The sequence below is a fragment of the Capra hircus genome, chromosome 8 (assembly GCF_001704415.2).
Source record: "Capra hircus breed San Clemente chromosome 8, ASM170441v1, whole genome shotgun sequence".
NCBI classification, from domain to species: domain Eukaryota; kingdom Metazoa; phylum Chordata; class Mammalia; order Artiodactyla; family Bovidae; genus Capra; species Capra hircus.
The window spans coordinates 49,595,027-49,739,205 of record NC_030815.1 but is presented as its reverse complement, the minus strand read 5'-3'; the positions used below and the strand labels follow the sequence as shown (position 1 = coordinate 49,739,205).

Below are 144,179 nucleotides of genomic sequence, written 5' to 3'. Positions count from 1 at the left end.
ACATCCTAAAGGCCTGAGAAGCAGGAAAACTGATGGTTTAAGTTCCAGTCTGAGTGGAGGAGCAAACCAATGTACTAGTTATAAAACAGTGTGAAAGGAGGAGAAAACACAATAGCCCAGACAGAGAAGTGAATTCTCCCCTACTTTGACTTTTGTTCTATTCAGGTCTCCTACAGATTGTATAGGACCTACTCATAATGAGGATGACAATCTGCTTTACTTAGTCTCCCAGTTCAGTTAGTTCAGTTCAGTTGCTTAGTCATGTCTGACTCCTTGTGACCCCATGAACTGCAGCATGCCAGGCCTCCATCACCAACCCCTGGAGCTTACCCAGCTCATGTCCATTGAATCGGTGATGCCATCCAACCACCTCATCCTCTATCATCCCCTTCTCCTCTCGCCTTCAATCTTTCCCAGCATCAAGGTCTTTTCCAGTGAGTCAGTTCTTTGCATCAAGTGGCCAAAGTACTGAAGTTTCATCTTCAGCATCAGTCCTTTCAATGAATATTCAGAACTGATTTCCTTTATGATGGACTGGTTGGATCTCCTTACAGTCCAAGGGACTCTCAAGAGTCTTCTTCAGCATCACAGTTGAAAAGCATCAATTCTTTGGCACTCAGCTTTCTTTATGGTCCAACTCTCACATCCATATATGACTACTGGTAAAACTGTAGCTTTGACTAGGCAGACTTTTGTTGGCAAAGTAATGTCTCTGCTTTTTCATATGCTGTCTAGGTTGGTCAGAGCTTTTCTTCCAAGGAGCAAGCATCTTTTAATTTCATTTTTTTAAATTAAAAATGATATTAAAAGGGAACATCTAGTCTTGCTTTTTTTTTTTTGCTGCCTATTCTACCGATGTCTGGAGATAATTTCAGTTGTCATGGCTAAAGATACCACTGGAATCTGGTAAGCAGAAGCCAGAGATACTGCTAAACAGCATATAACACATAGAACAGTACCTCCCTCCCTCCATAGTAAATACTTATCTGGGCCCAGTGACACCAGTGCTTAGGTTGAGAAAACTTGCTTTAAACTATCAAAGAGTGTGATACACTTCAGCTTGCATTCAGATCTCAAGCCAGAGAAATCTAGCTTTTTCCTTCCTTCTCTAGTCTTCTTCAACCAGTTTGTACTTGCTCATAGGAAATATTATAGAGGCTAAGACTGGCACAGTGTCTGGGTCTACCAGCTGATGCTGAAAAAAAAATCACAATCTAATTATAAATGTCAACTGGATTGGCTTACTTCTAAACCCGTCACATGGCAATTATAAGGCACTCCCACTCTCTATCACAATCTATCTGACTGTCCAAAAGGTACCAAGATAAAACATGATCAGTTATAACACCTTATGAAAACTTCCCTCTCTACGTAGGAGGCACTTAAGTTATGAAAGTTCATATTCATATGCTTTCATCTAGAGAAATGACAAAATTCAATTCTCCAGGGTAGGAAGAAATGAGTAGTCTGAAACAGTTCTCTTATAGGGTGAGGGGTAAGAAGATATTCTTATAAAGACACATTTGCTAATCTGTAGGATTAGCAAATCCTAGACCAATAGCAAATGTAGACCAATATTTTGGTCTAGAACCAAGATATTTTCTTAATATTAGCTGGATTATCCACTCTTCAACCATCCCTAGTCACTACCTATTTGTTGTCTTAGAGGCCCCTCAAATATTGGACCTGACATAACCCGTTTTATGAACTCAATTGTCTTCCCCATCCAAATTCATATGTAGAAACCATAATGCCTGAGGTGAGTGTATCTTGGCACAGGGCCTATAAAGAGGTATTAAGGTTAAGTGAAGACATAAGGAAGGGTGGGGCCCTAACCCAACAGGACTGGTGGCCATAGAAAAAAAGGAAAGCTACCAGGGTTCCAGCTGCACAGAGAAAAAACCATGTGACACCATGTGAGGCCACAGTGAGAAGGTTTACAAGTCAAGGAGGGGAAATCAAAGCCACTGATGCCTTGATCTTGGACTTGCTGCCTCTAGAACTGTGAGAAATAAATTTTTGTTGTTTGAGCCACCCAGTGTGTGATGTTTTGTTATGGCAGCCTCAGCAGACTAACATAACCTCCTAGATTTATAGTGGCTTGATTCTTTATATACTGTAGTATCCTCTATTATAAAAATAAAATCCCATGTCATTGCATTATTTATACCTGTAGTTTTAAAACTGCATGATATGCCATAAGTAATATGAAAAAGTGATATAAAAATACTATAGAATTTCAATGTCTGTTTTACTGAGTGGAAATGACAGAAATTTTTTTGAAATAATAAAATTTAAATAAGTAATTAAAAGTGGAATTTTTTACAGCAAAACATAGCCAGGGTTTTTAAATGATGATGTAGAGATTTGTTCCTAATGAGACCAAATGTTCAATATAAGCATGCAAGTTTTCTTCCTATTATATTTTTGTTTTTGAGCCTATTTCTAATTTCCAGTCTCCTCTTAGATGGTTTCCATTTAGTCTATTTACTGAAGTTTCCTAATCCATAGTTTCAAATGTAAGTAATTTTCAATGAAGCCACTTCAGAGCATTGTTTTTGGAGTGTTGGAGCTATCGTCATTATTTAAACCAGTATTGTTCTTTGAAATTATCTAGTCATTCTCATACACTCTCAAATTTCAAATAGCACTCTGCAAACATACGTGGAGTGCTTTCTACCCATTCATTTCTCCCTAATAATTATGGTCAACATACTCTATTAGGTTCAAAGTTTATGAGGCTATGATGTAACTTTGCCAAAATGTCTTACTGATTGTCTAGACATTTCCCATTTATTTTCTGTTGTTTTACAGATACCCAAGTAACTTTTTCATTAAACTCAATAAGATGAAAAGGCTCATGCTTAAGTTAACATTTCATATTCTGATACATCAGCTCTTTCCAAATGCATCTGGCAATTTAGGTTTGCATCAGTCTCCACAGTCCACTATAATTCCTGTGCAAAGTTTCTGGCAGTGCTTGACTTTTCCTTCTATAAAAACAATTTTAGACAAGCATTGCCATTGCTGAGTCCTAACCAAAGAAGTAGCTCAGGATAGAGCCCATTTCAGATTCAAGTCTCTAACATGATCAAAATAATCTGTCTTGTTAGAAGTCAATTACAGAGGCCCCAGAAGTCCTCTTATCCTTGTGAGGACTACATGGGGCCCAAATAATGAAATTTTTATGTTTAGTCTCTTCTCATGACTGGTTACATAACCCACTATAAATTAATTAGACTAAGTCCCTAAATCTGAGCCTGCTCTGTCTCTTTTGTGGTCTTTCAGAGCAGAAAAGTAAAACATGTTTAGTAATTTGAATTCAATTCCCCTCTGCCTACTCTGGGATATTGCTCTATCAATGCCCTCTCTTTAAAATGGACATTTCCCTCTCTCTTGCTCTTTTTTTATAATATTAACATGTTCAAGTTCCATGGTCTTAACACTATATAAAGGAATTTTCCCTCAGCCTAATTTAAAGGAAATTTCCCTCAGACAGGGATATTCCTCATCCCTAGATATCTCTCCTTACCCTTCTCAATGCAGATAAATGTCTATAATATCATCTTCCCATTAACATTTGGTTTATTTTTCCCTTTGATTAAAAGAACAATTTAGGTATAATGAAATATTAAGTGTAAAGTTGTTTGAGTTTTCACAAGTGCATGCAACTGTATTAACCCACACCTCTATCAAAACACAGAACAATTCCATCCTTGGAAATTTCCCTTTTCAGTTGATCCTTCACAGCCTCAGAAGCAACACTATTCTTATTTCTGTCATGATCATTTGGTTTCCCTATTATAAAAATTCACATAAATGGAATCACACAATAGCTGTTCTTTTGCATTGACCATTTCTACTTCATATATTTTTGAAATTTAGCCAGCTGTTGAATGTATCAGTACTCTGTTCTTTTTAATTGCTGAGTACTATTCTGTCATACAAATATGCCACAGTTTGTTTCTCCAGTTGACTGAAACCTGGGTTGGGTCTGGTTTTAGCTATTAAAAATAAAGTTGCTAATGAGCAATCATGATCACAGTTTTTTTATGGAAATATATATTTTTTTGACAAACAAGAATGAAATTACTCAGACATAGGGTAGAAAATCTGTGTTAAACTTTGTACGAAATTTCCTAATTTACTTTGTATTAACTTTTACATTTTTATAACCTACATAATCCTTTTTTACTGAATCATATCAAACAACATACTTACAAAACAGCAAAAAACACTATAAGACAACTTTAAAGTATCTTTCCCTATACTGTTCATCTTCATGGTAAGATTACTAATAATAATCTCTAGTTGTCTCTTTTAGTGGATCATTTAAAGAACTCATTGTCTTTTAATTCCATATGCCCCTATGAACATTTCTTGAAATTTTATCTTGGGCTTCTGGGACAATTTTTCTCCTTTCCATCTTCAGTCTCCTCAGAATTGTCCTTATTCCTTTACATATTCCTTCAAAGCCTTTCTGTCTAGCCGGTCTCTCTTCTTTTTCTGGTTATATCCTTGGACAGTCTCAAGCACAACCCTGGCTTTATTGCTATCTATATGCACTGATTCCCAGATTGAAATCAAGCACTTTGATGTTTTGAGCTTCATATTTATATTATTTTTATTATCAAATGCTCATTTTCATGTGGATATAATATGCTTATTCCATGGAGGATACCACGTTCATCTTAATATTCTGTTCATAGTTTTCAACGGATTTTTACCTCTAAAATATATTAAATATAGTTACAAGAAAACTAAAAGCCTGGTTCTTTGATCATGAGACATGTGGGTCATAGTCAGTGATTCTGATGGTTCAAAAGGTTGCTTTGTTTGACTCTGATTTATAGTTTTATGTAACTGAAAGGATTTCACTCAGAATTTCTCATTATTTATTCATTGGTCAAAGAAAACTTGTAATTCAATTTAATCTCAGATAGATAATGAACAAGATGGGCAAGAGTGGGAGGCAAAAGCAGCAACTGGCTAAACTGATATTTTAGGGGGGAACAATCCATCCATGTTTCTAACTTTTTCTGCAGAAGATTCCCAGTATCATTTTAGATGGGGATGGTGCCATTTTTCTATTGACAAACATTGTTTGAAGTACTGAAGTATCAAAATAAGATTTTATAAAGGAAGATGCCACACTTGTTTGTGTGTCAGATTGTGTGGGTATATGTGTGTAGGTGAGGAGGCTTAAAATAGGCTAAGCAGATTATTTCAGGACTGATCCAATGCATACACTTACTTAAGCTAGGAAGTTTTTTTTTGTTGTTTTTTTTTCAGTCATTCCCCTTTTCTCCTAGAGGTGATCAATTTTGTTTGCCATTTCTAAGCTTTTCCTATCCAGTGAAGTCGATTTTATCTGTAAAATATCTGTTGACTCTATTTTATATACTTTGTTTCCATTCTTAATTACTTATATAACATATGTAGTATGTCTTATCTATAATATTAAAATAAATAAATTAAATGCTCTACATCATGAAACCAGGTGCTTTGTTCTGAGGTCCATAACACATAACTGGAGTGTAAACTCTTTTTAACATAATTCTTACTATGTTGCTACAGCATAAACCCATCTTTGCTAATTGTTGTCACCTAGCTTTAAAGATAGCGTCATTTCCTGAATAGGATGCTAAGCTGAATTTGACAGTGGCTATATCTCTGTGCCCCTTTTATTTACTCACCAAATGTTTACAGCTTCCATCACTGTTCCTGTTGTTGTTCAGTCAGCCAGTCAGGTCAGACTCTTTGCAAACCCATGGACTGCAGCGCACCAGGCCTCCCTTTCCCTCCCATCTCTCAAAGTTTGCTGAAGTTCATCTCCATTGCTTTGGCGATGCTATCCATTCATCTCATCCTCTAATGCCCTCTTCTCCTTCTGCCTTCAATCTTTCCCAGCATCAGGACTTTTCCAATAAGTTGTCTGTTTGCATCAGATGACCAAATATAGGAGTTTCAGCTTCATTAACAATTCTTGCAAGTATTCAGTGTTGATTTCCCTTAAGACTGACCAATTTGATCTTCTTGCTGTCCAAGGGACTCTCAGGATTCTTCTCCAGCACCACAATTTGAAGTCATCAATTCTTCGGTGTTCCGCCTTCTTTACAGTCCAGCTCTCACAACCATATGTGACCACTGACCATAACCTTGACTATGTGGACCTTTGTCGGAAAAGTAATGTCTCCGTTTTTCAACACACTGTCTAGGCTTGTCATAACTTTCCTGCCAAGTAGCAAACATCTTCTGATTTCATGACTGTAGTCACCATTCACTGTGATTTTGGAGCCCAAGAAGAGGAAACCTGTCACTACTTCCACCTTTTCCCTTCTACTTGCCATGAAGTAATAGGGCCTGATGCCATGAACTCAGTTCGTTTTTTGTTTTTTGTTTTTTTTTTAAATGTTTAGTTTTAAGTCAGCTCTTGCACTCAACCTCCTTCACCCTCCTCAAGAGGCTCATTAGTTCCTTTGTGCTTTCTGCCATTAGAGATATCATCCACATATCTGAGGTTGTTGTTGTTCTCCTTCCTATCCTGATTCTAGCTTGTAATTCATCCTGCCCAGCATTTCTCATGATGTGCTCAGCATATAGATTAAACAAACAAGATGATAGCAGAGAGCCCTGCCTTACTCCTTACCCAATCTTGAACCAATCATTTGTTCCATACAGGGTTCTAACTGTTGCTTCTTGACCCCCATACAGCTTTCTCAGGAGACAGGTAAGATGCTCTGATATTTCCAACTCTCTAAGAGCTTTCCACAGTTTATTATGATCCGCACAGTCAAGGGCTTTGGTGTAGATGATGAAACAGGTAGATTTTCCTGGAATTCCCTAGTTTACTCTAAGATCCAGTGAATGTCGGCAATTTGAACTCTTGTTCCTCTGCCTTTTCTAAACCCAGCTTGGACATCTGGTAGTTTGGTTCACACAATGCTGAAGCCTAGCATGCAAAATTTTAAGCATGACCTTACCAGTGATAGCTTACAGTGAATGTTGTCAGATTTATGATCTCTGAAGAAGATGATTTAGCTGTGGGGCCGTGACCAGGCTTGATCACTCAAAAGCTTTTGCATAGCAGAGGTTTATTACAGTGAAAAGGGACAGAGAAAGCTTCTGACACAGACATCAGAAGAGGGATGGAGAGTGTCCACCTTGCTAGTGTTAGCAAGGGAGTTATATACTTTTTAAGTTATTTATTACAATAAATCAAAAGAATGTCTCAAGGTTGTAAAGATCTTACTAGACCCACTTATATGCAGAGTACATCATGAGAAACACTGGGCTCGATGTAGCACAAGCTGGAGTCAAGATTGCCAGGAGAAATATCAATAACCTCAGATATGCAGATGACACCACCCTTATGGCAGAAAGTGAAGAAGAACTAAAGAGCCCCTTGATGAAAATGAAAGAGGAGAGTGAAAACATAGGCGTAAACCTCAACATTCAAAAAACTAAGATCATGGCATCCAGTCCCATCACTTCATGGGAAATAGACGGGGAAATAGTGGAAAGAGTGTCAGACTTTTTTAGGGGGGCTCCAAAATCACGGCAGATGGTGACTGCCGCCATGAAACAAAAGACACTTGCTCCTTGGAAGAAAAGTTATAGCCAATCTAGACAGTATATTAAAATGCAGAGACATTACTTTGCCAACAAAGGTCCATTTAGTCTAGGTTATGTTTTTTCCAGTAGTCATGTATGGATGTGAGAGTTGGACTATAAAGAAAGCTGAGTGCTGATGAATTGATGCTTTTGAACTGTGGTGTTGGAGAAGACTCTTGAGAGTCCCTTGGACTGCAAAGAGATCCAACCAGTCCATCCTCAAGGAAATCAGTCCTGAATATTCATTGGAAGGACTGGTACTGACGCTGAAACTCCAGTACTTTGGCCACTGGATTCAAAGAGCTGACTCATTTGAAAAGACCCTGATGCTGAGAAAGGTGGAAGGCAGGAGGAGACGGTGACAGCAGAGGATGAGATGGTTGGATGGCATCACCAACTTGATGGACATGAGTTTGAGCAAACTCTGGGAGTTGGTGTTGGACAAGGAAGCCTGGCATGTTGCAGTCCATGGGGTCACAAAAAGTTGGACATGACTGAGCGACTGAACTGACTGAACTGAGTTGTTCCCTTGGGGAACAAAATTGCCCCCAGTTGAGAACTACCACTCTAAAGGAAAGGTGAGAAATTGAATGGCATCATGAAAGGGTTATAATGTCCTGTGAGGCTTTCTTTTTTTCAAGTGGGTGTGCTTTGCTTTAGGATGGAAGATGTTTAGGTATATTTGAAGTTAGTAACTTCTAGTTATCAATTATCTCCTTGTTCTCCTTAAACTTCACTTAAATGAGAGTAATAGATAGTAAAGGCTCAAAAGTGATACAACTGAAAAAGACAAAGGAAATAGTGACATAGACAAGACCAGATGAACAATTTGATTTTTTTTTAAGCCAAAAAGGAAATGGAGTGATTATTGAATTAGTAGATAAGAGGAAGCCATAACAAGTGTCCACAAAGGTATTAACAGCTTACTACCAAAATAACCTAAAAGGCCAAAGATATCTCAGAAGATATGTATGATACACAGAGATAAATGTCAGAGAATTGATTGAAAGTGTGTATTTGGAGTGGCTGGGTTTCCAGGCCTCCTCTCTACTTTTACTCAATTAGAAGGCTACTTACCAAATTCCAAACAAGAGATTAGAGTCCTTCCTCAACTCCTCCCAAAGCAAATTAAACAACTGTAACAGCTCTATACTTTAACATATGAGGCTTAGCAGCAGGCTTATATTTGCAAACATAGGAATTCATAATAATATTTATGCTCTATGTTCATCTGACACAAGAATACTTTGTTTAGCATTCATCTCCTTAAGGCAGAAATTTGGACAACTTTGATACCTATTTCTTTAGTCAGGTTGTTGTAAAATTAGACTGAAAAATATATGATTGTTCAAAAACAATTAAAGTTATTTCCCACTTATGTAAATGGTTCAAAAGAGTCTGAGGTCAGTGGTCTGCTCTGTTCTACACAGTAAATCCCAAAGATATAATGTAAATGTATAAATGGAAAAAGGAAAGTATCATGTGACTATTGGAATAAGGAGAAGCTCAGAAAGAAGGGAGAACAAATTTAGAATCTTTGAAGTGGAAATAAGAATGATGTTTTCAAGCGAGCAAACAGTGAGAGGCAGAGACATGAGTGGTTATTGAAGTAGGCAAGGGATGTTTTCTACCAATCATAAGGAGTTTGTTTTAGCTTAAATATGGTAGAGAAACATGAATGGCTTTGAACAGTGTTGTAAAATAATCTGGTCTCTCTCTTAAAGGATGATTGTGGCTACTACAATGGGGTAAATGTAGAAAAAGTAGGAATAAATGAGAATTTGGCAGTAATCTGAATGGAAGCTAACAGAGATTTGGATTAAAGTCATGGTGGACATGTTAAGAAAAGTTTAGAAAAGGTATTTACTTTGGAAAGCAGAGCTGAGAGGATTTGCTATGGGATATGAAGAAGAAAGAGAAGAATTAAGAGTGTACAGGTTAGGTCTGGCCTGAACTTCTGGTAGAACAGAAACATATTTTACTGAAATGAAGCAGATTAACCTAGGGAAAGTTATCCCTTTTGGGGAAAATGAGAATTTGGTTAAGACTAGAGATACACAGTTGGGAGTCTTTAGCACAATGATAGTTTGTGAAACCATAGATCTAGGTAAATTGACACCGAAGATATGTACTTTGAGAAAAACAAAAACTTATTTGGAACACTTTGATATTCATTGGTCCAGACATGATGGAGGAACCTGCAATGTAGACTTCAGGGAAGAGACTAGAGGCAGGAAAAAAACTAGAAGCATCTCAGAATCTAAGTTAAGAAAAATATGTCATAAAGGAAGAAGTTTTCAACTGTGTAAGAATTTGTGTAAGTGGTAGATAGACAATGTTTAAGATTTGGCAGTGTTTTACTATAGAGTTCAATGGAAAGAGGTAGCTGGAGGGATATGTGGTATAAACAAAGGGTCTTTATTCAAGAGAAGAAGGATCCAGGGGGAAGAACTAATTTTATGTAGGAACGGAGACAAATCATGTAGTGTCAAGTAACTGTGAGAAGATGGTTTTACTTCCTTTTCTACTTATATTTTGCCCTCAGGTGAATAGATGGACTAATCATCAGTACTGGTTTATGCTGTACTTTCACTGTCGGTCCATGTGTAACCATCTTTTAATTTTTGTTGTTGTTAAATAATTAATTAAGACAATTGAGAGGAGGAGATTGCAAACAGACTTGCAAACAGTGTCTGAGGATATTTCCAGGCTTAGAGAAGCTAAAGTCTAGTTTAAAGCAGAAAGAAGACTCTAAGAAACCTTGCCATGGGAAAATGAAATTGATAAATCATCTGATATATTTGCATGTCTTTTAGACGATTCTCATTGTACTTAGTACACTGAATGCCTTCCCATTGTACTTAGTGCATTTTGTTTGCATTTCAAAGCAAGAGAACAGTTTATCTCTGTTAGGAAGTTTGGATTCTGAATGATATGTCTCCATCTCCTGATGAATTATATTTTTAACTCCTTGTCAGGTGAAGATGTCTTTAGGAAACGTTTTTGGGGTAAACAGAGGTCTGTATGTAATGTTAGATGCCAAATAATCATACTGCATTTGTTAATGTGCCATGGATGATTCCTTGATATAATTCATCCCCGATTTAGTATGAGAGCCTCAGAGGAAAAGTGAGCTCTATTTAAGAATGTATTTTCATAGGTGAATTGGTTTAGTTGCAATTAAAACAGTTACATAAAGATATATTTTAAAAACATCCAGAAATCAAAAAAGTTTCCAACAACACATTGGTGAGGGATTCTGAAAAATAAATCAAATATAGGAGTTTAGGATGTGGCTAAAAAAAAATACACTGATGACATATAATTTAGAAACACTTGGAAAGCTTAGAGGTGATTATAGCTTTTGTCACTGGTGGAATTCTTACATGTATGTTCAGAAATTTAAATCTATACTGAAGTTTTGTCACAAAAATAAAGCAGAATGCTCAAAATTTAATAAATCCCTTTTCTCCGTCTCTAAATGTATTGCCACCAAGTTCTGAGCCAAGCCAAATTATAACTGAAGGTACTTGAGCAAAAAGATCTTTTAAATGAAACTCATGTATTCTGGTAGCTATTTTAAGAACTCAGAAAATTACAAATAATGTTTAGAATCCCTATTGTATTATTTATTCTGTAAACAAAAACACTAAGCTTCTCTTATAATAATGTTGATGTGAGGTAAATAATAACAATAAAAATACACTTTTTTGAGTCTCTAGATATTTAGCATCATGTAAATGGAGGCAGACCTCAGAAGAATAGAATAGGGAAGCATTACATTGAGTTTTGGTCATCTGTTTTAATTAATTTATAATTTCATCTAATTTAACCAGAACAATAGTTCAGTCTTGTCATTAGCGACAAAAAGAGAAAACAACACAGAATGTCATCGATATAATTCTATATAATGGTGAAGAAACATACTTAAAATTCTCAACTGTATAAAATTAAGGTTATAGAAATAATAGAAATCACAACGAGGTAATACATGTGAAAATGATTTTTCAAATCTCTTCACTTTGCTGATATTTCACTGTGTGTCACAGTGTTCTCTCCAAGCCCTCGCTCTCTGTCTCAGAAATGTGACTCTAGTGTTTCTACCTTTTAATAATTGTTGCCTTTGCTTTCACTCTGTTGAGCTGGTCTGTGTTTTTTTGTGTGTGTGTGTGAACCTACAACATACATACATCTGGGGGGTTAATAGTAATGTGTCAATTATTTGTAGTTTAAAAAAAATTGACACTTTATAATTATATTTGTAATGCTATAAAATTAATATCATATTTAAGTTTCTAAAGGTGCTAGCTCTAATGCTATACAAACAGAAAATTACAATCTAAGAACAATAAACATGTAACAACACATTTTATGTATAGTTTTATTTTTTGAGGAATGAGGTGAGACTTATTTTTGAAAAGGTACATAGTATATTTCGTGTAGTACTGGTATATCATTCAAAACAATACATTTGGAAGATGTGCTTAAGGCATCTACTAACAAGCAAATATGAAATAATGGTAGGTGGCAGTGTCTTCTTTTGTAAAAAATATTTCTTGTCTTTTATTTGTAAAATGTTGGTTCATTAAACAATGTATTAAAAATTTCACTAGTAGGTTCAGTTCAGTTCAGTCACTCAGTTTTGTCCGACTCTTTGGGACCCCATGAATCGTAGCACGCCAGGCCTCCCTGTCCATCACCAACTGTCAGAGTTCACTTAAACTCATGTCTATTGAGTTGGTGATGCCATCCAGCCATCTCATCCTCTGTTGTCCCCTTCTCCTGCCCCCAATCCTTCCCAGCATCAGAGTCTTTTCCAATGAGTCAACTCTTCGCATGAGGTGGCCAAAGTACTGGAGTTTCAGCTTCGGCATCAGTCCTTCCAATGAACACCCAGGACTGATCTCCTTTAGGATGGACTGGTTGGATCTCCTTGCAGTCCAAGGGACTCTCAAGAGTCTTCTCCAACACCACAGCTCAAAAGCATCACTAGTAAAACAGGCTATTAAAAGACAGATAAAAATAAATATGATCTCTTCTTTGGGATTCATCCACCTTTCAAATTTATTTTAATGCAACAGATGTAGCTAACTGTTCTCAGAAAAATGGTCTTAATTGATCTTCCCCTTCATATTTGCCATAGAAAATATTCAGCTATTTGGAGATGCTTGTGGCAAGAACAGCGTCTCTGTAAACTCTAGTGAGCTGGCAGGCTTCAGATGGTCAGTGTAGAGGTAAATATGAATGGTTCTCAATATTGGCTGCACATTAGAATTGGCTGTACCTAGTGTGATTTGTAAAATCCAGTTGCCTGGGTTCCACCCCCACGGATTTCTGATTTAACTGAACTGGGAGCTGACTAAGACAAATATGCCTTGAGTGCTGGTTTAGTCACTGGCAAACTACTTTTTTTTTTTTATATGATTTTTATTTTTCTTTTATTTTTCTTTTCTTTTTTTTTTACTTTTTTTTAAAATTTTAAAATCTTAATTCTTACATGCGTTCCCAAACATGAACCCCCCCTCCCATCTCCCTCCCCATAACATCTTTCTGGGTCATCCCCATGCACCAGCCGCAAACTACTTTTAATAAGCCTACATTTTCAAAAATAGGAGGATAAAAAAGAAAGAATCCTAAATGATAGAGAACTGGGGGATGCACAACCTGGTTTAACAAAAGTGAACAGAATTTAGTACACAAGTCTAATCTTTTTTGTTTAGATAAATATGTAAATTGCTAATAAGAAAGCCTTATATATTCTCATTTATACTGCTTGTGAAAATGATCACATCTAAGGTTTTATTATATGTAAGCAATTTTTATGTAGACATCAAATTAAAAACTTTGCAAATAACCCTTTTCAAAGATGGGGTTAAATTATGATTTTATTTGCTTCTTTAAATACTTAACCTGCTCTGAAAGCCAACTACTTGAGCTTGACCCAGTTCTCTTGCCATAATTTTACTTTTCTCCATGTAAAGTTATCTTTAAAGTTTATTGTAGAGATGAGTGCTAGAAGACCTACTGAACTGTTTCCCCACTTTGCCCATCAAATGAGGTTCAGTTACACTCAACAGGAGCAATAAGTATGTGCGTGGTTTGTTACCCAAACAAACAATATTTGCAACATCAAATGATCCCTTGGCTTGGGCAAATAGTGAGCAAAAGCATGCAAAAGAGCAATCAGCTTTCAGTGAAATGAGAGATCTTAAATTTGCTCAGTCACCTTGTCATTTACCTCTTTTGGGGGTCACTAGATGGAGAAGGCAATGGCACCCTACTACAGTACTCTTGCCTGGAAAATCCCATGGATGAAGGAGCCTGGTAGGCTGCAGTCTATGGGGTCGCTAAGAGTCGGACATAACTGAGCAACTCCACTTTGACTTTTCACTTTCATGCATTGGAGAAGGCAATGGCAACCCACTCCAGTGTTCTTGCCTAGAGAATCCCAGGGATGGGGGAGCCTGGTGGGCTGCCGTCTATGGGGTCGCACAGAGTCGTACACGACTGAAGTGACTTAGCAGCAGCAGCAGCAGATGATGGTAATGTGTTTAAAGAGTCATGCCTCTAACCTTTCTGTCTAAATCACAGATTCTTAACAAGGTAGAGGCAGAGGTTCATCTATCAGAATCACTGACGGATATTTTTTTAAAAATGCTAGTTCTGCTGCCCCCTTTAATGAACACTTGTTGTTGTTTCGTCACTAAGTTGTGTCTGACATTTTTGCGACCCCATGGATTATAGCCCTGCAGGCTCCTCTCTCCATGAGATTTCCCAGGCAAGAATACCAGAGTAGGTTGCCCTTTCCTTCTCCAGAGAATCTTCCCAACCCACAGATTGAACCTTCATCTACTGCAATGGCAGGCAGATTCTTTACCTCTGAGTGACCAAGGAAGTCCCAATGAACACCTGGTTTATATTTAAATATGTCATCCTTGTTTCCTAGAAAGCTAACTTGTAAGGGGTAAGAAGATAAATAACAGCTCTATTACAACACTAAGATCACTCGATGAATTCTGGTGAACAGCTTTGGAATGTGAACACTGAAAGCATTTTCCTTGTAGAACATAACAGATTGGGAGTTAGATAAGAACTGTAGTCTTTCTAATAATGCTATGACCTCCATGAACCCCAGTTCTTTATTTCATTAATGGAGAGAACAGTGTCTATATTTTTAGAAATATTTTAATAACTGAGTAAATACCGTGTATAAAATGTTAGTTCCAATACAACTATTTAGCATGTATTAGTTTTCCTCTCTCTTCTGTGCATGCATGCTTAGTTGCTTCAGTTGTATATGCAACCCTATGGACTGAAGCCCACCAGGTTCCTCTGTCCATGGGATTCTCCAAGCGAGAATACTGGAGTGGGTTGCTATGCCCTCTTCTGTGGGATCTTCCCGACCCAGGGATTGAACTTGCATCTCTTGTGTCTCCTGCATTGCAGGTGGATTCTTTACCTACTGAGCCACTTGCAAAGCCCTCTCCTTTCTTTTACTTCCTGCCAAATTCCAGAGAAATTTATAGGGAAGACCCCAAACCTGGCAAGAGTGGAAAAGGATCTACCATAGAGGCTACTGAATCTTATAGGAAAGCAGAATGTTACAGGATGGAAGAACTGCTTTAGGGATCATTGGCCATTAGTCCCACTTCCTAGAGCAGAAGGAAAAGAGGGTAGTTTGAATGAGAGCTCAGGCCTGTTGTTTGTTATACTATTTAGAAAGAGTGGTATTGACACTGATATACTTTACTTTTTAAATAAGTTTTAGTATATCTATTGAGTTGTAAGAAAAGTATTATCATGTCTGAGTCTACCATCTCGCTTACATTAAGCCAAAACTTTACACTAGAGAGTAGATCTGGACATAGGTTGGTACAAAGACGTTTTTGTGACCATAGATTCAAGATGTGACTAACGTTTTGAGGCTTCCCAGGTGGCTCAGATGGTAAAGGATCTGCCTGCCATACAGTAGACAAGAGTTCAATCTCTGGGTTGGGAAGATCCACTGGAGAAGGAAATGGCACCCCACTCCAGTATTCTTGCCCAGAGATTTACAAGGACAAAGAAGCCTGTAGCTGGCTACAGTCCATGGGGGTCAACAAGTGTCAAGCATGATTGAGCGACTAGCACTTTAACCTGTGGTTGGTTCTTTTTACTGCTGATGACTTTTTTTTAAAGTCTAATGGAGAAAAAAAGATTGCATAGAAATAATAGCATTACTCAAAATTATCTGAAAACTTTACTTTTTTTCAGAATTACAGACAAAAAATGAAAAATATAACAAGCATATATCCCTATGACCAATGATTAACTACCATATTTATATGATTTTTTCTCCTTTTAATGGATACTTAGATTCATAGACATAAATATAGCTAAAGTCCACTTTACAACCGATATAAATCCAAACTTTCTTCCCTTTTACCAAGGAATTCTTACCATGAGCATCAGTTCAGTTCAGTTGCTCAGTCATATCCGAATCATTGCGACCCCTTGAATCACAGCACGCCAGGCCTCCCTGTCCATCACCAACTCCCAGAGTTCACTCAGACTCACGTTCATCAGGTTGGTGATGCCATCCAGCCATCTTATCCTCTATCGTCCCCTTCTCCTCCTGCCCACAATCCCTCCCAGCATCAGAGTCTTTTCCAATGAGTCAACTCTTTGCATGAGGTGGCCAAAGTACTGGAGTTTCAGCTTTAGCATCATTCCTTCCAAAGAAATCCCAGGACTCATCTCCTTCAGAATGGACTGGATGGATCTCCTTGCAGTCCAAAGGACTCTCAAGAGTCTTCTCCAACACCACAGTTCAAAAGCATCAATTCTTCAGTGCTCAGCCTTCTTCACAGTCCAACTCTCACATCCATACATGACCACAGGAAAAACCATAGCCTTGACTAGACGGACCTTAGTCAGCAAAGTAATGTCTCTGCTTTTGAATATGCTATCTAGGTTGGTCATAACTTTTCTTCCAAGGAGTAAGCGTCTTTTAATTTCATGGCTGCAGTCACCACCTGCAGTGATTTTGGAGCCCCCCCAAAAAATAAAGTTTGACACTGTTTCCACTTTTTCCCCATCTATTTCCATGAAGTGATGGGACCGGATGCCATGATCTTTGTTTTCTGAATGTTGAGCTTTAAGCCAACTTGGTCACTCTCCTCTTTCACTTTCATCAAGAGGCTTTTTAGTTCCTCTTCACTTTCTGCCATAAGGGTGGTGTCGTCTGCATGTCTGAGGTTATTGATATTTCTCCTGGTAATCTTGATTCCAGCTTGTGTTTCTTCCAGTCCAGTGTTTCTCATGATGTACTCTGCATATAAGTTAAACAAGCAGGGTGACAAGCCTTGACGTACTCCTTTTCCTATTTGGAACCAGTCTGTTGTTCCATGTCCAGTTCTAACTGCTGCTTCCTGACCTGCATACAAATTTCTCAAGAAGCAGGTTAGGTGGTCTGGTATTCCCATCTCTCTCAGAATTTTCCACAGTTGATTGTGATCCACACAGTCAAAGGCTTTGGCATAGTCAATAAAGCAGAAATAGATGTTTTTCTGGAACTCTCTTGCTTTTTCGATGATCCCGCGGATGTTGGCAATTTGATCTCTGGTTCCTTTGCCTTTTCTAAAACCCCCTTGAACATCAGGAAGTTCATGGTCCACATATTGCTGAAGTTTGGCTTGGAGAATTTTGAGCATTACTTTACTAGCATGTGAGATGAGTGCAATTGTGTGGTAGTTTGAGCATTCTTTGGCATTGCCTTTCTTTGGGACTGGAATGAAAACACCTTTTCCAGTCCTGTGGCCACTGCTGAGTTTTCCAAATTTGCTGGCATATTGAGTGCAGCACTCTCACAGCATCATCTTTCAGGATTTGAAATAGCTCAACTGGAATTCCATCACCTCCGCTAGCTTTGTTCGTAGTGATGCTTTCTAAGGCTCCCTTGACTTCACATTCCAGGATGTCTGGCTCTAGATGAGTGATCACACCATCGTGATTATCTGGGTCATGAAGATCTTTTTTTGTACAGTTCTTCTGTGTATTCCAATCAATTTTTAAGTGTTATATACATATGTACTTTACATGTATATTATATGTGTATACTTATAATTTTATTGTTTTGTGTGTTTGCATGCCCATATTACATAAAAGAGCTTCAACGTTCATATCCCAACAGCACAAAGTAGTTTTACATTGCCCAATGTCTATATCCTGTCAACCATTACAGACTGTTGTTTTATTTTAAATGCCATGTATTTTTCTATTTTTCTTTCCTTAGTTTTAAAATAAGTTGATAGAGAAACAAATTTTTTTTTTACTTTATTTTACTTTACAGCTCAGCTGGTAGAGTGGAGGACTGTAAACTTGATGAAAGTGGAGAAACAATTTTTTTATGAGTTGAGAAATTGCAGGATAGAAAATTAAGTGAAAATTTAGGGGATTCTCTAAGTGATGAAAAAAATAAGCATAAAGTATACTAAAGAAGCATATGGGCCTCCCTGGTGTTCACATGGTAAAGAAGATCCCCTGGAGAAGGGAATGGTTACTCACTCCATGGAAAGAGAAGCCTGGCAGGCTATAGTGCATGGGGTCACAAGAGTCGGACATAACTGTGCGACTAACACTTTCACTTTTCAGAGAAGCACATAAAGGATGGAAACTTAAATAGTGAAGACAGTAAGAGAATATGAGAGTAGAGTTTCAAAGGATAACCATTTCTTACAGAAAAAGCCACATACTGGAAGATAATGGACATAAAGATAGCTTGAAAAATAAAAAGCAGTAACTTTCTGTAGGTTAGTATTATGACAATTACCAAATTCTGCTTTCAAGTAAGAAATATACCCATCTTTCCCTTAAACAACATATTAGAGCCAGTCCTAGGCTTTAAATGTATCAAATTCTGTACTTGGTTCTTAATACTCTTCCTTCTTCATTTTTGAATGTACAAGACTTTGGCTTCCAGTTTTCCTTCCTAGTACAAAGATGCTGATTGGTAGAATTAAATGAGGAAATATATAGGAACTCAACACAATATATAAAGATAATTCACTTGACATATACTTACTTGTTTGACACATACACACACACATAGTTACTTATTCAAGTTGGCTATTATAACTATAAACTTGTAAATTATGTCATGGAATGATAAGGTCAGTATAATGAAGTCATATGAGCAGAAGATGGTAATTTGGAAAAACTTGGGTTGCCATGATATATTTTCATTACTTTAGGCAAGTTACTGAATTCGGGGGAGGGATTATTAGTTACTTCATATGTAATATTAATATGTTATTCTAAAAATGTGACCTATAAACAGACAACCTATAAACTTTATCATACCTAAAGATAGCTTCATTATTTGCACTCACAATATTTAATTTTTAAATTAACCTGTAATTAAAAAATATAAGTAATTTCACACAGGTTCAAAATTTCTTTCTATCAAAAAATTAAATGAGCTGGCCGCAAAGAGCTGGCATTTCTCTATGGCAACAAGAAACTAGAAGCTGCCCCTTCAGAAGAGGTGTGAACTCTTCTGTTGGCCATACTCTCTGCTTTACCATATTGTAGGACCTGTTGTCTCACACTTACCTGCTATTTACATCTGGGCCCTCTATCTCTTAAATTTGCTTCTCTTGGTCTTAATGATGTCTGAAGTTTCTAGGAATGCTAGCAGTTTTGCATAATGACTATCTACTCAAATGGCTATTTCAAATATTTGGTTATTAAAGTCTCTGAATAATATTAAATTTCTGATTTTAATGCTTTATTTTTACCATTCAAGCAAGAAAAAGACATTGTTCTTATCAAGTTGATGAGATACTATGGCAAAAAAGTAGCTGAAGAATTGAAACTACGTTGACTCGTAAGTTTACCAGCATATTAAGAGCATGGTGATTCTCAAACTATTTTGCACGTTGCATTATATGCAGCTGTGACAAGGTTGCTTAATACCACCTGACAGAGTAGCCATTATGGATAAGATGGGCTTTCTATCTGGATCTTATATGTCAACAAATGTCCTACAAAGGCAAGAAATTAATAAATGTATCAGCTGCAGACTTTACCACCAGCACCCAGTCATCAGCAGAGACATAAGACGACGTCAAAGAATCCAGATAATATGCCAGATTTGGATGGCTGATGTGCTACTTGCAAGGGAAAGTAGTAAGGTAATGTGCTTTCAGCCTTGCAAATAAGCAGTCTAGAAAAACCCGCTATGATGTTAACTCTTAAGAATTCTGTTGTATGACATATAAACAAATGAGAAAATTGTCAGTGAATACTAGATATTGGTGATAGAAGGAAAGAGACAAATGATTAAATCATTAAATTTAGCGCACAAACAACCAACATTTATTTTGGCACTAAAATATCAGGTCATAGAATTTCCATACCTTTTTTTGAATGGAAAAGTGTATATTATAATAGTGCCTTTTGAGTTTATGTTCTTTTTACATGTATATATAATGTATGAAGTATTTTATTTAGACTAGAGGCAGACAACCTCTGAGGAATTACATTCATATTTGTTCATATCAATAAATGAAATTAGAACACTAAAAAAAGGGTAGCAAACACATACGAGGCTTTTGAACAGCATATACCCATGAGGATATTGTTGGTTTTGTTTTAAAATCGTATTTTTATGGTCTTTATTCATCCAGGTAAAAGATAGAAGAAACAACTGTCCTGCTGAGTCAGGGACAAAGTGAAAATCAAGGTCGTTTTTCAACCTGTATTTACTAGAATGTCAATTACTCTTCTACTTTGACACAAAGCAGTCAGAGCTTTGGTACATAGCCTGGGATCATGGGCACCCACTCAGCAATAACCTCCAGGCTGCTGTCTGGAAAGCAGTCTCTCTTTACCATGTTTGCAGTCAATATAACCCCTGAGCAATTTTTAATTAAAAAATGAAATAGTTAAATCTAAATCACTCTCAGCTGCTTTTATTATGCCCAAAATGATTTCTTTAAAAGTCTGGAAATAAAAAAGGCACATTTTTATCCTCTCCAAAAGTTAGGATTTATTTATAAATAAATACCGTCCTGGATCTTTATTTGCAGACACTAGCACTATTACTTTAAGGTCAGATAATAGTAGTAATTGTGAGCATCTCTTGAGTATTTGTTATGTGTCAGGCTCTATTTTAAGAACTTAAAATATATATACTTATATATAGTCACATTTAACATATCCATTTTGCATATCAGAGTAGCAAATAATAGAGAAGTTACCGTAACTTGCTCAAGTCCTAGAGCTGCTAAATGGTGGAGTTAACCTGCCCATTTTGTCAGGCTGGTAGCAAACCTTCCCCACTACACCACATTGCCTCATATCCCCAGGAACAAAAAAAATAGTGAAACACTAATTAATGAGCTCAGGTGAGCAGTATAAAGAACAGCCCAAAGCCACCTTTGGGAATAATATGTTACATTTAGGATCCCCCAACAGTTTGCTTTTCCTTTTTTTCTTTTTTTTTCCAGAGGAAAAGTCACTTGTAAATTCTTCCTAGCAGCATGCTGTTGCCTTTCAGGCCACAGTGCACAGTGTACCACAGAGATAAAAAGTCAAGTCCAAATTTTCGATTATTGCATTTAAATATATCTGTTCTGAATTACACTGGAATCTCTGCCTAGCAGTGAATTATGGGGGAGCTTTTTCCTAAAGGGAGAAAATCCATCTCAAACTGAATTAGTGCACTGCTTCCTGTTTAGCTATTTTGTGTGTGGGGGGTGGGGTTGGGGGGCTGATTCACAGTAGGATACATCAGGGAAATGAATGTTTTGTCCCACTCCATTTCCATTCAAAACTTCTAACAGCATGATAACACCAAAGTTTAGTGATTCTGAAATCAAGTTACCATTAAGAGAGACTGGTGCTGCTGCTGCTTAGTTGCTTCAGTTGTGTCTGACTATGCAACCTCATGGACCCCTTCCAGGCTCCTTTGTCCACAGGTACACTGCAGGCAAGAATACTGTAGTGGGTGCCCTGCCTCCTCCAGGGGATCTTCCGAAGCCAGGGATTGAACCCAAGTCTGCCGCATTGCAAGTGGATTATTTACCAGCTGAGCCACCAGGGAAGACCTAAAAGGGATTTTAGTGGCTCAAAGCACAGATTTGTAAAGATTACTTAGGTTAAGACTTTGCTTAACTCCCCCAGGTGCCTCACTTACACCAGACTGTGTAATGTCTCTATGCCTCAGTTTCCTCATCTGTAAGACGGTAGTAATAGTGTTTGCCCCTAATGGTTCTTGGGAGCTAATCCATGTATGGTATTCTAGTAGTTAGTGCCTTACTATTGTTCATTACTGTTATCAACATCAATATCATCATCATCACCATCCAGTTCTTTTTCCTCCCTTTATATTCCTATTATCCTTCTTCCATGGAGAAGGCAATGGCACCCCACTCCAGTACTCTTGCCTGGAAAATTCCATGGACACAGGAGCCTGGTAGGCTGCAGTCCATGGGTCGCTAAGAGTCAGATACGACTGAGTGATTTCACTTTCAATTTTCACTTTCCTGCATTGGAGAAGGAAATGGCAAACCACTCCAGTGTTCTTGCCTGGAGAATCCCAGGGACAGGGGAGCCTGGTGGGCAGCCGTCTACGGGGTCGCACAGAGTCAGACACGACTGAAACGACTTAGCAGCAGCAACAACAGCAGCATCTTTCTTTCAAAATCAGAAACTAGCCTAAAAAATTATTGTATTCATCCTGTTTAATATGGAAGAATGGTTTCATATTAAATTTCTATTATTTTTCAATTTTTTTCCAAAAATATAATACTCATTTACAAAATCTTAAACACTGATAGTCAACTTACAGGATACCCTTGCCTTTGAATTTAGGAATTAAATCTGTCCTCCAAATTGATTATGAAGTTTTTGAAATGCAGAGTGAATGCTGTATAGCACTGGAAATTCTACTCAGTGCTCTGTGGTAACCTAAATGGGAAGGAAATCCAAAAAAGAAAGGATATATATTATATGTATACATCTAGCTGATTCACTTTGCTGTAAAGCAGAAACTAACACTACATTATAAAGCAACTATACTCCAATAAAAATTAATTAAAAATAAAAATGAAATTGCAGAGTGGGTATCATTCATTATAACTCATTTTATTCTTGACACAAATATATTTCCTAGAAGAAAACATATCTCCTATAATGTCCATAATTTGAGGGATTTTAACTGCATTAATGAGAGCTGTGATCCACACAGTCAAAGGCTTTGGCATAGTCAATAATGCAGAAATAGATGTTTTTCTGGAACTCTCTTGCTTTTTCCATGATCCAACGGATGTTGGCAATTTGATCTCTGGTTCCTCTGCCTTTTCTAAAACCAGCTTGAACATCTGGAAGTTCATGGTTCACGTAATGCTGAAGCCTGGCTTAGAGAATTTTGAGCATTACTTTACTAGCATCTGAGATGAGTGCAGTTGTGCAGTAGTTTGAGCATTCTTTGGCATTGCCTTTCTTTAAAACTGACCTTTGCCAGTCCTGTGGCCACTGCTGACTTTTCTAAATTTGCTGGCATATTGAGTGCAGCACTTTCACAGCATCATCTTTCAGGATTTGAAATAGCTCAACTGGAATTCCATCACCTCCACTAGCTTTGTTCGTAGTGATGCTTTCTAAGGCCCCCTTGACTTCACATTCCAGGATGTCTGGCTCTAGATTAGAGATCACACCATCGTGATTATCTGGATCATGAATATCCTTTTTGTACAGTTATTCTGTGTATTCTTGCCACCTCTTCTTAATATCTTCTGCTTCTGTTAGGTCCATACCATTTCTGTCCTTTATCGAGCCCATCTTTGCATGAAATGTTCCCTTGGTATCTCTAATTTTCTTAAAGAGATCTCTAGTCTTTCCCATTCTGTTCTTTTCCTCTATTTCTTTGCACTGATCACTGAAGAAGGCTTTCTTAACTCTTCTTGCTATTCTCTGGAACTCTGCATTCAGATGCGTGTATCTTTCCTTTTCTCCTTTGCTTTTCGCCTCTCTTCTTTTCACAGTTATTTGTAAGGCCTCCCCAGACAGCCATTTTGCTTTTTTACATTTCTTTTCCATGCCTCTTGAGAAATCTATATGCAGGTCAGGAAGCAACAGTTGGAACTGGACATGGACAACAGACTGGTTTCAAATAGGAAAAGGAGTAAGTCAAGGCTGTATATTGTCACCTTGCTTGTTTAACTTATATGCGAGTACATCATGAGAAATGCTGGGCTGGAAGAAACACAAGCTGGAATCAAGATTACCAGGAGAAATATCAATAACCTCAGATATGCAGATGACACCACCCTTATGGCAGAAAGTGAAGAGGAGCTAAAAAGCCTCTTGATGAAAGTAAAAGAGGAGAGTGAAAAAGTTGGCTTAAAGTTCAACATTCAGAAAATGAAGATCATGGCATGTTGTCCCATCACTTCATGGGAAATAGATGGGGAAACAGTGGAAACAGTGTCAGACTTTATTCTTTTGGGCTCCAAAATCACTGCAGATGGTGACTGCAGCCATGAAATTAAAAGACGCTTACTCCTTGGAAGAAAAGTTATGACCAACCTAGATAGCGTATTCAAAAGCAGAGACATTACTTTGCCGACTAAGGTCTGTCTATTCAAGGCTATGATTTTTCCAGTAGTCATGTATGGATGTGAGAGTTGGACTGTGAAGAGTCTGAGCTCAGAAGAATTGATGCTTTAGAACTGTGGTGTTGGAGAAGACTCTTGAGAATCCCTTGGACTGCAAGAAGGTCCAACCAGTCCATTCTGAAGGAGATGAGTCCTGGGATTTCTTTGGAAGGAATGATGCTAAAGCTGAAACTCCAGTACTTTGGCCACCTCATGCGAAGAGTTGACTCATTGGAAAAGACTCTGATGCTGGGAGGGATTAGGGGCAAGAGGAGAAGGGGACTACAGAGGATAAGATGGCTGGATGGCATCACCGACTCGATGGACATGAGTCTGAGTGAACTCCGGAAGATGGTGATGGAGAGGGAGGCCTGGAGTGCTGCGATTCATGGGGTCGCAAAGAGTCAGACACGACTGAGCTACTGAACTGCACTGAACTGAACTGAATGAGAGCTGACATATTAATTAATTCAAATCTTAACTCTTTTTTTTTAACTTCTAGAGTACAAAGCTTAAGACATAAGTTGGTTTCTAAGATGCCAGTCCTATTTAATAATCCTTTGTTTAACTTGGGCATCATCTTCCAGTCAAAGCTCAGGCACCATCTCTGGATATTTTGTTTGGATGATATCAGGCTGGTGAACTACTGATAGGATTGTAGGCTTGCTCAGATGCCAAACCATGATAAGCCACTTGCTTGTTACCCTTTTGTGCAAATGTAACGTGTTAAGTAATTTCTGGTGTTTTAAAGTTGATTAATTTCATTTCTTACAAGATAAATTAGAGAAATAAATTAGATTAATATTGAGTTAATATTTAAAAATGCATTTTTGACCCTATTTGGTATTTGACATTAAAAAAAAGACAATAAGAGAAAAGGAATCTGGTGGATAGACTTTTTACACATATCTTAGAGAATGGTAGCACCATTCATTTATGTTACCAAATCAGAAGACATCTACTTTTCCCTCACTAATTCATCAGTAAGTTCTAAGAATTTTACATCCTAATTATATTCATAATTTCACCTTCTTTTCATAGGCACTAGTACCATCTTGCTTCATAGCATTGTCACCTCACACCTGGACCCTTGTGAAAGCCCCCTGAAGGCCTCCCCACAGTCACTGTTGTCCCTCCTCATCATTTCTCTCTAGGGTAGCCAGTTATCTTGACAGAACACAACTGTTTATAGCACTCCCAGCTCCATTCATTTCTCCTCAGACCCATCTCCCATGCTGTTCCTATCCTTGCATAAAACCCATTAGCAGTGCCTTAAAATTCTCCATACCCTCATTTTCCTTGCCTTCTCTACTCCAACTTGATTGCCTATCATGTCCTTTGAGGTTTTTTACAATGTGCTGCTTCCTTTCACAGGGTCCTAGTGCCAGCTGGTTTCTTTACCAGGAGCACCCTCTCTCCTCCCTGTCTAGTCAACTTCTAGCCACTCATTAGACCTAAGCTCCATCATCACTTCCTCAAGGATGCCCTCCCTGACCAGTTTTGATGAGATTAATCCCATTGTTAAATGTTCTTACAGGATCATGAGTTTCTACATTAGATTATTTAACATAGTTATGAGTATTCATTGAATTAACCATTTCAATAACATCATCTTTGACTAGACTGATTATTATTTGAAGGTGAAAACAAGGGTATTATTTATGCTTTTTGTTCACCTCTTTTCCCATTGTTCCTTATATAGTACCTAATACAAAATAGAAATTCAAAGACTATGTTGTAATTGAATGAATAAATTTTAAAATGATTTTAACTATATGTAGCTTTTAGATTAGACATGTTAGCATAAGAAATAATAATTTACCCACATCTTTATTATTGGAAAATGTTGACAATACTTATCTTTGTGCTTATTCCACTTAGGAGGTAGTCTATACTTAATTAATCTTTGACTCTTACCACTTAGAGTAGTGCCTCTGATATGGTAGACACTGAAGATATCTTATAGGTGAATAGCAATTAAGCGTTGCATGAACTTCATAATTTAAAAGGAAAATATCAAAATTGTACTTTATAACTGTTTATGCCAGCTACTGAAAGATTGTACTAATTCTTCTGCTGTTTGGGTTATGTCTAAGAGAAGCCCTGATCAAATTGCAAAGGTCTGCCCTCCAGGAGCTATTATCCTAATTTCAGGGAAGGGAGCCATGTGAAACAATGGCTTAAATCCAAATTGGACCACATAATCAGTCAACTATATAACCATGAAGGCATGCCATGCTTCTAAATCTGTGATTGCAATGTATTCATTGTGATTGGCTCTAGAGGAAATTGCAACTGCAGTGCTGTGTGTTGAGAGGCAGAAGGTATGAGAAAAACTACTTAAAACATTCTTTAATGAATATGCTCAGTTTATGAATGTTCTAAAGTTTAATTCTCAATCAAATTTAGTATAATCATAAGAAAGAAAGGTACAAGCAGAAGCATGATCAGAGATGAGGCAGACCTTCATCCTGAAGGCAATGCAAAGTCATGGAAGGAGAAAACAGGAGTGAGGTATGCCCACAATTACCTTTTGGAGAAACATTTCAGATGCCACAGTGAAGAAGGTATCAGAAGATACTCATGATAATTAATATTTTTCAAATGTCCACACTTCCCAAAGTTATCTACAGATTTAATATAATCCCTTTCAGAATTCAAATGTCATTTTTCACAAAAATAGAAAAAAAAAGAGTCTTAAAATGTTTAGGAAACCACAAAGGACCTTGAATAGCCAAAGCACTCTTGAGGAACAACATAGCTTGAAACATCCCACTTACTCATTTCAAATTATAATTCAAAACTATAGTAATCAAAGAGGTGTGGTATTAACATAAAAAAGCTCAGAAATAAACATATGCATATATGCTCAATACACTTTTGACAAAGGAGCCAAGAACATACAATGAGAAAAGGACAGTCTCTTCAATAGTGTTGGGAAAACTGAATAGCCATGCAAAAGAATGAAACTTGATCCTTATACCATACACAAAATTCAAGTCAAAAATGGATTAAAGATTTGAACATAAAATTTAAACTCCTACAAATGTGACACTCCTAGAAGAAAACAGGGGGTAAGCTCCCTGACACTCATTTCACAATGTTTGTTTTTGACATCAAAAGCAAAGCAACAGTGATGGCCAGTCCTGGTGTCTGAGTGATTCCCTGGGCCCAGCAAAGGGACCAAGTTTCCACAGCCTTGAAGACAAGGGATAACACCCTAAAATATGGACTGATTTTCCACTCTACATTCATTGGCCGAGCAGCTGCCAAGAACAAAGGTCACATCTCCTGATACCTGGCAAACAAATGCAGTATTGCCTCACGAATCAATTGCTTCTCTGAAGTGCCCACCAGTGTTTTTTGGGAGAAGCTTCGAGAACAAGTTGAGGAGTGGCTGTCCTTCTATGAGATTGGAGAGATTCCCTGGAAGAATCTGGATGTCATGAAGGAGGCAATGGTTCAGGCAGAAGAAGCGGCTGCTGAGATTACTAGAAAGCTTGAAAAACAGAAGAAATGCTTGAAGAAGGAAAAGAAAAAGCTGGCTGTAATTGCCCTGGCTTCTTCAGAAAATAGCAGTGCCCCGGAGGAGTGTGAGGAGACAAGTAAAAGACCCAAAAAGAAGAAAAAGCAAAAGCCCCAGGAGGCTCTTCAGGAGAATGGAATGGAAGACCCATCTGTCTCTTTCCAAACCCAAGAAAAAGAAATCTTTTCCCAAGGAAGAGCTAATTAGTAGTGATTTTGAAGAGACAGCTGGTACTGGAAGTCTTCCCAAGAGGAAGAAATCTTTTCCCAAAGAGGAACCAGTTACTGACCCTGATGAGTCAGAAAACAAGAGGGTCCCCAAGAAAAAGCGGAAATTGTCTTCCAAGGAGGAGCCATTCAGCAGTGGACCTTAAGAGGCTGCTGCCAGCAAGAGCAGCAGCTCCAAGATAAAGAAAAAGCTCCGAAAGCTATCCCAGGAAAGTTAGAATGGACATCTTCCTAGTGGGGCATAAGTTAACAGAGGCATTCCCCATCCCATCCCCTAAAGCCCAATTAAAAAAAAAAAAAAAGGCAGCAAAGCAACAAAAGCAAAATGAAACCAAAAATAAATGAAGCAATATCAAATTAAAAAACTTCTACACATCAAAGGAAACAAACAACAAAATGAAAAGTCAACTCAGGAAATGGGAGAAGGTATTTGTATAGATATGGAATTAATTTTTAAAAATACACAAGGATCTCACACAGCTCAATAACAAACAAACAAACAAAAAAACCCAAAACTACAAATGTTAAAAAATGAGCAGGGGTCTTGAATAAACATTTTCTACAGAAGACACAAGTGGCCATTGGGAACATGAAAAGTGCTCAGCATCTCTAATTGTCAGGAAATAGAAAATCAAAACTGCAACCTCACACCTATTAGGATGTCTATTATCTAAATCAAGATATAACAATGTTGGAGAGGATGTGGTAAAAAGGAAACCCTTGTGCACTGTTGGTGGAAATATAAACTTAAATAGTCACTGTGAAAAACAATATGGAGGTTCCTCAAGAAACTGAAAGTAAAACTACTGTATGAACCAGCAAACTTACTTCTGGATTTATATTCAAAGGAAACAAAGCTATTATCTGAAAGACAGATCTGTACTCCCATGCTGATTGCCACATTAGACGATAGGCGAGGTGTAGGTACAACCCAAGTGTATAGCAACAAATAAATGGATAAAGAAAATGCCAATATTATGTAATTATAATATGTAACTGAATATTATTTAGTCTTAAAAAAGGGAAGTTCTGTCATTTACAAATTGGATGAATGAGAAGGAAATATTAACTGAAATAAGCCAGACAGAAAGGCCGATACTACATAACTTACAACTGGAATCTGAAAAATAAATGTCAAACTCATAGAAATAAAGTAGAAAAGTGGTTATTAGGAGCTGGGGGTGGGGGAAATAGAGAGAGGTGGGTAAAAGGGTACAGACTTTCAGCTTTAAGGTAAAAAGGTATGAAGATCTAATGTATAACATGATGACTACAGCTAATTTCCTAAGAGTAGAATGGAAATATTCTCATAAAAAAAAGTAAATATATAAGGTAATAGATGTATCCATTAACCTGATGGTGGGAATCCTTTCACAATATATACCTATATCAAATCATCATGTTGTATACTTTCAACATTTTATAATTTTATTTGTCAATTATAAAGCCAGAGGAAAAGAAGCTTAATTTGAAGAAGGTAGATAACTGTATTTTATTATCCAAGGAAAAAATGATGAGGACCAGAATTAAGGACTTTTTGAGTTGATGAGTGCAGTAAAGTAATCTTTAAGTGATGTGACTGATAAAACATGATTTGTTATTGGATGTGTAGCTTTCTGCTTTGGGTGGACTGTGGTACCCTTCACTTGAATGTAAACTGAAGAGAAAGAAAACTTGAATAATATGTGTGGTTTGGGATGTGTTCTGCTTGAGATGTCTGTATAAGGATGGACTTGTGTGTACCTCCATCAGCTCATGTTTATTCATCTTACAGCAATGCCTACTTTTTATTGCAACTAATAATTGCAATTATTTTTTCATTAATTAGTCTTTTCACTAAACTGAATTCTTTGAAGAACTTAACTCCTTGTTTTCCAAGTGTATAGTATACTTCCTCACATTCAGTAGGCATTCAGTAAATATTTCTTTTTTTTTTTTTCTTTTTTTTTTCAGTAAATATTTCTTTAAAGGACTGAATGAATGCCATTCTTTGAACGAATGATATAGCATGCAGAAGTGAAATTATGAAGTTTAAGAGAGAGGCTGGGGCTAGAAAGAGTTTATTGTTCTTGTCTATTGTTCTAAATCATCTATAGATAATTGATTCTTTAGAGGCAATTATGAAAGTTCAGGAAATTTTTCATGGAAAAGGAAATATTTGAATTGGAGGATTAAAGAGAAAAAAACAATTGGTGAAACTTGGATTGAAACTGTTAATTGGAACAGTCAGCCAAAAAGGACAATCATAAGTTTATAGCCACTTCAAACTCCATATTTTAATTTAAAAATAGAGCTTTTGAAGTAGGGCCAAGGCTTTTTATTCTGAATCTTTCTTTTTCTCACCTAAACTATGCTTATAAAGACAGTGTTTATCATTTCCAAATTTGATTTTTTTTAAGTAAGGAAATTTAAATATCCTGAAGCAATCTGACTGGAAAATTAACAATTCTCTATACTCTCCCACAAGTTTCATCACAGTTCGTGTCCTTACCCATTTTGATATATTGGGGTTTTTGTGTTGTTGTTTTTCTCATGTCTACTTTATTTCTCAAAGCATATATCATTGATACACACACACATGATCATCAGTTTTTGAAGTATTATTTAATAAAATTATGTAATTACTAAGACAAATGCCACTAATTTAAATTGATTACAAGCACAACTGAAGCTTTAGGAAACATACAGCCCAATTCACAGGAACAGAAATGGGCAAGTGGGTTAGAAACTTGCTGACTTGTCTGCTAGCAGTAAGATCCATTTGTATTAACAAAATGAAAAATGTGGATAATTCAGGTCACTTAAGCAGATATTGTTTAAAAGATCTTCTACAATATTGTTAAGGTGTTATTTAATTGACCTGAGATGATTGGAATTGACATTAAAACATGCTTTTGGCAGAGAGGAAAGGAAATCAGTAGCTACAGAAAGATGACAGAAGGGAAAAAAAATTAATGAGCCATTCAATGGGCTCTTCTTAATGCAGAGCAGAACATACAAATAATATGATCTGTTAGCTTTTTATTCTGTTTATGGACAAAAATTCCAAAAATTCAAAATAATGTTTTAAAAATTAAAACTCTTCTTCCTCCTCCCCATATCCCATTTCCCAGAGCTCACTAATTTTTTTTTAATTTTAATTTTTACTTTATTTTGCTTTACAATACTGTATTGGTTTTGCCATACATTGACATGAATCCTCCACAGGTGTACATGAGTTCCCAAACATGAACCCCCCTCCCACCTCCCACCCCATATCATGGGATCTAATTAAAATTAAAAGCTTCTGCACAACAAAGGAAAATATAAGCAAGGTGAAAAGCCAGCCTTCTGAATGGGAGAAAATAATAGCAAATGAAGCAACTGACAAACAACTAATTTTTTAAAATCTTTTTGGAAATGCTTTCTTGCATAAGCCTATATGTATGTGTATCTATGTCTCTTTATATCTCTGTATATCTCTTTTTCAATCAAAGTTTTATATGAGCAGTCTCTATGAAGATAGATAAATTGTTATTGATACATGATAGTGAACACTTCTGTGTTCCATGGACAGTTCTGGTTTATGTGTGGCATCCTTGCATTATTGCAAACAGCTCTTTCATGAATTCTTAGAATTGTCCCAGTTCAGATGATAAGTTGTATGGTCACCCACCTACAAATAAACATTTAGTTTATTTCCATTTTTATTCCCCACATTATTGAAATAGAAATATTTGTACAGAAATCTTTCACACTTGGGCTATTTCTGAGTGTAAAGAATTAGAACTGCTGATTCAGAGTCTGTGTCCTTTTAATTTTGATAAATATTACCAAATGATCCTTTGAGTAGTTTCTACCAGTGTATACTTCTTCTAAGAGCAAACTCTTTAGTTCTTCTTCACTTTCAGCCATAAGGATGGTGTCATCTGCATAATTGAGGTTATTAATATTTCTCCTGGCAATCTTGATTCCAGCTTGTGCTTCATCCAGCCTGGCATTTCTCATGATGTACTCTGCATATAAGTTAAATAAGCAGGGTGACAATATACAGCCTTGACCTACTCCTTTTCCAGTTTGGAACCAGTCTGTTGTTCCATGTCCAGTTCTAACTGTTGTTTCCTGACCTGTATATAGATTTCTCAAAGAGGTAGGTCAGGTGGTCTGGCATTCCCATCTCTTGAAGAATTTTCCACAGTTTGTTGCGATCCACACAGTCAAAGGCTTTGGCATAGTCAATGAAGCAGAAATAGATGTTTTTCTGGAACTGTCTTGCTTTATCAATGATCCAACAGATGTTGAAATTTGATCTCTGGTTCCTCTGCTTTTTCTAAATCCAGTTTGAACCTCTGGAAGTTCATGGTTCCTTATGGCAGAAAGCAAAGAAGAACTAAAGAGCCTCTTGCTGAAAGTGAAAGAAGAGAGTGAAAATGTTGGCTTAAAACTCACATTCAGAAAACTAAGATCATGGCATCTGATCCCATTACATCATGGCAAATAGATGGGGAAACAATGGAAACAGTGAGAGACTTTATTTTTGGGGCTCCAAAATCACTGCAGATGGTGACTGCAGCCATGAGATTAAAAGATACTTGCTCCTTGGAAGAAAAGCTATGACCAAACTAGACAGCATATTAAAAAGCAGAGATATCACTTTGCCAAGAAAGGTCTGTCTAGTCAAAACTATGGTTTTTCCAGTAGTCATGCATGGATGTGAGAGTTGTACTATAAAGAAAGCTGAGTGCCGAGGAATTGATGTTTTTGAACTGTGGTGTTAGAGAAGGGACTCTTGAGAGTCCCCTGGACTGCAAGGAGACCCAACCAGTCCAATCTATAGGAAATAAGTCCTGAATATTCATTGAAAGGGCTGATATTGAAGCTGAAACTCTAGTACTTTGGCCACCTGATGCAAAGAACTGACTTATTGGAAAAGACCCTGATGCTGGGAAAGATTGAAGGTGGGAGGAGAAGGGGACAACAGAGGATGAGATTTTTGGATGGCATCACCAACTCAATGGACATGAGTTTGAGTAAATTCTGGGAGTTGGTGATGGACAAGGAAGCCTTGTGTGCTGCAGTCCATGGGGTCACAAGGAGTTGGACATGACTGAGTGACTGAACTGAACTGAAGAGCAAACTTATAAATCCCAGAAAAATCTGAATTAAATAAGTTTATTGTCATTCCCTTCCTGACTTGGCCTTTGCTATTTCTCTAATCTCATAAATACTGTTATTCCATTATCCATTTTACTATAACCACACTATTGTCATAGGCCAAAAATACTACTACCTCAGGATATTTGTACTTGCTGTCTTAATTGCCTGGGATATTCTGCCATATAGTCTTACATAACTTTATCCCTTATTTCATTAGGCTTCTGTTTCACAGAGGTATGCCCTGACCATCTTATGAGAACATACTGCTCTGTTAATTACTATCTATCCTTCGACTTAGATTAGTTTCTTTTTATCAATATCTGACATGTTGTTATGTGTTTGTTTTCCTTCTCTCTTCTAAAGTGTTAACTTTTAGAGTAAGAGACATCACCTAGTTTGGTTCCTGCTCACACTGCCTAGAAATATGCCTGGCATATGAAGGCAACTTAGTAAATATGTGTTATCAAAAGAATGAATTGAAAGGATAAGAGAGTGCTTGTTTCACACACCAGGTGTCATCAAGCGTTATCTTCTCCTGCCAATTTAATAACAATAGCATCTTATAATTTTAACTTTCTTATCTTTAATTATGAATAGATTATACAATTTAGTATATTATTAGCAAATTTTAATTTAATTTGTTCAGTGAATATTCCCTACATGTCTGTTGTTAGCCAGTCCATTTGAGTTAGTGATCAAAATTTTAAATGGGACCAATAAGCTTGGTTGTGTGTTTTCTCCATCATGTTAATTGTCTGGGTATGGGAATGCGGTAGATACTGTTGGATATAACCTGGTAAACAAATGCAAGTACAATGGTGTAAGTGAACCCAGTGTGGTGACCGTGATGATGAACATATTTTCTAGGTAAAGGCACAAGTGAGAAATTTGGAGGTGAGGAGCTGCAACACAGAAAAGTTGTAACATCAATTGATTCTAAGTTTCAATAGAGTCAAATAATTGTTCTAATTTTTTCAAAGGTTCTGCTGAGAAATCAAATAAAGCCATCATGATACTTCTATTAAAAATTGCCAGTATAAAGATTCAACTTTACTGATGGGTGGTGTGATTTTGAAGTTCAAACAGTCTAAAGATTAATCTGGAACTACTGAATAAAATATTCATAACCTCTATGAATAGATCTAGTAGCTAGCTCTATTTTAGAGTAAAATGTTCATCATAAGTTGTGGTGGCAGGTAGTTGGGGACAATCTGAGAGAGTGGATAGGTAAATTCAAAAGTGAAATATGGTGGATGCATAGCAAGGTGTATTTTATGTGCTAGTTAATAGCAATAGTTTACAAGTATTGTGCTGTTATATAACTCATCCTTCAACTTGACATTCATTCTACAGTTTTTTCTGTAATACCGCAGCTAGGATGCTACAAACTGCTCTTCCTTGAAAGATGTCTTTCTATCTTAGATTCTGACAAAAGGAGACACTAGAAGAAATTATTAGGCTTTCCAAGTGGCTCAGTGGGTAAAGGATCTTCCTGCAACGTGGGAGACTCAGGAGATGAGGGTCCGATCCCTGAGTCAGGGAGATTCCCTGGAGAAGGGCATGGCAATCCACTCCAATATTCTTGCCTGGAGAGTTCCATGGACAGAGGAGCCTGGAGGGCTACAGTACATAGGGTCCCACAGAATCAAACATGACAGAAGTGACTGAGGATGAGCAGGAGAAGAAGTGATTAGGCAGGGATAAAAGGAAGACAGAAAGTATTCCCTGATCCTGGTTTCTTGATCTTCCTGTATGTGTCATAGTTACTGCAACAAGCCTTCTTGGGTCAGCCTCCAGCTTCTTACGGCATCCTCAGTACCTGAGCCCTCCTAGAGATTTTAGCAGTGGCTGGGTGGGCTCCCCAGTCTTCCCTGTGGCTTAAATGGTAAAGAAACAGACTGCAATGCAGAAGACTCGGGATTGATCCCTGGATCAGGAAAATGTTCTGGAGAAGGGAGTGGCAATCCACTCCCATATTCTTGCCTGGAGAATCCCATGGACAAAGGAGCCTGGCGTGCTACAGTCCGCGGGATCGCAGAGGCAGACGCTACCTAGCGACCAGCACTACTACTACTAGGTGGCGCCCCTACCGGAGAAGTCTGAGCACCAGCTTCATGAAATCTTTTCCTCTAAGCTCCTTGTTTTCTTTCCCCTTTTATTGCTCTAGCCCTAAGATTCATCTTCTTACATATGAGTTACCTTTTAGATGGATGGGTGTTATACATGGATAACCTCTCTTTTGTCTCTCTGTGTGTTTTGGTCCTCCAGAAGTGTTGAAGCTCTCTTCCTATATCCCTGCTACATGAAATGACTCCTATAGTATTTAGTGAAATAAACGTATACTCAAAACAGTGTTTACTCTGAATTTGACTACTGTGGATACCTCATATAAGTGGAATCATACAATAGCAATGTGAACATACTCAGTGCCACTGAATTGTATGCTTAAAAGGGGTTAAAGTGGTAAGTTTTATGTTGTGTATATTTTCACACACGCTCAGTTGTTTCCTACTCTTTGCAACTCCATGGACTGTAGTCTGCCAGATTCCTCTGTCTCTGGGGTTTTCCCAGCAAAAATACTGAGATGAGTTGCCATTTCCTCCTCCAAGGGACCTTCCTGACCCTGGATCAGGAACCCACATCCTCTGTATCTCCAGCATTGGCAGGCAGATTCTTTTTCCACTGGGCCACTAGGGAAGCTTTCTCTCTCTCTCTCTATGTGTGTGTATATATATATATACACACATTTTTTTAACCACAATATTAAAAAACAATGCTGAGTGGGGAAAAACTGAAATCTAAAAATAATATATTTCTCTAAGTTAGAAATATAAATAACTATGAAAAATAACTACATAACTCCTTAAGTCTTCACATTAGGGCAGTTTCTAAGCCATAGCACTCCTGACATTTGGGCCAGATGATTTGTTGTTGTGAAGGGCTAGGGGGATTTCCTGTGCTTTACTGGAGGTTTAGCAGCAGGCCAACCTCTACCTGCTCAGTATGCCAGTAGCACCTCCACCCAGTGCGACAACCAAAAAATGTTTCCAAACATTGTTGAATGTCTTCTGGTGGTTAAAGTTGCCCCCTTTCACCAATGATTTGAAAGTACTGCATTAGGGAATGACAAAAAAAATTGTCTAATAGGTGAGTTTGGGGAAAATGTGGTTGCTTCTACCTTTTTTTCTTTGGGATCTGTTTGCTTTCAGACAGTATGTGCATTGGACCATTCTTAAAGTCATGGTAAATTAAACGTAGCAAATCTTTTCTTCAAAGTCTCTGGATTCTGTGCTAGCTAAGGGTCAATATTAGGTAGTTTATCATTTGTATATACTTGAGCAATACTCCCCAACTCTCTCAGATGCTTTTATTTCAATATGTCTGACTCTTCTGCCTCTCGGTATTATTTGCTAGCTCCTTCAAGCCTCAGCTGGTTCCCTGGCCTGGGCAACATGAGCTATGAACCAGATGTGGATTGAGATGTTTCTGCTCCATTGCTGAATGATCTTTTTCAGTGTAGCCTGTTAATGATAAAGTGTCCTGGAGGTCTTGATCGGTCCTATTATTTTCTTTTTTTGTTGCTTTCATGTTCTCATCTGAGCTCACAGCTTTAAATGCCATCTCTTTAATGAGTCCTGTTATTTCTCTGGTGAACTCTTATTATCTATTCAAAATATTTACTTGACTATCTAACAGGTACATCAGGTACTGCATCTCTGAAATTGCGTCTGATTTTCACCCCATCAGCTCCATCACCCAACCTGCTCTTCTTGCAGTATGCCCTGTTGTAGAAAATGGAAGTGATACTTTCTTCACTGCTTAGGTTAGAATTTTAATTCTTCTCTCCTTTTCATCATTCACAGCAGAGTATTAGAATATTCTACTCACTTATCTTTGAAATAGACCCAGAAATTGTACCACTTTTCATCACCCTTACTATGAATATATTGATCCAAGCCCCCAAATCCCTCGCATACCTCTAACTATTCCTATACTTACCTCATCACAACCTTTTTTCCAAACCAAAGTCAGTACAGTTCACTTAAAATGCAAGTTTCACTATGACATTTATATGTTCAAACTTTCTAATAGCTTCTCATTTTAGCTTCACTCCAAGTAACAGCAGAAGCCCTCAGGGGGGTCTGCACAGCTCTGTGTGATTCACCTTGTCTCCACCTCTTCATTCTCAGCTCCTTTTAGTCACTCCCCTCCAGACATTCACTCTGGGCCTTTGTACTTTCTGTTTCCTGTGCTATGAATGAACCCTTCCCAGACAAACACAGGGTACTCTCTCTTTCTTCCTTCAAGTCTCTGTGCAAATGTCGCTCCATCAAAGAAATCTTCCTTGAATGCTTTATCATTCAGTAACTTTCCTGCTTTCTCCCTCTCTCCATTTCCCTCTTTTTGTCCCACTAATCGCAGCCTAACATACTGTACATTTACATCTTTATAGGTATGTTCTGTTTTTCTCCTACAATGTACACGTTTCAAGAAGGCAGGAATGATGTTTTATTTACTTTTTAATGTCTTGTACTCTAACAGTGCCTGCCATGGGCTCCCAGTTCATATTTGGTAAAATAGTAAATAAATAGACCTCTCAAAATGTGTTGAACAGCATAGATAGACTTAATTTGAGATGGGAAATAGATTAGGGAATAGAAGTTCAGCCTAGGGTAGAGTGGCCTTGTTGTTAATTTAATAAAAGTGCTCTTTTGACCTATTTCCAAGCCATCCAGCAGCAAAATCAAACTTATTCGATAGTGGGACCCAAGAGTATACATACGGAAACAATGGTTGGGATTATAACAACAGTATGATGAAATAGTTACAGGACTGCACTAATAAGAAGCTGACTTCCTCCCCAACTGGTAAAGCCAAACTTTTGGTTAGCCATAGTCTTAAGAAGTAAAACAAATATAAAGCTGAAGAAATTAGGAATGGGGAACCCACTTTCTTCTGGCTTTATGCTTCCAAGTAGAAACTAACTCTCTTTGTTGCTTTCAGCTTCCTTACCCTCACCTCTCCAGGGGAGAAGATGTGAATGATCTGATGAGTATAACTTAGACGATTTTCTGCTGCTTTCTCTTTGGGAACTTATTAATAAGAGCCTGAGCTTTTACCTGCTTTCTAGGCCTTTTGGTAAGCCTAGCAGTAAAAGTTCCACCCTTGCCTGGAAAGGACTGTGTTTTTCTGAGGGCAGACATGTCTTTGTCAGAGAAGTACTATTAGAAAGTCCATATGAATAACAATCCTTAAGCCATGTGTTCAAATTAGCCATAGTCAGTAATAAAGGTGCTACTTGGATTTCTGTTCACATGTTTGAACATGTGTCATTCTCAGTGTAGAAATCAGACAAGAGGAAGAGCTGTGTGATGCATTACTTCCTTCATTTCAGTTGCTTCATATTTTAGCCTCTTTAGAAATTCATTAACTGTGTATATCTTGCAGGCTTGTTAAAAAAATTTAAGTTGATATATGTAGGACTTCTCAAAACTTGCCTGAGCATTTTCCTTAGAGAAAGTTAAGAATATCCCCTTTTCAGTCTGGGTGTGCCACATCAGCTCAGATGTACTGTAGCAGAGTCACAATGTCTAGTCTTCATCTCTGAGAGCCTTCCTGAGTCCCACAAGTTTTGATGATGCCTACAAATTTCTCTGATGCCCAGTTCTCATTATATAGAGTTTTAAAATGCATGAATGTAGATTATTTCCCTAAAAGTAAAAATATAGCTTTGAACACTGAGGTCATTTAATCGATAATAAATTACTTTTATTAGCTAATAGACTTCATCAGAATAAATGTGACACTGTTATCACAACAGTAAGGAAACACTTCACTATGTCTGTAGGTTAAGTAATTGTGGACTTTTCAAAAGTTTGGGGGAAAAAAGGGAAAAAAATATTAATTGAAAAAGCTATTACTTTAAGATGAATGGGGGGGTAATTTTGTATAATTATTTGTTTGTTAAGTAAATTATTTATACTATGAAGGAGTAAAACCAATAGGGACAGGTATTATAATTAATTATAAATGCAAAAACAAGGACATAACTAGCAACATGACCCAACAATCTCACCCAAGAAAAATACAAACCTATGTCCACATAAAGTTGTGTGTATGAATGTTCACACCAGCTTTATTCTTAAAAATGCAACCCTGGAAAGAACTCAAGTGTTCCTCAGTCGGTGGATGGACAAATAAATTGTGATATACTCAACAATAAAATGGTACAAAATACGGTTACATTCAACAACTTAGATAAACCTGAAAAATATTTTCTAAGTGAAGTCAAACATAAAATACTATATTCTTTCAAAGTACAGATGTATGACCATCTAGAAAAGGTGGCAGAAAGATCAGAAATTAGGTGATGGGCTCAGTTCAGACACTAAGCTGCAGAGAGGCACAAGGAAAAATTTTAGGGTATTAAAAATATTTGTGACTTAATTATGATAAAGGTTACATGATCACATACAGTTGTTAAAATTCACCCACAATGGGAAATTTATTATATGTAAAATTTGCCTCAAATGTGTAAAAATATATAAAAGGTACAAAAAAGGAAGAGAAATGCTTAAAGAATAAGAATAGACATTTTTGTTGAAGACAGAGAGCACAGTGGAGTGTAAACAAAATTTTTTTTTTATTTTTCTTTGACTCCTGCCTTCAAATATGTACACTCAGTGGTCCCTCACTCTCTCTTTACTTATGTAATGAGCCCATCCTTTACTTTTACGCTCTTCTGATCATTGAATTCTCCAGGCAAGAATACTGGAGTGGGCTGCCATGCCTTCATCCAGGGGATCTTCCTGACCCAGGGATTGTATTCTCATCTCTGGCATCTCCTGCATTGCAGGCAGATTCTTTACCCACTGAGCCACCTAATATTAATGCATTTTAAATATTAAATACCCAGGATTTTCGAATTCAATTCTAAATTTCACATTCAGTTCAACTCTTTCTCCTCTCCTTATGCTTAGGTTTGACATGTGGCTAAGATACCCATAACAGGGAAGGGTTTAAAAGCCATGTTTAACTCTCTTTTCCTCCCACAGTCTTCTGCTTTTCTCTTCTTTCTTTGATATATTGAAGTTAAGGAGAAGAAATAGGATAAAAACGGCAAAATGGTGTATCATTTGACTGCTGCTCTCTTTTATGTGGAGCATCTTAAATGATCAACTGAAGGTTTTCTAACAGGTCACACATCACTGATATGTGCAATGTGTTTTCTGCCTGATATATTGGTACAACCTCAGCTTCTGTTCCCAGAGATCTATCCATTACTCTGTACTACTGGCATCCCCTCCCCTACGGGCTACCTTCAAAGCAAAATTCTTTTCCAGTGGCTCACAGCCTGCTCACCTCTATGGCCTCCATTCGGACCCAGGGGAAATTCACTCACCTTTGCCGTGTGAGTGCTGTGAGTACGGTTTGCTTATCACCGGTTTCCCTAGTCTTTCTGCTGTTGCTCAACCAACATTCTACCTTCAGATTCTGTTGGGAAGCAGGCATATGCCAAGGGTTAAGGAAGAGGGCCAAACACACCAGTTTTTTAATTAATAAATTCTCTAACTTCACTTTCTTCAGTGAAATGGCAGACCCAGCACTTCCTGTCTGGTTTGACTGCTTGGCAAGCGTTGAGCCAGGGTGTGAGGTGCTTATGCAGTTAAGTGCACCTCCAGTAAGCACTCTTCAAGTGGATGTAGTGGGGTGGGGGAGGGATCAAGCACTTACCTTTTTCCTCTATTAGGAAGAGAAACAGCATTTTCTCTCTAAGTCTATAATTAGCTTTCTAAAGGCTCAAGACCACTGATGAGTTGGTCATCTCAGGAACATCTTATCTACCTTTGAGAGCCCTATAAGGCTTATTAAGCTCTGAAGCCTGGAAACTCCTTAGCTGCTTTGTAGGACTGTCTGCTGTCAAGTCAATATCCTCCCATATCCTGTCTTTTATATTCACCCTTGGGTTTGAAGGAAGAAATCTGGGAAGCATATTTCCCAGAATCCTTTTTCAGCACAGTGTGAGTTTGACTCTGCCAATACTCACGGAAGGTTAGGAAAACTGAAGAGAGAGAAAGCCATTGTTCTCTGGTGAGAGCTTTAATGTAGGTATGTGGGTCTTGGCAGTTGGCAGATGAGAGGTTTTCTAGCACCTTCAGGCATCCTCCTCCTCCTTTTGGTGCTGTAGGTAGATGGAGTCTCTGATGGCCTTTTCCTTGTAATACTTGTCCTTCCAAATTTGTTGAAAATTAGTAGTGGCTTTCTTGAATATTATTCTCCCAGCCATTCTGATAGTTGTGAAATCTGAAAAATCTTAAATTTCCTCCCATTCTGAATCCCTGGAGTGACTTTTTCTTTCCTGCACTATACTGATTGATGCCACAACTCTCTTTAAATGTAGAAGCATCTAAGCTCCTATTTTTCTCTGTCTAAGGACTTAACCTGAAATTCTCAGACAAATGGCATCTGGTTTCATAGCCAGGGAAAATCAAAACTTTATAATCCTGGTTGTCAGTTACAGGTAACAAAGTATATGGATGAAAAGCATCACTAGAATCAAGCCAGTGTCCTACTGTGGGCTCTGGCCAGAATATATCACAATAATAGAACCTTTTGTTTAAGGTTATGAAGACTGATTAAAAATTCTTGGGCACACATTGGTATTCCCCACTTTAACTCAGTTGAGTTATGTATGTTAATAATACCATTTTCTCACTTTTGTGGGGCTTCTCTGGTGGCTCAGATAGTAAAGAATCTGCCTGCAATGCAGGAGACCTGGGTTCAGTCCCTGTGTGGGGAAGATCCTCTGGAGAAGGGACTGGAAACCCACTTTGGTGTTCTTGCCTGGAGAATTCCATGGACAGAGGAACCTGGTATGCTACAATCCATGATGTCACAAAGAGTCGGATATGACTGAGTGACTAACACTTTCACTTTCACTTTATTCCTCTGTAGTCATAACTAGACAGCCTAGGTAATAGGAGCTAACTTCGGGATAAATAAGAAAGTGAAGGAAGCGTTTTTTTCAGAGGATGTCATGAGAAACAGGAGCATCCTTTAGAACATCTGCACAATGAGCTAGCTAGGAACTGGAAAGAACTGGAATGTCATTCAGGGCACATATCACTTTGGTAGTCCAATAGCAGACTAATGGCCCAGCATTCATATCTGTAGTTGCCTCTTCAGAAGTAGGCTGCTGTTGTTCTAACTGACAGACTCTGGTTCTTTTTGGCTCTCTTTTCCCATATCTATCTCATTTTCTCTCTATTCTCCTCTTTTCATCACATCTTTTGCCTTCCTTTTTTTTCCCCTGCTGTATGCTGAGTGTTTCCACAGAGTTTCTTTCTCTTCAGCCAAAAAAAGGAAAAAAGGAGATATTTTTGGTTCAGTTGGTAACTTTGTATAAAGCATTGGGAGCAGATCATGTCCTATCACGTAGTAGGCCAGCTGCTGGCTGGCCTACACTTAGTTGCTTTCAGTCATTCATCTGGCCTCATCTATTTATACAGCAACCTAGGGTATGAAGCAATCTTGGATTATTCAGAAGGGTACCTTGGGTATGACTAACTAGAAGATAAAGCCAATGAATTCTCTAAGATAGAAAGCAATTACTTCTCTAAAGTATGTCCTATGACAAGATTATTTAACTAGTAATCATAGAAACCTACAAGCCATAGTTCCTGATACTCAGAAAACATCAATTGTATGATGTTCATTTATTTTAAAAGAGCCTCTTAGGAAAAAAAAAAAGGAAAGAAAATGGCTAGTGAGTTTATTTGACATTATACATTGTCTGATTTCAGAAATATAAACATATTAAAAAATAAAGGTCTTAGGATTGGATAGACATGATTATTCTGTTCTGAATTTGGACCTATATCAATCTGAACAAAAAGAAGAGATCTTATGGAAAACTTGCTCACTGTTCTTTCCACTACTGCTCCCCCAATCAAGTCACTGGTTCCACTGGATCCAATGAGCTTGTTCAGTCACCAAGTTGTGTCCTACTCTTTGCGATCCCATGGACTGCAGCATGCTAGGCTTCCCTGTTTTCTGGCATTCTGAGGGGAGTGAGAAAAATATCATGGATATTGTAAAGCATAAATCAGTTAACATTTTTACAATGAATGGAAACAATACTATAAGAGCAGATTCTGTGTAGTAATTCTGAAAACTGAAGAAAAAGGTGCATGGTCATAGTAAACAAATTATTGCTGATTCTAGAGGACATGAAAGAACATCCTTCAGTCCAGCTCAACTTATGTTTTTCTGTACTAATTTTTCTACACAAGTAGAAAGAATCTAACTATAAGAGGACATAAGCTTCTCTAAATATTATTAAATATAAGAAAAATACAATATTGAACTAACTTAAAGGTTATAAAATAATGTCACTCCAACGAAAGCTTGTTTTTCTTTTTGCATATTCACTATTGTAACATAAGCACATAATGGTAATCTGGTGAGAGATTCTGAAATGGCTTTAAAGACCATAAGGAGCCTAGGGAAGTTTTTGTCTCCTGCCACTTGGAAAGGTGATTGTTAGTAGGTGTAACCCCTCTCTGCTGGAGCCCAGTATAAGCTTTCTGTCTGTAGTTAGAATGACCACGCTTGTTCCACACTTTCACTTTTCAACTTTTGTCTCTTCTCTTCCTTGGCAATAAAAACAGAAAGAAACCTAGAGAAAGTTTTATTTATGCCTTTATACCTCTATCCATTAAAGAATATATATTTTTATAAGAAACCAATGGTGCATATATAAGTAATTACTAATAGTTTTCATATAAAGTGATTCATATTGTGACAAGCTTTATATCACCTCCTTTGCCGTGAAGTCACTTCAGTCGTGTACAACTCTGTGCGAACCCATAGACAGCGGCCCACCAGGCTTCTCCGTCCCTGGGGATTCTCCAGGCAAGAACACTGGAGTGGGTTGCCATTTCCTTCTCCAATGCATGAATGTGAAAAGTGAAAGTGAAGTCGCTCAGTTGTGCCTGACTCTTCACGACCCCACGGGCTGCAGCCTACCAGGCTCCTCCATCCATGGGATTTTCCAGGCAAGAGTGCTGGAGCGGGGTGCCATTGCCTTCTCCGATCACCTCCTTTAAAACTCTTCTTATTTATATTTTGGGTCTAATGATTAAAGATTGCTTTTCAATAAGGATAGCAACAGTAATATAAATAACATGGAGTACTTTTTATATGACACACTGTGTTTAGAAATTTAGAAGTATTATTCTTTTTCCTAGAAGAGGGAGTTAAGACTGAGAGATATATGTAAATTGCAGTGATCAACAGATAATAAGTGAGAGATCTATATTCTGAATATCAAAAAAAGACTGACTCTAAGGTGGGTTTCTGTATCATATACACTTTTCTAACAAAGTACCAGATTTGGTTATTTTGGTTCATTGCTTGTATGTCTTGGTGAAAGTTATGACTATTTGTAGGTACTTATATTTTGGAAAATATCTGAACCAAATATGTCCAATTTTTATAATAGTTCCACTTTAAAATATTATTCATCATTTTTAGGTTAACTAAATGTAAATTACTTATTGAGACTCTTTTCTGGTTTTATTTAATAAGTAGAGCAAAAAATATTGAGTATTCATTCATTTTTTATTTCCAAAGCACATATTAAATATATTATATAAGAAACATTAGCTGCATATCATTCCTTTCATAACATAATTTCTGTTTTTGCATATAGTAGATTCTCAAGATTTTTTTTATTAAAATTCCATTTGTTTTTCTTGCTGGTCTCAAATTTATGAATAAAGTTGTCAGTGATGATTCAGATATCATTATTGTAACAATAATTTTAACATTCTACATTCTTTGATTCCTTAGAAGGCACATGCATTGTCTGTTTCAATTAAAATATTTATCAACAAACCTCTCTTCAATTGTCTCCCCTTCCCCTGTGCTTTCCTGACATAAAATATGATTTCTATTATTTTTATATTTATATTTTCTTATGTTTTATCTTTTTTGGCCTCATTGAGACTAACAATTTGGAATTCAAACAATCTGGAATCATATTTATAAATAATAATAGGAGCATAGTGCCCGTATCGTGCTTTTTACTATATATGTTCTAAGATTAAAGAAACTGAGAAACTATTTAAATGCATATTATTTTTTCTTTTGTAAACATTCATTTCATTTTATTTTGAGATAGTTTAGGTCTACAGAATAGTTGATAAATAACACAATAAAACACTTCTTAAACAGTTTTATCAGTTCATAAAACCTTGTCACAGTTACTCCCATCTTTTGGTCTTTCTCTTTCTTTCCCTTTACTTTATCTCCCTCTTTTTTTCTTGCTCTTTAGTTTTCTTTCTTTCTCTCTTTTTTCTTCCTCTCCTCCCATCCTCATTCCCTTTCCTCCCTTTTCCCCCCCCTCACCTCTCTGCCAAAAGGCAGTAGTAGGCTGAGGCATTATAACTCTTCACATTTAAAAACCTTATCTTCTTAAAGCAAGGTCATTCTCCTACAAAACCATATCAGTACTACCTAAGAAAACCAACACTAATTTAATGGCATTGACCAAATGATCATTCTCAAATGTCCTCAGTTGTTCCCAAGATGTCCTTTATAGGGAGCAGTTGTTTCAATTTAGGGACCAGGCAAGGTTTACATAGTACTTTTGGCTGCTATCTGTCTTATCACCTCCTTCATCTCTTCATTGTATTTACATGCTTAGTTTTGGCTGACACTTTGTGACCCCATGGACTATAACTCACCAGGCTTCTCTGTCCATGGGATTCTCCAGGCAAGAATTCTGGAGTGGGTTGCCATTTCCTTCTCCAGCAGATCTTCCTGACCCAAGGTTTGAACCCGAGTCTCCAGCAGCTCCTCCACTGGCAGGTGGATTCTTAACAACTGAGCCATCAGGAAAGCTCCACACTTATTTGAATGGTCTAGTCAAACTGTCCTGCAGATCATCCTGTAGTCCAAATTCTTCTGACCACTCTTTTAGGATAAAACTCAGGTGAAATTTAATGAAAGCCGTTCCACCCCACAAAGATTATGATGTGCTCTTGGGAGGGGGCTATCAAGTGAGGCCATCTCTCCATGGCAGGCCAACTTTAACCACTTGACTAAGATACGGACAGTCAGACCTCCCTATTTTAAAAACATATTTTCTGATTCAATCCTTCTTTGATAACCATTCACCCAATGGCTTTCACACTCATTGTTGGTAAATTCTGCATCATTAGCCAGGGAGGTAGTTCTCACTATTCTCTTTGTTTTTGTTACCTGGGATTCTTACTTAAAAGAGACTTTTTTTTTTTTTTCCATGAAAGTGTTCCACATTCACTCTGAACTTTCCTTGTCTTATCTATGAAATCCTCCATTTTCCCCATGACATCTGACCTCTATATAGAGAGAAATGGCTTTTGTATTGAGAGTTAAATGGGTCTTTGCTTCTGAAATCTCGCAATTTCTGTGTATTTTCAATGTACAGGGCAAGAAAATGTGTGTGTGGTGTTTGCTTGTTAAGGTCCTTTAGCATGGGTGCCTGGATGCTCCATCATGTCTGGCTCTTTGCAGTCCCTTAGACTGTTGGCCCCCAGGCTCCTCTGTCCCTGAGATTTTCCAAGCAATAATACTTAAATGGGTTGCCATTTCCTTCTCCAGGGGATCTTCCCGACCCAGGAATTGAACCCCAGTCTCTTACATCTCTTGCACTGGACAGGTGGAGTCTTCACCAAAGGTACTACCTGGGAAAGCCCGAGACCCTTTACCTTTCCTTTAAAAAAAATTATATTAAGTATTATGTGAGAACAATATCACATTATTTACACACAGCTTTTTAGAAGTTCCTTTACAAAGATGGTCCAGTTCTGTCGCTCAGTAATGTCTGACTCTTTGCGATACCATGTACTACAGCACGCCAGGCTTCCCTGTCCATCACCAACTCCCAGGGCTTGCTCAAACTCATGTCTTTCGAATTGGTGATGCCATCCAACCATCTCATCCTCTGTCATCCCATTCTCCTTCTGTCTTCAATCTTTCCCAGTATCAGGGTCTTTTCCAATGAGTCAGTTTTTTGCATCAGTTGGCCAAAGTATTGAAGCTTCAGCATCAGTGCTTCCAATAAATATTCAGGACTTATTCCTTTTAGGATTAACTGGTTTGATCTCCTTGCAGTCCAAGGGACTTTCAAGAGGCTTCTCCAACACCACAGTTCAAAAGCATCAGTTCTTCTGCGTTCATCTTTCTCTATGGTCCAACTCTCACATCCAAATGTGACTACTGGAAAAACCATAGCTTTGACTAGATGAACATTTGACTATATGGACAAAGATGGTACACTTAAGGAAATATCTTCCCTGATATGTTGTTAATTCTCAATAACATTAAAAAAAGATAAATCCATGGATGATAACTGAATCCAAATGCTAACATTGTCCATTTGAACTTGAAATGTCTAGCATTTCTTGTCAGTAACAACTGATTTCACATACAATATTAAATGTGGCCTTCTATCAAGCATTTGTCTTTAAAAGCAAATTCATGAACACCCCATCATCTCTCATTCTCTGCTCTAATTTAAATCAGACTACTTATGATTATTGTGAACAAAAATTTCTTAACAATTTTGTTCTAAATCCCATATGGTAATGATTAAAACTTGAAAGCTTTAAAATTAAAAAAAAAATGTAAAAGGAAATATTTTAAATAAGTTTAAGAAGCCAGCCACTTTGGGCTCTGATTTTCTCTTATACTCTATCAAGCCCCCATGCAAAGTTCCCCCATGGACTCATTTCCTTCTCAATGAGTAAAAGATTCTTTTTATTCCCTTCAGCTCCTTTTGAAAAGAAAGGCTTTATTTAAAGTAATTGATTTATTTTTGAGGCCACAAATGCTGATGTTTAGATACTCATTCAACACAAGCAGTGTATTATTCTTAACTCATATTTCACTCATTTATAAACTGATAGGTTTTGAATCTTTCTAATTCTCATTTCACCTTTACTCTGTTGCTTCATATTCTAATATGAAATCTTTCAAGATGCGAGGACTGAAACTGCAAGGAACATTTACCACAAAAAATTAAAAATTACAACTTATAACCTATTGATTCAGTTTATTTTCAGAAATTGTACTCTTCATGAAATTGTCTCGGAGCATAAACTCAGCATTAAAATATCAATTATAAAATCCCCAAACTGGGTAAAACCAAAACACCCTGGTTGAAAATATTTATACATATCCATTTCCCCCAGAAAAGCACAGAAAGTGAAAAACACAAAGGAGTAAAAATAATCTGTTTTAAAGAATTAATTTTTCAGAATGAAATTCAGCTACTTACTTTTTTAAAGCATATATCTCCCACAAAACAGAAAGGAAAATGGTGAAATACAAAAATGGATAGAAACCTTGCTGCTCATCCTGATGGTTTCTGTAACAATTGAAGTCTTCCTACAAGGAATTTGAATTTTCTCACTTCAGAGTTGCAAGCAATGACCGTGATCTTAAAGGAATTATAAGCTGTTTCCATTTTAAAACACTGCTAGATAGCTAGGGAAAATTATAGTTGTATTAGGGCTTCCCTAGCAGTGCTACTGGTAAAGAAACCGCTTGCCAATGCAGGAGTCTTAAGAGACACAGATTTGATCCCCTGGAAGAGGGCATGGCAACCCACTCCAGTATTTTTGCCTGGAGAATCCCATGGACAGAGGAGCCTTGCAGGCTTTAGTCCATAGGGCCGCAGAGAGTTGGACCCAACTGAAGTGATTTAGCATGCACACACACACAGTTGTACTTCTGTGCAAGTGTTACTATGCTCTGGCTTTAATGTTGGGTGCAAACATTTCAGGATCCAGTGATTGGTAACTACTTGGCTTGAATTCCAAATTTGTAAATGAGAAGTTTTGATTGTGTCAAAACTTACAAATTATTTTTAATTGGAAAGTTTAAATCATGTTTATTTTTAAAATTAAAGTAACAGACACTCTTTTGTTAGAATAATTTTTCTAACTATATATTACTCTACAAATATTAACATTTTGTGGAAAATTATTGTTATAAAATGAATAAAATTAGTGCTAGGTATCATAAAGTTAACAAATAGTTTCAAGTTTTATGAAAATGTTTATTTTTAAATATACTGCACTAATTTATTATTTTCTCCTTTTACTATTAAGATCTAGTTAAATAATATTACTATACATTTTGTGCTGGAGTCCAGCCCCAGTGGATCCAGGGTAATTTGAAGTGGGGATGGTGTGGCGAGGAAAAACTTCTTTATTTAGAAATATAAAAGAAAGATTAGGAAAGAATAGTGTAGTAGGAAAATTTAGTGGGGAAAAGAGGCTGAATAACTTGGTTTACGTGGAGAATTAATAAAATCTCAGGACAAGAGATTTGCACCATCTACGTTAGGCCACCAGTGTCCATTTGAATAGTGGAGAGTGCCCTGCCTTGGGCTCCCTCTCTCATGGATCTTAGAAGCCAGGGCAAGCAAGTAGATGTGGTGAGCCTCCCCACTCCAGATGGGAATTCAGCTAGAAAATAGAGTGAGAAAAGACACGGGGGAAACCAGTCTTTCCAGTGACTGGCCCCTCCTCTATTGTCCGGAAAGGCCTTATATACTCTAGATTTTACAGAGAGATCAATGGATAATACAAAATTATGCAGCGTCAGCAGCCCTGACTCTTATCGAGACCAGGCTTTCTCTCTGCATACCTAGTTGTATACACAAGTCTTAGGTGATTTACATCATCTTCTGGCCAGAGGGCCAATTAACATTTTATGGCCCTTTTCTGATAGGGGTTTGTCAACCAGAAGACTTAATTATCTTAAAAGTGTTGTTCTTCCCAAAGTCTGGTGCCACTCTCAGAAAGCACTAAGTAAAGTTACATTCTTACATAGCAAGGATACAACAATTTATAACAATGAAAGAAGTACAGTGATTTATAACAAAGAGAAAAGTAATTAACTCAAAAGTCTAGTGTTGCTAACATCAAAACTACTATGTTCCTATTTCTGCATCCCATTTACATTGATTAATATCCTCCCAGGTGCCTCAAAGATAAAGGATATGGAGGCCTGGCGGCAAACATTAACTCAACAAACTCTTCACCAAACTAATTCTTAGCTCCAAAAGGCTCTATATCTTTAAGATGTTTTAAGCTTCGTGCCTCTCAAGGTTGGGGGCTGTAAACAATCCACAAATTGTAAAGTTGGGCAGATAAGTTAGAAAGCCATCAAAGTGGTTTAAGCTGAGACATTCTTTTTATATGCAGGAGACTGTTAACTGGAGCCCTAAGTTAATTCCTTTCAGAGGCAGAAGAGTGGAAAGCACAGTACAATAAGGCAGGCAGACTCTGGTTTTGGGGGGTAGATGTTCAGGAAAACCCAGGGGGAACCCCTGAAGCCTGACTCGCCTTGCCCATCAGGCCTCTCCGCATGACCTTGTCATGGGTGGGATCTCCCGTGCTGGCTCCCGACAATATTGTTGTGGTTGAGTTGCTAAGTTGATGGTGACTTTTTGTGACCCCATGAATTGCAAGCACACCAGGCTTCCCTGTACTTCACTCCCAGAGTCTCCCAGAGACTGCTCAAGCACATGTCCATTGAGTCAGTGATGCCATCCAACCATCTCATCCTCTGATGCCATCTTTTCCACTTGCCCTCAATCTTACCCAGCATCAGGTCTTTTCCAATGAGTCAGTACTTCACATTAGGTAGCCAAAATATTGGGCAATACTTTTTTATTTATTTAATTTAATTAATTTATTTATATTTATTTAGTTTATTTTATATAACTATAAATATAACATATCTTTTTTAGCTTTGAAGTTTAAAGTTTTACTTGTTTCATATTTGCAAATGATCAGTTTTGTAAATATTTGATAAATATTTGAAAATAAAATTTTCAGAAAATATATTTCAAAGCATGACTATTAGTATAACATTACTAATTTCATTATTTATGGAATTTTACATTTTGTCAGTTTAATCTCTCATGGTATGAGTTATAAGTATCTATTTCTAAAGACTTTGAGTTTCAGCTTCACTAGATTGGAATTCTTAACTCCATTCTTATAATAAAAAAAAAAAAAAAACCTCGAATTAAAAATCAATCATTTTTTGACCCATCACTGAACAATGGTCACAAGGCAAGCTGAAACCCCTAAATGTAGAGAAACAGTCACATCCAGAAAGACTGAGCTCCAGATATGTGCTTACCTGTAGAAGAACATACAAGAATCCTTAATCTGGTGGAGACATCTAAATGGTAGTCTTGAGGAACTGCTGGAGGCTAGTGCAGTTTAGCTTGAAAGTGAAGAACTCTTGGGGATTTACAGTCAAAAGAGGGCCCCCACAGTTATTCATACTTTCACTCCAGGAACCCACCAATTTCTGCTAATGAGAATATGAGAATGATTCTTCATGGTGCTAGTTGGGCAATAGGGATAACAGTCATCCTGAAACCCATCCAGCATCTTAATGAATTCCTAATCTCTAGGGGAAAAGGATTCACAAGGAGATAATTCTGAAAACTTTTCCCAGTTGAACAAAGGGAATATGGAGTCATGGAAGATGCAAGATGAGTTATTTGGTGCTTTGTCATGCCAAAATATAAAACAGTACTCAGAAAATAAATAAATAATAGTGGGAATGTGTCAAAGGGTCACAGGAACCAACTGAAAAAAACTCTCAATGGTTTTCAACTGGAACAATTTGAGCAATAAAATAAATATGGTAGCTTTGGATTTTAGCTCAAAGCGTAAAATAAATACCCATGTGCCAGACTGGTATAAATAAATGAGTACATATAAAGATACAATGAGAGCAGACCAATCCCCCATGCAGAAGAATTACAAATAAATTAGGTAGTTAATGTCCCCTCAAGGAGGTGGAGGATAAAGTCTCACTCCTTATGTGTGAGCCAGATCAATACGGGTGTGAACTGCACAGTTCCAATTATATGTGGATTTTTTTCAATAATAAATACTGTGATACTACATGATCTGAAGTTGGTTGAATTCTTGGATGCAGAACCTCAGATAATGAGGAACTACTAATATGGAAGAACCACAAATACAGAGGGCCAACTGTAAGTTATAGACAGATTTCTGACTATACTAAGGACCAGCAGCTCTTATCCCCATGTTATTCAAGAGTTAGCTTTAGTAACTTCTACTAATGAGTATATTATGGAAAGAAAGAAGAAAACTTTCAAAACACTAACACATACTACATCTGCCAGGAGAAAAAGATTAAAATCATCGGGGATAAAGTCATGCTAATAACATGTACCCTTGATATGATGTGATGAAAATGGCAGTTTACATCTGTGGTCCTCCTTATCAAATCCATAAACAATGGAACCACGAGAAAAACATAAAACAAGCCCAAATTGAAGGACATTCCATGGCATGCTTGATGACTACTCCTCAAAACTGTCAAAAAAATCAAATAAAAAAGGAAAGTCTAAGAAACTCATAATCTAGAGAAGCCTGAGGAAACTAAATACAATGTGATGTCCTGGATGCAACCATGGAACAGAGAAAGCACAGGAGGCAAAAACTAAAGCAATTTGAATGAAATATCAACAGTAGTTAATAATAATGGTTCATTAGTTGTGATAAATACAATGGTAATTTCAATGATAGAGAAGTGTGAGGTATACAGGGAGGCTAATATTTATGCAACTTCTAAGCTTTCCTAAAATAAAAAATAAATATTTAAAAATTGTTTCTGATTTTATTTCCTGTGTCTTTTTTAAACACTCTCCTAGTTGCTGTATAAATATTTTCAGCATAGATTCTAACCTGTATCAACTAAAAATTTCCTAATTTGTGTTTATTGATATTGATGATATTGAATTTAAACTTGTCTTTATTCTTTGTTTATTTGAATTAAGTCTTACAGAATTTCTTTAAGTTTAATGTCCACTCAATATTTCACAACAGTGATATTTTTTAAAGTCCCTTGTCCATTTGTTTATTTTTGCTTTTATTTCCAGAATTCTGGGAGGTGGATCATAGAGGATCCTGCTGTGATTTATGTCTGAGAGTGTTTTGCCTATGTTCTCCTCTAGGAGTTTTATAGTTTCTGGTCTTACATTTAGATCTTTAATCCATTTTGAGCTTATTTTTGTGTGGGGTGTTAGAAAGTGATCTAGTTTCATTCTTTTACAAGTGGTTGACCAGTTTTCCCAGCACCACTTGTTAAAGAGATTGTCTTTACTCCATTGTATATTCTTGCCTCCGATCTAATTAAAATTAAAAGCTTCTGCACAACAAAGGAAAATATAAGCAAGGTGAAAAGACAGCCTTCTGAATGGGAGAAAATAATAGCAAATGAAGCAACTGACAAACAACTAATCTCAAAAATATACAAGCAACTTCTGCAGCTCAATTCCAGAAAAATAAACGACCCAATCAAAAAATGGGCCAAAGAACTAAATAGACATTTCTCCAAAGAAGACATACGGATGGCTAACAAACACATGAAAAGATGCTCAACATCACTCATTATTAGACAAATGCAAATCAAAACCACAATGAGGTACCACTTCACACCAGTCAGAATGGCTGCGATCCAAAAATCTGCAAGCAATAAATGCTGGAGAGGGTGTGGAGAAAAGGGAACCCTCCTACACTGTTGGTGGGAATGCAAACTAGTACAGCCACTATGGAGAACAGTGTGGAGATTCCTTAAAAAATTGCAAATAGAACTACCTTATGACCCAGCAATCCCACTGCTGGGCATACACACCGAGGAAACCAGAATTGAAAGAGACACATGTACCCCAATGTTCATCGCAGCACTGTTTATAATAGCTAGGACATGGAAACAACCTAGACGTCCATCAGCAGATGAATGGATAAGAAAGCAGTGGTACATATACACAATGGAGTATTACTCAGCCGTAAAAAAGAATTCATTTGAATCAGTTCTGATGAGATGGATGAAACTGGAGCCGATTATACAGAGTGAAGTAAGCCAGAAAGAAAAACACCAATACAGTATACTAACACATATATATGGAATTTAGAAAGATGGCAATGACGACCCTGTATGCAAGACAGGGAAAGAGACACAGATGTGTATAATGGACTTTTGGACTCAGAGGGAGAGGGAGAGGGTGGGATGATTTGGGAGAATGACATTCTAACATGTATACTATCATGTAAGAATTGAATCGCCAGTCTATGTCTGATGCAGGATACAGCATGCTTGGAGCTGGTGCATGGGGATGACCAGAGAGATGTTATGGGGAGGGAGGTGGGAGGGGGTTTCATGTTTGGGAACGCATGTAAGAATTAAAGATTTTAAAATTTAAAAAAAATAAAAAATAAAAAAAAATAAATAAAATAAAAAAATAAATAAATAAAGTCCCTTGTCCAGCAAGGAGATCAAACCAGCCATTCCTAAAGGAAATTAACCCTAAGCATTCACTGGAAAGACTGATGCTAAAGCTGAAGCTCCAATACTTTGGCCACTTGATGTGAAGAGCTGACTGATTGGAAAAGACCATCATGCTGGGAAAGACTGAGGGCAAGAGGAGAAGGGGGCAACAAGGATGAGATGCTTGGATGGCATCCCCAACTCAGTGAACATGAGTTTGAGCATATTCCTGGAAATAATGGACAGAGAAGTCTGGCATACTGCAGTCCATGGAGTCACAAAGAGTCGGACATGACTTAGTGACTAACAACCTCAAACATAATAGACATTGTACAAAAGAGAAACTCTGCCCCTTGGTAGAATTGTTAATAGCAATTTTCCAACTGAAAACAATAAGGTTTTAAATTGTTTTAGAAAATCTTTTATATTAAGATGAACATTAAGTATGTATAATTACATGAAATAGCTATATGAAAGCCTTATGTACCCTTAAGAAATAATTTTTTTTTTTTATGTTGAAAGTTAGTTTTGGGAGTCCTAGTCTGTTCTTAACCTGAAAGAACTGTTCCTAAATTCCTTAATTTTCTAATGATATTTTTTTATCCTAAAGTTTTTGTGATTAGATAGTATCTTCATTCCATGGACCTACCATGTTCTAAGTAGTTTCACATTATTGTGACAAGAAGACTAGCACCTATTTTTTTTTTTTTTAATTTTTCAGGAAAACAAAATGTACCTAGAAACTAGACGAATATTGAAATCACCAAATTCAAAATTATGCAAAGCATAACAAAATATCAATTGCTCTAGCTATAAATGCCACATGCTATGGCTGTAAATAGTCAGTTAAACCAAATTAAAGTTATTCTTGAAAAACATATGAGGTGTTTTTGGAGTTCCTGAGCAAATCTGATCCACTATATCCTGTGGGCTTGCATAGCATCTTATCTTGAACTCGATATCCACTTGCTTCATGTGTGCTCTCTCACTACTTAGCCAAATAATACAGAGTGGGTTTGATAGCCACATTTAAAAAAAATTCTCAAATTATAAACAGATTTATATTCAGTATAGATTTGAAAAATAGTTGTGAGGCTGAATTCAAGAGTAATCATAATATTACATAAATTACATATCACTTTTATTTCTAAAATGCTGTTACTTGCTAGTATCAGAGCTACTAATGAAAATTTTAAAGTGATTGCAGTGAATTTATGATACTTTCCTTTCCTACACACCCTCTGGTAAATTTATTAATGAGGCAAAAAGCAGATCTTCCAAAAGACAAGTAACAGGCAAAACTTGGATAATCTGCAAACTAGATAAATAGTTGTAAGTAAATATATGTAAATCCATAGCACTTGACTGTAATAATTCCAACCCTTTATTAAAATTTCTTTTAAATTATCAATTTATGTTGCCTGAGACTATGTGGAAATACATACCTAGTACTAAGATAAATTTCCAACTATTAATAGCTGTCTTCCCAAAAGCCAGTCTTCATACTGCTTCCACATTGCTGAAAAAAACCTTCCATTATCAATGACCATAAATCAATTGAGAGATAGCCATGCTCAAGCAGGGTTTAAAGGAAATAAAAAAGTGTGTTAATATATAGTTCTTGGGTGGCTCAGAAGCTAAAGAATCTGCCTGCAGTGCAGTAGACCCAGGTTTGATCCCTGGGTCAGAAAATTCCCTTGGAAAAGGGAATGGCTACCCACTCCATCACTTCATGGCAAATAGAAGGGAAAACAATGAAAACAATGAGAGACTTTTATTTGGGGGGGCTCCAAAATCATAGCAGATGGTGACTGCAACAATGAAATTAAAAGATGCTTGCTCCTTGGAAGAAAAGCTATGACCAACCTAGACAGCATATTAAAAAGCAGAGACATTACTTTGCCAACAAAGGTCCATCTAGTCAAAGCTATGTTTTTTCCAGTAGTCATGTATGGATGTGAGAGTTGGACTATAAAGAAAGCTGAGCACCAAAGAATTGATGCTTTTGAACTATGGTGTCGGAGAAGACTCTTGAGAGTCCCTTGGACTGCAAATAGATCCAACCAGTCCATCCTAAAGTAAATCAGTCCTGAATATTCTTTGGAAGGAACTGATGTTGAAGCTGAAACTCCAATACTTTGGCCACCTGATGTGAAGAACTGACTCATTGGAAAATACCCTGATGCTGGGACAGATTGAAGGCAGGAGGAGAAGGGGATGACAGAGAATGAGATGGTTAGATGGCATTATTGACGAGATGGACATGAGTTTGAGTAGGCTTTGGGTGTTGGTGATGGACAGGGAAGCCTTGTGTGCTGCAGTCCATGGAGTCACAAAGAGTCGGACACAACTCAGTGACTGAACTGACTGATTGACCCACTCCATTATTCTTGCCCAGAGAATTCTATGGACTGAGAAGCTTGCAGCTACAGTCTATGTGTCTCAAAGAGTTAGACATGACTGAATGATTATCACTTTCACGAAACATAAAGTTCTTGACATTGTGAAACTTTTAGGGAATGAAATGGAAAATTCTCAAATAAACAAATAACTGTAAAATACAGTTTTGGGTGGAGATAAATTCTAAGAGAAAACTAAAATCAGACAAGCAACTAGATATTAAATACAAATGGGGGACGGTTTTTGAAAGAGAAATTAAGGAGACCTGTCTAAATGATACCTAAATAAAATGAAGAAACAAAGCAATGGTCACCTGTGTATGAGGAATATTGCAGGAAGAACTAATAAGATGCAATGACTGAGATAGAAACAGGTTTAGTGTGGTATATTCTTGCTTGAGGAACAAAATGGCGAGTCAAGACAGCAGGAATGAAATGAGTGAAAGCAGGGAGAGTGAGAGATGAACCTGGAGTCATGACCAGAGCCATCTTATTCTTGTATGAGAGTCATGATTAGGGATTTGGATCTTACTCTAAATGTACTAAAAAAATCACAGGAGAGCTTTAAGAAGAAACAATTTCGTGATTTCACTTTAAGATAATTATAGCTGACATATATAGTGCAAGCTATAGGTAGTGTGTGTCACCTGGAATTCACAGGAGACCAAAATGTCACCCTCAATTTGACTACTGTGTGGAGAGCTTAATAAAAAGACTGTTTATTAAAAAGCAACAGATTAGCAAACTATATGAGAAGGCGATGGCACCCCACTCCAGTACTCTTGCCTGGAAAATCCCATAGAAGGAGGAGCCTGGTGGGCTGCAGTCCACAGGGTCACGAAGAGTTGGACATGACTGAGCGACTTCCCTTTCACTTTTCACTTTCATGCATTGGAGAAGGAAATGGCAACCCACTCCAGTGTTCTTGCCTGGAGAATCCCAGGGATGGGGAAGCCTGGTGGGCTGCCGTCTATGAGGTCTCACAGAGTCAGACACTACTGAAGCGACTTAGCAGCAGCAGCAGCAGTGCAATAAAAAACGTCCAATATTTGGGAGGTTTTACCACTACTGGGCCCAAAAGCACAGAAGAATGGAGAGTTAGTGAAGTGGGGAAAGAAAGAGCTGTGTGAAGAGGCGTGTCTGACACAAACTGAGGCCTTAAATTCAAGTAAACCTGAGGGCAATCTGCATCTTGTTTCTCACTCTTGCTGATGCCTCACCCATTCACCACTGGCCAAAACCAAATGCAACCTAGAGTACAAGGAGCCTGATGAGTCAGTCTGTTCAGATCAAGTTAGAGAGTTAGAGAATGGTGGTGATGGAAGCTTTTCAGTACTGACACAGGATTGAAAGAAGACGACCTCATTACAAAATCTGGATGAGTTCTAGGTAAGATATTTTTGTGGCTTCGATAAAAACAGTAAGAAAACAAATGGTAGGAAATGGCGACACAGTGTGATGGTCACAAACAGAACTTACTGATGGTAAATGTGAAAGAGGAGTCAAAGTTTTCCATCTGAAGTACTGGATAAATTGTATGCTATTTAGTGATATGGGAAGAAAGAAGGTATAGGAATGTACTTTGATAAGAGAGGCAAAGAGAGGATCTCCTTTGAATATTTTAATTTTAAATTAGACATCCAAATGGAGGTTCTGAGCAGGTGGTCGAATATTTTAGTCCATAGCTCAGCAGAGAGATTGGAGTTAGATATGTAAATCTTGGAGTCACAAGTACATAGATAGTATTTAAAACTATCACAATGAGTATAAATAAAGAAGATAAAAGAGTCCAGGGTTGAGACATTACAAGAATTAGGGATTGAGATGAAGTAAAAAAAAAAAAATTATATATATATATATAAAATTTGGAAAAGAAACTGAAAAAGAATATACACGATATGGGAGGAAAATTAGGTCCCAGAGCCGGAAAGTAAAGAGCTTCAAGAAAGAAAGAACTGTTTTTAAAGTAAAGAGTACAGTTCCTAAAATACAGTTGGCATGACAGAAAAAAAAAGTCACCTACTATCATTAACACAAAGCTCACACTTTGGATATAGTTAAATTATTTTGAACCCAATTTCTGGTCTTTAGTATATGCTTAACCTGAGTCTATTTCATAACCATCAGTTTTTTCAGTAGCAGCATACTGAAGGCCTGGATGTAAATTACTTCCTCTTGGATTTTAGCGAAGTATAAATAAGATGATGTTTGTAAATATATCAGATAAGTTTTATAAAATTTTTTCCAAAGAATTGAGAAAAAGTGCAACTTATTTCTGATTTGGGAACTGAGAAAAAATTTGTCATGGAAGTTGCCTTTGAGATGAAAAATGAATAGACTTTTGCTAAGCAGTGGGGAAAAGAAAGAACTTTGAACATAGGAAGAAAATGAGCAAAGACCCAGCAATTACGAAGTATGGATCTTATTTGGAAGAATAGTAAGTTGTGATGCTTTCTGGAAATTATGTGTGAATAGTGAATAAGCCTGAGGCCATCTGTTGGGAAAAATCATAAATGACAGGCTACGGGATTTGATTTGGATTTTGTTTTGCAGACTATAGGAAAACTATGCATGGTTATTAAGTAGGTGATTACTGGCCAGACTGGGCTTCAAAGATAAATATAGCTGTCATGAGTAAGGAATAGTAGACTAAGGAATGGGAGGTATTTTGTTGGATTTACAGTTAAAGTTTTAAATGTTTTATTCATTTATTTTGAAAAAGAAAAGTGACAATGCTTAGCACATTTCACGGGGCATATGAGTGCATGTGAAATATACAGCCTCAATTTTTATGTAAACAAGCTGCTGCTAAGTCACTTCAGTCGGGTCTGACTCTGAGCGACCCCACAGACGGCAGCCCACCAGGCTCCCCTGTCCCTGGGATTCTCCAGGCAAGAACCCTGGAGTGGGTTGCCATTTCCTTCTCCAATGCATGAAAGTGAAAAGTGAAGTGAAGTCGCTCAGTCATGTCTGACCCTCAGCGACCCCATGGACTGCAGCCTTTCAGGGTCCTCCGTCCATGGGATTTTCCAGGCAAGAGTACTGGAGTGGGGTGCCATTGCCTTCTATGTAAACAAGAGAGGATCTCAATTCCAGGCCTTTTCCAGCCTTTGTTATGAAAATTTCTCCTTAACTGATGAAATCAGAATCCTAGAGATTGCCTATATTCTTGTATGCCTGACAAGGTATTCAGGAAAAAGTTTATCTCATCTGCTTGACATTGGTTAAGCCAGCAGATGATAATGTATTAATTTTTTTTTCACTTTGATTTTATTTTATTTATTTTATTATTTTCTATTTTTTTAAATTAATTTCTTATTTAGTTTATTCATGCAATTTTTTTTTTTAGTTTTTCATTTTCTAAATTTTAAAATCTTTAATTCTTACATGCGTTCCCAAACATGTGGTAAGAGGTGAAATAACTCATTTTGCAGAGAGTGGTGATCAAGTTGCTAATTGTCCATAAACGTAAAGGTCTACAAATCTAACTAAGCCCTTGTCTCTGGTATAAATCTGATACAATGGAATAAACCATCTGTTTGAAAGCAGTTTTTGTGCTTCCATAGATTAGGAATGCTAAGAAAATTATTTGTCTTAATATCGGCTCATTTGCTCATCTATAGATAATGAATTAGCTTAATCTCTTTATTATAGACTCTCAATACAAAATGCTACATTTGCTTTTATGTGTTTTTCAGTCTTAACTATGAATACATTTAAAATACAAAATCTTGAATGTTTTTTGGCTGTCTGTGCTGCAGTTGATGAGCTTACAAAAAGTCGGATACAACTTAGTGACTGAACAACAATACTGCAAATGCATTTTATGAAATGCTGCTCTAGATATTTGTCAAGGCCAGATGGTTGGGTCTTATACTGATTTTATATCTTGGCTCTACCATTTTATCAAGTAATTAACTGTGACCTCCTGACTTAATCTATATGACATTCTATTTGCTCATCTCTAATATGTTGATTAATATTATCCATTCTGCAAGGCTGTCTTAAAAATCAGACTTAATATACCAAAATCACTGTCTGATAGTCACATAGTCATTATAACAAGCAGTCAGTAAAGGGCAGCTATTTTTTTATTGTTATTGTTATTATATTTTTATTATATTTAGTCAAGATTAAGTACACTGCTTTCAAACACAATATGGAGGATTAAATATTTGTCCATGAATTCTTTATCCCTTCATTGAAATGCAATTCATGTATCACAAAATGCACCATTCAAAGGATATTGTTTCATAGGTTTAGCATTGTCATAGTTTTAGACAAAAATCACTACATCTAAGTTTTGAACATCTTCATTATTCCAGAAAGAAACCTTGTGTCTTTTAGCAGTCACTACCCACATTGTCACCCTGCTTATTTAACTTCTATGCAGAGTACATCATGAGAAACGCTGGACTGGAAGAAACACAAGCTGGAATCAAGATTGCCGGAAGAAATATCTATAACCTCAGATATGCAGATGACACCACCCTTATGGCAGAAAGTGAAGAGGAACTAAAAAGCCTGTTGATGAAAGTGAAAGAGGAGAGTGAAAAAGTTGGCTTAAAGCTCAACATTCAGAAAACGAAGACCATGGCATCCGGTCCCATCACTTCATGGGAAATAGATGGGGAAACAGTGGAAACAGTGTCAGACTTTATTTTGGGGGGCTCCAAATTCACTGCAGGTGATGACTGCAGCCATGAAATTAACAGACGCTTACTCCTTGGAAGAAAATTTATGACCAACCTAGATAGCATATTCAAAAGCAGAGACATTACTTTGCCAACTAAGGTCCATCTAGTCAAAGCTATGGTTTTTCCAGTAGTCATGTATGGATGTGAGAGTTGGACTGTGAAGAAGGCTGAGCGCCGAAGGATTGATACTTTTAAACTGTGGTGTTGGAGAAGACTCTTGAGTCCCTTGGACTGCAAGGAGATCCAACCAGTCCATTGTGAAGGAGATCAGCCCTGGGATTTCTTTGGAAGGAATGATGCTAAAGCTGAAGCTCCAGTACTTTGGCCACCTCATGCGAAGAGTTGACTCATTGGAAAAGACTCTGATGCTGGGAGGGATTAGGGGCAGGAGGCAAAGGGGACAACAGAGGATGAGATGACTCGATGGACGTGAGTCTGAGTGAACTCCGGGAGTTGGTGATGGACAGGGAGGCCTGGTGTGCTGTGATTCATGGGGTCGCAAAGAGTCGGACACGACTGAGTGACTGAACTGAACTGAACTGAACTGAATCCACTTCCTCCCAATACCCTAGTGCTGGTCAACTACTAGTTCACTTTCTGTCTTTACAGATTTGCCTATTCTAGATATTTCATTTAAATGGAATCATAAATATGCAGTATTTTGTTGGTTTGTTTCACTTAGCACGGTGCTCTCAAGATTCACCTTTGTTGTAGTACATATCAGTTGTGTGAAATATTCCACCCTGTGGATGTATCATTTAATGTTTAGACATTTGTCAGTTGATGTGCATTTGTTTTGTTTCTTAGCGCCCAACTCATCTATTTTTTTTTCTTGTCATTTGTGTTTTTGTGTCCTAAGATAACATTACCTATCCCAAGTTCATAATGATTTACATGTATGTTTTCTTCCAAGAATTTTATAATTTTAGTGATAAATTATCTGAGTTAATTTTCTTTATGCTATGTGAGGTAAGTATCAAATTCATTCTTCTTCTTGAAGATATAAAATTGACCCACAAGTTTTTGAAAAATCTCTTCTTTCCCTATTTGGTAGTCTTGACACCTTGTTGAAAATCAATTTATGATTATTTCTGGACTTTCAATTTTATTCCATTGGTCTATGTCTGTCCTTACATCAGTACCATGCTATCTTGATTACTGAAATTTTGTATTAAGTTTAGGATAAAGAAGTCTGAGTTCTCCAATTTTACTCTTTTTGAAGATTGTTTTTGGCTTCAATCTTCAATTGGTCCCTTCAATTCCCATATGAATTTTTGGATCAAGTTGTCTATTTCCACCAAAAATAAACCAGCTGGGATGTTAAAAGGTTTTTAATTGAATCTGATAATCCACTGGAGTATTATCACATTAAGCAATATGTTTTCTGACCCATGAGCATAGGATAGCTTTCATTTATTTTAATTGTTAAAAATAATTCTTTCAACAATGGTTTGTAATTTTCAGTGTGTTAGTCTTGTACTTCTTTGATGAAACATTTTTTTGTTAATGCTATTTTACATGGAATTCTGTTCTTAATTTTGTTTTTGGATTGTCTATTGCTAGTATAGAAAAATACATTGATTTTTGTATGTTGGGCTACTGTCCTAAAAAATTGCTCACCTTGTTATTGATGTATGATTTTCCTTCTTTCTTTCTTTTTCTTTTTTTTTTTTTTTAGTGTGATGTCTTTGTCTGGTTTGGATGTCAGGTCATATGGACCTCATATAATGATTTGAGAAATTTTAAAGAGTTTACTTTTCCTTTAAATGTTTACTAGAACTCATTGGTAAAGCTATTGGTCCTGAAATTTTCTTTTAGGAAATATTTGAATTATTAATTCAATCTCTTTATTTATTATAGGTCTGTCAGGTGTCTTTCTAGAAAATTTTTTTATCTGAGTTAGATAACTCATTGCTTACATTTATTCATAGTACTTCTTACAATTGTTTTTTTTTTTTAATTTCTGTAAGCCTTTCATGATGCCCCCATTCTTTTTTTATTTGAATAATTTGCATCTGCTTCCTTCTGTTCTTGAGCAGTCTAGCTGAAGCTTTTGTCAGTTTTATTTTTTGAATAAGCAATTTTTAGATTTGTTGATTTTCTCTATTGTTTTCTATTCTCCATTTAAGTGATTTCTGCTCTAATCTTTATTATTTACTACTTTCTGTTTGTTTTTTCACTCAATTTGCTCTTATTGTTCTAGCTTCTTAAATCAGAGGGTTTGATATGAAGCCTTTCTTTAAAAAAATTGTAAATGGTAAAAGCTATAAATTTCCATCTAAATCACTCCTCTAATTGTGTTTCATCAGTTTTGGTAAATTTGTGTTTTTGTTCTCATTCTTCTAAAAATATTTTCTATTTTCCTTGATATTTCTTTCACGACTGATTGCTTATTTGATACTGTATGGTTTCATATACACATATTTGTGAATTTTCATAATTTCATGCAAATTTTATAATTGTTGATTTCTATTTAACTTCCATATGATCATTAAAATATCTTTAAAAACTAAAAATAGATTTTTATGATTTCAAATCATTAAATTTATTGAGGTTTTTTTTGTGGCAGAGCATACAATCTTTATGCTGGATAATATTCCATGCATGCTTGTAAAGAATGTATATTCTCCTATTGTTGGATAAGAATTTCTATAAATGTCTGTTAGGTCTAGTTATTATGCTTTTTAAGTCTTTTATACTTGCTGATCATTTGCTAATTTTATTTTTGTATGGAAAGTGTAGTTTTGATATCTCCAATTATTATTGTCTATTTCTCCCTCAATTCTGTCTGTTTTAGCTTAATGTAATTTGGAGAGTTGTTTCTAGGTAGACACACAGTTGTTATATTTCTTTTGCCCTTAGAAGAGTTTCTATCTGCAAAAATCTTTTTCGTTTTAAAATGTGTTTTGCCTGAATTAATCTAGCCACCCTAGCTATCTTTTGGTTATTGTCTTATTCATACTGCTATAACAGACTGAGCTGCTTATAAGCAACAGAAAATTTATTTCTCACAATTTGGAGGCTAGAAGTCTGAGATCAGGGTTTCAGCATAGTCAGGTGAGGGCTCTCTTCCAGGTTGCAGACTTCTTTTTGCATCCTCACATGAAAGAAGGGGCCAAGGATCTCTTTGGAGCCTCTTGTTTAAGGTGTTAACCCCATTCGTGAAGGTTCCACTTTCATGACTTAAAACACCTCTCAGATGCCTTACCTACTAATACCATCACCTTTGAAGTTAAGATTTTAAAACATAATTTTAGGTGAAAGTGAAGTAGTTTAGTGTCTGACTGTTTGTTACCCCATGGACTGTAGCCTACCACGCTCCTCCATCCACGGGGTTTTCCAGGAAAGAGTGTTGGAGTGGGTTGCTATTTCCTTCTCCAGAGTATCTTCCCAATGCAGGGATCGCATCTGGGTTTCCCGCATTGTAGGCAGGTGCTTTACCATCTGAGCCACCAGGGAATTTAGGTTGAAGGGATACAAACATTTAGACCACAGCAGTTGCTACTTGAATAGTATATATTCTTTCATTTCTTTTTTCACTTTCAAGCAATGTGTCTTTTCATCCAGTGAATCTCTTGTGTAGTTGGATCATGTTTTGACTTTTTTTCCCCTCATTTTGTCAATCTCTGTCTTTTGTTTGCAGTGTTTAATTCATTTACGCTCAGTGTAATTACTGAAATGATAATACTTATGTCAGGCATCATGCTATTTGTTTTCTATATTTTCTATGTGGTTTTCTCTCATCTATTCCTTGATTATTATGAATTTGGTATTAAATAGATACTTCTTCATTTATCATTTAAATTTCTGTGTGTGTGTGATATTATTTTTAATTTATTTCTTCAGTGGCTGATATGTATGTTATAATTAGTATCTGAGTTTGCAATAGTCCGGTTCATCAATACTAACTTAATTTCAATTGTATAAAAAACTTTAACCCAATACACTTCTCTTCCCTCTCCCCTTCTTAGTATTATTATTGTCATGAAAATTGTGTCTTGTATATTATAAGTCCATGAATACAATATTATAATTATTGTTTTATGTAGTCACTTTTTAATGAGCTGAAATACAAAAATTACAAACAAGTTACAGTTTGTACTTTTTTATATTTACCTAGATAGTACCTTTTATGAATGCTCATTATTTCTTTCTGTGAATTTTATTTACTATGTAGTTTCCATACATTTCAACCTATTAGCAACAAATTCTCTTAAGTTTTTGCTGTGCTAGAAATGTCTTTATTCCTTCATTTTTTTGAAGGATAGTTTTGCTGGATATAGAATTCTTGGTTGACAGTCTTCTAATTTCTATACTTTGAGGTGTCATCCAGTTATCTTCTGGCATCCATGTCTTTTCTTGTATATAATAAGATATATTCTTGCTGCTTTCCTAAGTTTTTGTTTGCCTTTGAATTGTGTCACTGTGACTATGATGCATCTAGGTATTAAGCTCTTTAGGTTTATTCTTCTTAGAGTTCATGAAATTTAAATGTAGATTCACATCTCTTATGAAATTTGAGAAGTTTTTGGCCATTAGTTCTTCAAATCTTGTGCAGTCACCGAGTTCTATTATTAATAGGATTTTTTAAGTAGTTGTTTTAATTTTAAGCTAACTTCTTAGAATCAACACAAGGTCAGTACAATTTAGTCAGTGGCTGGTCAAAATGTATTCCAAATCAGATTCTCAGAATCAGTGATTGATCTGAAGGTTTTCTAAAATACCCTACCTTTATTTCTTTCACTTTCTGTAAAAAAAAAAAAAAAAAAAAAGCTGTGTGGGAAAGTATGCTTTAAGCTTCAGGAAGTTTACAATACACTTTAACTTTCACTTCCTGCTTACACAGGGCCTCAACACCTTAACATATGTTACAGATGTGTGGGGCTTTCTATTTTTCCAAGTGTTTCCTGGGCATGCACATAGACTTATGAATGTATACTGCTTTAAATTCCTAGGAATATGTGGAAATTTTTCAAAGTTCCTTGTGGTCATCTTATTCAGCAGTGCATAGTTTTAAATTCCTGGCAAAGATTTTGTTTGTTTGCCTGTAATCACAATCTTAGACACCAGTGATATTGCCAGCAAAATGTATTGTGTTGGTAATATCCTTGAGATAGGATATTTCCTTACCCTCTTCCTTTTCTGAACTCTGAGTTAAATAAAACAACCATAACATTCCAGAAGGGATATTTTCCAGAGAGTTTCAAATTTGGGCACAATATTGACTATGCTTCTGGGGATGGTGCATTTAAAGAATTACAGAATGATTCAGTCCTTTCTGTTGGCTGAAAGAAATTTTTTATTTTTTTGTTATTGTTGTGTCACTATGCTAGAGAAAGAGGAAGTTAAAGCATCATAGATACTGCTGTGCTACTAAGGTCAACAATTTCTTTTTAATAGACTATATCCAATTTGTTCTGTTTCAGGGTTGGGTATTTTCCAGAGTTCTGAAATGATTTTAGGGTTTTTGCCAGTATTTTCTTGTTTTTTGTAGGAGAACTATGACTAAGGTCCTCCATACACCATTCGCAAAGTTGGTCCTTCATGAATTGTTTTTAAAAGTATATTCTCATTTTCTTAGAAACTTTCACATTATTATTTTACCTTGCTATATGTAAATGTGCAAAACTCTCCACCTCATGTAGATTTTGTCTTACTTTTTCATTGACAGCATATAGGAGGTATTGAAAAAGACCTTGTATACTTTCCCTTTCATCTCATACCCTAACATATGAAATCCAACAAAAATGACATCTAGGCTAAAAAATAATAGAATCATAGACTTAAGTTGTTGGATTATGCATACGTGTATTTTTTCAAATTTTGAATATTATATTAATATCATTATAATGTAATATGAAAAAAGAGTCTCATACTTTTAAATATCATGCCCATATCTACCTTCTTTTAAAAAAATATTTATTCATTCATTATTTATTTGGCTATGCCAGGTCATTGTTGGGGCATTCAAAATTTTTAGGTGTAGCGTGCTAGATCTTTAATTGTGGCATGAGAGTTCTTAGTTGCAGCATGTGGGATCTAGTTCCCTGATCAAGGATTAAACCCAGCTTTCATGCATTGGGACCGCTGGACCACCAGGGAAATCCCCTTAGCTACCTTCTTACATTCAACAAATTACAAGTGATATGTGTATGATAAGGAAAAAAACAGAAGATTCATGCTAAATAAATGTATTGATGTTTTATTTAGGGTTCCTATATGATACAGAATATTTCATGCTAAGTAGGACTGGAAGTAGGATGTTTGGTAAGCCTAACGGGACTTTACTTATCACAGCACCCATATGCAGATCAGTTTGCTCAAACTATAGGTTTCCTTTCAGCCAAGACAAATGACATAAAGGATTAAAAGACATTCCATTTCCTTACTGGGCTCTGAATAGTACTTTTCTAAAGGTCTCTTTACATGCAAATTAATATGTGATTAAGAAGAAAAAGGTTGGATTTGACCTATAGAGCCTATCTTCATTTTTTGGGAAATAATATAAACCAACATTTTATTAGCTAATTTATTAATATTTTTATGAATCAAGTTGGAAATGTGCTTATTAGTAAAGTTTTATATTTTGATATTAGTTTTTATTCCTTCTATGTGATAGTAGTAAATTATTCTGCTGATTAGTTCAGTTTTATAAAATAATTAAAACATAAAAAGTCATGATCAAGTGCTAAATATTTTATAGTATACACTGACTCACAGTTGTCTAATACAAAATTTAAAAATATTTACCCCCAAAATACTTTGTTTTCCAAGCTTAAAGACATACAATTAATCACTTCTTGTAATACCAATCATGCATAAAAACAATTTAGTTATTATCAGAAGAAATTGCCTACAGTCTTAAGTTTATATAAGATGTGAAAAGAAAACCTAGAAAAAGATGAAAGTATATACATATAAAAGTCCATAGATGTAGATGTCATGAAATGGTAAGATAATAAAAGTTTCAGAAATTAATAGGGTGAATTTTAAAATGTAAGTTTAGTTTGTTGAGTTGATCTAGAATCATGTGGATAAAGCATTTCAATTATGTAAAGTATAAATTCATTTCAGTTAATATATTTTAAAAAATCTGCTTAACATTTTGATAATTGTCCTCCACTTGTTGGACTTAATCAGATCAGATATTTGGTCTTCTTAAAGAAAATGGCCCTTTCATATTGAGGTTTACAATGTCTTAGCTATGCCTTTAAGAGGACTCACAGACATATTAAACTTTCTTCTGCAATCTCTGTCAAAATCTGTCTGGACAATGGATGAGTTGTAGCCATCAACTAAACTTTTCCCTAACCAATTCAGGTAAAACCAATGTAGTTATAACTTCTCTGTTTTGTGAGTCCTGACAATATCTTTCCTAAATCCTGCTTATAGCACTCCCCTTTCCCTAGCTTATTGGGATCTGTTCTTGCCAAGAAGGTTTTTCACTATTTTTTTCTGTGTTTTGCCTCTGTGTTACTTAAGATTAGTAAATTACTGTGCTGTGACAAGCAGTCCCACATTTTAGTGACTTAAAACTACAAAGGTATATTTTTCCCATTAAGTTATATGTCCACTGTAGGGGAACAGAGGATATGCTCACTATACTCTTTTAAGAATCAAGGATATAAGGGAGTGTCTTGAATACAGCTAGTCATGGTAACAAATGAAGAAAAGAGTTCTCTGGAATATCTCACAGAGGGTGATGAATACTCAACCAGAAGAAGGACACCTTCCCACTCCCGACTCCTTGTTTAGAACCAGTCACTTGGGCTCATGGGAATAGGGAGTAGTGAGGAAGGCAATCCTGTGACACAACCTGAAAACAGAGAGCTTGGAATGTTGAGGGGCAGAGGGAAAGCAAGATTGGTATGTAGCAGAGTCTCTCTTCATAGCTACAATATGTGCAAGCATCAGTTTGGAGAAAAACTGCATGATTTGGAGAAAATACAGTTTATTCAGGTCATACAGATTTTAGATTTAGTAAATTACTGATAAATTGTTTATGTTCTTATGAATTTTTTCAACTCTTGGGTGAGATTATTACCTTTAACTAGAAGCTATTTGAACTGTATGCAATATATCCTTACATTTTCAGGTGAAAATATTCCAAGGGAGCACTGTTTTTAGTTCAAAGTATCAGTATAATGTGCCTTGTAGAATCACAACTCTTTAATGGAATATGAATTGTGGGCAGGAAAATAATATGGATAACTAACAAATCAAAAGGAAGAATGGATTTAAATTTATATTAGAAAAATAAGAAAGATCCAAAGGAATTTGGTTATCTAATAAGTGAAAATGTCCCAGGAAAATGAGAAGTTATTAAATCTAACTTTGGCAAAAGGTGGGGGGGGGGGAGATATAGTTTGCTTTCTTTATAACTTTAATAAAAACAATGTGGTGAAACTACAAGAAAGCTTATTATTACACTACAGTGAGCTGAAATTATATTCTTATCAAGTTCTTGAATAGTATATCATAAATTTGGTATGATGCAATCACTTCAACTATAAAATACATCATCATATGAAAAAAGAGCAGGTCATGGACTGATTCATTAATTCCTATTCTCCCACACTTTATCCACTCTATTCAAAGCCTTACAGAGATAAAAAATAAATCATAAATCATATAGTCACTATTAGGGCATATGTGTTTATAGTATATGCAATATATAATATATAAATTTATAAATGATGATATACCTAACCATCCTGGAGATATAATTTTGTTAGTATATACACCATGAAGTTCTTTGTGTATAAATTGAAGAAATGGTGAGGAAAGGAGGGAAAAGAATAAAGTTTAGTTTTTTCATGTCAACCTATCTCTGCAATCATTAACCATGATGGAGAATCCTGTTTCCAATTATTTTGATAAATCTACTTTACATTTATAAATATAGCAAGATTATTACTCCATAACAGAGAAGAATTTTCATTTTTATGCATGTAAGGGTAAGGATAATGAAGTGATGAGAAGGGAGAGTTTTGCTCAGCCTTGATCTTGACAGTGCTAACAAAATCTATCTGAAAGTGGATGTAAATAATGCTAGTCTATCATCACTTCTGATATGGGAATTGAAAATGCAACAGTTGTTATTCCCCTAGCTTTCTTTTAGAATAAAAGCTTTGGCCTTTTGAAGGCCAGAGGAAACCTTGCTGGAAATACTGAGACATTTTCCTCTAGAAATATGCTTAATGTTAAGGTTAACAGATAGGATTCCATTTATATGTAAGCAATTGGCTATAACCAACAAAAAACATTACAAATTAATTCATGTACCTTAACAGAAAACTTTGCTTTTTGTCATTATTTTGTGAATTCCACTACAGCCAAGTAATTTCACTGTAAAGTTTATAATATCATGATGCTTTAGAATATAGGGAAATAATTGAACAATAGATATATGCTGATATACACACAAACAACTGATGCATCCATCTGCTTCCCACAGTAAACACATGGCACTATTAATATAGAAAATTTGATTTATAAAGAGATTAACTGCAGAGAGCAAGTATTGGGAAACTACAAGGTCTGTTCAGTGTGCAGTGACCTGAACCTTCCATCCCCAGGCCTGTGGAGAAGATAGACCTGAACAGAGTCAGCAGCTTTGAGGAAAACAGTGAATGTTGCTTGAAAGAATGAGCCAAGCTGAGTCAATCTCTTTGGAAGGAAGGCAGGGAATAGTCTGCCCTCTCTACTCTCCTCCAACACTCCATACTTAGGCTGAGCAGCCACACAATGAACCCTTAACCTTGGCCCATCCTGGAGAGAGAGTATAGGAGGACTCGATGGGCACCTGGTGGATGTACACAGTTGCTCACTCATACTCAGTCACACACACAAACATACAACTGTATGCAATCTCTTCATCCCTTCCTCTGTCCTTCCCTTCTTTCCCTCCTTCCTTCCTTCTTTCTCTCCTTTCCTGCTTCCTGCCTCCTTCCTTTCTTACTGCCCTCTTCCTTCTTTCTCTTTTCCCCTCTCCTCTTTCACTGCACATCTGTGGAAGTGAATTGTATTGTAGTAAAAATGTGAACTTGGATAAGTCACTAAAATCCTCAGAGTCTCTAGATTCAAATGGAGAAGGCAATGGCACCCCACTCCAGTACTCATGCCTGGAAAATCCCATGGATGGAGGAGCCTGGTAGGCTGCAGTCCATGGGATCGCTGAGTCGGACACGACTGAGCAAATTCCCTTTCACTTTTCACTTTCATGCATTGAACAAGGAGATGGCAACCCGCTCCAGTGTTCTTGCCTGGAGAATCCCAGGGACGGGGGAGCCTGGTGGGCTGCCGTCTCTGGGGTTGCACAGAGTCGGACACGACTGAAGCGACTTAGCAGCAGCAGCAGCAGCAGCAGCAGCAGCAGCAGCAGATTCAAAAGCTCTAAACAGGAATAATCATACCCAATTCACAGAAATTTTGCAGCCTTAATGGCAAATATATAGCTGTGATATTTACCAAGAACATATTGTAGCAGAGGCCACATCAACAACTGTTCAAAATGGATAAGAAGTGTCTTATTTCACTAAGACACTTCATATTGTAGATCAGCAAACACAATGTGTAGCCTTCGTAGCTGCTTTGTAACTACTGAATGAATTCATTCTTAATTACATTTTAAACTTACACTACCTATCCTTTCTTTCTTCCCTACCCCTCAATATTTTTGAATGCTAGTGTTAAACTTTAATCAGAATTCCTACATTTGGCAAATTCTTTTTCTCTTATCCCTACTTGAACAACCTAAGAATGAAGAGATCAAACCCATGTGTTGAGAATCTGAAAGTCAAGATTGTGACACTGACTTTAAGGAATTCAGAGACCACCAATGTAGACAAATAAGTGAATAGAACATTAGAACTTAGAGACCACACTTCTAGGATAGGAAAGCAGAATCAGTTCTGTCCAGTCGCTAGGTCATGTCTAACTCTTTGCGACCCCATGGACTGCATCATGCCAGGCTTCCCTGTCCTTCACTATCTCCCAGAGTTTGCTCAAACTCATGTTCATTGATTCAGTGATGCCATCCAACCGTGTCATCCTTTGTCACCCCCTTCTCCTCCTACCCTTAATCTTTCCCAGCATCAGGTTCTTCTCCAGTGAATTGGCTCTTCGTATCAGGTGGCCAAAGTATTGGCGCTTCAGCTTCAGCATCAGTCCTTCCAATGAATATTCAGGATTAGTTTTCTTTAGGATTGACTGGTTTGATCTTGCAGTCCAAGGGACTCACAAGAGTCTTCTTCAGCACCATGGTTCAAAAGCATCAATTCTTTGGTGCTCGGCCTTCTTCATGGTCCAATTCTCACATCCATACATGACAACTGGAAAAACCATAGATTTGACTATATGGACCTTTGTCGGTGAAGTGATATCTTTGTTTTTTAATACACCATCTAGGTTTGTCATAGTTTTACTTCCAAGGAGCAAGTGTCTTAATTTCATGGCTGCAGAATAGCTTTGTTAAAAAGTGGAACTCTGGAGTCAGGTTGCTTAGTTTTTAACTCCTGACCCAAATTGAAGCATTAAGATTTAGGGATAAATTGCTTGATGACTCTTTGCTTCAATTTTTTCATGCTAGTACTACAATTGATGCTAGTATTATTACATGATATTGATGATAATGATAATAATCAAAGTGGCAAAATATGGCATGAGGGAACAGGAAAGTAGAGTATTAAAGCCATGAATGAGAAAGCAAACCAATAAGTAGTCTAAAGATTGAAGAGAAATTCAAAAAAGAGAAGCCAGAAGGTATGGTGGAGAGACAGTTATTCCAGAAACAGTGAATTGTTTTGAAGGGGTACATGCCATGGTAACATGCAGGAATGTAAGGTAAGAAGTCACTGGAGAGACAAGGGGGGAAATAGACAATAAAAGATTTTGTGTCATGCTAAGAATCATGACTTTCATCCTAGAGTCTGCAGGATGTTATGGGAAGACTTTAAGGGGACAGACATAATTAGTCCCACATTTTAGAGAGATCCATGGACAAAAGTGCCAGGAAAATATTTGAGGTGACTGAAGAAAGTAAAAATGAATGACGTTTAGGACATAGTTGATGAGTAGAATCATAGAAAGTTCTTTGCTTTCTGCCATAATTGAGGTGTCATCTGCATATCTGAGTTTATTGATGTTTCTGCCAGCAATCTTGATTCCAGCTTGTGCTTTCTCCAGCCCAGCGTTTCTCATTGTGTACTCTGCATATAAGTTAAATCAACAAGGTGACAATATACAGCCTTGACCTACTCTTTTTCCTATTTGGAACCAGTCTGTTGTTTCATGTCCAGTTCTAACTGTTGCTTCTTGACCTGCATACAGATTTCTCAGGAGGCAGGTCAAGTGGTCTGGTATTCCCATCTCTTGAAGGATTTTCCAGTTTGTTTTGGTCCACACAGTTAAAAGCTTTGGCATAGTCAATAAAGCAGAAGTAGATGTTTTTCTGGAACTTTCTTGCTTTTTCAACAATCCAACAGATGTTGGCAATTTGATCACTGGTTCCTCTGCCTTTTCTAAATCCAGCTTGAACATCAGGAAGTTCACAGTTCATGTACTGTTGAAGCCTGGCTTGGAGAATTTTGAACATTACTTTGCTAGCATGTGAGATGAGTGCAATTGTGCAGTAGTTTGAGCATTCTTTGGTATTGCCTTTCTTTGGGATTGGAATGAAAACTGACCTTTTCCAGTCCTGTGGCCACTGCTGAGTTTTCCAAATTTGCTGGTATATTGAGTACAGCACTTTCACAACTGCACTATGCCTTTTTATATATGGAACTTGAGCATCTACAGTTTTTGGTATGCAATAGTGGGGTCCTCAAACCAATCCCATATGCATATTGAGTAATATCTGTATATTTAACTATAGTATATCTAAGTATAGTATGGTATACTATGTTAAAAATTAGATACATTTTTGGTGCTTTTATTTCTATCATTATTATTAGCAATAATATGATTCTTGATGTATATATAAAATATTCTGAACATTGAAATAATTTCAAACACGTTGTTTCATGTAATTTCTGAGGTAACCAAGAAACTTCAACTAGAATTGTTTGTAAATATAGGATCTCATAACCATATGATAATATCAAGTGATTATTCTCAAAGTAAATGTTTATAGAGAAGTATTTATGGCCCTGTGTAGGAAAGGAAATTGTATATAACACATGTGCTGCCCTAGAGTCTTAGCCTAGTAGATAGAGGGTGATGGTTTGGATCTGGGGGATAGTCATGTACTCAAATATTGACAATTCAGTCTAATTTAAATTTTACAATCTCGTCGACTTCTAAAATTCTAATATCTTGGTTTTCTAACTAGAAAAGGTCTACTTAATATTATTTGATATTTAGCACCACAGATATTTTGGAAAAGAGGAGATATATTATACAAGCTATTCATAGTATGTATTCAACCATTTTGCTATATTCTTAATGTTTTCTGAAGTATATGAAAGACACATTTATTAATGTAGGCTACTAGAACTCTCTTTCCTTATCTGTCCATTCCATTTGTATCCCAGTGTGTGCCCATTACAGACACATTAAAAAAAAAAATCTAGTACATTTTATTAATTCATTCATTTTGTTGAATATCTGTTTTAAGTCAGATAAAAGGATATATCAATGACTCAACACACATATGTGCTTTTGAAACACTAAGGGGTGCAGTCCTAACATGGCAGAGGACTAGGACAGGGAGACCACTTTCTCCCTCAAAAATTCATCAAAAGAACATTACAATGCTGAGTAAATTTCACAAAACAACTTCTGAATGCTGGCAGAGGACATCAGGCACCCAGCAAAGCAGATCATTGGCTTAAAAAACAGGTAGGAAAAAATATAATAAGATGAAAAAAGAGACAAAGGAGGTAGGGAGGGAGCTCCGTCCCGGGAAGGGAATCCCGTCATGGGAAGAGACTCTTAAAAAGAGAGGTTTCCAAGCACCAGGAAACATTCTAGCAGCCGAGTCTATGGCGAGCTTTGGAAGCACAGAGGGCAACATAACAGGAAGGAAAAATAAATAAATAATTAAAACCAACAGATTATGAGCCCAACAGTAACTCCCCCAGCAGAAAAGCAGCGCAGACACCTGCATCTGCCACTAGCAAGTGCGGGCTGGGCAGGGAGGAGCGGGAGGCACAGCCGGCAGTGCTTTTTAAGAATTGGGCTGCCGGAGGCGCGGGCTGCAGTGCTTTTTTGAGAATCGGGCCGGAAGGCCCCACGCATGGACAGAGTGAACTAACTTGGGCTAGCAAACCAGACTGTGGGATAGCTACCACGTGAAACGCTCGAACACAAGACACTGCCACGACCGCACACAGAACAAAGGACGGATCAGAAATAGCCGGCTGCAGACCATCCCCCTCCGGTGACAGGCAGCCAGAGCCTTAAGGGCTGGAAGGGGGCAATCGCAGCCCAAGAGAGACATTACCTACCAAAATGCAAGCAGGCTTCTTTGTTAACTAAGACTTCTGGGGGTTCTGGACAGTCATCATCCGCCTGAGAAGGAACGCCAGCAGTACAACCAGAAAACTGAGCAACACGGAAAGGCCATAGTCGCAGCGATTGCGCTCGCCGAACTCCTGAGCTACTCAGACCTGGGAAGGGCACAAAACGCAGGGCCAACCAAATCTGCGCCTCTGAAGGCTTCCTGAGCGCCGAGCCTGAGAGGCTTAGACCGGGGAGGTGCATGAAGCCTAGGGCTGGCCTCAGACGGTTCCCTGGCGGAGCTATTTAGAGCTTGAGTGGTGTGCACCATGAGCAGGGGCAAGCCCAGAGTGGATGAAACACTGCAAGCACACGCCAGTAATATTTGTTTGCAGCATCCCTCCCTCCCCACAGGGCTACTGAATAGTGAACCTAGTGTGTCCACCACCGCCCTCCCTGTGTCAAGATGGAAATTAGACACTGAAGAGACCAGCAAACAGAGGAAGTTAAACAGAGGGAACAGCCTTGGAAGTGACCCCACACAACCCACAACACCAGAGAAAGGGCCAGATATACCTTTACTACTTTTACAGTCTTTTTTTTTTTTTTTTTTGAGTTGATGGGGTTTCGTGATTGTTTTTTCTTCTTTTTGTTTGTTTTTCCTCTTTTTTTTAACTTTCTTAAATTTTTAAGTACTCTATTTCTCTAATTATTATTTTTAATAATTCTTGTGGCTTTGTTTTTTTTGTTTGTTTTTGTTCTTTTTGTTTGTTTTGTTTGTTTGTTTTTTCTTTCTTTTTTTCCTCTTCTTCTTCTTCTTTTCTTTAATATTGTATTTTTGAAAATCCAATCTCTACTCCAGATTTTTAATCTTTGCTTTTTGGTATTTGTTGTCAATTTTGTACATTAAAAACCCAATCTTCAGTACCCAATTTTACCTGAGAGCAAGATTACTGGCTTGACCACTCTCCCCTCCTTTGGACTCTCCTTTTTTTCCACCAGGTGTCCTCTGTCTCCTCCCTCCCCCTTCTCTTCTCTACCCAACCCTGTGAATCTCTGTGTGTTCCAGACAGTGGAGAACACTCAGGGAACTGGTTACTGGCCGGATCTCTCTCTCTCCCTTTCATTTTCCTCTTTTATCCTCCTGGCCACCTCTGTCTACTTCCTCCCTCTCCTCTTCCCTGTAAAACTCCGTGAACACCTCTGAGTGGTCCAGACTGTGGAGCGTACATAAGGATGTGATTATTGGCTAGCTTGCTCTCTCCTCTTTTGATCCCACCTCATCTCATTCCAGTCACCTCTAACTACCCCCTCCCTCTTCTCTTCTCCGTGTAACTCAGTGAACCTCTATGGGTGACCCTCAATGTGGAGAAACCTTTCATCTTTAACCTAAATGCTTTATCATCAGTGCTGTATAGATGGAGAAGTCCTGAGGCTAGGGTAAAAATAAAACTGAAAACCAGAAACAGGAGGCTTAAGTCCAAATCCTAAGAACATCAGAGAAATCCTGAATCCAGGGAACATTAATCAATAGAAGCTCATCAAACACCTCCATACCTACACTGAAATCAAGCTCCACCCAAGGGCCAACAAGTTCCAGAGCAAGACATACCATGCAAATTCTCCAGCAACACAGGAACACACTCCTGAGCTTCAATATACAGGCAGCTCAAAACTACTCCAAGACCATTGACGTCTCACAATGCATTACTGGGCAATTCATAGCACTCCAGAGAGAAGAAATCCAGCTCCACCCACCAGAACTCCAACGCAAGCCTCCCTAACCAAGAAACCTTGACAAGCCTCTGATACAACCACACCCACAGTGAGGAAACTCCATAATAAAGAGAACTCCACAAATTCCCAGAATATAGAAAGGCCACCCCAAATGCAGCAATACAACCAAGATGAAGAGACAGAGGAAAACCCAGCAGGTAAAGGAACAGGAGAAATGCCTACCAAACCAAACCAAAGAGGAGGAGATAGGGAATCTACCTGAGAAAGAATTCCGAATATTGATAGTGAAAATGATCCAAAATCTTGAAATCAAAATGGAATCACAGATAAACAGCCTGGAGACAAGGATTGAGAAGATGCAACAAAGGTTTAACAAGGACCTAGAAGAAATAAAAAAGAGTCAATATATAATGAATAATGCAACAAATGAGATCAGAAACACTCTGGAGGCAACAAATAGTAGAATAACGGAGGCAGAATATAGGATTACTGAAATAGAAGATAGAATGGTAGAAATAAATGAATCAGAGAGGAAAAAAGAAAAACAAATTAAAAGAAATGAGGACAACCTCAGAGACCCCCAGGACAATATGAAAAGCTCCAACATTCGAATTATAGGAGTCCCGGAAGAAGAAGACAAAAAGAAAGACCATGAGAAAATTCTTGAGGAGATAATAGTTGAAAACTTCCCTAAAATGGGGAAGGAAATAATCACCCAAGTTCAAGAAACCCAGAGAGTTCCAAACAGGATAAACCCAAGGCGAAACACCCAAGACATATATTAATCAAATTAATAAATATCAAACACAAAGAACAAATATTAAAAGCAGCAAGGGAAAAACAACAAATAACACACTAGGGGATTCCCGTAAGGATAACTGCAGATCTTTCAAGAGAAACTCTTCAAGTCAGGAGCGAATGGCAAGACATACTTAAAGTGATGAAAGAAAATAACCTACAGCCCAGATTACTGTACCCAGCAAGGATCTCATTCAAATATGAAGGAGAAATCAAAAGCTTTACAGACAAGCAAAAGCTGAGAGAATTCAGCACCACCAAACCAGCTCTCCAACAAATACTAAAGGATATTCTCTAGACAGGAAACACAAAAAGGGTGTATAAACCCGAACCCAAAACAATAAAGTACATGGCAACGGGATCACACTTATCAATAATTACCTTAAACATAAATGGGTTGAATGCCCCAACCAAAAGGCAAAGACTGGCTGAAGACCCCTATATATGCTGCCTACAAGAGACCCACTTCAAAACAAGGGACACATACAGACTGAAAGTGAAGGGCTGGAAAAAGATATTCCACACAAATAGAGACCAAAAGAAAGCAGGAGTAGCAATACTCATATCAGATAAAATAGACTTTAAAACAAAGGCTGTGAAAAGAGACAAAGAAGACCACTACATAATGATCAAAGGATCAATCCAAGAAGAAGATATAACAATTATAAATACATATGCACCCAACATAGGAGCACTGCAATATTGTTAGACAAGTGCTAACAAGTATGAAAGGGGAAATTAACAATAACATAATAATAGTGGGAGACTTTAATACCCCACTCACACCTATGGACAGATCAACTAAACAGAATATTAACAAAGAAACACAAACTTTAAATGATACAATAGACCAGTTAGACCTAATTGATATCTATAGGACATTTCACCCCAAAACAATGAATTTCACCTTTTTCTGAAGTGCTCACGGAACCTTTTCCAGGATAGATCACACCCTGCGCCATAAATCTAACCTTGATAAATTCAAAAGAATCAAAATCATTCCAAGCATCTTTTCTGACCATAATGCATTAAGATTAGATCTCAATTATAGGAGAAAAACTATTAACAATCCCAACATATGGAGGCTGAACAACATTCTTCTGAAGTCACAGAAGAAATCAAAAAAGAAATCAAATTATGCATAGAAATGAATGAAAATGAAAACACAACAACCCAAAATCTGTGGGACACTATAAAAGCAGTGCTTAGAGGAAAGTTCATAGCAATACAGGCACACCTCAAGAAACAAGAAAAAAGTCAAATAAATAACTTAACTCTATACCTAAAACAACTAGAAAAGGAAGAATTGAGAACCCCAGAGTTAGTAGAAGGAAAGAAAGCCGATTATACAGAGTGAAGTAAGCCAGAAAGAAAAACACCAATACAGTATACTAACACATATATATGGAATTTAGGAAGATGGCAATGACGACCCTGTATGCAAGACAGGGAAAGAGAAACAGATGTGTATAATGGACTTTTGGACTCAGAGGGAGGGAGAGGGTGGGATGATTTGGGAGAATGACATTCTAACATGTATACTATCATGTAAGAATTGAATCGCCAGTCTATGTCTGATGCAGGATACAGCATGCTTGGAGCTGGTGCATGGGGATGACCCAGAGAGATGTTATGGGGAGGGAGGTGGGAGGGGGGTTCATGTTTGGGAACGCATGTAAGAATTAAAGATTTTAAAATTTAAAAAAATAAATAAATAAATAAAATTAAAAATAAAATAAAATAAAATAAATTACTCTGAAACAAACTTTAAAAAAAAAAATTAGGGCAAAAATAAATGCAAAAGAAACAAAAGAGACCATAGCAAAAATCAACAAAGCCAAAAGCTGGTTCTTTGAAAGGATAAATAAAATTGACAAACCATTAGCTAGACTCATCAAGAAACAAAGAGAGAAAAATCAAATCAATAAAATTAGAAATGAAAATGGAGAGATCACAACAGACAACACAGAAATACAAAGGATCATAAGAGACTACTATCAGCAATTATATGCCAATAAAATGGACAACGTGGAAGAAATGGACAAATTCTTAGAAAAGTACAACTTTCCAAAACTGAACCAGGAAGAAATAGAAAATCTTAACAGACCCATCACAAACATGAAAATTGAAACTGTAATCAGAAATCTTCCAGCAAACAAAAGCCCAGGTCCAGATGGCTTCACAGCTGAATTCTACCAAAAATTTTGAGAAGAGCTAACACCTATCCTACTCAAACTCTTCCAGAAAATTGCAGAGGAAGGTAAACTTCCAAACTCATTCTATGAGGCCACCATCACTCTAATACCAAAACCTGACAAAGACGCCACAAAAAAAGAAAACTACAGGCCAATATCACTGATGAACATAGATGCAAAAACCCTCAACAAAATTCTAGCAATCAGAATCCAACAACATATTAAAAAGATCATACACCATGACCAAATGGACTTTATCCCAGGGATGCAAGGATTCTTCAATATCCGCAAATCAATCAATGTAATTCACCACATTAACAAATTGAAAAATAAAAGCCATATGATTATCTCAATAGATGCAGAGAAAGCCTTTGACAACATTCAACATCCATTTATGATAAAAACTATTCAGAAAGCAGGAATAGAAGGAACATACCTTAACATAATAAAAGCTATATGTGACAAACCCACAGCAAACATTATCCTAAATGGTGAAAAATTGAAAGCATTTCCCCTAAAGTCAGGAACAAGACAAGGGTGCCCACTTTCACCGCTACTATTCAACATAGTTCTGGAAGTTTTGGCCACAGCAATCGGAGCAGAAAAAGAAATAAAAGGAATCCAAATTGGAAAAGAAGAAGTAAAACTCTCACTGTTTGCAGATGACATGATCCTCTACATGGAAAACCCTAAAGACTCCACCAGAAACTTACGAGAGCTAATCAATGAATATAGTAAAGTTGCAGGATATAAAATCAACACTCAGATATCCCTTGCATTCCTATACACTAATAATGAGAAAATAGAAAGAGAAATTAAGGAAACAATTCCATTCACCATTGCAACGAAAAGAATAAAATACTTAGGAATATACCTACCTAAAGAAACTAAAGACCTATATATAGAAAACTATAAAACACTGATGAAAGAAATCAAAGAGGACACTAATAGATGGAGAAATATACCATGTTCATGGATTGGAAGAATCAATGCAGGGAAAATGAGTATTCTACCCAAAGCAATTTACAGATTCAATGCAATCCCTATAAAGCTACCAGCGGTATTTTTCACAGAACTAGAACAAATAATTTCACAATTTGTATGGAAATACAAAAAACCTCGAAAAGCCAAAGCAATCTTGAGAAAGAAGAATGGAACTGGAGAAATCAACTTGCCTGACTTCAGGCTCTATTACAAAGCCACAGTCATTAAGACAGTATAGTACTGGCACAAAGACAGAAATATAGATCAATGGAACAAAATAGAAAGCCCAGAGATAAACCCACACACATATGGACACCTTATCTTCGACAAAGGAGGCAAGAATATACAATGGAGTAAAGACAATCTCTTTAACAAGTGGTGCTGGGGAAACTGGTTAACCACTTGTAAAAGAATGAAACTAGATCACTTTCTAACACCCCACACAAAAATAAACTCAAAATGGATTAAAGATCTAAACGTAAGACCAGAAACTATAAAACTCCTAGAGGAGAACATAGGCAAAACACTCTCCGACATAAATCACAGCAGGATCCTCTATGATCCACCTCCCAGAATACTGGAAATAAAAGCAAAAATAAACAAATGGGATCTAATTAAAATTAAAAGCTTCTGCACAACAAAGGAAACTATAAGTAAGGTGAAAAGACAGCCTTCTGAATGGGAGAAAACAATAGCAAAGGAAGCAACTGACAAACAACTAATCTCAAAAATATACAAGCAACTTATGCAGTTCACCTCCAGAAAAATAAACGACCCAATAAAAAAATGGGCCAAAGAACTAAATAGGCATTTCTCCAAAGAAGACATACAGGTGGCTAACAAGCACATGAAAAGATGCTAAATATCACTCATTATCATAGAAATGCAAATCAAGACCACAATGAGGTACCATTTCACACCAGTCAGAATGGCTGCAATCCAAAAGTCTACAAGCAATAAATGCTGGAGAGGATGTGGAAAAAAGGGAACCCTCTTACACTGTTGGTGGGAATGCAAACTAGCACAGCCACTATGGAAAACAGTGTGGAGATTCCTTAAAAAATTGCAAATAGAGTTGCCTTATGACCCAGCAATCCCACTGCTGGGCACACACACCGAGGAAACCAGAATTGAAAGAGACACATGTACCCCAATGTTCATTGCAGCACTGTTTTTAATAGCCAGGACATGGAAACAACCTAGATGTCCATCAGCAGATGAATGGATAAGAAAGCTGTGGTACCTATACACAATGGAGTATTACTCAGCCATTAAAAAGAATACATTTGAATCAGTTCTAATGAGATGGATGAAACTGGAGCCTATTATACAGAGTGAAGTAAGCCAGAAAGAAAAACACCCATACAGCATACTGACACATATATATGGAATTTAGAAAGATGGTAATGATGACCCTGTATGCAAGACAGCAAAAGAGACACAGATGTATAGAAAGGACTTTTGGACTCTGAGGGAGAGGGAGAGGGTGGGATGATTTGGGAGAATGGCACTGAAACATGTATACTATCATGTAAGAAATGAAGTGCCAATCTATGTTCAATACAGGATACAGGATGCTTGGGGCTGGTGCATGGGGATGATCCAGAGAGATGATATGGAGAAGGAGGTGGGAGGGGGATTCAGGATTGGGAGCTTGTATACACTCGCGGTGGATTTATGTCAATGTATGGCAAAACCAATACAGTATTGTAAAGTAAAATAAAGTTAAAAAAAAAAAAAAAAGAAACACTAAGGATAAATCCCTACCCATAGTTCTTAGCGGGTAATGCAGGGATGACTGATACCTTTCACTGAGTAACTCAACTCCTTGCATCATGCCCTTGGATGATATAAAGAACTGTTTGGATTGTCGAGTCTAGACATAGCCTCAAAACTGTTCACAAAACAGTGCCCCAGGCATCCAATATCAGTTGATTAGAGTTGTCACATGAGATGAAATCTATTTGTCATTATTGGGTGTATGAACAGTGTTATCCTGTTGGAAAGAAGAAAATAGGCACAGTGCAGCAATATCTCATCCTAGAAGCAATATTAAACTGATATGACTCTGAAAGGAATATAATAACAAACCTTGAGATGTAAATTTTGCTTGATTTTTACCTTTCAAAAGATTGACCAGGTTTCTGAAAATCTTGTTAACTACTCTGTGAAATACTTAACTGGCTTGGATATAGTTACATTATTCTTAACCTCAGATTTTTTGTTGTGTGCTCAGTCGCTAAGTTGTGTCAGACTCTTTGCAACCCCATGGACTATAGCTTGCCTGGCTTCTCTGTCGATGGAATTTTCCAAGCAATAATAATACTTGAATGAGTTGCCATTTCCATCTCCAGGGGATCTTCCGACGCTTGTCTCTAAAGTCTCCTGCACTGTGCCTCTTGGAAAGCCCCAGGTTTGTTGTTGCTAAAGTTTTAAATGATTTTGTTGTAGTGGTTTGTTTGGGTATTTTTGTTTGTTCGCTTTCTGTTTTGTTGTCATTATTCTTGTTCACAACTCAGAAATTAGAGATCAAATGTTCAAAAGACTGAAAATAAATTTAAATATGTAGGAGGAAATCATATAATCAGGATATATTTCTAAGTGAGGATATATTTAAAGTGGGACAAACATGCCCAAAGTTATTTCCTGTGAACAGAGAGGCTTAAGGAACACAAGTTATACTCATCCTACAAGGTACATTTCTATAAGCGGATATCATGAAACAGATTTTATACCTGTCTGTCCATCACTTGGTTGTGGATATTCCATTATTTGCTCTAAGGCGCCAGTACACTAAGGCCTTCAGTGTACTCTGACTAAGTATTAGTATATTTTAATTCCTGAGCATATTAGATATACATGTGTGTTCTTGCTCCTCTAGTAAAGATATATGAGCTACCTTAATCCAGATGGTGCTAAATAAAACAGGTTGAAACAGATACAGTGCTTATAGAATGACTGACCATGAAAATATTTCTCAGAGCTTGACCTGATTGTAAGAAATGTTTTGGATTTCTCTAGCCTGTGGAAATTGAGGGACAGGTCAAGAAATATTCATTTTGAAGGCAAAAGATTAGGAAACAGACTAGAAGTCATCTGAATTTCACAGGAGACACATTGGTAATCTCTGTGGGATATGAGTCATTTTAAGAGTAGGGAGAAACAGGGGTAATAGGCATGCAAAAAAAATCAATTTATAACCACTGGGATATAGAATGAAAAAAAAAGTGTCTATTACAATCAGAGTTAAGCTGAAACACAATTTATGTCTCCTGTCAATGCCATAAAAAGAAAATGATATTCAGAGATCTAACACCTGTATATCTTTAATAGATCCTCTATTCCTCTACATAAAACACTAAAATCTTTGCTCATTCTAGGCCAAGAGAGAATATCTTATGCTGAAATATCTGTCAATCTTCTAAAAGTTAGATCCAGGAGTGTAAAGGATTGGAGTACAAATCAAATAATACTAATTTTGTTAATATTCTTTACTTACCAGAAAGATACAAATATACTATGCTTTATTGATTACCATTATGCAAATTTTAAACTGTGGATTTTTTTAACACCTTTAATATGCACACTGGAGAAGGGAATGGCAAACCACTTCAGTATTCTTGCCTTGAGAACCCCATGAACAGTATGATAAGGCAAAAAGATATGACACTGAAAGATGAACTCCCCAGGTCACTAGGTGCTCAGTATGCTACTGGAGAAGAACGGAGAAATAACTCCAGAAAGAATGAAGAGAGAGAACCAAAGCAAAAACAACACCTAGTTGTGGATGTGACTGGTGATGGAAATAAAGTCCGATCCTATAATGAACAATATTGCATAGGAACCAAAATGTTAGGTTCATGAATCAAGGTAAATTTGCAGTGGTCAAACAGGAGATGTCAAGAGTGAACATTGACATTTTAGGAATCAGTGAACAAAAATTGACTGGAATGGGTGAATTTAACTCAGATGTCCTTTATATCTATAAGAATAGACATGGGGCAAGAATAGATATGTGGGCAAGAATCCCTTAGAAGAAATGGAGTAGACATCATAGTCAACAAAAGAGTCCAAATGCAATTGTTTGGTGCAGTCTCACTCAAGAAAATGACAGAATGATTTCTGTTCGATTCCAAGGCAAACCATGCAACATCACAGTAATCCAAGCCTGTACCCCAACCAGTATTGCCAAAGAAGCTGAGGTTGAATGGTTCTATGAAGATCTACTAGACCTTCTAGAACTAACACCCAGAAAGATGTCCCTTGCATTATAGGGGATTGGGGTTCAAATTTAGGGAGTCAAGAGATACCTGGAGTAACAGGCAAATTTGGACTTAAAGTACAAAATGAAGCGGGGCAAAGGCTAATAGAGTTTTGCCAAGAGAATGCACTGGTCATAGCAAACACCCTCTTTCAACAACACAAGAGAAGACTCTACACATGGACAATACCAGATGGTCAATACCAAAATCAGATTGGTTATATTCTCTGCAGCCAAAGATGGAGAAGCTCTATACAAGAGCTGACTGGCAGCTGACTGTGGTTCAGATCATGAACTCCTTATTGCTGAATTCAGACTTAAATTGAAGAAAGTAGGGAAAACCACTAGACCATTCAGGTATGACCTAAATAAAATCCCTTATACAGTGGAAGTGACAAATAGATTCAAGGGATTAGATCTGATAGGCAGAGTGCCTGAAGAACTATGGATAGAGGTTCATGACATTATACAGGAGGCAGTGATCAAGACTATTCCCAAGAGTAAGAAATGCAAAAAGGCAAAATGGTTGTCTGAGGAGGCCTTACAAATAGCTGAGAAATGAAGAGAAGATAAAGGCAAAAAAGAAAAGGAAAGATATACCCATCTGAATGCAGAGTTGCAAAGAATAGCAAAGAGAGATAAGAGAGCCTTCCTCAGTGATCAGTGCGAAAAATAGATGAAAACAGTAGAGTGGGAAAGTCTAGAGATCTCTTCAAGAAACTTAGAGACACCAAGGGAACAATTCATGCAAAGATGGGTACAATAAAGGACAGAAATGGTATCAACCTAACAGAAGCAGAAGATATTAAGAAGCGGTGGCAAGAATACACAGAAGAACTATACAAGAAATGTCTTCATGATCCAGATAACCACGATCACTCACCTAGAGCCAGACATCCTGGAATGCAAAGTCAAGTGGACCTTAGGAAGCATCACTATGAACAAAGCTAGTGGAGGTGATGGAATTCTAGTTGAGCTATTTTGCATCCTAAAAGATGATGCTAGAAAGTGCTGTACTCAATATGCCAGCAGATTTGGGACTAAGCAGTGGCCACAGGACTGGAAAAGGTCAGTTTTCATTTCAATCCCAAAGAAAGGCAATGCCAAAGAATTTCCAAAATACTGTACAATTGTATTCATCTCACTCACTAGCAAAGTAATCCTCAAAATTCTCCAAGCCAAGCTTCAACAGTATGTGAACTGGGAACTTTCATATGGTCAAGCTGGATTTGGAAGAGGCAGAGGAACTGGAGATCAAATTACCTACATCTGTTGGATCATTGAAAAAGCAAGAGAGTTCCAGAAAAACATTTACTTCTCCATTATTGACTATGCCGAAGCTTTTGGCTGTGTGGATCACAATAATCTGTGGAAAATTCTTAAAGAGATGGGAATAGCAGAACACCTTACCTGCCTCCTGAGAATACTGTATGCAGGTCAAGCAGCAACAGTTAGAACTAGACATAGAACAGCCTGGTTTCAAATCGGGAAAAGAGTACTCCAAGGCTGTATATTGTCACCATGCTGATTTAACTTATATTCAGAGTACATCATGAGTAATGCTGGTCTGGATGAATCACAAGTTGGAATCAAGAGTACCAGGAGAAATATCAATAACCTCAGATAGGAAGATGACACCACACTTACGGCAGAAAGCAAAGAACTAATGAAAATGAAAGAGGTGAGTGAAAAGGTTGGCTCAAGAGACAACATTCAGAAAGCTAAGATCATGGTATCCAGCCCCATCATTTCATGGCAAATAGATGGGGAAACAATGGAAATAGTAAGAGACTTTATTTTCTTGGGCTCCAAAATCACTGCAGGTGGTGACTGCAGCTTTAAAAACAAAAGATGCTTGCTACTTGTAAGAAAAGCTATGACTAACCTAGACAGTATATTAAAAAGCAGAGACATTACTTTGCCGACAAAGGTCCAAGTAGTCAAAGCTGTGGTTTTTTCAGTAGTCATCTATTCATGTGAGAATTGGAGTATCAAGAAAGCTGAGACTGGAGAACTGATGCTTTTGAACTGTGGTGTTGGAGAAGACTCTTGAAACTCCCTTTGACCGCAAGGAGATCCAACTAGACAATCCTAAAGGAAATCAGTCCTGAATATTCATTGCAGGACTGATGCTAAAGCTGAAACTCCAGTACTTTGGCCACCTGAAGTGAAAGAACAGACTCTTTGGAAAAGACACTGATGCTGTGAAAGGTTGAAGGTGGGAGGAAAAGGAGATGACAGAGGATGAGATGGTTGTATGGCATCACCGACTTGATGGACATGAGTTTGAGCAAGCTCTGGGAGTTGGTGATGGACAGGGCAGCCTGGCGTGCTGTATTCCACGGGATCGAAAAGAGTCTGACATGACTGAGTGACTCAACTGAACTTAATGATATGTACAGACAATTTTAGCCATTTAATTTAAATGAGTCTCCTCACATATAGTAATAACTAAAGTGTGGCAGATTAAAGATGACTAGAGATTCTTTGATGCTCCACCATCCAGAGGTGTGTTCTCTGCCCCTCTCCCTGTTTTGATTCTGAAATTTCTCTGTGACTGTTCTGAACAATTAGATTCAGCAGAAATGGTGCTGTGCCAGTAATGGGTCCAGGCCCTCAGAGACTGGCAGCTTCTTTTCTCTCTTGGAATGCTCATGTTTAGGATACTGTCTGTCAGAACACAGCTGCCATGCTGGAAGAAGCCCTGCCGCATGGAAAGACTACATATTGGTGCTTCAGTGATCAACCCCAAATAAGAGCCTAGCCAAAAGGCCAGCAAAAACTGAGTCATGTAAGGGAGATATTTTGAACTTCCAATTCTGTCAAGCCTTAAGATGACTGCAAGACCAGTCTACATCTTCCTTCACCTTCATGACAGGCCCAAGGAAAGAACCCCTTAGTTTTGTGCTGCTTTCACTCAGAGTCATGTGGGATGATACATTATTGCTATATAATTATGTTCTGATTTTTAAAATTATTTTTGCACAACAATAGAAGGCTAGAACTTAAACTAAAAATTAAAAATCAGTGTGATCAAAGTTTCATTCAATCAGATTTTTTTTTTTCTTTGACTTTCCATAGCTGTGTTCAGCCATATTGTGGTAACTATCACGATGTTGATATTCCCAACAGCTAGAACTGCAAAATGATAATGAAATAGAAGCATATTCTTACTTAGATACTAAAAAGGACATTGCAGAGTTGAGAAATAGCTGCCAGATTCTGCCTCCCTCTTGCCTTTTCCCCTCCCCCAAACACACAGATAAACTCAGCCAGGAAACTAAAGGCAATGGAATGTAACTGGCAGTGGTAATGCTGATATATTCTTTTTGGTGCCAAAGCAGTCTCTTGGCTATATCCACAGCACTGTTGCCCAAACAGAGGATCTTCTGTTTTAGGGCTGAGCATGGAAAGAATTCTAGTCCTTTGCCTTCTTCTTTTTACCATTTAACTTAGTAGAAAACATTTCCTTATTTTGCTCTCTAAATAATTTTGCATAAATGGAAATGGTACCTGTATTTACAACATAAAAGAGATCCTTAAATGCTTGCTGGAATTAGCAAAGTTATTTTTCATTCAGGGACACTGGATTTGAATGCCCTGAGCTTCTCACTAAAGCGCTCATTGTTTTCATTTATGCCTTTACCCTTTGGGGCCTTGCTCTCTTCTCAATGCTGTTTAGGAGAGTAATACAACATGTGCTAATATCATAGCCCTTGGTGCTCAGAAGCATAAAGCAGAAATAACAGGCTGAATCAGTACTGATCTTGGAAAATGCAGTCTGCTTAGACAGAAGTCTAGGAGAGAAAATTGGCAAGAATGAAGAAATCAGACAACTTCATGGGAAAACCACTGAGGAAACAGAGAAGTGTTGAAAGCAAATGATGGCCAAGTCTATTTTTCCATGAAGATATTGAGAGAAAGCTTGATGTCTATCTGTCTGGAGTACACTAAATGAAGACTGTGGATGTGGAAAGAAACCCTTCATTTTTGGAGAGACCTCTCAGCTCTATCTTTCTTTGGATTGTGAGCCAAGTATATATTTTTTTCTTCATCACTGTTAGTAAGAACCAGAAATAGATCCTATAGGCTAATGAAAAATAGGCTTCTATCTGCTTCATGTTTGTTGAAGCTTCTTCTATATTTACTAATAGAAGTTATTCAGTGCCTGTCACATTTAACTTTAATTTAACCTCAACTCAATTCTTCTGAACAGGAATTTCAGGCAACTTCAAATAAATTGATATAAACAAAAAAGGAGGAAAAAGGAAATGGAATGACATTGATAATATTAATATATTCTTTGATGAGCTTAAAATCTGGCTATGTTTATCCACAGAGGGTAGGCAGAAAGAAAAATTTAAGAGAAATCATAGCTCAGATATTATAAAAGAGATGTACTTTTGACAGTGGAGATACACTTTTACTTGATGTAAAATGTTCAGTGTTGTCAATTACATGGGACTTTGAGTGACATAATAGGCAATATATTCACATCAGTTTATATGAAACGCAGAAGCAATTTTTTATACTTTTACAGAACTGATAGAAGAAACTCTGGGGTGAGAGAAATTATATGAATTTGGCTTCAGATAAGACTACATTCAAATTTTGGCTGTCTTATTTTCTTCTCATCTGATCTTGGTCAAGTGACATCTCTCAAAATATGGAAATTATTGTTTTTAGCATCTTTTTTCATCTTTATCATCAGTACCATAACTTGTATCTCCTACTCAGTGCAAAACTTATTATTATGAATAAGGATTTGGTATTTTAAAAAATAAATATTGTGCATTTGTTATAGGCAAGGATTGACAACTTCATTTTTAATTTTGAACAAAATCAAGTTGTCATATTCATTACTCATAATTATTCAAAATATCTTCTTCAGAGACCTCAAAGTGTAATATAATCAATTTTGTGTCATTTTGTGTTTTAGTTAGTCCCAATATAGATTTATCAGCATAATCATTCCATAAGTATCCTAAATGATAAGTATATATTTGTCATTTGCTTCCTATTCTGGATTAAAGTTTAATCCATCATTTTGACAGATGACCCTTCTGTAGGTAGTTTAAATTACAAAAGATCTATACCAAAAGTATCTCTTTTAAATTGAATTATTATCTCCTTTATAGCAGGAACCATGTCTGATATTTTCTCATTACTCTTCAGGCTGCCTAGGAAAGGATTAAGCACAAGATTAGTGATGAATAAATACTTGGTGATTTATTGTTACAGGATTTAAGACTGATAATTTTCACATTTTTTTTCACTGAAACTCAGACTTTATAACTCTAGAAAAGACTGATCAGTGGTCCTTGAATTGATTGTAATGTTAGCACTGATTAGACATAGAAATATAATTTAGTAGTTATGACAGTCCTCTGGGCTTTCAAGTCAAAAGTAAAGAGAGGCAAGATTTTCACTATGAAAAAATATATATAATTAATGATTTATGAAACAAAATTTAATTTGGGAAATCAAATTTCTTTGGTCAGCTCATTTCTGTTGGAGTAAATTTGACATAGAAAATACCTTGATTTAATTTTGTCATCCTAAAACTAACATAACAAAAAACTAGCCTAATAAAAATTATCTGGCCTAGATATGGTTCAGCATTCTTGAAATTACTCTGTGAGTGAGATATATTTGCTTTAAATCACAGAATTGAATATTATAAACACGTATATAAATATGCAGTTTTGTTTCTTATTTTGTTGAGATAGATGGTCATAGAAATGGGTTCAGAGACTATACATGTTTTACAGTTTGTTTTTTTGACTTTACAGTGTGTCTTGGAAATACTTCTATGTAAATATATAGAGTTATAACTCTATTCTTTTTTCTAATTTTAAAGTTCAAATGTTAAAGTTAATAATCACAAAAATATGATAATTTCATTTCTAAAATGAAAATGCCTGTAAAACCAACTCATCAGATGGATAAATATTAAAATATTACCAGCACCTCAGATAGCCCCAGTATGGCTCTCTCAGTCAATATACCCTAAAGATAACTATCCTTCTGACTTCAACCATTATAATTTATTTTGCTGCTTCTAAAAATGGATTTATAGCACATGTACACTTTTGTTTTAATAATCTTTTGTTCAACATTATTTTGTGAGATTTAGCCATATTATTGTGAGTAGCAACTTTTTCATTCCATGTACTATTTCTTTAAATGAACAATTTTATGGATTTTTATGTTATTTATATTTTTGGTCATTTTAGATAAAGCTAGCATGAATATTTCTGAACATATTTCAGTGGACAGAAGTACTCATTTTCATTTGGATATTTGTATAGGAGTAAAACTGGTAGGTCATCGCTTTGCCAGCAAAGGTCCATACAGTGAGGGAAAGCTATGGTTTTTCCAATTGTCATGTACGGATGTGAGCATTGGACCACAAAGCTGAGTGCCAAAGAATTGATGCTTTCTAACTGTGGTGCTAGAGAAGACTCTTGAAAGTTCCTAGGATTGCAAGGAGATCAGATCTGTCAATCCTAAAAGAAAATCAACCCTGAATATCCACTGGAAGAACTGCTGCTGAAACTGAAGCCCCAAAACTTTGGCCACCTGATGTGAAGAGCCAACTCTTTGGAAAAGACCATGAGACTGGGAAAGATTGAGGGCAAGGGAAGAAAGGGATGACAGAAGATGAGATGGTTGGATGGCATCACCAATTCAATGAACATGAATTTGAACAAATTCTGGGAAATAGTGAAGGACAGACAGACCTGGTGTGCTGCAGTCCACGGAGTCACAAAGCATCAAACATGACTTAGCAACTGAATAACAACAAATTTCCCATGATAAATATGCTGTTGTTTCCCCAAGCCATAAATATATTTATTCATTGGCTCTGCCATTTCAAGTAACAATGTAGAACTAAAATAATTGTCTCTTTGCTCCACAATTCACACAGTTACATTTTACATAATCAGACTAGACATGATACATTCTGACTACAATCTTCCCTAGTTTAATATAAAATTATATTTATCATATTATTAACAAAAACTGGTGACAAAGTAAAGTGTGTTGCCATGCTAGGTTGCATATAGTAGAATTTATAAGCATTTTTTCAACTTAGACCTATTTAACAACTTTGCCAACAAAGGTCCGTCTAGTCAAGGCTATGGTTTTTCCAGTGGTCATGTATGGATGTGAAAGTTGGACTGTGAAGAAAGCTGAGCGACAAAGAACTGATGCTTTTGAACTGTGGTGTTGGAGAAGACTCCTGAGAGTCCCTTGGACTGCAAGGAGATCCATCCAGTCCATTCTAAAGGAGATCAGCCCTGGGTGTTCTTTGGAAGGAATGATGCTAAAGCTGAAGCTCCAGTACTTTGGCCACCTCATGTGAAGAGTTGACTCACTGGAAAAGACTCTGATGCTGGGAGGGATTGGGGGCAGGAGGTAAAGGGGATGACCGAGGATGAGACGACTGGATGACATCACTGACTCCATGGATGTGAGTTTGAGTGAACTCCGAGTTTGAGTGAACTCCGGGAGTTGGTGATGGACAAGGAGGCCTGGTATGTTACAATTTATGGGGTCGCAAAGAGTCGGACATGACTGAGCGACTGAACTGAACTGATATATTATTGTGACTCACCATTCTTGTTAAGTATAGGTTAGGAGCTTCAACATAGAGAAAAGACTGTGTTCTACTCACAAAAATTCATCATAATTTATAGCTTCACATTTTTTCTTCCTTTCATATTCAATGCAAGTGAATGACAATGACATTTTTGCGGGAATAATCTTCAGTCCAATATAATTTGCATTAAAAAAATCAAAACAAACATTAAATTTTACATAAACATTCTATTGAAGTATACAGGTATGCAGAAACTTACAAAGATCACAATGAACAGTTTGATGAATTTTCACAAACAAAACACACCTAGGTAACTGACCACTGACTCAAGAAACAGAACATCTGAAAAACAGGAAAAAATAAACTCTCATAACATTTTTCATTCATGAATAGCGACTCAGTCGTGTCCCATGGGATTTTCCAGGCAAGAGTACTGGAGTGGGTTGCCATTGGTTAACTATTAAAAAAACAAAAGCAGTATTTGTGTTTTCAATTTTTGATTGGTAGCTAAATGATTTCCAGTTTTCTTATTATGAATTTAAGAATATAAATATGTGGGTAATGTATTTTAGTGATCATATATTTGCATTTCTATTGGATATACATAGGTAAAATTGAATTTGTCTGGGTAAATTATAATTCTTATTTAGACTTGGTACAAACTACGAAGTGATTTTCCAAAATGAGCCCGACTCTTTATACTTTCACCAGAAATGTTTGAAAGATCTGTGACCACTTCCTCCAAACTCTTCTCTAGTTTTTGTCTGTTCTTTCTCTCATTCTTTTTTTTCTCTGTATTAATATTTTATTCTTTATTTCTGCCCACTCCAGTTTGTCACCCTTGCCCCCTCTTTCTCACTTCCTCTCTCTCTCCTTTCTTTTTTCTTATTTTGTCCTTTTTGCTTACTCTTTCCATTGGTATGCATAGTATCTGATTATGTTTTACATTTGCACCTATCAGAAGAATAATTATGTTGAGAACATTTTTACATGTTTTTGGTCCTTTGGATCCCTGCTTTTGTGATGTGCCTGTGAAACATTTTGTCACTTCTTTTCTTGGGCTGTAATTTTTATTATTTTTTATATATATTAAGAAATAATACTATTATCTTACATATTTTTATATTTTTCTTAAAATATTATTTTAAGAAAATAATATTTTATTATTTTTTATGCATTCTATACATAACATAAAACAACCCTGTTATCCCATGCTGTGGCTTGCCTCTTTTCTGTATCAATTGTGTTATTTGCTGACCAGTATTTATGCTTGATGTTGTCTAAACATCAGTTGTCTTTGATTCATGCTTTTTATGTTCTACTTAAGAAATTTTTGTGTATTTCAGTGTCATAAAGATATTCTCCCTGATTTTCTCCCAAAACTTTATTGTTTTTGTCTTTGCATTTAGACATATACTTCTAGAAGCATTTCGGTCTATGACGACAGGTGGGATAAATTTCATTTTTTTAATATGTGTATCTGTTTGAACTAGCACTGATTATTGAAAATAATTTTTTTCTAACTGTATTGGATTATCAAGGGTTGTCACACACACAATGTATTGTATGTATAGATTGCTGTTTCTGGATTCTCTATTTTGTAGTATTGTTTTGTCTTTTTTTGCTCTAATACTACATTATTTTAATTAATAAAGCTTTTTAATAGATCTTGATTTCAGTATGTAATTCCTTTAGCTTTATTCTTTTTCAAGATTACAATTCTTTGGAATACCTTATCTATTTATACACCCCTCCACACACACACATGCATAAACAAGCAAACCCAAACACTGGGATTTTTACTAAAATTGAGTTTACAAGTCTATTTGTCTAAAACTGAAATCTTTACCAAGTCATGCCTTCCTACTAGGCACATGTTATGTCTCTCTCCATTATTTTGTGTCTTAATTAGTGATATCTAAATCTCATTGTAGAGGTCTTTCAAGTCTGTTAGACATATTCCTAGGTTTTTGATGATTATTGATGCTATTAAAACTGAATTATATTTTCAAACATAATTTTCTAGTTGTCTAATGCTTGCATTGTGATATAATTTATCTTTGCATATAGGTAGTTTATATAGAACCTTGAGAGTTGTGAAAGTGAGACCTTCAAACATGCGGGTTGACCAGAGGCTGTGTATGTTTGCCACATGAATCGTGTGCACGTGTCAACCACTTGCACATCCCTGGCAGAAGGAGCCTGCGATGCCCAGAGATGATGCCAGAGAGACCATATGAAACAGAAAGCAGACTGAAAAATGACCTGAATTTGTATTAATACATGCTCCCTGCCTGCCCCCCTCATCTTTCAGCACATGATGGAAACCTTACTGGCTTGCAGTGCTTGAGCCCTATCTTTGGCTAAAATATAAGCTATGTAGACACAAGCTTGACCTTTAAAGAGTCAGGCTTAAAATCAAAACAAGGAAAAAGAAAAAGAAAGCTAAACCGAGGCATCAGCAGCTGCACATTGTTCAGGAAACAGACTTCACAAATTGACTCCAGCTGTAATACCTATACAAAATGCATGAGAATGGCCTTTGAAGGCTCTGAAAAGTAATCATACCTGATAGACTGAGGAAGGGGCTTTCCTGACGGCTCAGAGGGTAAAAATTCTTCCTGCAATGCAGAAGACCCAGGTTCGATCCCTGGGTTGGGAAGATCCCCTGGAAAGAGAATTCTTGCCTGAAGAATACTATGGATAGGAGAGCCTAGTGGACTACAGCCCATCGAATCACAAAGAGTCAGACACGACTGAGAGACCAACACACACACACACACACACACACACACACACAGACTGAATAAGAAGACCACAATGCAAAGCATCATTCACCTGATAATAAGATTGCTATTGTTTGCCTCCAATATTTCTGGCCAGTGAGGAAGTGAGCGCTGGGTAACAGAAAGGGCTCCAGGAGAAACCTTCCAGTTGTGGCTCAGAGAGTAAAAGAACACACATCATGCTCTGAGAGAGTGAGGCACCTCCTCTCCTTTTCTTATATTTTCCTTCCACTACTGAGTCTCAGGCCATTCCACAGCAGCATTGGCAGCAGCACAACAGAAACCCTGAGGAGCCCAAACTCTACAAGAGAAGCATCTTCAGCTCCCATTGCTGGATCTGTGTTCTAAGGATGGTGGGATCAGCCCCTATTGCTTTTTTTTTTATATAATTAATTCTTTTTGGAGTATGGTGGATTTGCAAAATTGTATTAGTTTCTTCTGTACAGCAAAGTGAATCAGTAGCCCCATTGCTTTTATTCTCTTTCTTTCTCTCTCTTTTTCCACTGCTTGACTTACACTTTTATCCTTTTAGTGATGCCCTTCATTAATATGATGTGGTCTAATTTTCCCACTTTTAGTAAAACACAAAACATAGATATCATATAATTCTACTGTACAAAGTTCAAAATGGGCAAACATTTAGAGAAGTATTTTGGGGTGATAAACCTATTTTAAAAAGCATGGAACTAACTACCATACAAATCAAGATAGAATTTAATGGAAAGGGACATTGTAGTGAGCTCAGCCAAAAGCAAAAGTGAGTGAGTGACTCCAGAGTCATGAAAGTGAAAGTAGCTCAGTCATGTCCGACTCTTTGTGACCTCATGGACTATACAGTCAATGGAATCTTCCAGGCCAGAATACTGGAATGGGTAGCTCCAGGGAATTCAGGGAATACTGGAAGATCCCTTCTCCAGGGGATCTTCCCAACCCAGGGATTGAACCCAGTGTGCAGTGGAAACTTGAGCTGAATGCATACTGCATAAGTAGAGAGAATAAAACTCCTTCCTCTACTTTGTACATATTTGTATTAAAGTTTTTTGTTCATATCAAGTAACTTGCTTTGGTTCTATGATACTCTTGGGTTTTAAAATGCCATCTTGCTTTAGTCTCTATGTGCGACTATTGGCTTCATAAATATCGGCCCATCATTTTACACACACACTCAGGTTATAAGGCATTCTCAGTGAGATATTTCATTTTGAATTATTGTGCTTTAACTTAGCATATATGCATTACATTACTCTTAGCAGGACATCCTTAGCCCTCTTCCTCAGTTTCATTTCTTGATGAGACACTGAGTATCCTTTGTGAGACTCTAAGTATCTTCATTGTCTGTCACTACCTCTTTTCGATTCTTTAGTGCTCCTTTTAGACATAAACTTTTTGAAAGACATCTGTAATAGCCATCACTTATCAAGCACTTGCTATACATTTTATATATATCATCTCATGTCATCCTTAAAATAGTGAGGTTAATATTTTACAAGTTTAAAGAATTGAGATTCAGAGAAGTTGAATAGCTTGGCCAACATCAGACAGATAATTTGACATACTTGAATTTTAGATCTCTCTCCTTCAGTCATTCATTCATCCGCTCAGTATATATTATTGGCCTGCTCTCATGCCTGTTGTTTGTAACACACTGGCAATGGGGGACAGTCAGAGTCCTTTCCCTCATGGAGTTGACAACGATATAAAAACTAATGTGTGAATAAACAAGCAACACTTAAATAAATCCATAATTACAAATACTTCCTATATGCTATAGTGAATGCAAATCTTCTGTAGTAGAGATTGCTAATTGACTTGTACAGAGACTGACACGTCTAGACTAACCCTTTGCATTATACAACATAACCCTTCATATTGGGAGTGGTACAGCATCTGTTGAGGTGGGACAAGCATATCTGAAAATTAGTTTCAGAGTGATTCCACCAGATTTCTACCTCACAGAATGAGGTATTAATTAGTACTCAGTAACATCAGTCAGAACTTCAGTCATCCACAGACATAACACGGGTCCTCAGTGTAATGAACAGGCTGGAAGGGGCTTCAGAAGCTGAGTTCTGAGAGGCTGTTCATGAAAAATTGATCTAATTGGTTTTTCATGTTTATCTTCTAAGACAGTTGTTTCCAGCTTTTGGCAATAAGAGGACCCCTTTTAATTTTATGTGTATTCACACATAATAAAAAAATGTATTTTTGATAATTTTGAATTGGAAAAATCCAAGTCTAAAAGCTTTCAAAATATCAGAAACAATAAAATTATTTTATATGTTATTAATTAGTAAAGCATCTTGATGTATTTAAAAACAATAGAATGTGTGTTTGGTCTCCAAGTACTCTTTTATTAACTTTACTAGGGGACTGAGGGATGTGTCCCCAAACTGTGGGTACAAAATGCCCTGGCTACAATACTTGTTAGTTGTGTGATCTGAGCATAATTACTTAACCTCTATATGCCTCAGTATCTAAACAATGATAATCTCAAGAACAAATATAATGAAATATATACCTCAAGAAAAATTTAAAGGCTTAATGGTATGTGTTCATGTGTGTGGGTGTGGGTGTGAGAGTGTGCACTATGCTTGCAGGAGACACCAGGGGCATGGGCTTGATCCCTGGGTCAGAAAATCTCCTGGAGGAGAAAATGGCAGCCCATTCCAGTATTCTTGCTTGGGGAATTCTATGGGCAAAGGAGCCTAGCAGGCTACAGTCCATGGGGCCACAAAGAGTTGGACACAACTGAGCGACTGAGCACATTTAGCCATTTAGCACATAGTTAATATCAGTATAGTTAATGTACCAAAAGTGAAAGTATTAGTCACTCAGTTGTGTCCGACTCTTTGCGACTCCATGGATTGTAGCCCACCAGTCTCCTCTGTCCATGGAATTCTCCAGACAAGAATACTCTAGTGGGTAGCCATTCCCTTCTCCAGGGGATCTTCCCAACCCAGGGACTGAGCCCAGGTCTCTTGCATTGCAGGCAAATTCTTTATCATCTGAGCCAGTAATGAAAAGTATTAATTTATTGGCATGTACACATTATGCCAGTGTACACAATGGAAACAGTGAGAGACTTTATTTTCAGGGGTTCGAAAATCACTGCAGATGGTGACTGCAGCCATGAAATTAAAAGATGCTTGCTCGGAGAAGGCAATGACACCCCACTCCAGTACTCTTGCCTGGAAAATCCCATGGATGGAGGAGCATGGTGGGCTCCAGTCCATGGGGTTGCTAAGAATCGGACACGACTGAGCGACTTCACTTTCACTTTTCACTTTCATGCATTGGAGAAGGAAATGGCAACCCACTCCAGTATTCTTGCCTGGAGAATCCCAGGGACGGGGGAGCCTGGTGGCCTGCTGTCTATGGGGTCGCACAGAGTCGGACACGACTGAAGCGACTTAGCAGCAGCAGCAGCAGCGCTTTGAAAGAAAAGTTATAACCAACCTATGCAACATATTAAAAAGCAGAGACATTACTTTGCCAACAAATGTTAATCTAGTCAAAACTATGGTTTTTCCAGTAGCTATGTATGGATGTGAGAGTTGGATTATAAAAAAAGCTGAGCACAGAAGAATTGATACTTTTGAACTGTGATGTTGGAGAAGACGCTTGAGAGTCCCTTGAAGGACTGATGCTGAAACTGAAAATCCAATACTTTGGCCACCTGATGCGAAGAACTGACTCATTGGAAAATGCTGGCAAAGATTGAAGGCAGGAGGAGAAGGGGATGACAAAGGATGAGATGGTTGAATGGCATCACTGACTCAATGGGCATGAGTTTGAGTAAGCTCTGGGAGTTGGTGATGGACAGGGAAGCCTGGCGTGCTGCAGTCTGTGGGGTCGGAAAGAGTCGGACATGACTGAGAGTCTGAACTGAACTGATGTACACATTTCATTTGAACATAATTTGTGTCTAACTCTTCACTTCCCCTGGTCTGTGCAGATGTGGCCCCAATACATGACACTATAATATTATGTCCCTGAGTGGTTATTGAGTACTATCTAGGAGTACCTGAAGGCCCTATGCGGGGCACAGTGGATCACTCCTTGCTGGCTATTCTGGGTATAGAGAGAAACTAAGTGCAAACAATGCAGAGCATGTGCTCACTGGGGCACACCCTGGCCCCCAATACCACAGTTCATGTTTTTCATTAGATCTGCATCCCCAGAAGCTGCTTTCTTGTTTACCATGCCCCATTTACTAATCAGGTTCCAGGATGGATGTCAGTTGGACACCATGGACCCAGGCTTCCTGACCCGCCTACCAGAGATCCTAAAAGAAAGAGGAAATGTTTGACGTCTCCTGAGACTGGAAAGAGGCCTGAAACTTTGTGATGATCAAGAGGCAAGTGGTTGGAAGACTGGATGAACGTGTGATGCTATGTGTGTGGTCTAAGCAGTGAAAATGTCCGTCTCTCTAGACCTTGCCTGGGGGCGGGGCCATCCAGGCATCACTGCCCCCAAAGCCCCTCATACATAAAGTAGGAACGCTAGGGCTAAAGTGAGGACACAGTTGGATCCTGACTCTTCGGCAGGATTCCTGAAGGTTTCACAGAAGAGGTCTTTAGGAAAAGAAGGGAGTTATTGATTTAGAGGAACCATTTTCTGTGACTTTTCATATACTTAGACATAGATGACTCTGTCTGTGACTTTCTCCTGTTTGCTGTTTTAAAACTTTTTTCATTAAACCTGAAATTGTCAAGTCAATCACCTTTGTGGTGACTAATAGTGTTGGGAAGACAAGAGATGAAAATAAGCCCATACCAATATACACATAAGAAACAAATGGACATGATCCCCCCCCTTTTTTTTTCTTTAATTTTATGATTTCGAGTGGAGTTTTGAGGAATGAAACTTCTTTCAAAGTCATCAGATCTCTCATAGCAAAATTCGAGGAATGATTATATACAGATAAATTTAACCTGAAAAAAATTTATAATCAATGCAAATACCTGGGTACTCTCCAGACAAATCTTATGCTCATCTTCATAGAAGCAGCAGCTATTCCTCCTGAGTCTATACCTCTAACTGCATATTTGTACTCTCCATTCCTGTTTCCATTTAGAAAAGAAAGTTAGTCATGCCTAGAATTTCCTTAAAGTATATAAACAAAATGATTTATATTTTCCTGTCTATAAGTATAAAGGAAAAAAAAAAAAACCCACTAAGTTTTCATACTATTTTGGAGAAAAAGGATGAAATTCCCAAAAGCAAAACAATAACAATGCCAAAAAAGTCAATTATAGATATAACAAAATAAGAAACAAGAATATAAGAAAGCAATAAAAGACAACATTTGTTTACAAGCTGTATAGTGACAAGGACCAGAGAAGGCAATGGCAGCCCACTGCAATACTCTTGCCTGGAAAATCCCATGGATGGAGGAGCCTGGTAGGCTGCAGTCCATGGGTTGCTAAGAGTCAGACATGACTGAGTGACTTCACTTTCACTTTTCACTTTCATGCATTGGAGAAGGAAATGGCAACCTACTCCAGTGTTCTTGCCTGGAGAATCCCAGGGACAGGGGAAACTGGTGGGCTGCCATCTCTGGGGTCGCACAAGGTCGGACACGATTGAAGCAACTTAGCAGCAGCAGCAGCAGCATCAGTGATGAGGACATTTGTACATTAAAAGGAAAGTATAAGGCTGAATTATTGTGGAAAGTTTCAAAAATATTACCCCAAATTACCTTGATATTCTAGATGGGCAGCACATGAAATTAATTGAATTGAAGTAAAATACAAGTTATAAAGATAGAGAAATGGGGAAATGTCATGTGGATTTATCTGGTAGTGGGCTGTGCATTGGACTTGTTTAAACACTGACTAAGGCTGGAATATAGGGAAGAAGCTTCAATTAAGTCAGTCAGTCGGTTCAGTTCGCTCAGTCGTATCTGACTCTTTCAACACAATGGACTGCAGCTCGCCAGGTTCCCTTGTCCATCACCAACACCAGGAGCCATTTCAAACTCGTTTCCATCACATCGGTGATGCCATGCAACCATCTCATCCTCTGATTTCCTTGAGGATGGACTGGCTTTATCTCCTTGCAGTCCAGGGGACTCTCAAGAGTCTTCTCCAACACCACAGATCAAAAACATCAATTCTTCGGCGCTCAGCTTTCTTTATAGTCCAACTCTCACACCCATACATGACTACTGGAAAAACCATACTCTGACTAGATGACCTTTGTTGGTAAAGTAATGTCTCTGCATTTTAATAAGCTGTCTAGATTGGTCATAACTTTTCTTCCAAGGAGCAAGCATCTTTTAATTTTCATGGCTGCAGTCACCACCTGCAGTGATTTTGGAGGCCCCCCAAATAAAATCTCTCACTGTTTCCATTGTTTCCCCATCTATTTGGCATGAAGTGATGGAACCCTCTGCCATGATCTTTGTTTTCCGAAGATTGAGCTTTAAGCCAACTTTTTTGCTCTCTTCTTTCACTTTCTTCAAGAGGCTCTTTAGTTCTACACTTTCTGCCATAAGGGTGGTGTCATCTGCATACCTGGGGTTATTGATATGTCTTCCAGCAATCTTGATTCTAGCTTATGTTTCATCCAGCCTGGCATTTTGCATTTCTACATATAAGTTAAATAAGCAGGGTGGAAATATACAGCCTTGACATACTCCTTTCCTGATTTGGAACCAGGCTGTTGTTCCATGTCCAGTTCTAACTGTTGCTTCTTGACCTGTATACAGAATTCTCCAGAGGCAGATCAAGTGGTCTGGTATTTCCATCTCTTTAAGAATTTTCCACAGTTTGTTGTGATCCACAGAGTCAAAGGCTTTGGCATAGTCAATAAAGCAGAAGTACATGTTTTTCTGGAACTCTCTTGATTTTTCAATGATCCAAAAAATGTTGGCAATTTGATCTCTGGTTCCTCTTCTTCTTTCAAATCGTTTGAACATCTTAACATTCCTGGCTCATATACTGTTGAAGCCTGGCTTGGAGAATTTTGAACATTACTTTGCTAGCGTGTGATATGAGTACAATTCTGTGGTAGTTTGAAAATTCTTTGGCATTGCCCTTCTTAGGAATTGGAATGAAAACTGACTTCTTCCAGTCCTGTGGCCACCACTGACTTTTCCAAATTTACTGGCATATTGAGTGCAGCACTTTCACAACATCATCTTTCAGGATTTGAAATAGCTCAACTAGAATTCCATCACCTCCACTAGCTTTGTTCATAGTGATGTTTCCTAAGGCCCACTTGACTTTGCATTCTAGGATGTCTGGCTCTAGGTGTGTGATCACACCATTGTTGTTATCTGGGTCATGAAGATTTTTTCTGTATAGTACTTCTATGTATTCTTGCCACCTCTTCTTAATATCTTCTGCTTCTTTTAGGTTGATACCATCTCTGTCCTTTATTGTGCCCATCTTTGCATGAAATATTCCCTTGGTATCTCTAATTTTCTTGGAGAGATCTTTAGTCTTTCCTATTCTATTGTTTTCCTCTATTTCTTTGCATTGATTGCTGGAAAAGGCTTTCTTATCTCTCCTCGCTATTCTTTGGAACTCTGTGAAGTACTTTGAATCATTTAAGGATTAGTTTTAACTCATCCTATAGTGTGTTTCATGTAAGAACAGTCAAGAAATACTGCATAAGAAAACCTGGTTTTTGCCACTTCTTGGTAAGTTTTTACATTGAGCAATTCATTTAACTTTCAATTTTCTAATAAATGATCTTTAACTTTCAAAACACCATGGGTATAAATGAAGAAACAGAACAACTGCCTGAGCTTTTCACAAAGTTCTAAAGCCAAATAAAATAATGTGTGTGAATTTATTTAACATACTATATAGAGTGAACTAATAAACTTGACACTAATACATGCATTGTAAGTTAAGCATTATCAGGTGAAACAAGCTGTCTGGATAAGCTTTTGAAAAGAGAAAATTGAAAATGCCATTGAATTTTATTTGGAAGCATTCTTTTATAAACTAGTATCCATCAAAATGTAAAATGATGTAGGTTTTATCTCACAAAAAAGAAGTATGTTTGAAATTCTCATTGTAATGTTCTTCAAATTATTGCAGAAAAATAACAACAAAAGGCAATAGGATGATTGGGATCTTGAGCATAAAGATTGCTTACATGTTAGAAGCAGTTAATAGTCACTAGTTGTGAAGAATCCATCTGCCAATGCAGGAAATGTAAGAGACATGGCTTCCCTGGTGTCTCAGAGGTTAAAGCATCTGCCTGGAATGCGGGAGACCTGGGTTCAATCCCTGGGTTGGGAAGATCCCCTGGAGAAGGAAATGGCAACCCACTCCAGTACTCTTGCCTGAAGAATCCCATAGAGGGAGGAGCCTAGTAGGCTACTAGTCCATGGGGTCGCAAAGAGTCGGACACGACTGGGCGACTTCACTTTCTTTCTATGGGTTTGATCCCTGGTTTGGGAAGATCCCCTGGAGAAGGAAAAGGCTCCCCACTCTAGTATTCTTGTCTGGGAAATCCCATGGACAGAGGAGCCTAGTGGGCTACAGTCCACAGGGTCACAAAGAGTTGGACACAACTGAGTGAGCATCTGTGCATACTAGTCACATGTCCTTAAGAAAACTTTTATCTAAGTATATGAAGAATTTGGCAGATAAAATCAAATTATTATGATTATAGCTCTCAAGAATTCCTTAAAACTATTTTCTCTAAGCGATTTGGAAAATTGAGTAAGAGGGTATGGAAGAAACGGTATTCTTGACCTGTTTGAGAAGCAGTGTAATATGTTATGTTGTAAGTAAAACTGAGTTGAAAATACAGATATCAATGACAATTTAGTTTCAGAAAGGGGAAGATTCCCTCACAGAGCTCTCTGTTGTACAAGCTAGATTAATAAATGTAACTCTGAGAATTTTAGAAGAAAATCAGTAAGTAGAAATATGTAAAGTAAAATGTATATAAACAGTAACATAATAAAAAGATGAGACACCTTCTAGTTCCTTTCCAATGAGTGGACTAAGGGGTTTTTTTGGATATTTTTTGATACCAAGATGAACGTGTAGCATAATGATCAGAAGAAAATTTGCTTTCGCTACAGAATGAACTATTTCTAGACAATGATACACAGAAAAGAAGCAGGGAAACAGATTTTGGCATCTTGATAAATCTCTCAGGTGTGAACTATCTACTTAGGAATTGGTTTGAAAACAAGTAATTCACAGAAAAATGAATTGCTCACTATAGAGCAACCTACCTGGAACAAAGAACCAGAAATCTTGAGAGATGTGGCTCTTGGAAGTTCTCTCACTCAAGAGGAGAAAGTACTTGGGATCTAAATGAATATTTTCAACACTTCCTGAAAAATGCAGTTACCTCCGTTAGCTTCATTTATCTTTAATTGCTTTGTCCCATTCTCGCTCTTTGTTAATGTTTCCATGCATTTTATTTCTACATATATTTTACACTACCAGGCATTTGAAATGATCTTTTATACTTTTTCAGTATGCATGTATATTTACAATTTCATTTTGCTTCACTCCTTTGCATTTTCATGCACATTTCTAGGCTTGGTATTCTAGTGCCTTGAGAACTTTTATCTGAGGTTTTTAGGGTTGATTTTTCTGTTTGTTTGCCTGAAAATATTTTCATCTCGTCTGCCTTTTGGAATTGCAATTGCATGCTTACTAGATCTTCTCATCATGTACGATTGTCTCTCATTATTTTCTTCACGTTTTCCTCTTTTGTTTTCTCTGTATGATTTTACCTGAGTATTTTACATTGATTTATATTTCTACTTACTGATTCTCTTCTAAAAGTATCTTATTTGCTGTTAAATTCATCAATTTGATTCATAATATTAGTTAATATATTTTTCAGTTCTTGAATTCTAAATTCATTTCTTAAAGATTTTCTTCTCCATTGAAATTACCCACTCTTTCTCTTGATTTTTTGCATATATTAATCATAGTGTTATGAATTTGTTAGATTAATATTTTTTAAGAAGAGTCACAGGGTACTGGATAGAGAACTTTGGTTCAACAAAAGGCCACAGAGAGTGATACAGGGAGTTTCTTACTTACATTCCTGGAGGAAGTAAGCCTCAAGACTTCACATAGGAAGGTCAAGGCAGGGTATAGACAGAGACAGAGATGGGACCCGGGACCTATGCTTTTATTAGAGTTATGGCGGTCGGTGTTTTGTGTTCCTAGGCTAAGACTGATTGGTCAATTCAGACAAAAAATTTTAACTGGATTTTGGTAAGCATGGTTAAGGTCTTACCTGAGTGATGCACAAGAGAAAGACACTGGAAGGCAAGGGAGGCTGTCAATAACAAAGGCTATTGGAAAAGATGTATCAGGAACCTACATCTATTCATGTCTCTGCAGAATGTTGTCTACAGCAAGCAGTCACATGAAGGGTGTGATGTCATCTAAGGTGTTCCGTGGGCTGCTCAGCCAAAAAAAAAAAAAGGATGCTTAAGCAGCAATACCATGAGATTGGTTAAACTCTTGGTGATATGCTTAAAACTCACATCTAGTTTCCAGAAACCTGAAATTCTCATATTTATAGGACAATCTGATGCTGTCTTAACCCTGTCTCTTGTGATGTTTAATAAATATGTTTTAATTGAAAACTTGATTTTGCTTTAGACGTGCAATTAGGGTATCGACAAACTACTGGTGTCAAAAAAAAAAAAAAAAAAAAAAAAACAAACCCTGAGTGAATTCAAAGCTGTTTTTCAGTCTTTGTAAGAAATGAGTTATTCTGGTTTCTGCCTTACTCCTACATTATAGCTCTTCAGGGCCTCTAAGTGAAAATCTAGGATGTTTATCATAGCCTCTTCTCTTTGACCATTTCTGAATTATATCTTATCACCTCCTCAGCATTGTAAAGCCCACAAAAGCTCTACTTTGCTTCAGTTTTTCACACTGTAGATCAACTTGGCAATTAGTAAATCCCTTGAGGTAAAATATGGTGAAATATCAGAATTTCCTGATTGCTTTTCCAGTGACTCAAGTATATGTGCCTCTCAAGTCCTCTCAATGTTGGTTCTTTTTTAATCAGCCAAACTGATTTTTATTTTTATTTTTTTTAGAAATTTTTACCTAATTAAGAATCTACTGTTTAGCACAATGAACCCTACTCAATTCTCTGTAATGACCTGTATTGGGGAAAGAATCTAAAAAATAGTGGAGATATATGTATGTATATGCATATGTGTGTGTGTGTGTGTGTGTAACTAATTTATTTACTGTACAATAGAAACTAACACAACATTGTAAATCAACTATATGCCAGTAAAAATTAAAAACAAAGTTTTAGAAGTTTTATGTTTATTCTTATCATGGATCTACTTCTCCTCTAAGTTATAACCTCATAGTTAGCCATGGAAGCTCTTGATCTTTTTTCAATATTTGCTCTTAATAACATTTCTTTGTCTGTCCTGGGAATAATTGCATAATATAATGGTTATATCTTTTACAAAATATACTTTTTAAATAAAATTCTGCTTTTTGTTCTGGTCTGCATTTATTTGAAGGAAATAATAAATTATTACCAAATACTAGTTCCATTTTGATGGATTTTTCTCAAACTACATCCATATAGTCCCTGAAGACAAAGTAAGTATCCATGGACCTTGCTTTTTAGATTGCAATGAAAACTGCTATCAAATATCCTCAAGAGGTGAGATGAGAAAACAGAACAAAAGCAAAACAAACTGTTCATCACATTTTTTATTTTTACTCTTGAATTGAAACTGCTTTCAGGAATAATATTTCAGAATATTTCTGACTGCTGAATTGAATACAATGATAATTACTACACATTTTAAAAATTGCATCCATTGCATCATTAAATATCAGGAAAGGACTTAAAAAATCATCAACTCTGACAATGTATGAGTAAGGGAATGGAAGTCCTTAGAAGTTAAATAATTTTGGAAAAAGTCACCATAGAAATGAATTTGTATCACTATTTGCACCAATGTGGAATTCTAATGTAAATTATTAGGCATGTCTATAGAATCATACATTGCTCATATTCTCACAATCTTAAAATATGTAAATATGTTCATATATATTTAAAACACCTTATATGCATTCATACTTGACTTCCCTGGTGGCTCAGATGGTAAAGCATCTGCCTACAATGCAGGAGACCCGGCTTCGATCTCTGGGTTGGGAAGATCCCCTGGAGAAGGAAATGGTGACCCACTCCAGTATTCTTGCCTGGAAAATCCCATGGACAGAGGAACCTGGTTGGCTACAGTCCATGGGGTCGCAAAGAGTTGGACACGACTGAGTGACTTCACTTTCACTTTATACTTGAAAATGATTAGAGAGTCATTGAGATGTACTAGAAAATAATGTGGGGCCCACTTTTAACACATGAATAAATGCATTGAAATCTTTTAAAACTGTAATAACATTTCCAAATAAGTCTGGCTTTTGAAAGAAAACTTACTCAATAGTTTAATATTTTGAACTTTTATCAACCTCTCTGTTATCTGTATCTTGCTGAGCTAAGGCTATGTATTATATATCTAAATAAATATATAAGAATATAAAGATCAAAAGCATTTGTATATTATTTGGGGAAGATGCTTTTAAAGAGGAACTCTAAAGAATGTCTCTAAGTGTATGAAAGTGGGACAGAAAGTTCTAATACTCTGTTTCATTTTTCAAAATTCAAAATATGTGATATTAAAATTATTTTTGAATATAATTGTGAACACACTATACCTGAGTAATTTTTGAGTCAATACTAAATTTAACCTTATAGCTAACATTTTAAATTTGTAACACTCTGCACTGTGATTAGTTAGATAAAAATAAGTATCAACTTTTATTGTTCTGTGTATTTCCAGTTTCCCATTAGAGCATACATATATTTTTTCATATTATGAGATATCTCTCACTTGTGACTTGACTTTTGACAAAGATATGCAGTTATTTGAACACAAAATATAGCCAAGTTTTTTGCTTCTTTTTCCTCCTATTTCATTTGCCTCCGGACTTTTTAGTGTGTAGAAGAATGACTTCTGTGCTTGGATTCAGTAATTTCTTCTCTTCTGGCTTCCTGAGTCAACTTCATGGAAGTAAACCTTCACTTCTACAGTTTTGATGTATTGACCTTGAAAAAGAGTCAGTTTATCACAAAATCTTTTAAAGGAAATCTTTAAAGTATTCTGCAAAATATGAACATAGCACACTTTTTGGAAGGGAAAAAATCTGAATAAAAGGAATACATATATATGGAATTTAGAAAGATGTTAATGATAATCCCATATGCAAGACAGCAAAAGAGACACAGATGTATAGAACAGACTCTTGGATTCTGTGGGAGAGGGAAAGTGTGGGATGATTTGGGAGAATGGCATTGAAACATGTATACTATCATGTAAGAAATGAATTGCCAGTCTAGGTTCAATACAGGATACAGGATGCTTGGGGCTGGTGCACTGGGATGACCCAGAGAGATGATATGGGGAGGGTGGTGGGAGGGGGATTCAGGATTGGGAACTCATGTACACCTGTGGCAGATTCATGACAATGTATGGCAAAACCAATACAGTATTGTAAAGTAAAATAAAGTAAAATCAAAAGAAAAAAAATGAACAAAGGCAACAAATGGTGTGGAAATGCAAAAAAAAAAAAAAAAAAAAAAGGAGGAAAACAACAGAATGGGAAAGACTAGAGATTTCTTCAAGAAATTTAGAAGTACCAAAACTCCAGTACTTTGGTCAACTCTTGCAAAGAGTTGACTCATTGGAAAAGACTCTGATGCTGGGAGGGATTGGGGGCAGGAGGAGAATGGGATGACGAAAGATGAGATGGCTGGATGGCATCACTGACTCGATGGACATGAGTCTGAGTAAACTCTGTGGGTTGGTGAAGGACAGGGAGGCCTGGCGTGCTGTGATTCCTGGGGTCGCAAAGAGTCGGACACGACTGAGTGACTGAACTGAACTGAAGGGAACATTTCATGCAATAAAGGACAAAAATGGTATCAACCTAACAGAAGCAGGAGATATTAAGAAGAAGTGGCAAGAATACACAGAAGAACTATACAGGAAAGATTTTCATAACACAGATAATTATGATGGTGTGATCACTTACCTAGAACCAGACATCCTGGAATGCAAAGTCAAGTGGGCCTTAGGAAGCATCGCTATGAACAAAGCTAGTGGAGGTGATGGAATTCCAGTTGAGCTACTTCAAATCCTGTAAGATGATGCTATGAAAGCACTATACTCAATATGCCAGCAAATGTGGAAAACTCAGCAGTGGCCACAGGACTGGAAAAGGTCAATTTTCATTCCAATCCCAAAGAAAAGCAATGCCAAAGAATTTTCAAACTACCACAGAATTGCACTTATCTCACAGGCTAGTAAAGTAATGCTCAAAATTCTCCAAGCCAGGCTTCAACAGTATGTGCACTATGTACTTCCAGATGTTCAAGCTGCATTTAGAAAAGGCAGAGGAATGAGAGATCAAATTGCCAACATCTATTGGATCATTGAAAAAGCAAGAGAGTTCCAGAAAATATCTACTTCTGTTTTGTTGACTATGCCAAAGCCTTTGACTGTGTGGATCACAACAAACTGTGGAAAATTCTTAAAGAGATGGAAATAGCAGAACATCTGACCCACCTCCTGAGAAATCTGTATGCAGGTCAGGAAGCAACAGTTAGAATCAAACATGGAACTACAGCCTGGTTCCAAATTGGGAAAGGAGTATGTCAAGGCTGTATATTGTCATCCAGTTTATTTAAGTTATATGCAGAGAACATCATGTGAATTACCAGGCTTTATGAAGCACAAGCTGGAATCAAGATTGCCAGGAATAATATCAATAACCTCAGATATGCAGATGACACCACTCTTATGGCAGAAAGTGAAGAGGAACTAAAAAGCCTCTTGGTGAAAGTGAAAGAGGAGAGTGAAAAATTTGGCTTAAAACTCAACACTCAGAAGATTAAGATTATGGCATCTGGTCCCATCACTTCATGGGAAACAGATGGGGAAACAGTAGAAACAGTGAGAGATTTTATTTTGGGGGGCTCCAAAAACACTGAAGATGGTGATTGCAGCCATGAAATTAAAAGACACTTATTCCTTGCAAGAAAAGTTATGACCAACCTAGACAGCATATTAAAAAACAGAGACATTTCTTTACCAACAAAGGTCCATCCAATCAAAGCTATGGTTTTTCTAGTAGTCATGTATGGATGTGAGAGTTGGACTGTAAAGAAAGCTGAGTGCCAAAGAATTGATGATTTTCAACTGTGATGCTGGAGAAGACTCTTGAGAGTCCCTTGGACTTTAAAGAGATCAAATCAGTCAATCCTAAAGGAAATCAGTCCTGAATATTCATTCGAAGGACTGATGTTGAAGCTGAAACTCCAATACTTTGGCCACCTGATGCAAAGAACTGACTCACTGGAAAAGCCCCTGGTGCTGGGACAGACTGAAGGTGGGAGGAGAAGGGGACGACAAAGGATGAGGTGGTTGGATGGCCTCACTGACTCAATGGACATAAGTTTGAGTAAAGTCCGGGAGTTGGTGATGAAGGGGAAGCCTGGCACGTTACAGTTCATGGGGTCGCAAAGAGTCAGACACGACTGAGCAACTGAACTGAACTGAACTGAACACCGTGTTAGAATGGACTAAATCTAGAACACTGACAACACCAAACACTAATGTGGTTGTGGAACAGCAGGATCTCTCATTCACTGCAAGTAGGAATGAAAAATAGTACAATTATATGGAAGACCATTCGGTAATTTCTTACAAAATCAGAAATGTTATGATACAATCAGCAATCATTCTTCTTGGTATTTAGAGAAAGGAACTGAAAACCTTGTTATTGTCATTCAGTTGCTAATTCGTGTCCAACTCTTTGTAACCCCATGAGCTTACAGCACACAGGGCTTCTCTGTCCTTCACTGTCTCCCAGAATTTGCTCAAACTCATGTCTATTGAGTCAGTGATGCCACCTAACCATCTCATCCTCAGTCGTCCCTGTCTCCTGCTCTCAGTCTTTCCCAGCCTCAGGGTCTTTTCCAGTGAGCTGGCTCTTTGCATCAGGTGGCCAAAGTATTGGAGCTTCAGCTTCAGCATCCAGTCCTTCCAATGAATATTCAGGGTAGATTTCCTTTAGGATTGACTGTTTAGATCTGCTTGCTCTCCGAGGGACTCTCAAGAGTCTTCTCCAGCACAACAAATCAAAAGCATCAATTCTTCCATTCTCAGCCTTCTACTCACATACATATAATGCACAATATTCGCTTTTCTCTTTCTGACTTAACCTCACTCTGTATGACAGACCCTAGGTTCATCCCTGTCTCTACAATTGAGCCAATATTGTTCCTTTTTATGGCTGAGTAATATTCTATTACACGTATGTACCACACCTTTATCCATTCATCCATCAGTGGATATTTAGGTTGCTTCCACGTCCTGTTGTAAACAGTGCTGCAGTGAACACTGGGATGCATGTGTCTTTTCGCATTACAGTTTTCTCAGAGTATATGTCCAGTAGTGGATTGCTACCTCATGTAAGTTTTATTTTTAGTGTTTGAGGAACCACAATATTGTTCTTCAGAGTTTGCTGTATTAATTAACATTCCATCCAACAGTACAAGAGGGTTCCCTTTTCTACACACCCTCTCCAACATTTATTGTTTACAGATTTTTTTGATGATAGACATTCTTATTGATGTGAGGTGATAGCCTTAAATATCAGATCAGACACTATAAAACTCTTAGAGGGAAACATAGGAAGAACACTCTTGGACATAAATTACAGCAAGATCTTTTTTGAGCCACCTCCTAGAGTAATGAAAATAAGCAAATGGGACGTAATTCAGCTTAAAAGTTTTTGCACAACAAAGGAAACCATAAACATAACAAAAAGACACTCTTACAATGGAAGAAAATATTTGCAAACAAGGCAACTGATGTGGGATTAATCTCCAAAATAAATAAACATCTTATGAAACTCAATGTATAAAAAACCAAGTAACCTAATAAAAGAATAGTTAGCTGATATAAATAGACATTTCTCCAAAGAAGACAGATAATCAAGAGGCACATGAAAAGATGCTCAACATCACTAATTATTAGAGAAATGAGGGTCAAAGTACGTGCCTTTTCTACAGTTCTCCAGACTCACAGAATTTATAACACAGAGTGTGGACCCTGAAGTAAACTGTGGAATTTGAGTGACTGTAATGTGGCAGTGTATGTTTATCAGTTGTGACAAGTGTTCTTCATGGTGAAGAATGTTGATAACGGAGGAGATTATGCATGTGTGGGGCAATAAATATATGGAAAATCTGTGGACTTTCCCCCAATTTTGCTGTGAATCTAAAACTACTCTTTCTAAAACATAAAACCCTTTTTTAAAAAGTTATTTCTACATTCTAACATGAATACAGGAGGCACAGATCGATACCTATCCATCAGAGTTCAAGAGCAGCTAATTTTAAAGCCATTATTAAAAATTAAATTATAGAAATTCATAATTAAACACATTGAAACAAAGATTTAAAAAAACCTGGAAATTTAACTATGATGATCTTGTAACTCTAGAAATGAGATTCTCCCATGGTTTACTATTTTTGGATTTCTAAAAGATTTAGTTGTTCATTTCTCTGGTGACTTTTCCACACTGGTTTTGAAAATGAATATTTGTATTTTAAAAAATAATTCCAGCTTTCTTGAGGTATAAGTAGTGTATAATATTATAAGATATTTAAAGTTAATTAAGTTGATGTGATACACATTATTTATTGTGAAAGAAATCCCCCCACTAGTTAATTTACACATGCAGAAAGGACTGTATTTCTTATTGTATATTGTCACTGTCTCTTCCTTTAGCTCACATTCATCTAATATTTTATGCCAAATATTTGACTGTGTAGATCACAGCAAACTATGGAAAATTCTTACAGAGATGGGAATACCAGACCACTTTATCTGCCTCCTGAGAAATCTATATACAGGTCAAGAAGCAACAGCTAGAATTGGACATGGAACAACAGAATGGTTTCAAATTGGGAATGGAATATGTCAAGGCTGTATATTGTCACCCTGCTTATTTAACTTATATGCAAAGTACATCATGAGAAATGCTGGCCTGGATGAAGCACAAGCTGGAATCAAGATTGCAGGGAGAAATATCAATAACCTCAGATATGTAGATGACACTACACTTGTGGCAGAAAGTGAAGAGGAACTAAAGAGCCTCTTGATGAAAGGAGAGTGAAAGAGCTGGCCTAAATTTCAACATTCAGAAAACTAACATCATAGCATACTGTCCCATCACTTCATTTCAAATAGATGGGGAAACAATGGAAACAGTGAGAGATTTTATTTTGGGGGGCTCTAAAATCACTGCAGATGGTGACTGCAGCCATGAAATTAAAAGATGCTTGCTCCTTGGAAGAAAAGCTACGACCAACATAGACAGCATATTAAAGAGCAGGGCCATTACTTTGCCAACAAAGGTCCATCTAGTCAAAGCTATAGTTTTTCCATTAGTCATGTATGGATGTGAGAGTTGGACAATAAAGAAAGCTAAGCACTGAAGAACTGATGCTTTTGAACTGTGGTGTTGGAGAAGACTCTTGAGAGTCCCTTGGACTGCAAGGAGATTCAACCAGTCCATCCTAAAGGAGATCAGTCCTGAATATTCATTGGAAAGGTTGATGCTGAAGCTGAAGCCCCAATACTTTCGCCACCTGATGTGAAAACTGCTAGTTGGAAAAGACCTTGATGCTGGGAATGATTGAAGGCAGGAGGAGAAGGGGATGACAGAGGATGAAATTGTTGGATGCCATCACCAATGCGATGGACATGAGTTTGAGCAAGCTCCATGGGTTGGTGATGGACAGGTAAGCCTGGAGTGCTGCAGCCCATGGGGTCGCAAAGAGCTGAACATGACAGAGCAACTGAACTGAACTGAAATATTTTTATAGTAACTTCCTCAAATTCCAAGAACAAAGAAACAGAAAACAAAGGAAAAAAGTCTTCTATTATTTGCAAACTGGTTCCGTTTGAAACAACTCTTAGTCAGCCTTGCACTAAGTCTTTAGAAAAGTGGGAGGATCTTAGGCTTAGGATCTCTTGAGTCCTTTCTGAACACACATCTTCTCTGATTATGCAGGTGGCTTTACAAGCTCCCTAGTATGTAAGGGGTGCTTTCCTGGTGGCTCAGACAAGAAAGAATCCCCCTGCAATGTGGGAGACCTGGGTTCAATCCCTGGTTTGGGAAGATCCCCTGGAAGAGGGCAAGGCAACCCACTCAAGTATTCTTTCTTGGAAAATCCCCATGGACAGTGGAGTCTGGTGGGCTACAATCCATGGGGTTGCATAGAGTCAGACATAACTGAGCAACTAAGCATACAATATACATGGGAGCTTTTGATTACCCTAATTTACCAAAATTCTCTCCCTATCTTTTCCTCTGAGGCTTTAGATAGTCTGTTTATGCCTCAATAGTAATCTTTTGGCCTGGGTGGCTACAGGTTGTTAGCTTTATAATATTTTTTGTGATGCCTGTCACTTTTTCATTCTGAATTGGGTTGTCATTAAATGAAACAGAGGTAAGTGCCTTGGGTCAGTCCTTCAAGTTGACCTCTGTTTAGAGCAGATATACATAATACTTTATGAATAAGTCCATCTCTGCCCCACCAGAACCAGGGACCAAGTTCTCACACTAAGAATATGGCTCCTGTCTTTAAGCTCCTACTGAGCCAAAGAAGGAGGAGGGCAAGGAAAAGAAAAAAAAAATATCCACAAAGCTTTTCTATCATTTTGAAGTTGGCATTTTCTTAACTCACTATTTACTTGCTTTTTATAAACCTTTGACTGTTCTCCAAAGTTATGATAAAGTTAGATCTCCAACTGAGTTAATATAGTAAATGACAAATACTTCACATTGCATATTGAGGTGATGAGGCCACATGAGTCACCTTTGAAAATAAGTTTTCAGAACCAAGAATACATCCAACCATTAGTTGATTATCCAATCTATAAATTACCAAGAGAAGTTGGAAAGGCCCGTGGGAAGGCAGTAAATTCAAGAGAGGAATTTCAGAATTAATCAGCTTACACTCTGGTAGTCTCATTTTTTTCCTTGAAAGATGATCATGTGGGTTGTTTTCCTTTTGTGAGAAGGGCTTGTGCTTCGTGTATACCCTGGGACTTAAGGGGCAAATTAAACTGTTCTCTATCCAGTATATGATAAATAAGAATAAAGGATTGCCTGAAGCAGCAGAATATACAGCTAGGATTTGGGAAATAACTTGATTATTACATATGATGGATCAAATGTGCACATTTTCCATTTACTCAATGTGGACCATTTATGTGTACAAGCAAGAGAGAGAAAAACTAGAGAGTACTTGAGCTGAAAGGATTGCCGATTGAAATAATGAGGCCAAAACCAAGAAGCATTTTAAAAACTTCTTTTGGGCTAAACCAGTACATTACTTCTTAATTATTTGTAAAATTACTCTAAAATAGCACCTCTGTAGGCTGCCATAGCAAGACACATGTGGATGAGAACATGTGTCAACAAAGTTGACTTACGTGGATAATTGACATGAAACATTTTGCTTTACTCAAGCAACTGGCATCATCTCACCTGGAATGCTTATATCATAAAGTTTACTTATACAGCTGTACAACTCTAAACCTTGGCTATGTCCTGCTCTTTGCAAGCCCATAGACTGTTGCCCAGCACTAGGCTCCTCTGTCCATGACATTTTCCAGGCAAGAATACTGGAGTTTATTGACATTTCTTGCTCCAGGGGATCTTGCCAGCACAGGGATTGAATCTGCATCTCTTGCATCTCCTGCACTGGCAAGCAGACTTTTTCTTGCCATTGGCCACCTGGAAATCCCTTAAAGTGTTAGTTGCTAAGTCGTATCCCATAAGTTCTGTTTTAGCAATCATAGTAAGATTTACTGGAAAAATCAATACACAGTAAAAAGCGATATCTTTTATTTACTTTAAACAAAGATGTGGGGAAAAGCAACTAAAAAACTTTGATGATTTACCCTCAGTTGATATGAATCTTTTAGCTCCTTGTTTTCTTTTTAACTTTTTTCTTCCAAGAATATATTTCTTACATATGTCAAATATTGCCTTTATACTTCCCAAACCATTGAAAAAATAAGTCTGAAGCTGCATAAGCCAATGAGGGAAGTCTTCTCAAACCTCTATAACTGTTAAAATACAACTTGTTGAAATCATTTGTGAACTTAAGGAGAACAGAGAAAGCATATATTTTGCAAATTGTCTCTCATGACCACACACCACTATGAACAAATTTGTTATGTAATTAAACATTCTTGATTTATTAAAATGGAACCATTTTATAATTCCTGTAATTAGGAAATTATATTATTCTTTTTTTTTTAAAATTTTAAAATCTTTAATTCTTACATGCGTTCCCAAACAGGAAATTATATTATTCTTAAATGAATTAGTGTTAGAATTATTTAAACAGATCTCATGCCCAAACTACAAACATCCTAAAAATGATACTCAATTGATAGACTGTTCTCAAATCTTCACTTATTTAATGTTCACTTAGTTGTTGATCTCTTTCAGTTTATTTATATTTGCCTCTAAGGATAATTTAATTCTAGTTGAGCTATTTTCATTCTTCATTAAGATACTGTGAAACTTATCTATAACTCAGTTTTCAATTTTTGGTTAGAAATATGAAGAGATAACTTGGAAGTATATATATTAATTCTGGAAGTATTGTGTGAGAATGAAGATATTTCATTTGTGTCTCTCCATAAACAGTCATTATAGCCCTGTAATTATTCTGCTTCTGAAGTTAGTACTCATGAATTCAGCTAGTATTCATGTATCCCTTATTTCACCCAAATATTTTTGTGTCTACCGTGAGCCTGGCATGTTGCTACACAGTGGCTATATAAAGCAAGTCTGTCAAGTCTTCTTTATTCAAAGGAAAGATCATTATTTAGTATTTAATACTAATACTAGAAAGTTTGTAGAAGTTTCCAAGCAGAAAAATAACTTCGAGTAGTACAGGAAAGGATATGTTTTGCCCTCTTCTCCTTTTATTTAATTTGTTACAGTGATTTTCTACTATTCTTGAATAAGCCATATATAATTATGAAGTCAAATGTAAGTTTCTGTGATAGAAAGCTTTTGTTACCAAGTACTAAAAGCAATCTCAGCAAATCGGTAGTTCTTCCATTTAACTATTTCCAGGAAAAGATGGCTTACAAATGATTACTACAAATATATATATATATATATATATATTTAGGGCAGGTGTTAAAATTTCATAGAGGGAAACATATCACATGTGTTTCAAGAAGAGATAAAATCATTCAGTTCTCTAAGTATTAACAGTGAAATTGAAAACTAATTCATCATCAAATATTCAACTGTGTGATCTAAGTTTCTGGTAGATAACTGGTTTGAAAATGTTTAACACTGAACTTTATAGGCTGGTTTTCATGTACTTCAGTTGCATGACCATGCTGAGATGGGCAAGAATTGGTATCTTAAGTAAGATTTTGGCTCAGCTAATTGGTTCTTTCTTGGTACATGTACATTTAGGACAGTGATGATTATCTCTTCAGTCATATGCCTTATTCAAGTTCATTAATTTTCACTACTGGTCATTAATTAAGTCCCATACCTGGGATCCCAGGCAATAGTGAAACAAGCAAACAAAAAACTAATAAAATGTTACATTAAACACAGTTAAATAGGTTGCTCAAATAAGGGTATTTCAGATACCCAAATATGCTAATTTAGACTCTACAGCATAAAATAGTGGTATAAAATTCTAAGTTTCATAAGCCAATTTGTGTGAACCATGTTATAATATTAGTGTTCTGTAGATGAAACTTCAGAAAGAGTTCGAGGTGTTATAAATTATTCTTTTAGACAAAACCAGAATGACATTCCTGGACCCCATTGATTTGAAATTCATCAAATATGTTTACTCAATTACACATTAGTATCCTTATAACCTACTCAAAAGGATGTTGGAATCACTAAACGTTAATATTTTTCACTAAAATTGTGTCAGGCGCTGAACTAAGTACTGCACTAAACTAAACTCATTTTTTCTTCCCATGAACCTTGTAAAATATACGCCACTTTACAGATGAAACAACAAGCTCTTAGTTGGTCATAAGTATCTCATCTGTTCTAGAATCAGGATTCAATCCTAAACAACATGATTTCATCCTTTCTTAACCATGCAGAGCATGTGTTATGGGGGGAAAAAATGGACATCAAAAACATCACTCTATTTATAAAAACCCATGAGAGAAATTGACAAAGGTCTCATTGAGGGAAAGTTCAGTTTCAGTTCAGTTCAGTTGCTCAGTCATGTCCAACTCTTTGCAACCCCATGAATCTCAGCACGCCAGGCCTCCCTGTCCATCACGAACTCCTAGAGTTCACTCAGACTCACGTCCATCGAGTCGGTGATGCCATCCAGCCATCTCATCTTCTGTTGTATCCTTCTCCTCCTGCCCCCAATCCCTCTCAGCATCAGAGTCTTTTCCAATGAGTCAACTCTTCGCATGAGGTGGCCAAAGTACTGGAGTTTCAGCTTTAGCATCATTCCTTCCAACAACGTGTTTCCCTTAAACAATTCGTTTATTGGATGCTATGATTATCATAACTTCACTTTTCATTTGTGTTTGATTAAAACACAATCTTCACAATCAGATTTGGTATCCACATTTATAAACTATATGTGGTCACATAATATGCCTTTCTAGCTTATAATCTTGCCTTTGTTAATGTTCTCAGATACGTTTAATCCCAATTTTGTTAATATATGTTCTCTTCTTCATTTAAATCTATTTTGGTAACAACTTCAAACCTTAGATAAAAATAAGCTATAAACAAATTCATTCATACAGGTAACTGAAATTCATATTTGCATTCTTTGCTATATTGAAACTCAAAATAGAAAGTGTAAAATCAGTTTGCTAAAACACATCTTCATTAAAAAATTTCATTGGAAATATGAGCATTCAAGTCCATTTTTATTTGAAAATGTATGTAGATTCTCAAGAGATGGGATATGCTGTATGGATTTTTATTTACAGCTGCAAACTTATCACATTGGTCCCATACAAAGACAAATGCAAAATCCGGTTGTTCTCCAATATATCCTGGAATATTTTGTGTTAAAAAAATATGCTTCTTATACCTCTAATGATTTGTATGCCCAGTAATTGTAAACAATTGCTGCTAACCCCTATGATCTCAATGACAGAGACAAAAATGTCAGAGAACAAAGCAATCGTTTCAAATGAAAATGTCAAGATATCCATTAGAGAGGCATCAGAGGCACATGATAAATGTGAAAAGGTCAATGTTCTACCATGCTGTCATTGCATGTAATGCTGCTTTTCTTTAACTTTTGATGAGGTACATATTATTTACACAGCTTGAAACATGCTCCAAAAGCAGACGTTATAAAATGTGGCTCATAAGTCATGGTAGACTGGAGACTACACCATATTACAGAGTTTACCATTTACTTATAAGTAAGCCTCCCATATGCAAAGTCACAAACTAAATCACCATGGAGAAGAATTCGATATAAAGAATTAATGTTTTCCTTTGGGAGGACTAGGGCTTGTTTTGTTCTTGGTGTATAACCAGCTGAATTCCCTGGCCCTGCATTGACATGATTTCATCACCTACAGCAACGATAAGATTCCCTCACCTCACTTATCATGTTTGTGTCTATGAAATGTCAGAGAAATATTGAGCTCTGACACCCTAATTTCAACATTAGTGCTTCCGAATGAATATTATAATTTGTCTTATTGGTCCTATAGTCAGGGAATGCTTCTCACATTGTGAAAAATTTGGCTTTGAAGAATTAAGATGTTGAAAAGAGCTAACCTAGTATCCTCACCAACTGGTTTCAAGTGTAAGAAACTCATTCTCTTAAAACAGTAATAGCTGAAAGGAAGAAATAAATAACTTGAGGATTTTAATTGATGCATTGTTTTTACAGATATCAAATCTTAAGTACAAATTCCTTCTCTGTAATTAGTTCTACAAACATAAATCACCACTATGAGGGTATCAGCATGGAGCATTTTTTGGTGATAATGACAAACAAATTAAAAAAAAACAACACTAGACTTTTTCTTTCTTTTCTATAAGAATTAAAATAGAAAAAGTATATAGCTGCCAAGTGTTTCTCTGTTCCTTTCAACTGGGAATAAATGGAAAATAAAATTATATTTGAACTTAAATCCAATCAATTTCAGTACAAAATAAGTGAAAATGTGAGACATTTATTTAGTCTCAAATGGTATTTGTCATTAACTTGGTTATTATACTGCATGTGTGTTTTCATACTCAAGTTTAATTACATATAGATGTAAATATAAAGAGAGAGATGGGTAGATACTTCCAATAGTAATATTAACTATTAATAATAGCATTGTGCAAATTATACTTTTCTTATCTAATCTTTGATATTAAAACACAGAATATTTTTGTGTGCTGGGTATTCCCACATATGAAAATTTCTTCTTTCTTCTCAATGGCATGATTTACTTTTCTATCATTTTAAAACATTTAATATTAAATTCTGTAAAGTTAGGTTTTTTAGAGTCTGTCTCAGATATTTTACATGTAAAATGAAGCTATTTTGGGTATCTTTATCAAAAGATTGCAATGAAAGGTAATACATGAACAGCATTTAATACTGTGGTGTCTTAGTACATAATAGTCATTAATATTATTATTGTTGCTGTGTTTGCTGTTATGTGAGAGACACTAAAACTGAATGAATTATCAGATATTTGGAAACCAGACGATTTGCTTCCTGATAGCATTCTCCAGCACCAGTTTTCAAGCATCAGTTCATTTGCGCTCAGCCTTTATGATCCAGCTCTCACATCCATACATGACTACTGGAAAAAAAAATAGCTTTGGCTATCTGGACCTTTGTGGGCAAAGTGACGTCTCTGCTTTTTAATACCCTGTCTAGGTTTGTGACAGCTTTTCTTCCAAGGAATAAGATCTTTTAATTTCATGGCTGCAGTCATCATCGGCAGTGGTTTTGGACCCCACAAAAATAAAGTCTGTCACTGTTTCCATTGTTTCCCCATCTATTTGCCATGAAGTGATGGGACTGGATGCTGGGATTTTAGTTTTTTGAATATTGAATTTTAAATCAGCTTTTTCTCTCTCTTCTTTGACCTTCATCAAGAGGCTTTTTGGTTCCTCTTCACTTTCTGCCCTAAGTCTCTTGGATCTCCTGCATTTTCAGGTGGGCTCTTTACCACTAGCGCCACCTGTGAAACTCCAGTGTATTCTGCATATAAGTTAAACAAGCAGGGTGACAATACACGGCCTTGATGTACTCCTTTCCCAATTTTGAACCAGCCCATGGCTTCCCTGATGGCTCAGGGAATAAAGAATCTGCCTGCAATGCAGGAGATGCAGGAGCTGTAGATTCGATCCCTTGGTTGTGGAGAGCCCCTGGAGGAGGAAATGGCAAACTGCTCCAGTATTCTTGCCTGTAGAATCCCATGGACAGATGAGCCTGGTAGAAACACACACACATAAACTCAGAACTGGGATTGATGGATCATATGGCAGTTCTATTTGGTTTCCTCATGACTCAGATGGTAGAGAATCTGCCTGCAATGCAGGAGACCCAGGTTCTATCCCTAGGTCGGGAAGATCCCTTGGAGAAGTAAATGGTAACCCACTCCAGTATCTTTCCTGGAGAATCTCATGGGCAGAGGAGCCTGGCTATAGTCCATCTGGTTGCAAAGAGTGGGACATGACTGAGTGACTAACACTTTCACTTTCATTGTTCCATGTCGGGTTCTAATGGTTGCTTCTTGAGCTGTGTACAGGTTTCTTAGGAGGCTGATAAGGTGGTCTGGTATTCCTGTCACTTTAAGAATTTTTCCACAGTTGTTTGTGATACACACAGTCTGCCCCAAAAGGCTTTAGTATAGTCAGTGAGGCAGAAATAGATGTTATGAAAGTAAGCAAATCACTCCCTTGCCATTTGAGATAGGCTGTTGTCAGGGAATCCACCAGTTTCTTACTGTTTCTTCTGCTCCCATACACCTTTGGGGCCAAGATATCCTGAAAAAGAAAATTATAAACTAATATTTCCTTTTCCCCAAAAGGAAAAATACACTATTCTAGATTTCTCTGGAATTTATGATCCCTGAATTAAAATTTTAAGACCTCAAATAAACTGCCATTTTGCCTCCTTGTGGTACTTTTCAGTTGACAATGGAGACAGATGGATAAATAAGTTTGTATATATATATATATATATATATATATATATATGCATACCTGCATCGTATTGGTTATGTTTCTCTGGAGAACCCAGAATAATACAGTAATGCTACCCATTACATGGATTTTATATATATATATATATATATATATATATATATATATATGTATCCAGTGTATTTGTGACTGTATTTTATATTGCACTTAGCCAAGCATAATGGACATTTTCAAGATTTCGTTTTTCCTTCAGTGGTTTTTATCTTCATTTCTTTCTGTACTATTTTTCCTTCCTCCACAGGCCAAGGGCTACACTGACTTCTTCAGTCTGGTAAAATTATCTATATCCGCTTAGTGGAAAAATATGCACCAAAAATGATTCTCTAAATGAATAAGTATTTTTGGAGTAATAAATATCTAATGTTGATATCTCACACAATATTCAGAGATTATTTGAAAACAATGTGTGTATTTTGAAGTCTTTAAAGGCCTAGCCACAAAAGTGACCAGCTTTTACTTAAATCACATAAAATAGTCAATACTAGGGGGTCAATGTTCATTACATAAGAGTAAATTATAGGCATTTGAAAGATGTTGTGAATTGAATTCTTGTTGCCAATAATTTAGAGCTACAAGTTCCCTGAGATTATTTTTTTAAGATGTGGTATTCCAAGTGTAAGTTTGCTTTTCTACCTTTAAAACATGATCTTCAAGAAGAATATTATCTCATAAGGCACTGAAAATTCAGTCATTTGAAATAGTTAGTGATCTACTACCATCTGTAGCATTTGAAATGCTTTCCATTTTCCTTTTATTCTAAAGTAGCTCTTTGCCAAGAAGTGGCTGTTTTTATTCCTCAAAAACATTAAGGATGACTTGTTTATTCAGCAAAGGATTCCCTTCTCTGCAACTGAAGTGGATCTATCTTTTCAGGAGTTCTTAGAGATGATTAGATGGCAAATACAGAATAGATGTTTTGGTTCTTTTAGAAGTCCTCCTGGTTTACCAGTTGAGTCTAATACTGTCACAAGGAATGCACAGTTTGGAATTTCAGATGTGTAAATATAAATAAAAATTGTATTATTTTTTTCTTCTTAAAAATCTCTTTATTGGGGTTATAATTGACATACAGAAAGCTATAGATATTTAATACATACAACTTGAGAAGTTTGGAGACAAGTATAAAAAGCAAGAGAGTTCCAGAAAGACATCTATTTCTGCTTGATTGACTATGCCAAAGCCTTTGACTGTGTGGATCACAATAAACTGTGGAAATTTCTTCAAGAGATGGGAATACCAGACCACTTGGCCTGCCTCTTGAGAAATCTGTATGCAGGTCAGGAAGCAAAAGGTAGAACTGGACATGGAACAACAGACAGGTTCCAAATAGGAAAAGGAGTACGTCAAGGCTGTATATTGTCACCCTGCTTATTTAACTTATATGTAGAGTACATCATGAGAAACGCTGGGCTGGAAGAAGCACAAGCTGGAATCAAGATTGCCGGGAGAAATATCAATAACCTCAGATATGCAGATGAAACTACCCTTATGGCAGAAAGTGAAGAGGAACTAAAGAGCCTCTTGATGAAAGTGAAAGAGGAGAGTGAACAGGATGGCTTAAAGCTCAACATTCAGAAAACTAAGATCATGGAATCTGGTCCCATCACTTCATGGGAAGTAAATGAGGAAATAGTGGAAGCAGTGTCAGACTTTATTTTGAGGGGGCTCCAAAATCACTGCAGATGGTGATTGCAGCCATGAAATTAAAAGACATTTGCTCCTTGGAAGGAAAGTTATGACCAACCTAGACAGCATATTCAAAAGCAAAGACATTACTTTGCCAATAAAGGTTCATCTTGTCAAGGCAATGGTTTTTCCTGTGGTCATGTATAGATGTGAGAGTTGGACTGTGAAGAAGGCTGAGCACTGAAGAATTGATGCTTTTGAACTATGGTGTTGGAGAAGTCTCTTGAGAGTCCCTGGACTGCAAGGAGATCCAACCAGTCCATTCTAAAGAAGATCAGTCCTTGGTGTTTATTGGAAGGAATGATGCTGAAGCTGAAACTCCAATACTTTGGCCACCACATGGGAAGAGTTGACTCATTGGAAAAGACTCTGATGCTGGGAGGGATTGGGGCAGGAGAAGGGGGTGACAGAGGATGAGATGGCTGATGGCATCACCGACTCAATGGACATGAGTTAGAGTAAACTCCGGGAGTTGGTGATAGACAGGGAGGCCTGGCGTGCTGTGGTTCATGGGGTCACAAAGAGTCAGACACAACTGAGCCACTGAACTGAACTGAATATACCTATGAAATCATCACCACACCCAGGGTATAAATTTATTTATCACCTTCAAAAGTTTCCCCCGAGCCATGTTTAGATTATTTTTATATTGATATTTCTTCTGTGGTAAAAGACGTAAAATAAGACCTGCTCTCTCACTCAATTTTTTTTTTCTGTTTTATTTTTTTTTAATTTTTTTTAAATTTTAAAATCTTTAATTCTTACATGCATTCCCAAACATGAACCCCCCTCCCACCTCCCTCCCCATAACATCTCTCTGGGTCATCCCCATGCACCAGCTCCAAGCATGCTGTATCCTGCATCAGACATAGACTGGCGATTCAATTCTTACATGATAGTATACATGTTAGAATGTCATTCTCCCAAATCATCCCACCCTCTCCCTCTCCCTCTGAGTCCAAAAGTCCATTATACACATCTGTGTCTCTTTCCCTGTCTTGCATACAGGGTCGTCATTGCCATCTTCCTAAATTCCATATATATGTGTTAGTATACTGTATTGGTGTTTTTCTTTCTGGCTTACTTCACTCTGTATAATCGGCTCCAGTTTCATCCATCTCATCAGAACTGATTCAAATGAATTCTTTTTAACGGCTGAGTAATACTCCATTGTGTATATGTACCCCAGCTTTCTTATCCATTCATCTGCTGATGGACATCTAGGTTGTTTCCATGTCCTAGCTATTATAAACAGTGCTGCGATGAACATTGGGGTACATGTGTCTCTTTCAATTCTGGTTTCCTCGGTGTGTATGCCCAGCAGTGCGATTGCTGGGTCATAAGGTAGTTCTATTTGCAATTTTTTAAGGAATCTCCACACTGTTCTCCATAGTGGCTGTACTAGTTTGCATTCCCACCAACAGTGTAGGAGGGTTCCCTTTTCTCCACACCCTCTCCAGCATTTATTGCTTGCAGATTTTTGGATCACAGCCATTCTGACTGGTGTGAAGTGGTACCTCATTGTGGTTTTGATTTGCATTTCTCTAATAATGAGTGATATTGAGCATCTTTTCATGTGTTTGTTAGCCATCCGTATGTCTTCTTTGGAGAAATGTCTATTTAGTTCTTTGGCCCAGTTTTTGATTAGGTCGTTTATTTTTCTGGAATTGAGCTGCAGAAGTTGTTTGTATATTTTTGAGATTAGTTGTTTGTCAGTTGCTTCATTTGCTATTATTTTCTCCCATTCAGAAGGCTGTCTTTTCACCTTGCTTATAGTTTCCTTTGTTGTGCAGAAGCTTTTAAGTTTAATTAGATCCCATTTGTCTATTTTTGCTTTTATTTCCAGAATTCTGGGAGGTGGATCATAGAGGATCCTGCTGTGATTTATGTTTGAGAGTGTTTTGCCTATGTTCTCCTCTAGGAGTTTTATAGTTTCTGGTCTTACATTTAGATCTTTAATCCATTTTGAGCTTATTTTTGTGTGGGGTGTTAGAAAGTGATCTAGTTTCATTCTTTTACAAGTGGTTGACCAGCTTTCCCAGCACCACTTGTTAAAGAGATTGTCTTTACTCCATTGTATATTCTTGCCTCCTTTGTCAAAGATAAGGTGTTCATATGTGTGTGGATTTATCTCTGGGCTTTCTATTTTGTTCCATTGATCTATATGTCTGTTTTTGTGCCAGTACCATACTGTCTTGATGACTGTGGCTTTGTAGTAGAGCCTGAAGTCAGGCAAGTTGATTCCTCCAGTTCCATTCTTCTTTCTCAAGATTGCTTTGGCTATTCGAGGTTTTTTGTATTTCCATACAAATCTTGAAATTATTTGTTCTAGTTCTGTGAAAAATGTGGCTGGTAGCTTGATAGGGATTGCATTGAATTTGTAAATTGCTTTGGGTAGTATACTCATTTTCACTATATTGATTCTTCCGATCCATGAACATGGTATATTTCTCCATCTATTAGTGTCCTCTTTGATTTCTTTCATCAGTGTTTTATAGTTTTCTATATATAGGTCTTTAGTTTCTTTAGGTAGATATATTCCTAAGTATTTGATTCTTTTCGTTGCAATGGTGAATGGAATTTTTTCCTGAATTTCTTTTTCTACTTTCTCATTATTCGTGTATAGGAATGCAAGGGATTTCTGTGTGTTGATTTTATATCCTGCAACTTTACTATATTCATTGATTAGCTCTAGTAATTTTCTGGTGGAGTCTTTAGGGTTTTCCATGTAGAGGATCATGTCATCTGCAAACAGTGAGAGTTTTACTTCTTCTTTTCCAATTTGGATTCCTTTTATTTCAATTTTTAATCTATTATTTCTTTATAAAGCTCATCAAAGCAGTCCTAAGATGGCTGAGGAATAGGATGGGGAGACCACTTTCTCCCCCACAAATTCATCAAAAGAACATTTCAACGCTGAGTAAAATCCACAAAACAACTTCTGAACACTGGCAGAGAACATCAGGTACCCAGAAAAGCAGCCCATTGTCTTTGAAAGGAGGTAGGAAAAAATATAAAAGACAAAAAGAGAGACAAAAGAGTTAGGGATGGAGCTCTGTCTGGAAGAGAGTCTTAAAAAAGAGAGAATTTTCCAAACACCAGGAAACACTCTCACTGCTGAGTCTGTGGTGAGCCTTGGAACCACAGAGGGCAACATGACTGGGAGGATAAATAAATAAATAATTAAAACCCACAGATTATGTGCCCATCCATAACTCACCCAGCAGAGAAGCAGTGCAGATGCCTACACCCTCCACGAGCAAGCAGGGGCTGGGCAGGGAGGCACGGGCTGTATTGCTTAGAGTAGGGACAATCTGAGGGAACTAACTTGGGCTAGCAAACTAGGCTATGGGATAGCTACCACACAAAAAGCCTTAACCTAAGACACCACCAGGCCTACTCACAGAACAAAGGACTGAGCAGAGATAGCTGGCTACAGACCATCCCCCTCCGGTGACAGACAGCCAGAGCCGTAAGGGGGCAATTGCGGCCCCAGAGAGGCATTATCTACCAAACTGCAAGCAGGCTTCATTGCTAACTAAGACTTCTTGGGATTCTGGATGGTCAACATCCGCCTGAGAAGGTGCCCAGAAAACTGAGTGACAGGGACGGCAGAGGCGATAAGTCGCAGTGACCACGCTTGCCAAACATCTGGTCAACTGATCTGCTTGGACCTAGGAAGGGCACGAAATGCAGGCCCAACTGAGTCTGTGCCTCTGAGGACTACCTGAGTACCTGAACCTGAGCAGCTTAGACCTGGGAAGTGCATAAAACCCAGGGCCGGCCTCAGACAGTTCCTGGCAGAGCAACCTAGAGCCTAAGCAGTTTAGACAGTGAAAGCACACACTCCATGAGTGGGGGCAAACCCAGTGTGGCTGAGACACTGGGAACACACACCAGTGTTATTTGTTTGCAGCGTCCCCCACAACGCCCCACCCCACTCCCCACCCCCCCGCCACCAAGACGACTGAACAAGTGAGCCTTAGAAATTGTCCACCACTGCCCCCTTGCATCAGGGCAGAAATTAGACAATGAAGAGACCAGCAAACAGAAGAAGCTGGCAAGTGCAATAGATTAAAACCCTGCAGTTAGTACTGACTACATATGAAGGGGCCTATAGATCTTGAGAAATATAATTAGATCAATGAACTATCTGAAAATGAACTGATCCCACACTGCCCACAACACCAGAGAAAGTCCTAGATATATTTTGACTATTTCTACTATCATTATTTTTTTAATTTTTTAAAAAATTTAAGTCCTCTATTACTCCTTTAATTTTTATTTCTATAACCTACTATTACTTTGTAAAAAAAAAAAAAAGGAGAGAGAGAGACCCTATTTTTTAAAGCAAACTTCATATATATATATAATTTATAATTTTATGACTTTTTTCTTTAATATTGTATTTTTGAAAATCCAACCTCTACTCTAGATTTTTAATCTTTGCTTTTTCGTATTTGTTATCAATTTTGTACTTTTAAGAATGGAATCTTCAGCACCCATTTTTACTTGGGTGCGAGATTACTGGCTTGACTGTTCTCTCCCCCATTGGAATCTCCTTTTTCTCCACCCTGTCACCTCTATCTCCTCCCTCTCCCTTCTCTTCTCTACCCAACTCTGTGAATCTCTTTGTGTGTTCCCAATGGTGGAGAACACTTAGGGAACTGATTACTGGCTGGATCTGTCTCTCTCCTTTTGATTCCCCCCTGTATCCTCCTGGCCACCTCTGTCTCCTTCCTCCCTCTTTTCTTCTCCATGTAATTCTGTGAACCTCTCTGGGTATCGCTTACTGTGGAGAAACTTTTCATCTTTAACCTAGATGTTTTATAAATGGTGCTGTATAGATGGAGAAGTCTTGAGGCTACTGTAAAAATAAGACTGAAAACCAGAGACAGGAGGCTTAAGTCCAAATCCTGAGAGCACCAGAGAATTCCTAACTCCAAGGAACATTAATTGACAGGAGCTCATCAAACGCCTCCATACCTACACTGAAACCAAGCACCACCCAAGGGACAACAAGTTCCAGAGCAAGACATACCATGCAAATTCTCCAGTAACACAAGAACACAGCCCTGAGCTTCAATATACAGGCTGCCCAGAGTCACTCCAAACCCAGTAACATCTCATAACTAATTACTGGACACTTCATTGCACTCTGAAGAGAAGAAATCCAGCACCATCCACCAGAACACCGACACAAGCTTCCCTAACCAGGAAACCTTGACAAGCCACCAGTACAACCCCACCCACAGTGAGGAAACTCCACAATGAAGAGAACCCCACAAACTTTCAGAATACAGAAAAGCCACTCCAAATACAGCAATATAAACAAGATGAAGAGACAGAGGAATACCCAGCAGGTAAAGGAACAGGATAAATGCCCACCAAACCAAACAAAAGAGGAAGAGATAGGGAATCTGCCTGATGAAGAATTCTGAATAATGATAGTGAAAATGATCCAAAATCTTGAAATCAAAATGGAATCACAGATAAACAGCCTGCAGACAAGGATTGAGAAGATGTAGAAAGGTTTAACAAGGACCTGGAAGAAATAAAAAAGAGTCAATACATAATGAATAATGCAATAAATGAGATCAAAACACTCTGGAGGGAACAAATAGTAGAATAACAGAGGCAGAAGATAGGATTAGTGAAGTAGAAGATAGAAAGTTAGAAATAAATGAATCAGAGAGGAAAAAAGAAAAGCGAATTAAAAGAAATGAGGATAATCTCAGAGGCCTCTGGGATAATGTTAAATGCACCAACATTTGAATCATAGGAGTCCCAGAAGAAGACAAAAAGACAGATCGTGAGAAAATACTTGGGGAGATAATAGTTGAAAACTTCCCTAAAATAGGGAAAGAAATAATCACCCAAGTCCAAGAAACCCAGAGAATCCCAATCAGGATAAACCCAAGGTGAAACACCCCAAGACACATATTAATCAAATTAACAAAGATCAAACACAAAGAACAAATATTAAAAGCAGCAAGGGAAAAACAACAAATAACACACAAGGGGATTCCCATAAGGATAACAGCTGATCTTTTAACAGAAACTCTTCAGGCTAGTAAGGAATGGCAGGACATACTTAAAGTGATGAAAGGAAATAACTTACAGACCAGATTACTGTACCCAGCAAGGATCTCGTTCAAATATGAAGGAGAAATAAAAAGTTTTACAGACAAGCAAAAGCTGAGAGAATTCAGCACCACCAAACCAGCTCTCCAACAAATGCTAAAGGATCTTCTCTAGACTGGAAAAACAAAAACAATAACCCCAAAACAATAAAGTAAATGGCAACACGATCATACTTATCAATAATTACCTTAAACGTAAATGGGTTGAAAGCCCCAACCAAAAGACAAAGACTGGCTGAATGGATAAAAAAACAAGTCCCCTATATATGTTGTCTACAAGAGACCCACCTCAAAACAGGGGACTCATACAGACTAAAAGTGAAGGGCTGAAAAAAGATATTCCATGCAAATTGAGACCAAAAGAAAGCAGGAGTAGCAATTACTCATATCAGATAAAATAGACTTTAAAACAAAGGCTGTGAAAAGGAACGAAGAAGGACACTACATAATGACCAAAGGATCAATCCAAGAAAAAGATATAACAATTATAAATATATATGCACCCAACATAGGAGCACTGCAATATGTAAGACAAATACTAACAAGTATGAAAGAGGAAATTAACAATAACACAATAATAGTGGGAGACTTTAATACCCCACTCACACCTATGGATAGATCAACTAAACAAATTTAACAAGGAAACACAAACTTTAAATTATACAATAGACCAGTTAGACCTAATTGATATCTATAGAACATTTGACCCCAAAACAATGAATTTCACGTTTTACTCAAGCACACACAGAACTTTCTCCAGGATAGATCACATCCTGGGCCATAAATCTAAACTTGATAAATTCAAAAAAAATCAAAATCATTCCAAGCATCTTTTCTGACCACAATGCAATAACATTAGATCTCAATTACAGGAGAAAAACTATTAAAAATTCCAACATATGGAGGCTGAACAACACACTGCTGAATAACCAACAAATCACAGAAGAAATCAAAAAAGAAATCCAAATATGCATAGAAACGAATGAAAATGAAAACACAACAACCTAAAACCTGTGGAACACTGTAAAAGCAGTGCTAAGGGGAAAGTTCATAGCAATACAGGTGTATCTGAAGAAACAAGAAAAGAGCCAAATAAATAACCTAACTCTACACCTAGAGCAACTAGAAAAGGAAGAAATGAAGAACCCCACAAGTAGTAGAAGGAAAGAAATATTAAAAATTAGGGCAGAAATAAATGCAAAAGAAACAAACAAACAAACAAACAAACAAAACCATAGCAAAAATCAACTAAGGCAAAAGCTGGTTCTTTGAGAGGATAAATAAAATTGACAAACCATTAGCTAGATCATCAAGAAACAATGGGAGAAAAAATCAAATGAATAAAATTAGAAATGAAAATAGAGAGATCACAACAGACAACACAGAAATACAAAGGATCATAAGAGACTATCAGCAATTATATGCCAACAAAATGGACAACGTGTAAGAAATGGACAAATTCTTAGAAAAGTACAACTTTCCAAAACTGAACCAGGAAGAAACAGAAAATCTTAAACCCATCACAAGCACGGAAAATGAAACTGTAATTAGAAATCTTCCAGAAAACAAAAGCCCAGGTCCAGACGGCTTCACAGCTGAGTTCTACTAAAAATTCAGAGAAGAGTTAACACCTATCCTACTCAAACTCTTTCAGAAAATTGCAGAGGAAGTTAAACTTCCAAACTCATTCTATGAGCCCATCATCACCCTAATACCAAACCTGACAAAGATGTCACAAAAAAAGAAAACTACAGGCCAATATCACTGATGAACACAGAAGCAAAAATCCTCAACAGAATTCTAGCAATCAAAATCCAACAACACATTAAAAAGATCATACACCATGACCAAGTGGGCTTTATCCCAGGGATGCAAGGATTCTTCTATATCCACAATTATCTTTAATTGAAAAATAAAAGCCATAATGATTATCTCAATAGATGCAGAGAAAGCCTTTGACAAAATTCAACATCGATTTATGATAAAAAAAAAACTCTCCAGAAAGCAGGAATAGAAGGAACATACTTCAACATAATAAAAGCTACATATGACAAACCCACAGCAAACATTATCCTCAACCATGAAAAATTGAGAGCATTTCTCCTAAAGTTAGGAACAAGACAAGGGCGCCCACATTCACCACTACTATTCAACATAGTTTTGGAAATTTTGGCTGCAGCAATCGGAGCAGAAAAAGAAATAAAAGGAATCCAAATTGGAAAAGAAGAAGTAAAACTCTCCACTGTTTGCAGATGACATGATCCTCTACATAAAAACCCCTAAAGACTCCACCAGAAAATTACTAGAGCTAATCAGTGAATATAGTAAAGTTGCAGGATATAAAATCAACACTCAGAAATCTCTTGCATTCTTATACACTAATAATGAGAAAATAAAAAGAGAAATTAAGGAAACAATTCCATTCACTATTGCATGCAACAAAATGAATAAAATAGGAATATATCTATCTAAAGAAACTAAAGACCTATATATAGAAACTATAAAACACTGGTGAAAGAAATCAAAGAGGACTCTAATAGATGGAGAAATATACTGTGTTCATGGATTGAAAGAATCAAGATAGTGAATATGAGTGTACTGCTCAAAGCAATCTATAGATCCAATGCAATCCCTATCAAGCTATCTACGGTATTTTTCACAGAGCTAGAACAAATAATTTCACAATTTGTATGGAAATACAAAAAACCTCAAATAGCCAAAGCACTCTTGAGAAAGAAGAATGGAACTGGAGGAATCAACCTGCCTGACTTCAGGCTCTACTACAAAGCCACAGTCATCAAGACAGTATGGTACTAGCACAAAGACAGAAATATAGACCAATGGAACAAAATATAAAGCCCAGAGATAAATCCATGCACCTATGGACCTTATCTTTGACAAAGGAGGCAAGAATATACAATGGAGTAAAGACAATCTCTTTAACAAGTGGTGCTGGGAAAACTGGTCAACCACATGTAAAAGAATGAAACTAGAACACTTTCTAACACCATACACAAAAATAAACTCAAAATGGATTAAAGATCTAAACGTAAGACCAGAAACTATAAAAACTCCTAGAGGAGAACATAGGCAAAACACTGTCTGACATAAATCACAACAGGATCCTCTATGACCTACCTCACAGAATATTGGAAATAAAAGCAAAATAAACAAGTCGGACCTAATTAAAATTAAAAGCTTCTGCATAACAAAGGAAACTATAAGCAAGGTGAAAAGACAGCCTTCTGAATGGGAGAAAATAATGGCAAAGGAAACAACTGACAAACAACTAATCTCAAAATATACAAGCAACTCCTGCAGCTCAATTCCAGAAAAATAAATGACCCGATCAAAAAATGGGCCAAAGAACTAAATAGACATTTCTCCAAAGAAGACATACAGATGGCTAACAAACACATGAAAATATGCTCAACATCACTCATTATCAGAGAAATGCAAATCAAAACCACAATGAGGTACCATTTCACACTAGTCAGAATGGCTGCTATCCAAAAGTCTATAATCAATAAATGCTGGAGAGGGCGTGGAGAAAAGGGAACCCTAAGAGGGTTAAGACACTGTTGGTGGGAATGCAAACTAGTACAGCCACTATGGAGAACAGTGTGCAGATTCCTTCAAAAATTGGGAATAGAACTGCATATGACCCATCAATCCCACTGCTGGGCATACACACTGAGGAAACCAGAATTGAAAGAGACATGTGTACCCCAATGTTCATCACAGCACTGTTTATTAATAGCCAAGACATGGAAGCAACCTAGGTGTCCATCAGCAGAAGAATGGATAAGAAAGCTGTGGTACATATACACAATAGAGTATTACTCAGCCATTAAAAAGAATGCATTTGGATCAATTCTAATGAGGTGGATGAAACTGGAGCCTATTATACAGAGTGAAGTAAGCCAGAAAGAAAAACACCAATACAGTATACTAACACATATATATGGAATTTAGAAAGATGATAATGATAACCCTGTATGCAAGACAGCAAAAGAGACACAGATGTATAGTACAGTCTTTTGGACTCTGTGGGAGAGGCCAAGGGTGGGATGAATGGGAGAATGGCATTGAAACATGTATAATATCATATGTGAAATGAATTGCCAGACCAGACTTGATGCATGATACAGGGTGCTCGGTGCTGGTGCACTGGGATGACCCAGGGGGATGGTATGGGGAGGGAGGTGGGAGGGGGTCTTCACGATGGGAACACGTGTACACTCGGATGGATTTATGTTGATGTATAGCAAAACCAATGCATTATTGTAAAGTAATTATCCTCCAATTAAAATAAATAAATTTATGTTAAAAATATATATAAAGCTCATCAAAATCAAATGGATGAATATTACTGGTTGTCAATGAGTACTTGATTTAAATTTCAGATAGTAGTGAATTAATTCTTAATGGTTCTATTGTTGACATGTAATAATGACATCATGTAAGCTTGCCATCCCTTGAGTTCAGTTAGTCTCCATTCTCCCCTCCAAATTATTAGCTGATGGAGCACTGACACAGATGCCACATGCAAATCAAAGTAAAGTATCAGTTTTATTTTGGCTGTGTGGTATAAGCCAGATTTGAGAATGGTTGAGATTTTCTTCCTATTCCTAAATCTTTAACTCATCTATTGCCATCTTTCCCAACCTGGGCCTTGGGGCTTGCCTGAGGCAGAGGGAGATCTGCAGAACAGACTCTGAGTGCACACTTGCCCATTGAGCCTAGAATACAGAGCCTGAGAGGTGCTGACCTCTGCCTCAGCTGTGCTGAGGTTAGAAGCAGAACTACAGATTATACTCTGCTTGAGGGCCATTTGTGACTCTATTTCTGAGACTGTCATACTGAGTGAAGGAGGTCAGACAAGACAAATATCATATGATATTACTTATGTGTAGAAGCTAAAAAATAGTACAAATGAACTTATTTACAAAATTGTTCTTTATCATGGCACATTGATGGTAGCACCAAAGAGATTCCACACTGTCCAGAATAATTGTGTATACAAAGATTTTTATCTTAGGATTTAATAATTTAGGTATTAGAAACTACTATAGAAATATATTTTTTCCTTTAAAAATCTCTACTTTAAAAAGTTCAAGGCTTTTTACATTTCTGCTTAATTTAAATCTATGATAACAAAGAAAGTATGTGTTGATGTTTCCTTTCTTCAAATGCATCAAACTACAGTTATTGCCTTAATCCCTGGTAAATTTCAAACTCATACTTTATAAAAATTAAATGGCAAAATTCCATAGATAACTTGGCATTTGGGCTGCTTTTTTTGTATTTGGCTCCATGATTTGCATGTGTTTAATGAAATTAAAAGACACTCCTTGGAAGGAAAGTTATGATCAACCTAGATGGCATATTGAAAGGAGAGACATTACTTTGTCTACAAAGGTCTGTCTAGTCAGGGCTATGGTTTTTCACTGGTCATGTATGGATGTGAGAGTTGGACTGTGAAGAAAGCTGAGTGCCGAAGAATTGATGCTTTTAAAGTGTAGTGTTGGAGAAGAATATGAGAGTCCTTTGGACTGCAAGGAGATGCAACTAGTCCATCCTAAAAGAGACCAGTCCTCCAGTTCATTGAGGGACTGACGCTGAAGCTGAAACTCCAATACTTTGGCCACCTCATGAAAAGAGTTGACTCATTGGAAAAGACTCTGATGCTGGGAGGGATTGGGGGAAGGAGGAGAAGGGAACGACAGAGGATGAGATGGCTGGATGACATCACCAACTTGGTGGACATGACTTTGGGTAAACTCTGGGAGTTGGTGATGGACAGGGAGGCCTGGTGTGCTGCAATTCATGGAGTCACAAAGAGACAGGACGAGCAACAGAACTGAACTGAACTGAACTGAATGAGATTAATAAATTGTTTAATTTATTTTCATTACATAACACAACCAAATCTGTGTCATAGATGATTTCCTAAAATCAGAAGCAAGTAGAGTAGAATAACTGGAATAGATTTCTCACTCTAATTTGCCTTTTTAAACTACATCGTTTGAAAAACAAAGTTTGTACTCTTGATAACCTCATTTTATAATTTTTTTTCTTTATATTTTCCCCTTTTGTGCCATGCTTAGACAAAATAGTTTACTTAACTCAGTATCAAAAACATTTCTTCCAAGCCTCCCTGTAAGTTTAATAATTTTATCCCTTATACCTAGGTCTATAGTCCATTTTGGAAAACTCAGCAGTGGCCACAGGACTGGAAAAGGTCAGTTTTCATTCCAATCCCTAAGAAAGGCAAAGCCAAAGAATGCTCAAACTACTGCACAATTGCACTCATATCACACTCTAGTAAACTAATGCTCAAAATTCTCCAAGCCAGGCTTCAGCAATACGTGAACTGTGAACTTCCAGAGGTGCAAGCTGGGTTTAGAAAAGGCAGAGGAACCAGAGATCAAATTGCCAACATCCACTCGATCATTGAAAAAGCAAGAGAGTTCCAGAAAAATGTCTATTTCTGCTTTATTGACTATGCCAAAGCCTTTGACTGTTTGGTCACAACAAACTGTGGAAAATTCTGAAAGAGATGGGAATACCAGACCACCTAACCTGCCTCTTGAGAAATCTGTATGCAGGTCAGGAAGCAACAGTTAGAACTGGACATAGAACAGACTGGTTCCAAATAGGAAAAGGAGTATGTCAAGGCTGTGTATTGTTACCTTGCTTATTTGATTTATATGCAGGGTACATCATGAGAAACGCTGGGGCTGGGCTGGATGAAGCACAAGCTGGAATCAAGATTGCCAGGAGAAATATCAATCACCTCAGATATGCAGATGACACCACTCTTATGACAGAAAGTGAAGAAGAACTAAAGAACCTCTTGATGAAAGTGAAAGAGGAGAGTGAAAAAGTTGGCTTAAAGCTCAACATTCAGAAAACAAAGATCATGGCATCTGGTCCCATCACTTCATGGCGAATAGATGGGTAAACAATGGAAACCGTAGCAGACTTTATTTTGAGGGGGTCCAAATCACTGCAGATTGTGACTGCAGCCATGAAATAAAAAGACACTTGTTCCTTGGAAGAAAAGTTATGACCACCATAGACAGCGTTTTAAAAAGCAAAGACATTACTTTTGCCAACAAAGGTCCATCTAGTCAAGGCTATGGTTTTTCCAGTAGTCATGTATAGATGTGAGTGTTGGACTAGATGGACCTTTGTTGCAAAGTAATGTCTTTGCTTTTTAAAACGCTGTCTATGGTGGTCATAACTTTTCTCCAAGGAACAAGTGTCTTTTTATTTCATGGCTGCAGTCACAATCTGCAGTGATTTGGGACCCCCTCAAAATAAAGTCTGCTACGGTTTCCATTGTTTTACCCATCTATTCGCCATGAAGTGATGGGACCAGATGCCATGATCTTTGTTTTCTGAATGTTGAGCTTTAAGCCAACTTTTTCACTCTCCTCTTTCACTTTCATCAAGAGGTTCTTTAGTTCTTCTTCACTTTCTGTCATAAGAGTGGTGTCATCTGCATATCTGAGGTGATTGATATTTCTCCTGGCAATCTTGATTCCAGCTTGTGCTTCATCCAGCCCAGCCCCAGCGTTTCTCATGATGTACCTGCATATAAATCAAATAAGCAAGGTAACAATACACAGCCTTGACATACTCCTTTTCCTATTTGGAACCAGTCTGTTCTATGTCCAGTTCTAACTGTTGCTTCCTGACCTGCATACAGATTTCTCAAGAGGCAGGTTAGGTGGTCTGGTATTCCCATCTCTTTCAGAATTTTCCACAGTTTGTTGTGACCAAAACAGTCAAAGGCTTTTGGCATAGTCAATAAAGCAGAAATAGACATTTTTCTGGAACTCTCTTGCTTTTTCAATGATCGAGTGATGTTGGCAATTTGATCTCTGGTTCCTCTGCCTTTTCTAAACCAGCTTGCACCTCTGGAAGTTCACAGTTCACGTATTGCTGAAGCCTGGCTTGGAGAATTTTGAGCATTAGTTTACTAGAGTGTGATATGAGTGCAATTGTGCAGTAGTTTGAGCATTCTTTGGCTTTGCCTTTCTTAGGGATTGGAATGAAAACTGACCTTTTCCAGTCCTGTGGCCACTGCTGAGTTTTCCAAAATGGACTATAGACCTAGGTATAAGGGATAAAATTATTAAACTTACAGGGGAGGCTTGGAAGAAATGTTTTTGATACTGAGTTAAGTAAACTATTTTGTCTAAGCATGGCACAAAAGGGAAAATATATAAAGAAAAAAAATTATAAAATGAGGTTATCAAGAGTACAAACTTTGTTTTTTCAAACGATGTAGTTTAAAAAGGCAAATTAGAGTGAGAAATCTATTCCAGTTATTCTACTCTACTTGCTTCTGATTTTAGGAAATCATCTATGACACAGATTTGGTTGTGTTATGTAATGAAAATAAATTAAACAATTTATTAATCTCATTCAGTTCAGTTCAGTTCAGTTCTGTTGCTCGTCCTGTCTCTTTGTGACTCCATGAATTGCAGCACACCAGGCCTCCCTGTCCATCACCAACTCCCAGAGTTTACCCAAAGTCATGTCCACCAAGTTGGTGATGTCATCCAGCCATCTCATCCTCTGTCGTTCCCTTCTCCTCCTTCCCCAATCCCTCCCAGCATCAGAGTCTTTTCCAATGAGTCAACTCTTTTCATGAGGTGGCCAAAGTATTGGAGTTTCAGCTTCAGCGTCAGTCCCTCCAATGAACTGGAGGACTGGTCTCTTTTAGGATGGACTAGTTGCATCTCCTTGCAGTCCAAAGGACTCTCATATTCTTCTCCAACACTACACTTTAAAAGCATCAATTCTTCGGCACTCAGCTTTCTTCACAGTCCAACTCTCACATCCATACATGACCAGTGGAAAAACCATAGCCCTGACTAGACAGACCTTTGTAGACAAAGTAATGTCTCTCCTTTCAATATGCCATCTAGGTTGATCATAACTTTCCTTCCAAGGAGTGTCTTTTAATTTCATTAAACACATGCAAATCATGGAGCCAAATACAAAAAAGCAGCCCAAATGCCAAGTTATCTATGGAATTTTGCCATTTAATTTTTATAAAGTATGAGTTTGAAAATTTACCAGGGATTAAGGCAATAACTGTAGTTTGATGCATTTGAAGAAAGGAAACATCAACACATACTTTCTTTGTTATCATAGATTTAATTAAGCAGAAATGTAAAAAGCCTTGAACTTTTTAAAGTAGAGATTTTTAAAGGAAAAATATATTTTCTATAGTAGTTTCTAATACCTAAATTATTAAATCCTAAGATAAAAATCTTTGTATACACAATTATTCTGGACAGTGTGGAATCTCTTTGGTGCTACCATCAATGTGCCATGATAAAGAACAATTTTGTAAATAAGTTCATTTGTACTATTTTTTAGCTTCTACACATAAGTAATATCATATGATATTTGTCTTGTCTGACCTCCTTCACTCAGTATGACAGTCTCAGAAATAGAGTCACAAATGGCCCTCAAGCAGAGTATAATCTGTAGTTCTGCTTCTAACCTCAGCACAGCTGAGGCAGAGGTCAGCACCTCTCAGGCTCTGTATTCTAGGCTCAATGGGCAAGTGTGCACTCAGAGTCTGTTCTGCAGATCTCCCTCTGCCTCAGGCAAGCCCCAAGGCCCAGGTTGGGAAAGATGGCAATAGATGAGTTAAAGATTTAGGAATAGGAAGAAAATCTCAACCATTCTCAAATCTGGCTTATACCACACAGCCAAAATAAAACTGATACTTTACTTTGATTTGCATGTGGCATCTGTGTCAGTGCTCCATCAGCTAATAATTTGGAGGGAGAATGGAGACTAACTGAACTCAAGGGATGGCAAGCTTACATGATGTCATTATTACATGTCAACAATAAACCATTAAGAATTAATTCACTACTATCTGAAATTTAAATCAAGTACTCATTGACAACCAGTAATATTCATCCATTTGATTTGATGAGCTTTATATATATTTTTAACATAAATTTATTTATTTTAATTGGAGGATAATTACTTTACAATAATGCATTGGTTTTGCTATACATCAACATAAATCCATCCGAGTGTACACGTGTTCCCCATCGTGAAGACCCCCTCCCACCTCCCTCCCCATACCATCCCCCTGGGTCATCCCAGTGCACCAGCACCGAGCACCCTGTATCATGCATCAAGTCTGGTCTGGCAATTCATTTCACATATGATATTATACATGTTTCAATGCCATTCTCCATTCATCCACCCTTGGCCTCTCCACAGAGTCCAAAAGACTGTACTATACATCTGTGTCTCTTTTGCTGTCTTGCATACAGGGTTATCATTATCATCTTTCTAAATTCCATATATGTGTTAGTATACTGTATTGGTGTTTTTCTTTCTGGCTTACTTCACTCTGTATAATAGGCTCCAGTTTCATCCACCTCATTAGAATTGATCCAAATGCATTCTTTTTAATGGCTGAGTAATACTCTATTGTGTATATGTACCACAGCTTTCTTATCCATTCTTCTGCTGATGGACACCTAGGTTGCTTCCATGTCTTGGCTATTATAAACAGTGCTGTGATGAACATTGGGGTACACATGTCTCTTTCAATTCTGGTTTCCTCAGTGTGTATGCCCAGCAGTGGGATTGATGGGTCATATGGCAGTTCTATTCCCAATTTTTGAAGGAATCTGCACACTGTTCTCCATAGTGGCTGTACTAGTTTGCATTCCCACCAACAGTGTCTTACACCCTCTTAGGGTTCCCTTTTCTCCACGCCCTCTCCAGCATTTATTGATTATAGACTTTTGGATAGCAGCCATTCTGACTAGTGTGAAATGGTACCTCATTGTGGTTTGATTTGCATTTCTCTGATAATGAGTGATGTTGAGCATATTTTCATGTGTTTGTTAGCCATCTGTATGTCTTCTTTGGAGAAATGTCTATTTAGTTCTTTGGCCCATTTTTTGATCGGTCATTTATTTTTCTGGAATTGAGCTGCAGGAGTTGCTTGTATATTTTTGAGATTAGTTGTTTGTCAGTTGTTTCCTTTGCCATTATTTTCTCCCATTCAGAAGGCTGTCTTTTCACCTTGCTTATAGTTTCCTTTGTTATGCAGAAGCTTTTAATTTTAATTAGGTCCGACTTGTTTATTTTGCTTTTATTTCCAATATTTCTGTGAGGTAGGTCATAGAGGATCCTGTTGTGATTTATGTCAGACAGTGTTTTGCCTATGTTCTCCTCTAGGAGTTTTATAGTTTCTGGTCTTACGTTTAGATCTTTAATCCATTTTGAGTTTATTTTTGTGTATGGTGTTAGAAAGTGTTCTAGTTTCATTCTTTTACATGTGGTTGACCAGTTTTCCCAGCACCACTTGTTAAAGAGATTGTCTTTACTCCATTGTATATTCTTGCCTCCTTTGTCAAAGATAAGGTCCATAGGTGCATGGATTTATCTCTGGGCTTTATATTTTGTTCCATTGGTCTATATTTCTGTCTTTGTGCTAGTACCATACTGTCTTGATGACTGTGGCTTTGTAGTAGAGCCTGAAGTCAGGCAGGTTGATTCCTCCAGTTCCATTCTTCTTTCTCAAGAGTGCTTTGGCTATTTGAGGTTTTTTGTATTTCCATACAAATTGTGAAATTATTTGTTCTAGCTCTGTGAAAAATACCGTAGATAGCTTGATAGGGATTGCATTGGATCTATAGATTGCTTTGAGCAGTACACTCATATTCACTATCTTGATTCTTTCAATCCATGAACACAGTATATTTCTCCATCTATTAGAGTCCTCTTTGATTTCTTTCACCAGTGTTTTATAGTTTCTATATATAGGTCTTTAGTTTCTTTAGATAGATATATTCCTATTTTATTCATTTTGTTGCATGCAATAGTGAATGGAATTGTTTCCTTAATTTCTCTTTTTATTTTCTCATTATTAGTGTATAAGAATGCAAGAGATTTCTGAGTGTTGATTTTATATCCTGCAACTTTACTATATTCACTGATTAGCTCTAGTAATTTTCTGGTGGAGTCTTTAGGGGTTTTTATGTAGAGGATCATGTCATCTGCAAACAGTGAGAGTTTTACTTCTTCTTTTCCAATTTGGATTCCTTTTATTTCTTTTTCTGCTCCGATTGCTGCAGCCAAAATTTCCAAAACTATGTTGAATAGTAGTGGTGAATGTGGGCGCCCTTGTCTTGTTCCTAACTTTAGGAGAAATGCTCTCAATTTTTCATGGTTGAGGATAATGTTTGCTGTGGGTTTGTCATATGTAGCTTTTATTATGTTGAAGTATGTTCCTTCTATTCCTGCTTTCTGGAGAGTTTTTTTTTTATCATAAATCGATGTTGAATTTTGTCAAAGGCTTTCTCTGCATCTATTGAGATAATCATATGGCTTTTATTTTTCAATTAAAGATAATTGTGGATATAGAAGAATCCTTGCATCCCTGGGATAAAGCCCACTTGGTCATGGTGTATGATCTTTTTAATGTGTTGTTGGATTTTGATTGCTAGAATTCTGTTGAGGATTTTTGCTTCTGTGTTCATCAGTGATATTGGCCTGTAGTTTTCTTTTTTTGTGACATCTTTGTCAGGTTTTG

General features: G+C 37.1%; 1 pseudogene; it reads left to right on the top strand.

Moving 5' to 3' along the window:
• On the top strand, positions 27,700-28,286 carry LOC102184808 (annotated as a pseudogene).